This window comes from Amphiura filiformis, chromosome 18, assembly GCF_039555335.1.
Source record: "Amphiura filiformis chromosome 18, Afil_fr2py, whole genome shotgun sequence".
Classification (NCBI taxonomy): Eukaryota; Metazoa; Echinodermata; class Ophiuroidea; order Amphilepidida; family Amphiuridae; genus Amphiura; species Amphiura filiformis.
In genome coordinates, this window is record NC_092645.1 from 22,567,657 (window position 1) to 22,711,835 (window position 144,179).

Consider the following 144,179-nt stretch of genomic DNA (forward strand, 5'->3'; position numbering starts at 1 on the left):
TTGTAGGTCTTTTGTAGGTTAAAACTTAGTAAGAGATCCAGGTAAATACAGCTTGCTCCAATTCACGAGTGGCCAATCAATCGAACTTGTATCGATCTATCAAATATGCAAATGAGCCTAAATTAGGGGCGCACAACCAGAAATTGGCACCAACAACCTACCTAGCAGTGATCTAGAGGGTCCATACTAACTACCTATGGTGTCAAACCTTGTATGTAGTGGGGGGGAACGAAGTCATTTTTTGAGGTTGCTGCTCCTGTACTATTATTTAATATCATTATCATTATTGTTATAATTATCATTTACTCTGTAGGTATTAATATAGCCTTTTCACAATTTCACATGTGGTTGGATGTAGCCCTTCACATGCACGTGCTTACACTTGGAAAAATAATCACATTTTCACAAATGATTAATAATATTGGGGTAAATTCATTCGTGACTTTTCTCTAGTCCTAAGGGTCGCTAGTCCGAAGGTTCTCTAGTCCGAAGTGTCGCTAGTCCGAAACCAAATTAAGTTCGCTAATCCGAAGGTTCTCTAGGCCGAATATAGAATAAGAGTTAGGTTTTGGGTTTAGGGTTAGGGTTAAGGGTTCAGGGTTCAGGGTTAGGGCTTAGGGTAAGGGTTAGGGATAACGAGCCTTTTTCTATATTCGGACTAGAGAACCTTATTTATTATTCGGACTATAGCGAACCCTCGGACTAGAGAATCCGATATTTTTCAGAATTCGGACTAGCGAATGGTAAATTACGTGTTTGGACTAGCGAACCTTCGGACTAAGGAGCTTTCGGACCAGGAAACCTTCGGACTAGAGAGTTGTCACCAAATTGCGTACCCCCGCAAACCATTCCATGATACGGGCCGATCGCAAATGATATTGTTTGATCACAGATGAGAATCTGTGGTTTGATGCAGTGAATGGGTAATTCTGCAGTATAATATAATTCCAAAATCAAACTTGCAGTCCTATGATTAATTTAGGCATGTGCTATTATTTGGGTGCAAAATAACTTTCATTTTTCCATGCAAGTGTCAATTATGACATGCATGGAAAATATAATAATATTGTCACGTGACCAAAACCTTTCATGTTTAGTAGTTTGTATTAAAGCCAAGTTCCTATTATCAAATCCTATACTTGGATTTTACGGTTCATTGCTTATACTGAATAACCGTTTACATATTGTTATACTTGTAACTCTGAATATGGAGGTATATATTTATATACCTCCATGGTCTGAACTATCGTTTAACTCACTAAATTCGTAATGTATTTACAGGATATAACGTATAGTTTTTAAGAGTCTCTTAATAACTATACTCATAGTTTTTCAAAATATGTCGTAAAGTTTGGACTTTATTGAGGCTTTGAAAAAGTTGAGATGCGCCTGTACTTGATCTCCGCATAGAAAATATTACAATATAACCCGAACTTGATCTTCGCAGAGAAAAGGTTATACTATAGAACATGGCGGCCGACGAAGGACTGCGCCCATTTATTTGGTGCATGTTTTTTGCAGGTTTTCTATGTTTACTGCTTCCTCGAGGAATTTGCGGACAAGAAGGTATGGTGTTGTATCAAACAAGCAATCGAAACACGAATTTCAATTATTGAATTCATTCCATTAGTATTTTTAAGGTAGCCTATTTCCTTGTACGACAAACCGTCGGCAGTGTGCTACACTATCGTAAGTGTGGTTTGGACAGATTTACAGGAGCATTTTTGTGTTTTGCGTAGTCGTTTGTTTCCAAGTAGCCATAAAATGACATGGGAATGTAAAGCAATTTGAGTTTAATAATATTAACTATATAGCGTTAAAGTTAATAAATCGATGAATTATTTACTGATTTAGATGTCGTAAGTGCCATATACGACAGTGGACTTTGGTTGTATAAATTATATAAATGCGCATATATAAATGCGCACGTGACATCTACAAGTCGCCATACCGTATTAAACGATATAAGGTACCCGGATGTACATAAACTCCCCGTGCAAAAGTATAGGGGAAAATGACAGGTCGCAAGGAAAATTGCTTTTGCAAAATAGTGGCATTGATTGCAAAGGGTAAAATAACTTGACCCGAAAGATAAACTCTTTATTAACGTTTTCCATCACGGAAAAAAAAAATTAGCTACGGAAAAGCTAGATATAGCTGATTTACAAACTTATATTTCATAATTTCCGTGCTAAATGGGCGTGCCAATTGGCCATATCTATGACGTAGTGCTGGTTTCATACTATCATGCTGCTTGCCGCCGAGCGGCGTGACACACGCGCATTGTAGACAAACAGACACAATCAAGACTTGTGAATGGCTGATAAGTCATGCCTCTTGTCGCAACGGCATGAAAGTATGAAAGGGGACATGATTGGCTTTAAGGTCAGAACTGTGCAGGCGGCGGATGACATGATCGAGCCGGCAACTTGTGAAATCGCCCGGCCGTATGCAGTTAGCAGCCTGCACAACCGATTCTTTAGAAATGTATAGTCGCGCTGAAAGTCGATCGATACATGTTAAAATCAACACAATTCAGAGATACACCTTTTTGCTATGAAATTAATTTTCTCGGTCAAATATAAAGCAATATTTTTTTTTTCTTCAGTAATGTCAGTTAAAAACTTGGTGCTTGGATATACATTTTTTTACAAATCCTGGTGTTAAAATTAAGCATCAAATTGTGTCTTTTAGTGTGATATTTTGATTTTTATAGGCCTTCAGTTCGCACGCGAGCTTTTTACGGAATTCATTTTTAGCGTCTCAAACTAATATAGTTTGCTAAAGAAAGATATTTCCCACCTCTGTAAAGCACATCGTGTGGGTCTATATATTATAGTTTTGTTAGAATTTCCGTTTTTATTTTACCCTTTTTCCCTTCCTACTCCGAAAATGTCTAACTCAGTACTTTTATCTCGAGAGCAACCAACAGAAATAGTCGATATTTCCTTTGTTGTTTATCCAGGTCAATTTTCCATTGAAAGCAAATTGCCCGACCAGCGATTTGCTAGCCCAAATCCCCAATTGAGTGTTCTGGTTAAACATGATCAGTAGGAGCGCTATAGGCCTGGGAATTTCTTTGCTATATTGAAGTTCTAGCAACACTGTAGCCATGCCGGTATTCCTATTAAACCCAGGGATATCGATCCACAATGCTAGTATTAGCCTATAGATTTCACTCGTTGATTTTGAAAAATGGTCAGCCGGCAGTTAAAATAGTGAAATGAAAACGCAAATTCTGACAAAACTATGATATATCGCTCACGGTGATGTGCGTTAGAAAGTTGGGAAAAATCCTTCATTAGCGAACTATCTTACTTTGAAAAGCTAAAAGGTTGATCCAAAAAAAGGCTCGCGGACAGAGTTTAAGCCTATCAAAATCGAAAATCTTACACTAAATGACTAAATTTCACGCCTAAGTTTAACACTAGAATTTGAAAAAAAATACAGTATCAAGCACTACAATTTTTCCTGACATTTACTGAAAAAATGAAAATGATTGCTTTTCATTTGGCCGAGAAAATTAATTTTACATCGAAAAGGTGTAACTAAAAATTTAGCTCATTTCAACACCAAATTCGATCGTTTGTATTGCCTCATTAAATGACTGAGTGAGCCTTGCCAAACAAAAGAATCGGTTGTGCAGGCTGCTAACTGTATGGCATTTTCCAATATAGTCGGTTAATTTTGTGGGGTTCATTATCGAACCCCAACGGTTTTAGCTTGTATTTATATTATTTATCAACATAGGCCTATTTGTTTGTGATATTTCAAGCGTTTTAAAATTTCAAAATAATCCCATTCAATTAGGCCTACACGGTTGACGATGAAAATTTACTGAATTTAGAGAATGCAATGCGGCCACCACCTGGAACTGTGGTCGCAATTTCAGTGATTGACAGTGAGGTAACACGAACATAGCACTGGCCATCTGGTCATGTGCGCATTTATATATGCGCATTTATATATACAACCGAAGTTCACTGTACGATAGTGTTACACTCAAATAGAAATGAGTGTAGAGTGCAACACTATCGTATGTGCCACAGATGATAGTGTTGCACTCAAATAGAAATAAGTGTAGAGCGCAACACTATCGTATGTGCCACACACGATAGTGTAGCATCGGCTCAAATGTCCAATATTTTGTCATTTTATGTTTCTTAACAAGTGTTAATTTATTTTGGCACATAATATTTACAATACCAAGACACCTTTTGTCGTAATGTTATCTCTCAAGATTTATTACTGAATCTAAAAATAAAAACACCGGGTTTATTGTCTCTATTACCAGTATGGGAGCTATGAACTTAGCCACCACGATGGCAATGCATACAGCCATCAGGTCACAGCCAGTGATGTGTTAGAGACTGTTTTGCACTTACGATGGTGTAGCATTCCATGATTTTGTTGTTTCGGCCCAATAAAGTAACGTATGTGGCACATACGATGGTCTTGCAGCAAATGAGAAAAAAAAATTAGCGTGCAAGACTATCGTATGTGCCACTTACGATAGTCTTGCACGCATTAATTAAAATTGCATTGCACTTACGATATTTTATTTTATTATTTTATTAAAAAATAATTAAGCAATTTTGAAACTTAAAACCTAGTTTAAAATGTGTGTTTTTATATGGCCTTCTATAAGTCGTCAAAATCTCATTTTGGCCAAAAATGTCACTTACGATAGTGTAGCACTCTGCCGACGAAACATAGTTATACCCGTATTGTTTCTTTCCATATTAACATGGTCAAGATAACCAGTATTCTGATGATAAGCTTAACATTGATTGTCATTGATCTTTAGATTTTGTCATGAATATGATTTAATTAAACGTTTTATCACTTTAAAGCAGTATGCAGACTCCGAGTATTAGACGTACAATATTGTATGTATCATATCTATATACATTATTTAATCTATTGCCATTCTATTTCCAGTAATGTTTAAGTTCTAACGAATGTTTGATGACGTAAAATCGGTAATATGTTACGTATAATATTTGGTAGAAATATATTATCGATTTTACGTCATCAAACATTCGTTAGAACTTAAACATTACTGGAAATAGAATGGCAATAGATTAAATAACGTAGATATGTTACATACAATATTGTACGTCTAATAAAAAGTTTGCATACTGCTTTACTTACAGTCAAGTTTACTGTAGGTGCATGTATAGCCACAGATAGCTATGTATTCACATGTGATGACAGGACAAGCATGTTTTCCTGAAAGTTATCGCTGCAGTTACCTTAGAGGAGTGTCATTGATATGTCAGCGACCTGCGTTAACTTTTATGACCCCGTATTTCGGGCTGAAAATTTCTTATGACCCCCTTCCGCACACATACCCGAAATACTCCTCTTCACGCCAAACGCCAAGTGTTTCTGTATTGCTGCTAAAATAAGAAAACTTTTAGTGCTAATTTATTGCACATTCTAGGGAAGCGTGGTTACCTTTTTAAATAGCCGAGTGAGAGAGTTTTCAATGAAATATTTTTTGTGTCAAAGTTGAAGCATCCTATGTATAAAAAATATATGAATATTTACTGCACATCATATATAACGATTCGTGATACCCAATTGTGGCACATTTGATGTCGTTTAAGAGGCAGAGAATTTTATTTCAATTTTATATACGCCAAAATATTCTTTAAATTGGGAAAGAATAAGGATAGACAAAATGTTGAAAATTCTATGTAAAATTACATTAGACCCCGCCAAAGATTACTGTTTCGTTTTTATGGTAATCTAATCTAATCTTTTATTTCCTGAAAAAAAAATTTGAGGTCTAATGTAGATTTTATTATATAATTGATAAAAACATCGAACGTGTATACAAGAAAAATGGTAGGCTACACTTCTGTATTATACTGACACACATGTATACGAGCACATGTCCGGCGAGTCAAAATCGATATAACGTATTGTCCATGTAGAGGCCCATTTATTGTCAGATTTCTGTACTTAGAACACGCAGTTAACAACAATTGAGCGCTATCAATACACATTAATGTTTTTAAGCAAATAACATTCCAAAATATAGTACGTTTTCTGCCTTTGCTTGTCACGTGGTAGGCCTATGTTGAAGTTGCGATTATATGTTCAAATAAGTTTCAAATGGATACCAACAAGACGTATGGCCGAGCGGTCTAAGGCGCTAGGCTCATGCAGTATCCATGATAGCGGTGCTCCGTGAGTTCGAACCCCACCTCTGCCAAACTTAATCTTATTTAAAAAAAAAAATTTCATTTTGGGGAAATGTAGCTGGTAGAATTTATGTATGGCGTGGAGTGGTCTGTTGAAAAGTAAATATTATCTACACCATACAGTTGACATGTCTGAGAAATACACAGGGACAGGGTCTGAAGTTTTATATCTAGTAAGATTCCATAAGCCGATGTTTATTCACACCCAATAACAGTACGACAGCAACTTAGCTCACTTCCGGTAATTTTTACCGGCGTGACCTCTGCTGTTACGTAACGCAATGTTGAAAATCAGGTGGCAAATACAGTTTTTCAGAAAACATCAAGAAAATGGAATACACGAGTCGTTCCTCCCTTCATTTCCATATTGAGCCCATAGATAAGATATGAAACATGAGTATAAGGCAAAGAATAACTTGTAAAAGTTGAATTATTGTGGAAAAAATGAATGCTTTTGGTGCGCGAAGTAGCCTAAAAAATGAGAGAAAATGCATGCCACGATCACTAAAATGGTTATATCTACAGCTTGGAGGAAACGCCGGTCTAATGCTTTTCTGTTATGATAAACATTAATTAACCAGAGCTTGTATTAAATTTTCAGCGAAAATGAGCGGTGGAACAACCTAGTCGTAGGTTGAAAAGTTGTGTTCTTTGAGTCATCGTGTCGTAAGCTCACGTTAAAAGTGTCACGATGCTTCACGAAATGGATCCCAGCCGGCGCTGTCTATTATATTATGCATGTTATATTGATCAATATAGCAATTAAAAACGTCTATTGTTATATATTTTATTAATCAAAATACTCTATTGTGTAACAAAATATTGTAGTCGTCAAAGAAGGTACTATCATCTCATTTAACTGAAGTACAAGCAGTTTTAAAAAGACTGTTGTTGATTGAGATACTTGAACATGTTGAACGACAAATAAGATAGCAAAATAATACCCGTTGCAAGAACAAGATGCGATGGCTTAGTGGACAGAGCAAAGGTCTGCAGTGCGGAAGGTTGAGAGTTCGATTCCCATCATGTTATTCTTAGAATTTTTCAGTTCGCTTTTTCTTTCTTTCTTCTCTCTCTCTTTTGTCTTTAATAATATATGCCTAATGAATGTCAGCTTGAAGGCCCACCTTTTTCATGATTTATTTCTTGTTGCTAAATATTTCATATTTAGGCCTAATCTTACAATCGATTTGATATCTTTGTTAAAAATTGCATTTAAGTTCAGTAGCTTTCAATATGAAATAATTTCAAATAAAGCATGTCAAAGTAGTAATTTTTAAAAGTTCAAGATTATATATAGGCCTATCAAATAATGGAACTTCAACACAGATTTTCACGATTTTTTAATTGGACTAGGCCTCTCCCTTATCGACAATATATGCACGAATTTCAAACCTTATTTTGGCATATTTGTAATTTTTACACAATGTCCAACTTACAACTCGGATTACACCTAATTGAAATCAGCCAAGTTCGTTTTCCAGATAGAGCAACTAACTTTGATGTCTTATTTAATCCCCCATAGAACACCACAGTTAAGCGGTCAAGATATTAAGTGTTTTCTTTCATTTTATCTCGCTACTCCTGCTTCAAATGTAACGTGGAAACTTTACTGACAGTAATTTATTAATATTATAAATATTGTTATAAATTTTGGAATAACAAAACTTCAAATTTAATAAAAATATGAAAACTAGGATTTAAAAAATGAGTTAAAATAAAATAAAAAATCAAAGAGAGGTGCTAGCGGGGTTCGAACCAAGATCGAACTTCCAATATTTAATTTACCCCCGGTATTTACCACTAAGCCATGCCAGTGATTTGATAGATACGGTAATAATAGCAATGTTATTCCCACTCATGGCTTATATATATCGTGACAGTAGTCACGCATAAAGATAAACATTTCAACATGTTCAATATACGACTAAAAATATACCCCAACCAAAATTGATGAAATTTTCAGGAAAGCTCACTTTAGTTATTCTATAACATGACACCCATTTTTGATTCCGGCGCTTTTTCTTGCTTGATGAAATGAACATTTTTGTGTTCGTGACATGCAATTTTTCTCATTTTCCGAGCTACTTTGGACATGTTCAAGCTTCTTTATTGTCCATTTAATTCAACTTTTACAAGTTATTTGTTGCTTTACACAATGTTTGATATCTTATCTGTGGTTAGGGTACATAAATGGAGCAATATACGACCCGTGTCTTCCATTTCTGGAGCTATTTTGATAAAACGTGTTTGCCGGCTAAAATTTCAACATTGCGTTACGTAACTCGTGTTCACCAACCCGTATAAATTTTCTGTCGAACAAAAGAGGTCACGAAGTTGCCGTCGTACTGAATAAGTGACAAATTAAAGCTTATGAAAAATGATGTTTTGGTTTAATTGAACGCGAACATTGGTCAATCTGTATATTCTTGGAAAGAATTACCGACCATGAGACATAAATGATGGCCATGCCATTGTGAAAAATTATTCTTATTGTGAGTACATGCCTAAAACCGACAGAAAACAGTAAAATACGGGACAAAATCAAAGTATAACAGTAAATTGTGAAAGCCAGTACCAACACCACAAGGAAAATCACTGTCTATCTATGTATAACGAATGTCCGACATTTCTTTTTATTGAAAAATGTTCAAAATACCAATATTCTTAAAAATCTTATACCAGATAATAAAAGTTCGTAAACAGATAACATGACATGTACTGACCATGACAGGTCATGTTTACTTTTCAACAGGGGCTAACCTGGAAATAGTCGCTATGAACATGATGAAAATCGCTCTTTTTTGAAATTTCGATGAAATCTCATATATTTATTTTATAAAACCATTAGAAGTTGCGACAAAATTAAGACAACTATTTTGATCTAACTACGACAAGATGGAATGGGCTTAACTCTGCAGAAAATATATTGACTGGCATGCATTTTAAGAACTGAGTAACTTCCTAAGTCTTCTAATTAAGGGTTAATGGCAGCAGTATGTGCGTCGACTAATTTCTGATTTTCTGTTTCCGTATTTCCATTTGTTAAAACAGTAACATGCTTTTTTCTAAAATTTCACATAGGTTGTCCCAGCGAGGAAACACGGCTATCTTTATATGACTCCATTACCATAAGCATACGATCACCTGCATATCATATCAGATGTGAGTGGAAAATAGCCCCATCAGCGACGCGGAGGGTCTATGTACAATTCCTGGACTTCAGAACTGAACCTGGAAATACATTTCTGTATGTTGGAACTATCACCAATCCAAGGGCTCTTACTTATTCTGGTTATGTTGGTATTCATGTCTCTGACGCACGTATCATATCCCCCATTAACGAAAGTTTACTATTTGAATTTACATCCGACTATTCAGACACAGATCAAGGATTTTCATTGTTAGTAACTGATATAGAAGATGGAGGTAAGAAACGCATAAAAAAATTAGATTAAAAACCAATTATTAGAAATGAGATTCAAACAGATTTATAGAAATGATACCTAATTTCTAGACTTCACACCTTAAAACAGTTCTGACTAATTATCAACCGTTATAATTATAATTTGAAATAATTTTGAAGGGTCAAATACATACAGACTTGACATTTAATATGGAATACTTTTTCGCAAAATTCCAAGACTGGTCTGGTAGAGATCTGCATAAACGGCATGGGCTAAATATTAATTGGGGTGTGTCGGGATATGGTGTAAAATAATTGTTTGACAGAAAATATGCTTTCCATTAGTTTAAATTATGGCGCTCATAATGTAATGAATTAGCCTAAAATGGCGGATTTAAGGAGACTGAATTTGATTTTTGTGGGGGTAACATTTCTGAATGTTAGCAAAATTATTCTGATATTATCAAATTTATTGAGGTTTGAGGCGATTTTACTGAACCGAAATACCAATAAGTGTTCGTCAGAACTGAAATGCACATGTGATCTACCAGTTTTGAAAGTGGGAGGAGCTTAAAAAAATAGGGCCCTAAAAAGTGGTACGCACTCAGAAAATTTGAATGGTCCCCTGGGGCCAAATGTTATAAACTTACTGTACACAAAGAAACAGTGTGAGTTCATTTGACAACCAGGAATCCACACAGTTGTTTTTTGTACCGTAAGTTTATAACATTTGACCTCAGGGGGCCATTTAAACTTTCTGATTACGTACAGCTTTTAAGAGCCCTATTTTAAAGCTTCTTCAATCTTCAATCTTCAAAGGTGAATCCTTTTGCAGCTTTAAAAGCTATACTAGGATGGTGCAGAAGTGACGTCAACAGGCAAAGTGCAGAAAAGTGTAGGTGAAGAAAAAGTAACGACCATACCAAACGAAAAACTTAGGGTGCGGGATAAAAACATACTTGCTGTGGTGGTTTACAGGAGTCTTGAGCCAACAGGTACCTTCATCCCCCTCACAGCTGGTAGGGTGGCTTCCTTGAAAGTGGCTAAAGATTGTGCTAACACCGTCGCTGATGGTAGTTGGTTCCACAATCTTACGGCTCTAGGATAGTATGCATATTTGTAGCAGTCTATGGTGGCTTCTGGTATGGAATATTTCAATTGATGGTCGTGTCTACCTATGTATGTTGCTGGTTGGATAATGTGTGGCAGCTGTATGTTGACCAGGCCATTTTGGATCTTATAGAACATGGTCAGCTGTGATGCCAGGCGCCTGGTATGAAGTTGGTCCCAGCCCAAGGTGTTGATCAAGCTTGACACAGATGTAGTTCTTCTGAAGTCTCTGAAGACAAACCGTGCTGCAGCTCGCTGAACTTGCTCAATGCGATTAACTACAGTGATGGTATACGGGTTCCAGGCTTCAGCGGCGTAGTCAAGCTGAGGGCGTACAAGCGCCTGGTAGGCTCTGGCTTTGACGTCTTGATTACAGGGAGATAAGGTGCGGCGTAGCAAACCCAAGGTGCGACTCGCTTTCTTGGTGATTTTACTGCAGTGGTCGCTCCATTGGAGATCATGCGAGATGGTAACGCAGAGATACTCGTGCTGGTCTGCTCTCACAAGCTCATCCCCTATTCAAAAAATTGGTACATTGTAAGTGTATTTCAGCTGTGATGAATGTCAGTTGCTGACGAAGTTTAAGAAATATCACCTCAAACCCCTATAAATGTGATAATAACAGAACCATGTTGCATAAAGTCCGAAATTGTGTCCCCTACAAAGCTCAAATTCAGCCTCCCTAAATCCACCATTTTAAGCAAATTTGCTACATTATAAGCACCATAATACAAACATATGGAAAGCACATGTTCTATCAAACAAAAATTTTACACCATCTCCCGACACAGCATAATTAATTAGCCCGTGCGGTCTATGCAGATTCCGTCCAGACCAGTCTTGGAATTTTGCGAAAAATATTCCACATTAAATGTCAAGTCTGTAATACTCCCAGCATTTAGAATAGATGTCCGTTTTAGTAAAAGTTACCTTGTTTGGGATGTTTTGTTGCATAGGTAACGTCGAAATATATGTCAACAAGTCTCAATGGGTTTTGATACTTTTGCTGAGTTACCAAAGTAACAAACCATCTGAGCATGCTGAGATATGGCAAACTATTGTTTTTTCTAAATGTTCTTCCAAGTAGAGTAATAGCTATACAAATATCAACATTTATTTTATTTAAGTGGAGTAATTTGAGATCTTTTTTTTTTTTCAAAGTAAATTTTGAAACTAGCCAGTATTAAAATATCATGTATTCATACATACTCACGATGTAACGACGTTTCTGATTGGATTTGCGCCCTTTTTTGCTGGTCATAAATACCGTTTATGACCAGTACGCAGGACATAAACAAGCTGCGTCACGCAGCGTTGGAACCCAATTAACGCGATCCACGATTTGCTAGTGTTGCGTACACGCGCATGTCACCGCGCCCATCACACGCGGAGCGCAAGAGATGAACGCGTTGACTACCGGCCGTTGACCTTTCGAGCTGCTTCCTGCAAGTAGGCCTACTCATTTTCTTCCAATTTATGAAGGAAAACGGTATGGAAATGTTATTTAAACTTGTAAACCCTTATTATTTTCATCTGTATTGAATTGCTAAGAATGTTGGATATGTATGAACGGGGTTCATTCATAGGATTTCGGGCATGATCGCTGTTTATGCCCTCAATCTTATGAATGAACCCCTAATTTATTTTCTTTGATTAGATTATGCCCTTTGTCAAAATGGTCTGGAGATAATCCAGGAATCATTCACATGCTCCGGTAAGTGAACAGCATTATAAACATTCATTAAAATATAGGAACCTTACTCTTTTTTTTTCAATGAAAACCATTAGAAGTTGCGACAAAATTAAGAACTATTTTGATCTAATTACGGCAAGATGGAATGTGCTTAACTCTGCAGAAAATATATGGACTGGCATTCATGTAAAGAACTGAGTAACTTCCTAAGTCTTCTAATTAAGCGTTAATGATAATGGAAGGAGTATGTGCGTCGACTAATTTCTGATTTTCTTTTTTCGTATTTCCATTGGTTAAAACAGTAACATGCTTTCTTCTAAAATTTCACATAGGTTGTCCCAGCGAGGAAACACGGCTATCTTTATATGACTACATTACCATAAGCATACGATCACCTGCATATCATGTCAGATGTGAGTGGAAAATAGCCCCATCAGCGACGCGGAGGGTCTATGTACAATTCCTGGACTTCAGAACTGAACCTGGAAATACATTTCTGTATGTTGGAACTATCACCAATCCAAGGGCTCTTACTTATTCTGGTTATGTTGGTATTCATGTCCATGACGCACGTATCATATCCCCCATTAACGAAAGTTTACTATTTGAATTTACATCCGACTATTCAGACACAGATCAAGGATTTTCATTGTTAGTAACTGATATGGAAGATGGAGGTAAGAAACGCATAAAAATTATATTAAAAATTAATTATAAGAAATGAGTTTCAAACAGATTTATTGAAATGATACCTAATTTCTGGACTTCACACTTGAAAACAGTAATTTATGACTCATTATCAACCGTTATAATTATAAATTGAAATAATTTTGAAGAGTCAAGGCCTGAGTACATAATACTCTCAGCATTCAGAATAATAGTCCGTGTCACAAATCCAGCAATTGCCTGTTGATGAAAATATATTATATAGGGGAAGGTGTTAAGATTTTCTTATTAATAGTAACTGATGTAGAAGATAAGCCCTATTATTAGTAACTGATATAGGAGATAAAGCGATTAAAAACGAGGTTTGTATGATATTTGATTTGACGAAATATATTAGTGAAGGACTATTGTATAACGTATTGTGACTGGTCACTTCAAAAGGGTCGACTTTGCAGATAAAATCAAATTTGTGCGTGTTTTAACACGCACGTATTATCACAAATGTGATTAAAAGTAAAATGTTATCAGGTTTATTTTGATAACATACTTGTCAAAATTTATCAGATTTTATAAGTGAAAATAAGTCATGATGTTTAAATTTTGTCATGTATAATTTCATATCCTGAAAAGCAGTTTACCGCAAGGTCTCTCCCACCTTAAGATATGACTGGTCACATCAGTATTGTTAGTAAAATCTATCCTATCACTATCTACACCTACAATCAACGAAAAAAGTCTTGGAACGCTTGCGTGTAAATAACGGAAAACTGTCACCCCCTCTCCCCCGTAAGATGTTGAGAAATGCCAATGTCTTCAGCTGTTCCCTAATGTGTTCCAACATTGCTTGATGGGGAGAGGGGAAGGGTAAATCATTGTTGTAGATGTCATGTTTCCCAAACACAATATACATCATTTCCATGAACATAAGAAATTCTGCACGGAATTTCGACAGAGTGTGCCAAGCGTTCCAAGGACTTTTTCGTTGATTGTAGAATAATGCCAGTGAACTAGTTTTGTTGTATTATTTGTAAATATGATAAAACAAAATGTCGTTAAAATCTCGCAACACGATATATAATTGAATCCTTAAGGGGTGTGTTAGGAACCTTTTTTGAGTTATCCCTGTTGAAAAGTAAATATTATCTACACCATACACCCAGCAGACACAAAAACGTTTTAAATAAGTTATATTTTGGCTTTTGGTTTAGGTAAAAACGTTTTAATAACATTAAAATGTCGGGTTATATAAAGGTCATGATAACCCCAAAATAGCACTCTGTTTAGAATGTTTTGTATCAAGTTTTCAAGAATGTTTTTGGAATGTTATCAAAACCTTTTTATATCCTTTATATAACCCGACATTTAAACGTGTTTTTTTTTTTTTTTTTTTTTTTTTGCTGAGCAGGATTATCAAAAAATGTTTTTTAAGGTTATGAAACCGTTTAATACTCTTAATATACCCTTTATATAACCCGACATTTAAACTTTTTCTGGCAACCTTTTATAACATATTGAACAGATCTTTATTCTCAAACAGCTAAATTAGCTCACCTTTTGGTAGCTTTCTGTCTGCAATTCGCTAGACTTTCTTCAGCCCCAATAAACACGTGGGGCGCTGTTGGAGTGTGCTATTGAGACTCAGCACCGTCAGACGGTGCAGGACGTCTCAATAGCGAGGTGTAAACTGCTGGTAGGTAGTACCGGCCGCCGTCCCTGTTCAAGCTTCTCCTGCTCTGTCTGATGTGAGCCGCTTCCCGGACTCCTCTGCCCACCCATGAAGGGTCTGTATCCAGGATTTTAGCATCCGTTGTAGGAATAGAGTGACCGGTTTTCTTAGCGTGTTCCGCTACAGGGGAGGGCTCCCGCCTATGCTCCGAAGCTCTGATGCCTAGGGGGCGCTTGGTCTCGCCGATATAAGCGGCATTGCAATTCTGGCACTGGATATTGTACACAGTATGGCACTTTTCAGTCTTGTCGATTTTGTCCTTTGGTGACACTAGGGATTGCCGAAGAGTATTTCTTGGCTTAAAATGCACTTGTATACCGCGTTTGCACAGAATGCGGCGAAGTCCTTCAGACGCTCCCCTAACATAGGGAAGGGTGATGGAACCCTTGGAAACAGCAGTAGTGGAGGGTTGACGGTTAGGAGGATTGTGTGTATTTGCAACTGCGAAATGTGACCGTTTGTAGCCACACACACCTAGCGCTTTCTGGATCTTTTCCAACTCCAGGACTTTATCCTCTTCTTCTGTGACTAATGACTCTGCTCTATGAACCAATGTTCTGATGACCCCCAACTTATGTTGAAGTGGTTGGTGCGAATCCATGAGCAGATACTGGTCGGTGTGTGTGGGCTTACGGTAGATGGTAATTTTAGTAGAGCCAGTGTCCTTTCTGTGAATAAGTGTGTCGAGCATAAGAAGCTGATGGTTTTCCTCCCGTTCCATAGTGAACTTGATGGTGGGCGAAATATTGTTGATGTGGGTGGTGAATTCGTCGATATATTCCTCGCGAATTACAACGAAAGTATCATCGACGTAACGGGCCCAGAAGGATGGTACGTGGGGAGCAGTATCTAGTGCGCGGACCTCAAATCATTCCATGAGAATGTTGGATGCGAGCGGCGAGACCGGAGATCCCATCGCGAAACCTTCTCTTTGTTGGTAAATTTTGCCCAATCCCATCATGTATGTGGAGGTGGCGCAAAACGTAAGAAGTTCCATAACATCATCAACAGACAGTGTAGTGCGATCAGGGAGGGTGACGTCTTCCTCCAATCTCCTCCTGATAACCCGGAGGGCATCCGGAACTGAAGTGTTAGTAAACAGTCCGGTAACATCGTACGACACCATGATATCACCTTCATGTAGTGTGAGGTTCCCCACTCTTTCAGCGAAATCCGCAGAGTTCTTAATGTGATGTGGGGATTGGCCTACTAGTGGTGCAATAATGTCCGCAACCTTTTATAACCTTTTGCGAATGATGTCGAAAACGTTTTGTGTTTGCTGGGCAGTTAACATGTCTGAGAAATACACAGGGACAGGGTCTGAAGATTATATCTAGTGAGATTCCATAAGCCGATGTTTATTACACCCAATAAGTGATAAATTAAAGCTTATGAAAAATTATGTTTTGGTTTAATTGAACGCGAACATTGGTCAATCTGTATATTCTTGGAAAGAATTACCTACAATGAGACATAAATGATGGCCATGCCATTCTGAAAATTTATTCTTATTGTGAGCGCATGCCTAAAACCGACAGAAAACAGAAAAATAGAGGACACAATCAAAGTGTAACAGTAAATTGTGAAACTAGCCAGTACCAACACCACAAGGAAAATCATTGTCTATCTATGTATAACGAATGTCCGACATTTCTTTTTATTGAAAAAATGTTTAAAATACCGATTTTTCACGAATATTTTTAAAAATCTTACCAGATATAAAAGTTCGTAAACAGATAACATGACATGCACTGACCATGACAGGTCATGTTTACTTTTCAACAGGGGCTAACCTGGAAATAGTCGCTATGAAAATCCCTCTTTTTGAAATTTCGATGAAATCTCATATATTTATTTTATTTGATTAGATTACGCCATTTGTCAAAATGGTCTGGAGATAATCCAGGAATCATTCAAATGCTCTGGTAAGTGAACAGCATTATAAACATTCATTAAAAATACAAGAACCTTACTCTTATTTTCAATGAAAACCATTAGAAGTTGCGACAAAATTAAGACAACTATTTTGATCTAACTACGACAAGATGGAATGGGCTTAACTCTGCAGAAAATATATTGACTGGCATGCATTTTAAGAACTGAGTAACTTCCTAAGTCTTCTAATTAAGGGTTAATGGCAGCAGTATGTGCGTCGACTAATTTCTGATTTTCTTTTTCCGTATTTCCATTTGTTAAAACAGTAACATGCTTTTTTCTAAAATTTCACATAGGTTGTCCCAGCGAGGAAACACGGCTATCTTTAAATGACTCCATTACCATAAGCCTACAACCTGCATATCATATCAGATGTGAGTGGAAAATAACCGCATCAGCGACGCGGAGGGTTTATGTACAGATCCTGGACTTCAGAATTGAACCTGGAAATGCAATTCTGTATGTTGGAACTACCACCAATCCAAGGGCTCTTACTTATTCTGGTTATGTTGGTATTCATGTCTCTGACGCACGTATCATATCCCCCATTAACGAAAGTTTACTATTTGAATTTACATCCGACTATTCAGACACAGATCAAGGATTTTCATTGTTAGTAACTGATATAGAAGATGGAGGTAAGAAACGCATAAAAAATATATATTAAAAACTAATTATAAGGAATGAGATTCAAACAGATTTATTGAAATGATAGCTAATTTCTAGACTTCACACCTGAAAACAGTTATGACTAATTATCAACCGTTATAATTATAATTTGAAATAATTTTGAAGGGTCAAGGCGTGAGTACATACAGACTTTACATTTAATATGGAATACTTTTTCGCAAAATTCCAAGACTGGTCTAGTAGAGATCTGCATAAACGGCACGGGCTAAATATTAATTGGGGTGTGTCGGGATATGGTGTAAAATAAATGTGCTTTCCATTAGTTTACATTATGGCGCTCATATTGTAATGCATTAGCCTAAAATGGCGGATTTAAGGAGACTGAATGTAATTTTTGTGGGGGTAAAATTTCTGAATTTTAGCAAAATTATTCTGATATTATCAAATTTATTGAGTATGAGGCGATTTTACTGAACCGAAACACCAATAAGTGTTCGTCAGAACTGAAATGCACCTGTGATCTACCAGTTTTGAAAGTGGGAGGAGCTTAAAAAAATATGGCCCTAAAAAGTGGTACGCACTCAGAAAATTTGAATGGTCCCCTGGGGCCAAATGTTATAAACTTACTTTACACAAAGAAACAGTGTGAGTTCATTTGACAACCAGGAATTCGCACTTTTGTTTTTTGTACCGTAAGTTTATAACATTTGACCCCAGGGGCCATTTAAACTTTCTGATTACGTACAGCTTTTAAGGGACCGTTCATAAATACTTTGGTGGGGGGGACTGGGCAAATTGTGTGGGGGGACACAAAAAGTTTTGAGTTGCACAAAGGGGGGGACCAAAAGTTTTGGTTACTAAAGGAGGGGGGGTCAAAAAAGATTTAAACAAAAAATACCAAAAGAACAAGAGCATACAAAATTTTTGCGCGCTACGCCCGCATATGTACCAATAAAGCCCTTTTTACCACGATTATGGCCCAAAATAGTGTGAAATACATTTTTGGCGCGTTACGCGCGCTCATACCGGTGTCCCATTAAAGCCTTTTTGGAATCTCAAAGACTTTACATGTATTCTACAGTCGTTATAAGAAAAGGGTGATTATGTATGTATCCCACTGATAATACCGGGTCAAAATGATGCAACCAGGATTTGTTTTTGTCTTTGCCCCGAAATTTATATTTTGCCCCCCGTCCCTGACCAAGAAAGCTGGCTACGCCCCTGATAAACAAGTCTTAAGTATTAAAAATCTTGAGTATGTGCCCAGATGTTGCTCTGAATTTCCAATGGATAGCGACGGGGGCAGGTGCCCTGGGCGCCACTCTTAGGGGGCGCCAAATTGACCAATTCAGCATCGATTCTGCGCCACTCTAAGCGATGAAAGTCAAAATTTTCGCGCGCTTTGCTCGCATTTCAGGACAAAGTCATTTGAAAGATCAATTTAAGACCGATATTCTTTCATTATAACCAAAATTAATTAGCGGTAGGCCCTATTTGTGCTCCGGGCGCAATAATTATTTCAAGAATCGGGAGCGACACCTATCCTTAGCCCTGGGTGCCACAAGCCCTAGCTACACCACTGTCAATTTCCCTTTTTTGTGTTACTTTTATTTATTTGATTACTGAGAATGAAACAAAAATTAGAATGCATAAATTGAAATTAAACTTCATACAAGTCACAGCATGTGAAAAACACCTTGAACTTTCAGGCCTATAATTGTGACTGAGTTTGCACAAATGGAGGAGCCCCCCTCCCCAGACTGTTTTGTAACCTCTTGGAAAGGGGGGGGGGGGTCAAAACAGTTTTATATGTCTAAAGAGGGGGGTCAAAAAGTTTTAGGTTCTCTGAGAGGGGGGTCAAAAAGTTTTGACTCCAAAATTCCAAGTGCCCAGCCCCCCCCACCAAAGTATTTCTGAACGGTCCCTAAGAGTCCTATTTTTAAGCTCCTCCCTTGTTCAAAAACTTTGTACATTGTAAGTGTGTTTCAGCTGTGATGAATGTCAGTTGCTGACGAAGTTTAAGAAATATCACCTCAAACTCCTATAAATTTGATAATAACAGAACCATGTTGCATAAAGTCCGAAATTTTGTCCCCTACAAAGCTCAAATTCAGCCTCCCTAAATCCACCATTTTAGGCAAATTTGCTACATTATAAGCACTATAATACAAACATATGGAAAGCACATGTTCTATCAAACAATTATTTTACACCATCTCCCGACACAGCATAATTAATTAGCCCGTGCGGTCTATGCAGATTCCGTCCAGACCAGTCTTGGAATTTTGCGAAAAATACTCCACATTAATTGTCAAGTCTGTAATACTCTCAGCATTTAGAATAGATGTCCGTTTTAGTCAAAGTTGCCTTGTTTGGTGTTTGGGATGTTTTGTTACATAGGTAACGTCGAAATATATGTCAACAAGTCTCAATGGATTTTGATATTTTTGCTGAGTTACCAAAGTAACAAACCATATGAGATATGGCAAACTATTGTTTTTTCCAAATGTTCTTCCAAGTGGAGTAATCTGAGATCTTTTTTTTTTCAAAATAAATTTTGAAACTAGCCAGTATTAACACTACAATGAAAATTATTGTGTATCTGGTCGAATCCAACCAAAAGTGTCCACGGGCCAAAAATAAAAGTCCGAAATAAAAATGTCTCCACAATTTTTTCCTTTTGCCCATTGATTGATGACATATTGGCCTTATAGGAACCAAAAGTGCCATTACTAATCTTGAAAAATAAATCCAGGACGTGTGATAGTAAATGTGATATCAAAACCCAATGTTACCTACGAATACCACTAGGATGCTTTCACTATCGCAATACTAATCAACCTAAAACAAATGGAATATTCCCATTAACGCTTTTTTTTCGTGTAATGTAGACCACAGGGTGTCAGGAAAATGCTAGCTCAACCAGAAAATATTTGTTTTTATTTTTATAACGCGATCAATATGATCTTAGTCAATTTATGCTAGTTTATTTTTGAAAATGAAGTTTAGGTCCGTTTCTGTATTTTATTTATCAAATGAGTATGAATCAATTTACACATTGTATAAGAACGAGTAGGATATATGTTTTCAAGAATAATAGGAATTATACGCATACACCTAACGCTTTATACAATGAAAAGGTGAAGAAACCCGGGTATTCGTAGGTAACATGAGCGATTTAACAATATCTATATTGAGTTTAGAGGTTAAAATTTTGCTATTATGGTAATGAATTAATAAAATGGTAGTTTTAGATCTCTTTCAGATGGTACGTCCAAATGAATAAATGCTATTACCTTAAATCAAATTTTTTTTGATGCTTTTAGCAAGATTTTGACCACTTCATTTTGATATACAAGTAGTTAATCAGCAATTTTACATAATAAATAATTGTTGAATGAATCCGTATATGGGTAATAATAGTGTCCTGGGGTACCGCTTAAAGTTTTGACAATTAATTTCCATTGGTAGGGACACTTCATTACACATGTCATGTATTATGCTGTATTCGTAAGTAACATTTCAGTATTTGTAGGTAAGAATTAGACTTTTGGTGGATATCGCAATCGAAACTTCATTTTATAAAGCACTTTGAAAGTATTATTTTCTTTATGTGCGTTTATTGATACTTTAGACCCTATCATGTATTAATAATGTCGGTTCACAGCGGTTGAAAGAGGATTGAAGTAAGAAACAAAGGCACTAAAGTGACTTTAATTTGCTTAATTGCTCACAAATCGCTTAAAACCGTTATTGCAGACTTGTGAAGTCCATCTTGGAGTCAGTTATGTCTTGTGGCCTTTCGTTTGAGGGCAACTACAATAAGCTTTATACCAGGGTCTATCACTGTGTTGTCTAGATAATGAGACAATGAGAACAGTCGTTTTTCCATGGTATTCGTAGGTAACCTTTGCGAAAACGTCAAAAGTTACCTTCGAATTAATCAATTTGGACACAAATTACTCAGAAACCAGAAGGTCGGTAAACATTTAAAATGAAGCACACATGACAGTTGACAAATGCAAGGAATTACACCCGTCTAATCTTCTTTGAATCTGTTTTTCTTTCAAATGAGCAGACCGTCGTCTATTTCAGTACATATTTTTCAACAATTAAGCCGTATTCAGTTTTGCATGGTGGGCATGTATGTGAATTCGCAACTTTCATTGACATATGATTTGATAGCAAACATACAGGCCTTCGTTATGTACCAATATGGGCATTGGCGTGAATAGCGGTGTTTCACAATACTGTCATGATAAAAAATTGTATTCGTAGGTAACATTCGGTTACCGAAATTTACCTACGAATACTTGCTTTTATTGTTGACATCTCAGAAATATTTAAACGCAGGCTATTGAAACTTGGTAGAAACAAAGAGTGTATTACCCTGCACCTATTGCTTAACTATTGTTTACTATTCTCTCACTTTATGGAAATGACACAGCTTTTAACATGTATTCGGAGGTAATGCATATTTTTTACCAAACCTACCTTTGTGCCATTTAGAATGCAATGCATTTCAGTATTTGACATATCAAAGCTTGTATCAATTGCGCATTTATTAGTGATTTCCATTTTTTATCTAGTGCTATGAAAAATTGTATTCGTAGGTAATGTAAAAAAATACCACTCAAAAAATTATCACAAAAATTCATAATTATGTACAAATATGTGAAAAATTGAACAGGCAATCTTTGAATACACACCTTTCAGGAAATCAATTTAGATTCAATCCAATGACTTCTTTTCATAACTGATTTAGATGTTTTTAAAAATACCTTAAGAAATATTTTGAAAAAATGGGTAAAAATAGCATGTTTTGGGGTCTCTGTGTCTAAGTTTTTCACAGAAGAGGTCTTATTATATATGGCGCGAAGCGTATGATCAAGGCGAATAAACACAATACAAAAACGAATGCCAATTGATTAATACTTTTAAGTTATGGCCCTGAACATGCCGTGTACACTTTTCGTTGGATTCGACCATCTATGTATAACAAATATCTGACATTTCTTTTTAATGAAAAATGTTCAAAATACCGATTGTCCCCAATATTCGTAAAAATCTTACCATATATAAAAGTTCGCAAACAGATAACATTATGACATCATTGACATATACTGACCATGGGAGGTCATGTATACTTTTAAACAGGAGCTAACCTGGATATAGTCGCTATGAGATCCCTCTTTTTGAAATTTCGATGAAATATCATGTATTTATTTTCTTACAGGGTATTTCCCTGATCATTTATTCACACCCTTCATTGATTTTACATGAACTGCCAAACATGTTAATACAGTTGAAGTCACAAGTGAAGTTCACTTGATGCACTTGTATTGATTATTATGTAATAGCCCTATTGACACAGAATCACCTTCCTTTATTATCCACTTTACAACACAATAGACTAGTAGGTAACTGACCTGTGACAACTACAAAATCAATATACGGTTCAGACAGTGCAGAGCATGTTTGATAAATTATAGGCCTTAAAAAACAAATCAAAATTGTATTATTTTCTGAAATATTTATAAAAATTTTATTTTAAAGTTATAATAGTTTTGGAATAAATATAATTATACAAATTATATGTCAAATTATAATAATATTTAAGCCAAGAAGTGACTTATGTTGAATAAACAGGCCAGCAGACACTTTTTTCATTTTTCATTTTCATCAGCATCATGAAAACTCATGTCATTGCACACAAAAACTATCCCGTTTAGCATGTTTAGCCAATTTTTTCTTCAAATTATTTAAGTTCCTTGTAAACTAGAGGCATATATCTTACTTATATTGCAAAAATTTTCCCTGACCTTAATTTAGTTTTTTTGTTATGAATTTTTTAAAATATGTGGTCTGATTTATTAGTTGTAAATTCCAGTGACTGCCATTTTTTTTTAAATCCGGAGTTGAGCATGTTGCCATCTGATGTCAAATTTAAGGCTTTCTTGATAATGTCTGTGCACATTTTGAGATTTTATTGCAAATATATAGTGTCACTAGTATTTATTTTCAAAAAATCAAAATCTAGGGAATGATTTTTGATCAAATTTAGTCATTTAAATTCCAACCTGCTTCAACATATTATGTCGATCAACTTTCATCATGGCCGCATACATGCCAACTTTGTCCCTGTAGAAATATATGAAGAACAATTTTTTATTCAAATTTTTTTGTGCATTATGTCAAAGGAATACCTAAACATTAATAATTACTAAACAAAATGCCTGACCTCCACCGAAAAAAGCACTTAATTATTTTTTGAAAATCTGTTAATTATTCAAAGTTTTTAAAACTAAGAGGTAATATTCGGAAGTCTGTATTTATGTTATTTTACGGCCGATTTTAACCGGGTCTTTTTTTATTTCCAAGATTAAAGCTTTGTTTACCAATTGAACGGGTAAAAATACTTTTTTACTTCAACCCATAGCTATAAATTAATTAATACCGCTAAACATGTAATGGATATGCTCTTCCCGGGAGTTGAGATTTTGAGCCCTCTATCATGCCTATATCAGTGTGTTCTACTTGAGTAATCAATCAATAATGTCCCTGCACATGCTGAATAAATGGTTGATACCTCTATGCAGAGCAACGGCTGTGATGTATACTTTTAAACAGGAGCTAACCTGGATATAGTCGCTATGAGATCCCTCTTTTTGAAATTTCGATGAAATATCATGTATTTATTTTCTTTGATTAGATTATGCCCTTTGTCAAAATGGTCTGGAGATAATCCAGGAATCATTTAAATGCTCCGGTAAGTGAACAGCATTATAAACATTAATTAAACCTTACTCTTATTTTCAATGAAAACCATTAGAAGTTGCGACAAAATTAAGGCAACTATTTTGATCTAACTACGGCAAGATGGAATGGGCTTAACTCTGCAGAAATATATGGACTGGCATTCATGTAAAGAACTGAGTAACTTCCTAAGTCTTCTAATTAAGCGTTAATGATAATGGAAGGAGTATATGCGGCGACTAATTTCTGATTTTCTTTTTTCGTATTTCCATTTGTTAAAACAGTAACATGCTTTTTTCTAAAATTTCACATAGGTTGTCCCAGCGAGGAAACACGGCTATCTTTAAATGACTCCATTACCATAAGCCTACAATCACCTGCATATTATATTGGATGTGAGTGGAAAATAACCCCATCAGCTATGCGGAGGGTTTATGTACAATTCCTGGACTTCAGAACTGATCCTGAAAATGCAATTCTGTATGTTGGAACTACCACCAATCCAAGGGCTCTCCCTTATTCTGGTTATATTGGTATTCATGTCCCTGACGCACGTATCATATCCCCCATTAACGAAAGTTTACTATTTGAATTTACATCCGACTATTCAGACACAGATCAAGGATTTTCATTGTTAGTAACTGATATAGAAGATGGAGGTAAGAAACGCATAAAAAATATATATTAAAAACTAATTATAAGGAATGAGATTCAAACAGATTTATAGAAATGATAGCTAATTTCTAGACTTCACACCTGAAAACAGTTATGACTAATTATCAACCGTTATAATTTAATATTTGAAATAATTTAGAAGGCGTGAGTACATAGTACTCTCAGCATTTAGAATAGATGTCCGTGTCACAAATCCAGGAATTGTCTTCTTATTTATATGTTGTTAAATATGATCTACCAAAAACGTTGACAACGTAAAGAAATCAGCAAGTTTAAAAAAAACCACCTCGGCTCACTTTTTGAAACTTGGTCCCATTTGTAAAAGGTACTGATTTAAACTTTATCATATTTATATAAATTGAAAACATTTCCAGAAGTGTTATGTATCTTTAATGTGCAGACGCGATATTAATTTGTTAGCTTTCTGGAACGATCTGAAAGGTTATTATCTTGTTCTTGCATGGTAAGCCAATATCCTATAATTGTGTTTTGTTTTATAATAATCATGATTAATGATTGAATTAAACAAATAACAAGTAGGCTTGTAATCTTGTTGGAAACGTTGTTCTGTTGAAATAAAATAAAAACACTGATTTGCTGTTGGTGTTCAAAATGGGACCAAGTTTCAAAAAGTGAGCCGAGGTGGGGCTTTTTAAACTTGCTGATTTCTTTACGTTGTCAACTTTTTTTTGGTAGATTTCTTTTCTTTTTATGAATGTAGCCAAGCAGCTCCAAGCTTGGAAAGTCATCAGGTTAGGAAGTGCTCCATAAAACGGATAAATCGAAAAATAGATGTTTGAAGTTGCAATTATTCTTGATTCATGACAATAAATAATTAAACAAAACTTTATCAGTCGTTTATTTTTAAAACTTGCTTGTCACGCGTGACTGTAATGTTAATAGGCGTACACAATGATCAATATACAGTTTAATATATTTTAATTATTCAAGGCAACGTAAATATGTAAAGAAAATATAAATATGAACAACACACACCCAATGTTGACAATGCCAGAGAGACACAGAGAGTAAGTCCGATTTAGGCCTACTTCAAGTCGGAACTGGTAAATGCGCATTACATTTAAGCCTATACTACGGAAGCGTCTAAATGCCCCTAGTAGGCATTATAATTGTGTTTTAATGTTTGTGGTTCTTTGTAGCCCTGCGGGGCAACCTAGTTGGATATTCCTATTAAGCGGCGGTTGTCGGCGATCTTTCGTGGTTTGTGGTTTTCATCAAGCCCTGCCCTCTATCGGGAGCTAATTTATAGTTTAAGCTTGTTGGATATCCATATTTCGTGGTTTCTGGTTCTTTGAAGCCATGTGGGGCAATCTAGTTGCATATCTAAATTTCGCGGTTTGTGGTTCTTTATAGCCCTGCGATATCAATATTGAGCTGCAGTTGTTGTTGATCTTTCGCGGTTTGTGGTCTTAATTTGTCGGATATCCATATTTCGCGGTCTGTGGTTCTTTATAATCGATAGGCCTGCGGGCAATCTAATTGGATATCCAAATTTCGTGATTTGTGGTTCTTTGTAGCGACGGTTATCGGCGATCTTTCGTGGTTTGTGGTTTTAATTTTCCTCATCAAGCCCTGCCCTCTATCGGGAGCTAATTTATAGTTTAAGCTTGTTGGATATCCATATTTCGTGGCTTGTGGTTCTTTGAAGCCCTGTGGGGCAGTAGTTGCATATCGAAATTCCGCGGTTTGTGGTTCTTTATAGCCCTGCGGGCAATCTAGTTGGATATCAATATTGAGCGTCAGTTGGTGGCGATCTTTCGCGGTTTGTGGTCTTAATTTGTTAGATATCCAAATTTCGCGGTTTGTGGTTCTTTGTAGCCCTGCTAGTTGGATATCCCTATCAAGCGACGGTTGTCGGCGATCTTGTAAGCTTGCTGGATATCCATATTTCATGGTGTGTAATTCTTTATAGCCCTGCGGGGCAATCTAGTATATATCCAAATTTCGCGGTTTGTTGTTCTTTATAGGCCTGTGGGGAAATCTAGTTGGATAACAATATTCAGCGGCAGTTGTTGGCGATCTTTCGCGGTTTGTGATTTTAATTTGTGACAATTTATAATATTTATTCCAAATATAATTTCAGTCTGAGCTGTGAACAGAGCCACTGATAAAGGTGTTTTAAATGACGAAGATATCATGATAGTCAGGCATGGTGAAAGCATCTGGATGGTGAAAGTAGGCCATAGGCCTAGGCCTAAATGTGAATAAAAAATCAAACATGTTTGTTTGATGAAAAAAAATATAATATCACAATAGCAATGGATGTTCGAAATGGTGTTATTCTTGATTTATGACAATAAGTTGGTTAATAAAACATTATAAAAAAAGGTGGTGGGAAGTTTCGAACTTGAGCAAAACTTCATAAGTGGTTAGAAGTCCATGGCCTTTTAAGGTTAAAACCACTTCGCCACGGGGACGTCCCGATATAACCATATAATCATATCTTGGAAAGCAGTTTGCCGCAAGGTCTCCCTCACCTTCAGATATGACTGGTCACATAAGTATTGTTAGTAAAATCTATCCTATCACTATCTACACTCAGAATAATGTCACAGAACTATATGTTTTGCTTTATCAATTATTTATTAAGATGATAAAGCACAATATCGCTAAAAGCCTTGGAGCACGATAGCTATATTGAATCCTTAAGGGATGTGTTAAGAGCCTTCTTTAGGTCAACCCCTGTTGAAAAGTAAAGAGAAATATAAGGGGTCACTTTTATATCTGGTAAGATTTAAAAAAAAGATGTTTGTTGCACCCAGCAAGTGATAAATTGCAGCAAAATTATGTTTTGGTTTGCTACACATTGTATTAATTGAAAGTAAACGTTGGTATAAATCTTTAATTTCTTGAGAAGGATTGCCGACCACGAGACATTAATAATTAGGAAAAATTATTCTTATTGTGAGTTCATGTGTAAAACCGATAGAAAACAGTAAAATCAAAATTAAAGTTTGACAGTAAGTTGTGAAACTCGCATGGTATTAAAATCATACGGCAAATTATCGTTTATCTATGTCAGACATTTCGTTTTAATGAAAAGTTTTCAAAATACCGATTTTCACCAATATTCTTAAAAATCTTACCAGATATAAAAGTTCGTAAATAGATAACATATATATGACATCATTGACATGTACTGACCATGGCAGGTCATGTTTACTTTTCAACAGGGGCTAACCTGTAAATAGTCGCTATGAAAATCGCTCTTTTTGAAATTTTGAAACATGTATTTATTTTCTTTGATTAGATTACGCCATTTGTCAAAATAGTCTAGAGATCATCCAGGAGTCATTCAACTGTTACGGTAAGTGAACAGCATTATACACATTCCTAAAAAAATATGAATCATTAGGTAAAAAATGTGTTGAGTGGGAAAAATGGAAACGTTGGGTCGGTCGGTCGATTATCTTTTATTTTTCAAACCTTTTTAAATTTTGACTACTGGATGCTTGTTAGAGTGAAAAAAAGTGAAAAACATTGATTTTCTTAACATATCTGTAAACATCGTCATTAAAAAAATGCGACCCTGATTTTTCAGGATTCAGGGTCGGTCGCTAAGGGCGACACAACAATTTTTTGGCCTTATGGCGAGATGGAATGGACAAACCTCTTTATATATTTATGGCGAGATGGAATCTACTTAGCCCCGCAGATGAAAATACGGACTGGCATTCATCTAAAAGAACTGAACATTTTATCCAGCAAGCTGCATAATAGTATCCTAATAAAATGTTGATTGTAATGTGAGAGGCAAACCTGGGGAGGCAATTTCTGATTTTCTTTTTCCTTATTTCTATTATTTTGTTGTAACCGTAACATGCTTTCTTCTATTATTTCATACAGATTGTCCCCGCCAGGAAACTCAGTTATCTTTAAACGCTTCCGTTATCATACAATCACCTGGTTATCCTAGATATTATATGGACTACATCCAATGTGAGTGGACAGTAACACCATCACCGATGAGGCGAATCCTGGTGCAATTACTGGACTTCAAACTTGAAAAAGGATATGACTTTTTATATGTTGGAACTATCAACAATCCAAGTGTTCTTACTTATTCTGGTCGACGTGGATATGAAACGACCGACCCACGTATCATATCCCCCATTGACGAAGGTTTACTATTTGAATTCATAACAGACGGTAGTATCACAGATCAAGGATTCTCATTACTAATAACCGATGTAGAAAATGGAGGTAAGAAACAAATAAAGCGAGCAGTAATTTTATTTACTGAGATTAGAAAGGATATTGTTTAAATTGTTTTTACGAGCTCCCGGGACTTATTGCATATATCGGCTTTTGCATGAACTCTTCAAAATGTTCTTCACGCATTGACAAAATGACAATGAATGAAAAACACTTGTCCAGGGGCGTAGCAAGCGGGGGGGGGCATGGTGGACGTCCATGGGCCCCGTGGGTTTAGGGGCCCCGAGCACAAAAGCGAACATTAAATAAGGGCTGATAATGGAAAGCAGGGCCGGATTTACCATTGGGACAGATGGACCCGGGCCAAGCGCCCCCAAAATTACCCTATGCATATTTCTTTTAACCCTAATATTAACATTAACAGCATGTCTTTTGGCCAAAATTGTAAAACTTTTTGCGCTTCGTGCCCATTCAAACAGCAAAATTCATGTTGACCTTGGGCTAAACCAGTCTGAAATTGATTTTTTTCGCGTGCTTTGCGCGCAAATGTCATAACATCGGCATCGGAACAAAACTTGGCCAGTGGCAACTGACTTAAGTGCACATGCATTCCTCGACTCGTGAGTTCGGGCCTCCGAACTTTTGGCCTGGCCCAGGGCCCCATAAGATAAACCCCCTCCTGCGATTAAAAGGGCCCGTACTGATCCTTGTCCATGGGCCCCTGATGCTCTTGCTACGCCCCTGCACTGGTCTACTGAATATTAATACCGTTTAGCAATGCTTTAATAATGATTTTGAAATGTTTTTAACAATGTTTTTGAAATTTTGAATGGATTAGTTTAACGTATTTGTTTTATATGTATTCAATTCCTTTGACTAGATTACGCCCTTTGCCAAAATGGTCTGGAGATCATCCAGGAATCATTTAACTGCTCCGGTAAGAGGAGGACATTAAAAACACTCCTGGAAAATAAAGAAAACCGTCTCTTTTTTAATTAAAAAATCCTGAGAATCTTAATATAATTCCCTTTAAAAGGGAGAACTTGACCATAGATAAGCATTATCCTACAAAATCAATTAATTTCAATTAAAAACTTAGATTTGTTAGCTTAATCAAACAGTGTATTTGTGTTGTGCATTCGTGTGAGTTCGGCTAAAAGGTGATTTTGGCCTTGAGTTAGTACGACTCGTAACACTGTATTAAGGCTGAAATTTGATGTTAAAAGTCAGGAAGTATGGTAACAATGCAGATTAGACTAGATATACAAAATGAAAGTTTTAGGAATATTATTAATTTTCAGTGGGTAATTAGTGATGTCATGTTTGTAAACACAATTCTGAGAAAAAAACAAAAAAAAAAACAATGAAAAATTGTCAAATGTTTTGCCTCAAAATGTAATTTTTCTCTGGATTTCTGAATTAAAAAACAACAATTACCAAAAAACAAACAAAACTAAATGCGGTAAAACTGATCCCAAAAGCGAAATGCGCGCAGGAAACAAGTTTGTTTCGTAGCCTTATAACATGTTTTTAATCCCATCATACACTGTTCCTGGGAGTCTCGTGCTCCAGCATGTCCAGGGAGGGATGCATGTTTTTGAAAAGGAGACGCTCATGAAAGGTGTCCCGGCAAATGCGACTGTTATAGCCTACATATTTTTTTAAAATTTCGACATGAATAACATGTTTGACATAGCTAAGAGTTATCAGGTTTGTTTTCATTTTTGATTATGTCAGTGTGTGGTGAAGATGAATTTGGATGTGCTGATGGTCAAGGGTGTATTCCTGAAGAGTCACGTTGCGATTACATCAATGACTGTGGTGACAACAGTGATGAAGTTGATGGATGTGTCTGTGATCCAAGCATTGAATTTAATTGCACTGATGGGGGATGCATCAATAGTACTTGGGTTTGTAATGGTGAATCGGACTGTATTGATGGCAGTGATGAAGCAGCAACTTTATGTGTCCACATAACTGAAATACCCACAACAGCGTCACCAGGTGAGTCTTGCTAGCACGACCTACAGAATGATGGGAATCAATTGCAATCGCAGTGCTAGGGATATAATAATAATTGTCATAATAAAATATTTACGTCATGTTATTTTTAATCTTAATCCTGACTTCATATTTTGTTTACGCGACTATTAATACCCGCTCAGTTGTGTAAACGGAAATTGTGCCCTCTGAATGTTTTGCAGCACCAAAATAGGCTAGATTTTGTTTTCCCGATACATATCAATTTGTAAGCGCTCTTTAGCGAAGTCATAGTTCATTGAATTTACAACCGTATGACAAAACAGGCGAAAATAGTAACGTTTTGCACAAGATTTGCAATTTAAAGAGAATTGGCCATTGCTCATTAAAATGAGGCTAGTATATGGACAATATATATATAAGTGTGCTCTTTCTTTTTAATAACATAAAATTTGAAAAAAGAATACCCACTGACATTTTAATTATCAATTATTTGGGCACCATTCACGATTTGGATTATAATTCGAGTCCGCAGACAATGTTATAACGCCTATTATTAATACAGACTAATAATATTATAGGGTAAAAAGCACGCGCGAAGAGTAATGAACGCGTTTGTTGCGTGCGGTTATGTGTATGATGCGACGTGTATTGTCCATAATAGATGCGTGGGCGGAATGTGCTTGCCTTGTCTTATCCGTTTGCACCATTAAGGTACCGGGTTTGAACCCCGCCCTCCCAGACAACTTAACGTGCATTTGGTTTCTAGTCCATACTCGCTCTCTCAAGTTTTTCTCAAGGTTCTCCGGTTTCCTCCTACATCTAAAACTTTCTTCCCTCAGTTTATTGATCTGCCCTGCCTCCCGTATTGATTATAGTGGTGCATAAAGGGAATATCAACAAATGTCGTAAATAGTCCGAATAAGGGATAAACGCCAATAGATCAATGCACCTCAACATTCAACATAATCAAGCATTCGTTTAGCATGCGTGTATAGATTCAGTAATATCGCGTACCTACCTAAGCAAACATGTGTCAGCAACACTTGCGTTATGACCACCATTCTCCACATTTCTTTCTTTTGTATAATACGTATTAGTATTTTTTTAAATTAAATAATATGTTCTTGAAATTAATTTTTGAAAAATAATCTGGACAACTAGACCACGTGTTCAGGTTTTTAGTTCAAAAATTAACTTTATTTACTACTTGGATTAATGATAACCTTCACAAACCTAACATGTTCTTGAATTCTTATTGAACTAATTATGTATTTTGCCATGTTTTACAATTTTGTAACACAATTTTATCAACGATTTGTGATTGTCTTATTTTCCCATGCAGTTATACAGGTATCGCTACCTCAGAAAGTAATGTATCAAGTTTTTAGATTTATTTTTCAGGCATCGTGTTCACGTATGTATTTAAAACAATTGGAAATGCATTAAAATACTAGCTAGCGTCTGATGTCACCTGTCGATTTGTTCTGATGATTGAAATTTTGAACACAGTGGTAAAACAGCGTGCGCAGTGGTTAATTTTGCACCTTCAAACATACACATTTTAACAATTGGAAACATTCTTTTCGAAGGTACAGGTAATTATGGAACATGTCAACATGTTTCTAGAAAGCAGTTTTTCAGGCGTCGTGTTCACGTATGTATTATTGGAAATGCATTAAAATACTAGCTAGCGTCTGATGTCACCTGTCAATCAAACACAGGAACAATTTGTTGACGATTTGTTCTGATGATTGAAATTTTGAACACAGTGGTAAAACAGCGTGCGCAGTGGTTAATTTTGCACCTTCAAACATACACATTTTAACAATTGGAAACATTCTTTTCGAAGGTACAGGTAATTATGGAACATGTCAACATGTTTCTAGAAAGCAGTTGAGAACGTGTGTTACTAGCAGTCAAGTCAGCTCAATCGATAAGGCGTTCGACTGTGATGCGAGAGGCTGCGGGTTCGAACCCTGGCGTTGCCTAGTACGATCTCGTGGAAAAATTGAGTTAGCTTGAAATTCCCCTGGACAAGGAACTTACTGCTAATTTGTCTCGTTGTAACCCGTACGAAACTCGGGGAGCTGATCCTGGTTGCGATGGTTATTTGTGGAATGCCTAGGGTGTGCGCTCTTGAAGCAGCAAAGTCCCTGAATTGTTGTTTAATGGTTTGTGGAATGATGTGGGCCGTAGTGGTCCGCGACAACCTGTAAAGTGTGCAGAGGCTTGTGGATCAACGTCTAGGCGTTGTGCCTGTGCGTAGCGCACTATAAATCACTGCGCTTTTTAAAAATGTTTTTTTATAAGTACGCATGATTTTGTTGTTATAAAGTTTAACTATTTTATTTATTCGTTTATCCCACAAACATTTTCACCTCACAAGCCAGTCAGATTTCAGAGCAAAATGTTGAGCTACAGAAGAAGAAACAAAGATTGTCTTGAAAGAGGTATTTTAGTTCATTGCAAAATGGGGCATACAGCGTAATCATTTTGAATTTTCAACTTTTCAAATTCCACACCAAATTTCATTTATCCCTCCATCGTTCCGATTTTACACAAACTTTAGGTTATACAATTTTCAATCAATTTTATTGCTTTTAATTAATTGTGCTCGAAGTTATAGACCCTCGAACTTTTTTTGTGTTAATGGGTATTATAGGTGAGCAAGAACTGAAGTCCCTGATTAACAATCTCCATCAAACATCACAGAGGTATGGAATGGAAATAAGTGCAGAAAAGACTGATGACCACCAATCCATTAGGAATCAGTGAAGCAGTGGAAATAAGTGAGCAAAGGTTAGGCACAGTAACCAGTTTCAAATATCTTGGTGCGATGATATCAGACGAAGGCTCAAAACCTGAAGTGCTCTCCAGGATCGCACAAACAACCGGTGCCATGGCAAAATTAAAGCCATTGTGGAATGACAAGAACATATCTCTGGGATCAAAATCAAACTAATGCGCACCCTCGCTATATCAATCTTCCTGTATGCTTGCGAATCGTGGACTCTGACTGCTGACCTGAAAGGAGGGAACACGCTCTGGAGTTGAGGTGTTTCCGTAAGATCCTAAACATCTCATATAAAGACCATGTGACCAACGAGGAGGTACGGAAAGCAAGCTGTCGGTCCCTATGACGACCTACTAACAACAGTCAGGCAACGTAAACTACGTTGGTACGGCCACATGTCTCGCTCCTCCGGGTTAGCAAAGACAATCCTGCAGGAAAGAGAGGAAGACAGAAAAAGAGATGGGAAGACAACATAAAAGAATGGACTGGCCTGAACTTTGCCACCTCACAGAGGGTAGACAGGAGAGATGCCATCAGTGGTGCCCCGACGACCAAGCCGGTTAAGGGAGCAGTAAGATAGTAAGTAATGGGTATTACTATCTTTATTGGAATAAGACGTTATGTATATGATCTTTGTTTTTCAAAGAGGATAAATCAGCCAATAAGTCGACAAAAAAAGAAAACCCTGTTTTACGGGCCCGACCGACCCAGATTTTGAACAAATTGGGGAAAATTTTTCCTGTACAAATGAATGCCGACCCAAGTTCGGAAATTTCAGGAACAATTTTTTTTGTATTTTACAAAATTGCAAATTATTTAAATATTTTGGTTATTTTTTTGGTATTTTCAACAAAAAGAAAAGAAAAAAAAAAGGCCGACCGACCGACCCTACTTGAAAGGTCCGTGCGCCCAGGGTTTCTTTTTTTCGTCGCCTAAGCTGATTTCGTGTTCCCGTATGTACAAGTGCGTCACTTTTATGAATATGACTTCGCTCATTTGTTTGTTTCCCGTTGAATATATTGACGACTTTACTTTAAATATATTGAAACTTTATCACCAATGACGAAAGTTCAAAATATGGAAAAACATCCACATTAAATATTGAACAGATAAAATACGTCTAATCATCATTATGACAGGCGATGTCAGATAGTGCCTGCCAATGAAGCATTTACTGTTATATTGCATACAAGCTGTATCAAAATAATTGGTACCCAACCATTTCCACTGATTTGATACGAGACTGACACATCAAAAGGCAATATCACAATATCCTACACATCAAAAGGCAATATCACAATATCCTACACTGAAAAAAATATTTTACTCAACATTGAGTAAAAAGGTCACAAAAGCTATTTATACATTCTGACCATTGTAGGGGAATTCTTATTCAATGGGTGCGTCTTTTAAAGAATTCACGTAATTTGATTGGTTTTCTGGTGTATAATATCTCACAATAGTTGATAGTGATATTAGTCAGGGCGCGCGCCGCCACGCAACGGCGGCACGCTTGTTGCTCCTCAATGATCTCGCGATAATGCGTTCGCGTAATACACGTGCGAGAACCAAGAACGCGATTCGGCGGCTTAGATGTTCGTGATGGGTTCGTTCATTTAAAACAACGGGGATGTCCTCATAAAAGTAACTTTATTTTTTTCTGAAAAAAGGCAGTTTTTCTCGCAAAAATTACATTAAAACTGAATAAGAATGAGAATAAATGATAGATTTTGTCTTTTGCCTATCAATATCGTGTCATAATGGATGGGCTGGCCAATATTTTTATCGTAGTGGACACCGGCTGCGCCGGCATCCACTACTCAAAATATTGGCCAGCCCATCCATTATGACACGATATTGTATAGGCAAAAGACAAAATCCTATCATTTATTCTCTAATTCAATCATGCAAAAAAGTACTAATCATTTTGGTACACCCTGTATTAAGCATATTATTACTGTTTGTGAGAGTTAGAACACGTGTTTTCTTTAACATAGTAATTATCAGTGGTGTATGAATATTCTACTTATTGTCTGATACTTTTCTTCTGCAATAGAAACGATAAGCAAAAGCGTTTTACTTAGATGCAGCAGTCATACAATAATGATGAGAGTAGTGATACTTGTCGCACTGGTACAGGGTGTATCAAAATGATTGGTACCGGGCTATGTAACATTTTCAAAAATATATCAAAAATATAAAATTGCTAATTAATATAGTTTTGTACTATAAATAGAAAGGGCATATGTTAACTTATTGATCTAATAATATGAATATGATTGGTTGCTGTATCTGGGAGCTATTGTCATTTAAACGAAGATCGACGTAATCATGGTTTTACTTACACAACACAAGATGAATAGGTTCACTACTTGAACTTTTTATTGCATACATGCTCTTCAATATCCCACCTCAGTCTCAAATTGCTTTACACATGCTTTTAGAAAGATAGTTCCTGAAGACCATGCCTTACGACTCTGGCAGTATGAGGTGAAGCCCTATCTTGAATGAACTTGAATGAACACCTGAGATGAATCCGTTTTGTAACTTGCCATATCAAATTGTGAAAAATTGCAAGTTATACATGTTTGCATGAGATACTCCTTGCGCTTGAAAACTGTCTTCAAAAGCTTCTCTGCACAATAGCGTCGTGTTAACCAGCGATTCTTTACTATAATTGCACGCTGAAGTGTTGAACACTGTGGAATACTGTTACCAGGTCTAACCTAACCTACACTGTCAACAGCCTATAGCCATTCTGCCACACCATCTACTTAATAGTAATCTCAATACTGCAATTTAAATTACCGCCCTAGAAGGTCTTGATTCACAAACTTATTTCACCCCACCTAAATTATTCAAGTCAATAATATTACTCTCAACCAATAAATATTGATTAGAACATTTATATATATCATGAATGACGAAATAGGCAAGGAACAATTAAACATTTCCATCATTTTCAACATATCATTCTCACAAGGTATTTGTAGTTAAATAGAGCTTTGAAAATGGTGTGCTACTGATCCAGAGTAACGATGAAAAGTGTAAAAAACCCTACTTTCCTTTAGAATCATGTAACTTCTGAACAGAATGTGCTATCTTTATGATCTAAAATTCTTGGAGAAGATAAAACTATTATAATTGCAAATATGTAAACAATTTACCCCAAACTGGTACAAAAAATAGTAAAACAAATCGGTAAAAACTTAAAAGTCGTCGGTACCAATCATTTTGATACACCCTGTAGCGTCGTTCTCCGGAGGTGTCCTCTGCCACTGGCATTGTCGTAAGTGCAATTTTTTTTACAACATGCCTCTTAAAATACGTTAATAAACGAGTAAAAAACATAAAACCCCCGCACGAAACAAAGAAATAAAAAGAAATACATATTTAATGCGTTAGAAGGATAATGTAACGATTATAGCAATTATATAGAGTATTTTACCATTGCTTGCTTGCTCCTGTCATGCGCGTATTTTTTTTTTTTTTTTTGGGCCCCCGGGGTAAAAGCAGGGGCGGCCAAAATGAAGGGGCGGCGGAAGAAGAAGGGGCGGCAAAAACAGGGGCGGCAAAAACGAAGGGGCGGCAAAAATAATTAGTAAATAAAAAGGGCGGAAAAATTTGATAAAGCATAACAAATTTTGAAAAAATGGTACTATACATCAAAATGTGCTGCTTTTCACTTTTGCAAACGACCGAGAAAAAAATTGGGACAACCTTTTCGGGCTGTTGAGGAAGGGGCGGCAAAATTGAATTTTCTTCAGCCCCCCGGGGTTGGGGCAGCCACGGTACGCCACTGCCTGTAATTCGCCTTTGCTGATTTATATAATTACAGCATTTTTATCTTGTCGCCACTTCAATGTCAAATACATACCAACTAAAAACGAGTCACACTTTTGCCCACAAAATTTGCAATTTAACACATTTTCCACAAAATCTGTAATTTAACACATTTTTACCACCAAATTGCCAAAAACTAACCCCGTGTTTACTCGGTGCATATTTGAAGTGAGGTGGGTCAAATATGACCATCTAATTTAAGATTGAACCTGTGTCTATTTATTGGACAGTATATATAGGACTATTGTTGCAATATCTATTTATTATACAGGACTATAGTCGCAATGATTTACAATCGTTTTGCTTATTTATTTAAGGACAATGATATTTTTCTTTTCCCTTTTTTGTATTAAATAGCCAAATTGGTATGTTACTACACAAACTGGGCTTATAAACGTCAAGCACCTGCTAGTTTCACCCCAGCTGACATCGACCCACACATGTGTACCCATCTGATCTACGCCTTTGCTCGAGTTGACAAAGATACATTCCATATTGAGCCGACTGATGTAGAAAATGATATCATTGGTATGCAATACTATAAGGTTAGTTCAATCTGTTTTGTTTTGCAAGATCTTGTTAGTCTACATATTGCAGTAAGAATTTTATTGTCAACAGTACGCGATGTATTTCAAAAGACAAAATATGGACGAGGCAAAAATACTGCTAAAACAATTAAAAGGCATTATCGGAAATACGCATAATAATTCGTGGAATCGTGAAAAATACGTAAAAAGTAATAGTTTTAATCCTCTTTAAAAAAAAAAATCTTATCCGGTCACACAACCCAACTAAAACAGAAAATGAACATTTCCGCAAGAAATTAAAACCAGATTTGATTAATTGCGCTTGAAGAAAAAGTGTATTTATGCAAGGGGAGATTTCTAGATTTTTTCTACTAGACTACACTACTACTACTACTACACTAAGAACCAATAAGATTACAGGGTTTCAGAATGTAAAATAATAGCGTAGAATATTGTTATGATCGAATCATTTATCAAAACGTAGGTATGAAATATGTGGAGAACATCATATAAATGCTGCTTAAATACACACACACGTCAAGTCAAGGAATTCGGTAAACTGTAAGTTGAACATTCATCCAGAACGCAATGTGAAATCGACAGAATATTGGAAAAATTTCCAACTTCTAGTTTGCCAAATTCTTCTTTATTCAGCGATGGTTCAATACTTTTGGTCAGTGTGTATTTACTCTCCGTGTTATATATTTACTTGGTTTAATCACTTTCAAACTGTTTTTCAAAAAAATGATTTTGTGAATTTTGATCAAAATGAGGTTGAAGAAGAGAATTTGTTTGATCCAAATCGTGACGTCGAAGAGCTTAATGCTCCAATAAGTAGGCATGAAATTGAAGTTGCTGTTTCTAAAATGAAGTGTAAAAAAGCAGTTGGTCCTGATGGACTACCAGCTGAGGTGTTTAAATTTTCTCTTGATTACATTTTGCCTTTGTTGGAAAGATATTTTAATTTAATTTTTGATACTGCTGTCATTCCAGATTCGTGGACAGTAAGTATTATTGTTCCAATTTTTAAGAAGGGTGATGTGAATAGTCCCTCAAATTACAGGCCTATTTCTCTTCTCGATGTCATAAGAAAAATTTTTATGTATATTATAAACAGTCGTTTGTATTCTTGGTGTGAAAATAATAATATTTTGCCTGAAAATCAAGCCGGTTTTAGGAAAGGCTATATGACTGTTGATAACATTTTTACACTCCATGGTATTATTCAAAAATTTTTGGTCAGAAAACGTGGTAAATGTTATTGTCTTTATGTTGATTTCTCGAGGGCCTTTGACAGCATACCTCGGGATAAGTTCCTTAAAAAAATTAAGGATATTGGTGTTAATGGTAAATTGTATAACATTCTTTGTAATATAAACAATATTTTAAAATCTTGTATTAAAAGTGGCTCACATCTTTCAGATCTCTTTGATTGCCCCTTTGGTCTTCGTCAGGGCTGCCAAATTAGCCCTCTTTCCTTCTCAATTTTTATTAGTGAGCTTTCAAGACTTCTTGATGTTAATGGTGGTCGTGGAATTCAACTTGATAATAACACTGAAGTCAAATCATTGTTCTATGCAGATGATATTGTTTTAGTTGCAGATAGTGTTGGTAGTTTAAAAAACACATCGATGTTCTTGAATTGTTTTGTAATACTTGGGGCATGTCAGTAAATGTAGATAAGACCAAGGTTATCATAAACCGAAAAGGAGGCAAATCAGGAAGGTATGAAAAGTGGTTTTTTCAAGGTAAAGAGCTCGAAATTGTTAGCGCCTATAAATATCTTGGTGTAATGGTTTCAACTGGTAATACTTTTACTGAAGCAACCAAAACGCTTGCTATGCAAGCAACAAAAGCAATGTATGCTTTAGAAAGTGCAATGAAAAAGGTTGGTGGTTTGCCCTTCTCTGCATTTTTCAAAATTTTTGATTCAGTCATTGCACCTATTTTGCTTTATGGTTCTGAGATCTGGGGTGTAAAAAGATATGATGTGATTGAGAATGTACATATTAAGGCCTGTAAAAGTTTTTAGGGTATCATACAATACATCAAATAGTGCTTCTTTGGGTGAGTGCGGAAGACCCCTATGTATACTTTTCAGGTTGTGCGTTGTATAAAATATTGGTTGAAATTAATTTTTATGTCAAATGATAGATACCCAAAGAAATGTTATCTGATGCTTTTTAATTTAGATCAACGTGGTATGACAAATTGGACTACAAATATAAAACACTTATTGCAGACGTCTGGTTTCGGTGTAGTGTGGCAAACTCAAGATGTTGGTGATTTAAAATTATTTTTGAATATTTTTGCCACCAGAATTAGAGATATTTCCTTTCAAAATTGGTTTTCTGATATGAGTTCAAGGAATAAATTAAGAACCTACATTCAGTTCAAATCACTCCTTGCTCCTGAAAGGTACTTATTATTGATTAGAAATTTTGGTAAAAGAAGGGCCATGGCAAAATTAAGATGTTCCGATCACCCTCTCAGAATTGAAACTGGCAGGTGGAATAAAATAAACGCCGAGGAGAGGTTTTGCGAATTGTGCAATGATGGTAGTGTTGAAGATGAATATCACTTTGTTTTGGTATGTCCCTTTTTCGGATTTTAAGAGATAAGTACATTCCTGTTTTTTATAGAGTCAATCCATCATTATATAAGTTTATCTCTTTGATGAAAAATGAAGATATTAATGTTATTCAAACACTTTCAGAGTTTATTTATATTGCTCTCAAACTCAGGTATAATATGCATTCTGATACATAATGTTTCTCTATTAATCTAAATTGTTGATTTTTCTTTCATATGCATGTAAATAATGTCTGTCACCGTGTAATTATTGTTTGCTTTGTACTATGGGCTGGAGGCCTACGTACTTAATAAAATACAATGAATGAATGAAATATATTTACGCATCGTGTAATTACACGTGTTCAGCAATTCACAGGCTTGAAGATCAAGAACCCTTCTTTGAAGACATTACTGGCAGTTGGAGGAAGGGCACATGCTTCAGAAGGATTCACACAAATGGTAAAATACCAAATTGGATATTAAATCATTAAATGACTGAGTTGATATTCTTTGTTCCAAATTTGAATTCCCTACATGGTGAATCTGAAAGAATCGTTCTCTCAAAATACTTTTCGTGAGAACCAAAATGGCACGCGCAGGGAATCTCATTAGAAAAAGTTAGAGGACATCTCCCATTCACCCGTGTGTGGTGAATTGACTACGTAATAATCACACACACAAGGGTATACTCAACTGAACGTATCCACTCCTCTCGAAAGCCGTATCTTTCTAACCAAATGTATCTAGGCCGAAATATCACAAATACTATTCATACTACAGTTCATTCATAAAAATATCAGACTCACTCGATAGTATCGACCATAAGGCATAATATAGCCAAATTGGGACACCATCCAGCTATTTTCCCTATAGGTACCTTGCAATATTAATAAACATTGGTCATAATGCCCAATTCCCACACACGGAAAACAGCTAGCTCCTCTTTTGATGTTTATTGAAGCAATTTGCACGAACTCAGTTTTAGTTTTACAAATCAATAGTTGTGTACAATATCAAATTCATAACATTTTAACCTTTTGACCCCTAACTGTTTGGTTTCTTTCCTTGAGTTGTGGCATAATTGCAACATAATTGCCACCTGGGAACCAATGGAAAACAGTACCAGTGCATTGATTGGTCACCCCAGGTTGAATAAGAAATAAATTGGACAGAAGCCAGTGATTTATTGTTATTTTTGCATGAAGTCAGATTATTCATGAAGTCAGATTGGATTCAATGTGGCGCCATAATGTGCAGAATTACATAGTGCATCTATTAAAAAAACAAATTTACCCCAATATTGTTCAGTTTGGAAATTGTGATTATTTTTCCAAGGGTAAGGATACTTTATTGGCGCAGTATATATATAATATTTAATTCAAAAGGTAGCTGACAAAACTGTTTCGGGGAGTAACCTTGATTCTACATTCAAATCAAATCCAAGAGTGACATTCGTTTTGTTCTAGGTTAAAACAGCCGACAGCAGAAAGATCTTTATCGACTATTCCATTGAATACTTGAGGAAATATAATTTTGATGGTTTAGATTTACATTGGGAGTACCCATGTATACGCGGTGGTGCTCCAAGTGACAAGGCCGGATACGCGGACTTGGTTCAGGTAAGTAAAGCTTATGTATGCCATGCTAAAGTCGAAAAGTATGAGTCATTAGTCAAGATTTGAATCATATTTCATATTGTGCCTATGCAAAACGTGGAATAAGACAACGGAGTGTTCTTGTTTCCTTTTTCTTCCGCAATTCAATTATTCGGTCAAATTTGATCTGTGAATGATGCAGTGCAGGGCGATATATTCTAAAATTGTATTCATCTATTGCTATGGTAGTTAATCCTGTTACATCATCACTTCTACGATGAATAACGAATGGTCTTTTGAACACATGGATTCAAAAACGTACATTCCTAATATGCTCGATATGATAAGACTTACAATGAATGGAATGTATTGAGTATGGAATGAGACATGTTGACTTAGAGTGCATTTTTGTCGGCAGGACTTGTTGGGGGCCTATAACACGGAAGCACATGAAAGTGGACGAGAGAGACTACTCATTACTATGGCCGCGCCAGGTGATGAATATATCACTGATATAGGTTATGATATACGTGCACTCACAATGTAAGTAACCCTTCTATGATGATAGTTATGAAAATTCAGCAAATATTTTCAATTTCGCAGCGAATCGTTCAATCATTCACCGGGTTTCACCAAACTGTTTAATAAATTGATTGGCGTTTTGGTGACTTGAAACTCCCTTTGCTAATCTAATCAAAATCTCAAAGAATCTTCATCACTCGTAAATATACAAACAAGGCTTAACATTTAATGCAAAAGCGCCCTCATTGTTCTCATTTGGTCATAAATGTTGTCGATTCGACATGGACCACACCGTGATGTATTATTAGACATGCTCCCGCAAAATGAGGACAAAATCGGGACATTTCATTGTAGGATTTCTCGCCAGATATTGCGACTGTCTCATATTGGCTAGAAAAAATAATGAACTGCTGGTAGGTAATAAGTAATACTATACTATCAGTTTCTTAAATATATTCAAGCAGGGATTTTTCATTTCAAGTGATTACGAATGAATAGTTTATACCTTTGGCAAGAGAAGATTCACTATATAAATAATCTTTGTGACCTGATTGAGTGCTACCACGAAATGACCGTAAAGTCGAAAGTTGGTAGTTTCGAGACATCATGGCTGACTGAGTTGATATTCTTTGTTTGCCGCGCACCTGTACAAGCCAGTATAGTATGTCCTTCGAGATTGATCCATTGTGCCCCATTCACAAAGGATATAGACATAACACTGGCTGAACAGGTGCGAAAGAAATACCAACGCAGTAGCCAGGGCGTCTCGAAACTACAAACTTGCGACTTTATGCTCATTTTGTGGTATTGTTTATTGTTTTGGTGGTTCATATTGTATTACCATTACCTGCAATAAAAAAACTCAACTGATATTGAGAGCAACTGATATACAATGTATGTGCTAAATATATTTTGAGGGCAACTGATATATGTGTATTGAGGGCACTGATATATGTGCCAAGAAGACAATATAATGTTTTAAATAAAGTTAGCCAAATATTTACATACACATCTTTGCGGCTTTGGTCTACATAATTGACGCATCGTATGGTTTACAATGTTAATAGAGTAATCCCATTATCAAGTTTAATCATGTTTATCATAGGTATCTTGATTTTGTGAATCTGAAAGCCTTTGATCTCCAAGGTCCGTTGAAGGTCAATGAAACCCATTATCCGCCGTGGGAACATGATCTTGGTCATCACGCTAGTCTCTTCCCAGGAAATGGCGATGACACATTTGAGGTGACACAAACCGTGGTAAGTACACGTTATTCAAAACGGATCTCTGATACGTTTGTAGCAGAAACCTTTGACATATGTTCTGAAAAAAAAAATGCATTTCTTTATTTTCTTTACTTTGTATCTTTCAGGCTAAATAAGACCGGTAATATACTCATGTAAATTTCCTCATGTAATAAAGTGTTATCATGATTATGGCACATCGTCATCATTCCTATATCTTCGTGTCAAAAATTGCCGTGATAGTACAGCGAATCCTCTCGTTTTTCAACAGCTACGCATCGCGATTTTGTTCGAGATAGGCCGAGCAACTCAGGCTAAGCATACCATGACTATCATATCAGATACCACAGAGTTTCTATATTCTACACATTATTACGATTTGTGCATGTAGTGCAGTCTAGTACCCCATGATGTTTCTATTACAAGAAAAATCGATTTGTTTTCAGGTAAAACCAGGGTTTTGTTTCCAGTACACTCACTCGAAAAGCAATACACTAATTAGCGGGGCCTTGCAGCTTGCTGTGGATATCTTTTACTGCATTTTATAAGTAAAGATTTTGAAATCCAAAGTAAAAATTGTGATATATTTAATTTTGAGAATTACAATTATATAAAAGGACACATTTAGCCCATCCAGCTGCTTTATCTGTGTCAACAATACAATACAATACAATAAACGGAATTTATATAGCGCCTTAGCATAAGTATGAACAAAGCGCTTTACAATGATCTTAAAAGTACAACTTACACTACATCTTAGGCTACACTTAATGTACAACTTAATAAAAAATAAAAAACTTAGTTTGGAAACAAATAGGTTTTCAGATTGGATTTAAAAGTGGCCAGACTATGTGAAGTACAAAGTTTTAAAGGTAATTTGTTCCAGAGAGCTGGCACAGAATTGCAGAAGGCATTATTCCCATATGTTATGTGAGTTCTTTTACATTCAAGCAGACTGCCATCAGCATGTGATCGTAGGAACATACCATCAGAAAATGTCGGGGAAAATGTGTGAGATTTTAGGAGATTTTGTATGTACAGTGGTGTTGTTTCATGTCTACTTTTATAAGCGAATGTGAGTAGTTTGTAGGTAATACGCTCATTTACTGGAAGCCAGTAATAATAGAATATTGATCACCAACTGAGTATGGAGCGGGATATGAAAAAAATATTTATAATACAGGGCGTTGACACTGTGTATGGTATACAATTGCCATAAGTAGAATTTGTACAATCACATTCCTTGTCAGTAATGTCAAATGGCAAATCATTTTAATATCTTGTTTGCTAGAGTCATTCTGTCGAAGAAAATTGGATCAAAAGGGGCTGTCCACCAAAGAAGCTAATCGTTGGACTAGCTTTGTATGGACGTGTGTAACGACGCATAACGTAACAAAATCGCATAACATAACAAATTGTTACGTTATGCGTTCAAAACCGTTTGGCACTAAGGAAAAGGGACAACTTTTTGGCTGCTCGTCGCATAACGTAACAAAAAAATTAAAATGATCAGAATTGACAAATACTTCAAAGATTTTATGTTGGAAGTCCTCCCTCCCTCTGTTCAAGTCAAAACTTGGCCCATGCTATCTCGTCCACACCAAATTTGTCCCCCGAAATAAAAAAAAATTCAAAAATAACAAATACTTAAAAGATTTTATGTTGGACGTCGTCCCTCCCTCTGTTCAAGTCAAAACTCGGTCCATGTAATCTCGTCCACACCATATTTGTCCCCCGAAATAAAATTTTCAAAGATAAAAAATACTTCAAAAATTCAATATGTTGGAAGTCGTTTTCCTTCTGTTCATGTCAAAACTCGGCCCATGCTATCTCGTCCACACCAAATTTGCCCCCTCCTTAAGATGTTCAAAAATGACAAATACTTGAAAGATTTTATGTTGGAAGTCGTCCCTCCCTCTGTTCAAGTAAAAACTCCGCCCATACTATATCGTCCACACCAAATTTGTCCCCTGAAATAAAAATTTCAAATATAACAAATATTTCAAAAATTCAATATGTTGAAAGTCGTCCCTCCCTCTGATCAAGTCAAACTCGGCCCATGCTATCTCGTCCACACCAAATTTGTCCCCGAAATAAAAATTTCAAAAATAACAAATACTTCAAAAATTCAATATGTTGGAAGTCGTTTTCCTTCTGTTCATGTCAAAACTCGGCCCATGCTATCTCGTCCACACCAAATTTGTCCCCGAAATAAAAATTTCAAATATAACAAATACTTCAAAAATTCAATATGTTGGAAGTCGTCCCTCCCTCTGTTCAAGTCAAAACTCGGCCCATGCTATCTCGTCCACACCAAATTTGTCCCCGAAATAAAAATTCAAAAAAAAACCAAATACTTCAAAAATTCAATATGTTGGAAGTCGTTTTCCTTCTGTTCATGTCAAAACTCGGCCCATGCTATCTCGTCCACACCAAATTTGTCCCCGAAATAAAAAAATTCAAAAATAACAAATACTTAAAAGATTTTATGTAAGAGTCGTTCCTCCTTCTGTTCAAGTCAAAACTCGGCCAATGCTATCTCGTCCACACCATATTTGTCTCCTATATGCAAATTTAAAAAATAACGAATACTTCAAAGATCTTATGTTTGAAGTAGACCCACTATAAATTTCTTTTATCCGGATTTTTTTTGCACGAATCGACTTGAATTGCCTTCCGGTTTATATTTATCGAAGAAATAAAAAGATTCGAGTGGGTCTAACTTTTTGTTACGTTATGCGTTCTGGACGTTACACTGTCGGAAAACCTCTTTTATCCGGATTTTTTCGCATATATGGTCGAATCCAACCAAAAGTGTCCACGGGCCAAAAATAAAAGTCCGAAATAAAAATGTCTCCACAATTTTTTCCTTTTGCCCATTGATTGATGACATATTGGCCTTATAGGAACCAAAAGTGCCATTACTAATCTTGAAAAATAAATCCAGGACGTGTGATAGTAAATGTGATATCAAAACCCAATGTTACCTACGAATACCACTAGGATGCTTTCACTATCGCAATACTAATCAACCTAAAACAAATGGAATATTCCCATTAACGCTTTTTTTTCGTGTAATGTAGACCACAGGGTGTCAGGAAAATGCTAACTCAACCAGAAAATATTTGTTTTTATTTTTATAACGCGATCAATATGATCTTAGTCAATTTATGCTAGTTTATTTTTGAAAATGAAGTTTAGGTCAGTTTCTGTATTTTATTTATCAAATGAGTATGAATCAATTTACACATTGTATAAGAACGAGTATGATATATGTTTTCAAGAATATTAGGAATTATACGCATACACCTAACGCTTTATACAATGAAAAGGTGAAGAAACCCGGGTATTCGTAGGTAACATGAGCGATTTAACAATATCTATATTGAGTTTATAGGTTTAAATTTTGCTATTATGGTAATGAATTAATAAAATGGTAGTTTTAGATCCCTTTCAGATGGTACGTCCAAATGAATAAATGCTATTACCTTAGATCAAAAATTTTTGATGCTTTTAGCAAGATTTTGACCACTTCATTTTGATATACAAGTAGTTAATCAGCAATTTTACATAATAAATAATTGTTGAATGAATCCGTATATGGGTAATAATAGTGTCCTGGGGTACCGCTTAAAGTTTTGACAATTAATTTCCATTGGTAGGGACACTTCATTACACATGTCATGTATTATGCTGTATTCGTAAGTAACATTTCAGTATTTGTAGGTAAGAATTAGACTTTTGGTGGATATCGCAATCAAAACTTCATTTTATAAAGCACTTTGAATGTATTATTTTCTTTATGTGCGTTTATTGATACTTTAGACCCTATCATGTATTAATAATGTCGGTTCACAACGGTTGAAAGAGGATTGAAGTAAGAAACAAAGGCACTAAAGTGACTTTAATTTGCTTAATTGCACACCAATCGCTTAAAACCGTTATTGCAGACTTGTGAAGTCCATCTTGGAGTCAGTTACGTCTTGTGGCCTTTCGTTTGAGGGCAACTACAATTAGCTTTATACCAGGGTCCATCAATGTGTTGTCTAGATCATGAGACAATGAGAACAGTCGTTTTTTTCCATGGTATTCGTAGGTAACCTTAGCGAAAACGTCAAAAGTTACCTTCGAATAAATCAATTTGTACACAAATTACTAAGAAACCAGAAGGTCGGTAAACATTTAAAATGAAGCACACATGACAGTTGACAAATCCAAGTATTTATCCCTTCTAATCTTCTTTGAATCTGATTTTTCTTTCAAATGAGCAGACCGTCGTCTATTTCAGTACATATTTTTCACCAATTAAGCCGTATTCAGTTTTGCATGGTGGGCATGTATGTGAATTCGCAACTTTCATTGACATATGATTTGATAGCAAACATACAGGCCTTCGTTATGTACCAATATGGGCATTGGCATGAATGGCAGTGTTTCACAATACTGTCATGATGTCAAAGTGTATTCGTAGGTAACATTCGGTTACCGAAATTTACCTACGAATACTTGCTTTTATTGTTGACATATCAGAAATATTTAAACGCAGGTTATTGAAACTTGGTAGAAATAAAGAGTGTATTACCCTGCACCTATTGCTTAACTATTGTTTACTATTCTCTCACTTTGTGGAAATGGCACAGCTTTTAACATGTATTCGGAGGTAATGCATATTTTTACCAAACCTACCTTTGTGCCATTTAGAATTTCTGGCAGCTAAACACAATAATAAAGATGTCCGAATGCAATGCATTTCAGTATTGGACATATCAAAGCTTGTATCAATTGCGCATTTATTAGTAATTTCCATTTTTAAAAAGATATATCTAGTGATATAAAAAATTGTATTCGTAAGTAATGTAAAAAAATACCAAAAAAAAAATTATCACAAAAAATTCATAATTATGTACAAATATGTGAAAAATTGAACAGGCAATCTTTGAATACACACCTTTCAGGAAATCAATTTAGATTCAATCCAATGACTTCTTTTCATAGCTGATTTAGATGGTTTTTAAAATACCTTAAGAAATATTTTGAAAAAATGGGTAAAAATAGCATGTTTTGGGGTCTCTGTGTCTAAGTTTTTCACAGAAGGGGGTCTTATTATATATGGCGCGAAGCGTATGATCAAGGCGAATAAACACAATACAAAAACGAATGCCAATTGATTAATACTTTTAAGTTATGGCCCTGAACATGCCGTGTACACTTTTCGTTGGATTCGACCATATGGACATGACTTGACCTCCGGTTGATATTTATCGAAGAAAGAAAAAAGATTCGAGTGGGTCTAACTTTTTGTTACGTTATGCGTTTTGGAGGTTACACTGTCGGAAAACCTCTTTTATCCGGATTTTTTCGCATATATTGACATGACTTGACCTCCGGTTGATATTTATCGAAGAAAGAAAAAGATTCGAGTGGGTCTAACTTTTTGTTACGTTATGCGTTTTGGAGGTTACACTGTCGGAAAAGCTCTTTTATCCGGATTTTTTCGCATATATGCACATGACTTGACCTCCTGTTAATATTTATTGAAGAAAGAAAAAGATTCGAATGGGTCTAACTTTTTGTTACGTTATGCGTTTTGATGGTTTACATGTCGAAAATGTTCCTTTATCCGGATTTTTTTCATGAATCGACTTGATTTGACCTCCAATGATTATCAATGGAATAAGAAAAGCAATTTCCAGGCGTTTTGGAACACTTTGTAGCAAAAATAAAATTTTGTTACGTTATGCGTCAGTCATGCTAAAAGTCCCTTTTTGTATGTGTTTTTAGTACTCCGACGCATAACGTAACAAACTTGTTTTTTCGAGTTTTGAGCTCTATAAATTTCTTTTATCCGGATTTTTTGCATGAATCGACTTGACTTGACCTCCCGTTCCTAATTATCGAAGAAAAAAAAGTTTGGAGTGGGTCTAATTTTTTGTTACGTTATGCGTTCTGGAGGTTACACTGTCGGAAAACCTCCTTTATCCGGATTTTTTCGCATATATGGACATCACTTGACCTCCAGTTAATATTTATCGAAGAAAGAAAAAGATTCGAGTGGGTCTAACTTTTTGTTACGTTATGCGTTTTCGAGGTTACACTGTCGGAAAACCTCTTTTATCCGGATATTTTCGCATATATGGACATGACTTGACCTCCGGTTGATATTTATCGAAGAAAGAAAAAGATTTGAGTGGGTCTAACTTTTTGTTACGTTATGCGTTTTGGAGGTTACCCTGTCGGAAAACCTCTTTTATCCGGATTTTTTCGCATATATGCACATGACTTGACCTCCGGTTGATATTTATCGAAGAAAGAAAAAGATTCGAGTGGGTCTAACTTTTTGTTACGTTATGCGTTTTGGAGGTTACACTGTCGGAAAATCTCTTTTATCCGGATTTTTTCGCATATATGGACATGACTTGACCTCCGGTTGATATTTATCGAAGAAAGAAAAAGATTCGAGTGGGTCTAACTTTTTGTTACGTTATGCGTTTTGAAGGTTACACTGTCGGAAAACCTCTTTTATCCGGATTTTTTCGCATATATGGACATGACTTGACCTCCGGTTGATATTTATCGAAGAAAGAAAAAGATTCGAGTGGGTCTAACTTTTTTGTTACGTTATGCGTTTTGGAGGTTACACTGTCGGAAAACCTCTTTTATCCGGATATTTTCGCATATATGGACATGACTTGACCTCCGGTTGATATTTATCGAAGAAAGAAAAAGATTCGAGTGGGTCTAACTTTTTGTTACGTTATGCGTTTTGGAGGTTACACTGTCGGAAAACCTCTTTTATCCGGATTTTTTCGCATATATGGACATGACTTGACCTCCGGTTGATATTTATCGAAGAAAGAAAAAGATTCGAGTGGGTCTAACTTTTTGTTACGTTATGCGTTTTGGAGGTTACACTGTCGGAAAACCTCTTTTATCCGGATATTTTCGCATATATGGACATGACTTGACCTCCGGTTGATATTTATCGAAGAAAGAAAAAGATTCGAGTGGGTCTAACATTTTGTTACGTTATGCGTTTTGGAGGTTACCCTGTCGGAAAACCTCTTTTATCCGGATTTTTTCGCATATATGGACATGACTTGACCTCCGGTTGATATTTATCGAAGAAAGAAAAAGATTCGAGTGGGTCTAACTTTTTGTTACGTTATGCGTTTTGGAGGTTACACTGTCGGAAAACCTCTTTTATCTGGATTTTTTCGCATATATGGACATCACTTGACCTCCAGTTAATATTTATCGAAGAAAGAAAGAAAAAGATTGGAGTGGGTCTAACTTTTTGTTACGTTATGCGTTTTGGAGGTTACACTGTCGGAAAACCTCTTTTATCCGGATTTTTTCGCATATATGGACATGACTTGACCTCCGGTTGATATTTATCGAAGAAAGAAAAAGATTCGAGTGGGTCTAACCTTTTGTTACGTTATGCGTTTTGGAGGTTACACTGTCGGAAAACCTGTTTTATCCGGATTTTTTCGCATATATGGACATGACTTGACCTCCGGTTGATATTTATCGAAGAAAGAAAAAGATTCGAGTGGGTCTAACTTTTTGTTACGTTATGCGTTTTGGAGGTTACACTGTCGGAAAAGTTCTTTTATCCGGATTTTTTCGCATATATGGACATCACTTGACCTCCAGTTAATATTTATCGAAGAAAGAAAAAGATTCGAGTGGGTCTAACTTTTTGTTACGTTATGCGTTTTGGAGGTTACACTGTCGGAAAAGCTCTTTTATCCGGATTTTTCGCATATATGGACATCACTTGACCTCCAGTTAATATTTATCGAAGAAAGAAAAAGATTCGAGTGGGTCTAACTTTTTGTTACGTTATGCGTTTTGGAGGTTACACTATCGGAAAAGCTCTTTTATCCGGATTTTTTCGCATATATGGACATGACTTGACCTCCGGTTGATATTTATCGAGGAAAGAAAAAGATTCGAGTGGGTCTAACTTTTTGTTACGTTATGCGTTTTGGAGGTTACACTGTCGGAAAACCTCTTTTATCCGGATATTTTCGCATATATGGACATGACTTGACCTCCGGTTGATATTTATCGAAGAAAGAAAAAGATTCGAGTGGGTCTAACTTTTTGTTACGTTATGCGTTTTGGAGGTTACACTGTCGGAAAATCTCTTTTATCCGGATTTTTTCGCATATATGGACATGACTTGACCTCCGGTTGATATTTATCGAAGAAAGAAAAAGATTCGAGTGGGTCTAACTTTTTGTTACGTTATGCGTTTTGGAGGTTACACTGTCGGAAAAGCTCTTTTATCCGGATTTTTCGCATATATGGACATCACTTGACCTCCAGTTAATATTTATCGAAGAAAGAAAAAGATTCGAGTGGGTCTAACTTTTTGTTACGTTATGCGTTTTGGAGGTTACACTATCGGAAAAGCTCTTTTATCCGGATTTTTTCGCATATATGGACATGACTTGACCTCCGGTTGATATTTATCGAGGAAAGAAAAAGATTCGAGTTGGTCTAACTTTTTGTTACGTTATGCGTTTTGGAGGTTACACTGTCGGAAAAGCTCTTTTATCCGGATTTTTTCGCATATATGCACATGACTTGACCTCCGGTTAATATTTATTGAAGAAAGAAAAAGATTCGAATGGGTCTAACTTTTTGTTACGTTATGCGTTTTGATGGTTTACATATCGAAAATGTTCCTTTATCCGGATTTTTTTTCATGAATCGACTTGATTTGACCTCCAATGATTATCAATGGAATAAGAAAAGCAATTTCAGGCGTTTTGGAACACTTTGGAGCAAAAATAAAATTTTGTTACGTTATGCGTCAGTCATGCTAAAAGTTGTCCCTTTTTGTATGTGTTTTTAGTACTCCGACGCATAACGTAACAAACTTGTTTTTTCGAGTTTTGAGCTCTATAAATTTCTTTTATCCGGATTTTTTTGCATGAATCGACTTGACTTGACCTCCCGTTCCTAATTATCGAAGAAAAAAAAAGTTTGGAGTGGGTCTAACTTTTTGTTACGTTATGCGTTCTGGAGGTTACACTGTCGGAAAACCTCTTTTATCCGGATTTTTTCGCATATATGGACATGACTTGACCTCCGGTTGATATTTATCGAAGAAAGAAAAAGATTCGAGTGGGTCTAACTTTTTGTTACGTTATGCGTTGTGGAGGTTACACTGTCGGAAAAGCTCTTTTATCCGGATTTTTTCGCATATATGGACATGACTTGACCTCCGGTTGATATTTATCGAAGAAAGAAAAAGATTCGAGTGGGTCTAACTTTTTGTTACGTGATGCGTTTTGGAGGTTACACTGTCGGAAAACCTCTTTTATCCGGATTTTTTCGCATATATGGACATGACTTGACCTCCGGTTGATATTTATCGAAGAAAGAAAAAGATTCGAGTGGGTCTAACTTTTTGTTACGTTATGCGTTTTGGAGGTTACACTGTCGGAAAACCTCTTTTATCCGGATTTTTCGCATATATGGACATGACTTGACCTCCGGTTGATATTTATCGAAGAAAGAAAAAGATTCGAGTGGGTCTAACTTTTTGTTACGTTATGCGTTTTGGAGGTTACACTGTCGGAAAACCTCTTTTATCCGGATATTTTCGCATATATGGACATGACTTGACCTCCGGTTGATATTTATCGAAGAAAGAAAAAGATTCGAGTGGGTCTAACTTTTTGTTACGTTATGCGTTTTGGAGGTTACGCTGTCGGAAAACCTCTTTTATCCGGATTTTTTTGCACGCATATATGGACATGACTTGACCTCCGATTGATATTTATCGAAGAAAGACAAAGATTCGAGTGGGTCTAACTTTTTGTTACGTTATGCGTTTTGGAGGTTACACTGTCGGAAAACCTCTTTTATCCGGATTTTTTCGCATATATGGACATGACTTGACCTCAGGTTGATATTTATCGAAGAAAGAAAAAGATTCGAGTGGGTCTAACTTTTTGTTACGGTATGCGTTTTGGAGGTTACACTGTCGGAAAACCTCTTTTATCCGGATTTTTTCGCATATATGGACATGACTTGACCTCCGGTTAATATTTATTGAAGAAAGAAAAAGATTCGAATGGGTCTAACTTTTTGTTACGTTATGCGTTTTGATGGTTTACATGTCGAAAATGTTCTTTTATCCGGATTTTTTTTTTCATGAATCGACTTGATTTGACCTCCAATGATTATCAATGGAATAAGAAAAGCAATTTCCAGGCGTTTTGGAACACTTTGGAGCAAAAATAAAATTTTGTTACGTTATGCGTCAGTCATGCTAAAAGTTGTCCCTTTTGTATTTGTTTTAGTACTCCGACGCATAACGTAACAAACTTGTTTTTTCGAGTTTTGAGCTCTATAAATTTCTTTTATCCGGATTTTTTTGCATGAATCGACTTGACTTGACCTCCCGTTCCTAATTATCGAAGAAAACAAAAGTTTGGAGTGGGTCTAATTTTTTGTTACGTTATGCGTTCTGGAGGTTACACTGTCGGAAAACCTCTTTTATCCGGATTTTTTCGCATATATGGACATGACTTGACCTCCGGTTGATATTTATCGAAGAAAGAAAAAGATTCGAGTGGGTCTAACTTTTTGTTACGTTATGCGTTTTGGAGGTTATACTGTCGGAAAACCTCTTTTATCCGTATTTTTTCGCATATATGGACATAACTTGACCTCCGGTTGATATTTATTGAAGAAAGAAAAAGATTCGATTGGGTCTAACTTTTTGTTACGTTATGCGTTTTGGAGGTTATACTGTCGGAAAACCTCTTTTATCCGGATTTTTTCGCATATATGGACATCACTTGACCTCCAGTTAATATTTATCGAAGAAAGAAAAAGATTCGAGTGAGTCTAACTTTTTGTTACGTTATGCGTTTTGGAGGTTACACTGTCGGAAAAGCTCTTTTATTCGGATTTTTTCGCATATATGGACATGACTTGACCTCCAGTTAATATTTATCGAAGAAAGAAAAAGATTGGAGTGGGTCTAACTTTTTGTTACGTTATGCGTTTTGGAGGTTACACGGTCGGAAAAGCTCTTTTATCCGGATTTTTTTCGCATATATGGACATCACTTGACCTCCAGTTAATATTTATCGAAGAAAGAAAAAAGATTCGAGTGGGTCTAACTTTTTGTTACGTTATGCGTTTTGGTGGTTACACTATCGGAAAAGCTCTTTTATCCGGATTTTTTTCCGCATATATGGACATGACTTGACCGCCAGTTAATATTTATCGAAGAAAGACAAAGATTCGAGTGGGTCTAACTTTTTGTTACGTTATGCGTTTTGGAGGTTACACTATCGGAAAAGCTCTTTTATCCGGATTTTTCGCATATATGGACATGATTTGACCTCCAGTTAATATTTATCGAAGAAAGAAAAAGATTCGAGTGGGTCTAACTTTTGTTACGTTATGCGTTTTGGAGGTTACACTGTCGGAAAAGCTCTTTTATCCGGATTTTTTCGCATATATGGACATCACTTGACCTCCAGTTAATATTTATCGAAGAAAGAAAAAGATTCGAGTGGGTCTAACTTTTTGTTACGTTATGCGTTTTGGAGGTTACACTGTCGGAAAAGCTCTTTTATCCGGATTTTTCGCATATATGGACATGACTTGACCTCCGGTTAATATTTATTGAAGAAAGAAAAAGATTCGAGTGGGTCTAACTTTTTGTTACGTTATTCGTTTTGGCAGTTACACTATTGGATAATTTCTTTTATCCGGATTTTTTCCGCATATATGGACATGACTTGACCGCCAGTTAATATTTATCGAAGAAAGACAAAGATTCGAGTGGGTCTAACTTTTTGTTACGTTATGCGTTTTGGAGGTTACACTATCGGAAAAGCTCTTTTATCCGGATTTTTTCCGCATATATGGACATGACTTGACCGCCAGTTAATATTTATCGAAGAAAGACAAAGATTCGAGTGGGTCTAACTTTTTGTTACGTTATGCGTTTTGGAGGTTACACTATCGGAAAAGCTCTTTTATCCGGATTTTTTCGCATATATGGACATGATTTGACCTCCAGTTAATATTTATCGAAGAAAGAAAAAGATTCGAGTGGGTCTAACTTTTTGTTACGTTATGCGTTTTGGAGGTTACACTGTCGGAAAAGCTCTTTTATCCGGATTTTTTCGCATATATGGACATCACTTGACCTCCAGTTAATATTTATCGAAGAAAGAAAAAGATTCGAGTGGGTCTAACTTTTTGTTACGTTATGCGTTTTGGAGGTTACACTGTCGGAAAAGCTCTTTTATCCGGATTTTTTCGCATATATGGACATGACTTGACCTCCAGTTAATATTTATCGAAGAAAGAAAAAGATTCGAGTGGGTCTAAATTTTTGTTACGTTATGCGTTTTGACGATTTTAAAAGTTTGCTGTATCCGGATTTTTTTGCATGAATCGACTTGATTTGACCTCCGATGATTATCAATGGAAGAAAAAAGCAAATTCCTGGTGTTTTGGACCACTTTGGAAGAAGAAAACATTGTGTTACTTTATGCGTCAGCCATGCTAAAATTTGGCCCTTTTTGTATGTGTTTTTAGTACTCCGACGCATAACGTAACAAACTTGTTTTTTCGAGTTTTGAGCTCTATAAATTTCTTTCATCCGGATTTTTTGCACGAATCGACTTGAATTGACCTCCAGTTAATATTTATCGAAGAAAGAAAAAGATTCGAGTGGGACTAACTTTTTGTTACGTTATGCGTTTTGGAGGTTACACTGTCGGAAAAGCCCTTTTATCCGGATTTTTTCGCATATATGGACATGACTTGATCTCCGGTTAATATTTATCGAAGAAAGAAAAAAAATTCGAGTTGGTTTAATTTTTTGTTACTTTGTGCGTTTTGGAGGTTACACGGTCAGAAAAGCTATTTTATCCGGATTTCTTCGCATGGACATGATTTGACCTCTGGGTAATTTTTACCAAAAAAAGAAAAAAAAAATAAGGGGTCAAATTTTTGTTACGTTATGGGTTTTGGTTCCGACACTGTTGGAAAAGTTCTATAATCAGGTTACATGTAGATTTTTGAAAATAATCTAAGTTCTAGTGTTGACAAAATAAATATCCTTTTCATGACATAGTCTATGTACCCTCTACTAGTATCCCTGTGAATGTCAAGAACCTACGTACTTAGCCCTTATTCCAGGTATTCCTGACCAAGCTCTTTATGTGACATAATGCAACACGAGGTTCATTATTATACCACCGTCACAGCCCCAGACAAACGAGCCACCATACATTCGACGGGGCATTTGAGTAGGCCCGCCCTATGGCAGTTGCAGTATTTTATTCTGATAAACAAATAATAAAACTCGCTTTATTTCAAGAGTTCAGTGTCAGAAATGTAAAAACAAACAGCAGCGATCAACAAAATCCAAGCAAGGCCTAAATGCCAAAGATTGTTTAATCAATTCACTATCTTGATGACAGGAGATACAGCGTGCTGAACATGCTGATCTGCTTTCACCAAAAACGTGTCCATCTCTAATCATCATCTTCCTTTATTTTGTTACCACCAAGAGTCAAGAAGCGCTAAAACTGATTTATTTTCAGTGTGCAATATTTATTTTTTCAGTGTGTTTCTTTTGTGCAATAAGATCAACAATGAAAATATTTAAGAGAAACATAAAAAGTTATAAAGAAAACATTTGAGAACAAAGTCGTGTTTGTGTTCAACTTTCGTTGTGCGATATTTTGATGGTTGAAACTTAGCAAACAGTTACACGAAGAATGAATAAATAATGTCTGGAAAAATGACATTGTTTTGTTATACCATCACAAACTGCGGTTCATTTTCTACATGTAACCTTTTTATGGGACACCTTGTATTTATCGAAGCAAGAAAATCACGTCATGCGTTTTCGAGGTTACACTGTCGGAAAAGTTCTTTTATCTGGACTTTTTCGCATGGATTTACTTGATTTGATCTCCGATTAGTATTTATTTATTGAAGAAAAAAAAGAAGTACCGACTATTTCTTTAAAAAAGTTCACAGATTTTTGTTATGTTATGCGTTTGGAGATTTGCATGTCAAAAAATCGGTTTTATTATGATTTTTTTGTTTCATGGTTCTACTTCATTTGATATCCCATTAATATTAATCATAGACAAAAAATATTAAAGTGTTATTTTTGTTAGGTTATTCCTTTTGTAGGCTTTAATGTCAAAAAAATTGGTTTTCTTCTGATATTTTTAACGGCGAAGCCAGCTGAAGCAATAGCCGTGTCAATTAGTTCAAATCAAATCAAATCAAATCAAATCAAATCGCTTGTTAAAACACCGAACAAACTTTGAGATGCGTGTTGTGTGAGATGTGTGCAGTCACACACAGAAAGTCCTTGTCCTGGACTGTGCCACAGTCTTGGTTCGGTTCCGTCTTTGGATAATGGAATGATACATAATTACATACAACCTATGAACAAATGCCAAAATTCTGTAATCCCTCCCCCCCCCCCAGTTTCAAATTCCGCTTCTAAAATAGGCCTAGGCCTACTCTGTGCCAAAAATCTATTATCTTTCTCCACAAATCAATGCCACTGATTACACACACTGTCGGATCATGCAGCGATCTTTTGTGCGTAATTATAGAGAGCCAGGGGATTTACTCTATCATTATAAAAATTTATTTGAAGAAATCAAAGAGCCCTAGAAATAAAAAAATTTAGTGTAATGATTGACAAAAAATGTAATCGAAAATCCAGTAACCGCACACACTGAGCTGATTAATGATGTTACATAGTCTACATTGCCAGTCGTTATTCACGGACCCGAGGGAAGGAGGGTTTAAAAGAAGCCGGTGGACTGTGATGAAAAATTGCACAGAAGAACGAATAAAAACAGAGAGATATACGAGTATATAGGCCTTAACAAAGAACGAACTTGATGGTTAACGTATAAAGAAGGGGGAAGAGAAAACGGAGAGAGACACAGGGTGGCCGTAAACAATGACCCCATCCCCTTTAGGGACCGTTCACAGACACTTGTTAGGGGGCCTGATGCAAAAAGGAGGGCCCTGAAAAAATTGAACCTCCTAAGAGGGGCCCTGAAAAAAAATGACCACAAATTTTCATGGAAAAATTAAGTTTATATGCTTTTCTATGGGGTTGACCCATAATTTTCATGTCAAAAAGGGGGGGGCTGAATTTTTTGAGGTCTGTAAAGGGGGCCCGAAAAATTTTCGCGATGAAATTTTTTGCACCAGGCCCCCCTTACAAGTGTTTGTGAACGGTCCCTTAGAAGAAAATGACAGCCCCGTGAGCCCGCCCCTTCCAATATTTATCAGCGCTTGATTCAATTTCGGACTGTATTTTGTGAAAAATTGGGTATAGTTATTTAGGCCTACATTGTTGACAAAATATGAAAAGCACATGAGGCCAATTTCATGTTTATCGTACATTCCTTTTTGAAAAAGGACATTGACAAAATCGCCCATTATATGCTTCTCAGTATAATCGTAAGTTAATGCTAAATGGCCTAAAATGGGGTTAATTTTAGGTCTAAAAGGAAACCAAAAGGAAAATGCAAACTGTATTTTTTTCACATTTCTTTCGACTGAGCAGGAGAAGGGAACATGCCACTCTGCCCCAGAGCGATACTCCATGGGTAATCGGACACGCACATAATTTTTTCAATCTTGCTAAATTATTAATTCTTTGTCTATTTCGTGCAATTGACCTTTTCGGTAAATCCATAAGCCTTTGCGATTACACCTGAGATGTCGTCATTTGACGTCACGTCAGTACGCGTCAGGCCGATGCGAACATCGTTTAGAGAACTAAAGAAAACGGATGATGCACATGTCATGGGCCACATCACCTTATTAAACGCGCCTGGCCAACATCATTCTAGGCCTAGGACCAACTTACTGTAGTGTTTAACCCCTTCTCTCAAACGATGTGAGAGACACACACATCTCATACTCTCACCCCCCTCTACTCTCTCTCTCTCTCTCTCTCTCTCTCTCTCTCTCTCTCTCTCTCTCTCTCTCTCTCTCTCCTCCACTCTCTTCCCTTCTCTTTCTCCTTTCTCTCTTCCTTTCTCTCTTTCCTTCCTTTTTTAGTGATCGCCATGGGGGTGTCGCACCCCCATGGCGAAGCCCCTGACTAGTTATATTTCGGCTAAGCGGGTGTCATTGTTGCTCATTTATGTTATGAGCGTTTTGGGGTATGAGCGTTGGATAGTATTTTTTGTGGGACATGAGAGTACATCAGCCATATCGAATTGCATTGTGAATACGAATAATGTCCTTCTGATATTAAATAATTTAGATTTTTTTTAATATCAAATAATTTAGATTTTTTTAAATTCGCGATAGACATACAGATACAGATATATTGTGACAAAATTTACGATTTCCCTCTTCCTTTTGGTCTATTTTAGACCGAAAATTAACCCTATTTTGGCCCATTTAGTATTAAAATGCCAAATTGATGTGCGTTTATCTCGGGAAAGCCATCTGTGAGTAGATTGAACACGAATCTGAAAAATGAGAATAACTGTAACCCCATCCTTAATGTAAATCATGAAATCAAAAAGAGTGCTATTAGGCCAGCTCCTCTGATGCCTGGAAAAAGCATAAAACTTGTGTATACTGGATCAAAATATCGGGACTAAATTAACCAAAAGTTGTAAAAGGCCTATGCATCTTCATTTGGCACGATTTTAGGGCACATTGTCCTCAATTTTGTTCATTTTAGCATTGAAATTGCAATTTTTACGCGCGCTTCGCGCGCATTTATCCAAATAATGATCTCTTAATTAGCACTGAGATCAGTGGGACGATTTGGAAATTTTGCCTCCTGGCTCGGTGACTTCGATACATCCCACTTCCTTTGAATTTTAGCATTGAAATAGCAAATGTTATCATTATATAGGAATTCTAGGGACAGCTTGGAAAAAAACTTCGGTTACAGTTGTGGGGTAGAGGGGTGTCTTCTATCTGAAGATCCAGAGGCAATCATGTTGTCGTGCCCAGGGGTCATCAAAAGGTAAATCCGGATATATACCAGCAAAATTCATTTCTCGACACCCCCCCCCCCCCTACCCACCGAGTAAATGGTCTAGCGACGGCCCTGGTACGGTATAGGCCCATGCCTAAAAAAGCACAGTCAGGTCGATCAGAAGTATAATACAGGCCTATGGTTTTAATAATATAGGTGGCGCTCCCACTACGGTGCTCCAGGCAGGGGCTCCAGGCAGAGACTTGTTGAAAGGCTATTATGAGACCATTTTTGGACCATAAGGACCAGTGATTACACTGACAAAATTTCATAAATATAGCTCTTTCACTTCTGGGTGATGTCAAAAACTTTTGGATACCCCCTCGTATATCCACAAAGAACACATAAATAGACCTGATCAAATTCACCATAAAATACGATTAGTCCCTTCAGGAGGCTTTATATTAATTTAAGCTGACATAAGAAAAAACATTGAAAATTATGTAAAATGACCAAATAAATCTGCATTAAGCCAACAGAAAACGTTGCTTTTTAGGAAAGAAAAGATACCAGCAGATAAGAACTTTAATCAAATTTAATGTTTTTCTTAAAAATGCCCAAAAGACATTTTTGCATAAATTGTCTGCATTGCAAAAGAACGGCTAACTGGAAGCATATTTAACCTGCTATGGAAATAGCACCTTTTTAATTAAACACCACGGAAACTAATTTGAAAATAGCAAGTGAGAAAAAGTGGTTGTGTGTCTTTATGTTTAAAACACAGACGGAACTTAAAAGGGCATTTCGTGATCCACAGCCTCATCCCCCCACTTTTCGCAAAAAAATTGAGATTTTTATATCACTGGATACCTCTGGCTATATAATGTTTATGTACAAAATATTACTTGCAGATTAATTCGTTTAGCAAAGATATCGTGAAATTTGAATTTCGTTCTGGTATACCAGAACGAAATTACAACGCATTGTCTATGGAGCAGTGTAATACACATAATCATGCATAACCCGCAAACGCAAAATCGGAATCAACTGACATTTTGGGAATAAGCTTTTTTCGTGGATATGTAGGCCTACTGACAAATGTGATGCGATCAAGCAAAATCAGTCGGAACTCGCAAATATTGATTTTGAGATATAGCCACACAAAGGAAATATTTCCTTTTGTTTCCTCTTGTTTTAGAAACTCTTTAATGGCTCATATCTTTGGAACTGGTTGTTTAATTTTAATGGGGCTTTCTACAAAATCCAGCTTTGTAAATGCTTTTTCTATCCTATAAAAACTAAAAATTTAATTTTTCCGAGTTCCGACTGATTTTGCTTGATCGCGTCACAAATGTCATAAAAAGAGGATGCTAGGATCACGAAATACTCCTTTAACTTAAGTCATTTCACGCAGATTATCTTCATGCAGATTCTCAAGCTTTGAAAGACCATTAGATATAACAATATGAATTGCATGCTGGGATATGTTTTTAAAATGCATTTTTATAACTGGTAGTATTGATTTTTGGTTACACATTTTTTGATGTTTCAGTTATAATATGCTAGCATAATCATAACACCTGTATATCGAGCTAATCTCGTAAGAGGGATACCCACATATTTTCATTTGAATGTTTTACGACTTTTTACCGTTTCCGGCATATAAAATCTTATTTTGGTTCTGAGGTCACCTACAAAAATATGGAAAAGGTATCAAAATGCAGTGTAGGTAACATTTCAATGTATAATAATTATGTTAATTTTGAAGAAGCTATCATTTACAGAACAAAAGTTATAAGAGTGGAGGTAGAACTTTTTGAATGACCCTCGTTTTTTTTTTAATATCAAGGAGGTTCAATGCCCCCTGGGACAATTAGTGTTTCAATGGAGAATGAACTGTGCAAAAAATGCCACAATGAAATAAAATATGAAATAATATAATCTTCAGGAGATAGCAATGATTTCACAGAACAATCTGCTATCTTCATTTGAGCACTGACTTTACATAACCATCAGCTATCTTCAGTATTTAGCAATTACTTCACATAGCCATCAGCAATCTCAGTAAATAAATATGACTTTACATAGCCATCAGCTTATATCAATAGATAACAATGACATCATATGGCCATTTCTAAATTGGCAAATATCAAGTTGACAATTGATATAGTGCTATAACCCCCACCCTATCCTTAAACCCTAACCCTAAGCCCTAACTATAAATCTTAACCCTAAGTCCCAAACCAAAACCCTAATCCCTAACTTCAAGCAGTGCTCTTACCCTTACGCTCTGAAAACCCTAACTCGAACACCCTAACCCTAAGCCATTACCCTAAGTCCCAAACCCTAAACCCTAACCCTAACTACATGTAATTCGGTGGGTTGGCACTGTATTTAGCAGTTCGGCATATAGTAGATAGAAATGACTTCACATAGCCATCCGCTAACCGCAGTAGATAACAATTACCTAACAGAGCAACCCGCTATCTTAAGAAGATAGCAATGACTTCATTATAATCATCAGCTTTCTTTAGTAGTTGGCAATTACTCTATAGGCCTATTAGACATCAGCTAACTTCAGTAGATAATAATGACATCACATATACATTACCTAACTTCAGTAGATAACAATGATTTCATAGAGCCATCAGCTATCTTGAATAGGTAGCAATAACTTCACATAGCCATCAGCTAACATCAGTAGATATCAATGACATAACATAGCCATCAGCTATCTTTAGTAGATAGCTTCACACAGTAATATTCACCAGATAGCAATATGACTCAGCTATCTTCGGTAAATAGAAATGACATAGCCATCAGGTAACCTCTGTAGATAACAATGACTTCGCAGAGCAACCAGCTATTTTTAGTAGTTTGAAATGACTTCACAGAGCAATCGGCTATCTTCAGTGATAGCACTGGCTATCTTCAGTAGATAGCACTGACTTTACATAGCCAACAACTATCTTCACTAGCTAGATAGTAACGATTTCGCAGATATTCATTTGATAGCACTGACTTCACAAAGCCATCGGTTATCTTCAGTAGATAGTAATAACTTCAGAGCAGTCGGCTATCTTCATTTAATAGCATTGGATTCCCATAGTCATCAGTATATTAAATAGATATCATTGAGTTTACATAGCCGTCAGCTTTTCTAAGTAGATAGCAATACTTCACAGAGCAGCCAGGTATCTTCAGTAGATAGCAATGACTCCACAGAGACATCAGCTAACATCAGTAGATATTAATGACTTCTTATAGCCATCAGCTATCTTCAGTAGATAGCAATGACTTCATATAGTCATCAGCTACATTCAATACTTATCATAGCCATCAGCTATCTTTAGCAGATAGAAATGACTTCACATAGCCATCAGCTAACCTCAGTAGATAGCAATGACTTCACAGAGCAACCAGCTATCTTTAGTAGATAGCAATGCCTTCATATCCATGAGCTGTCTTTCGTAGTTGACAAGGACTCCATGTTAGACGTCAGCTATCTTCAGTAGATAATAATGACCTCACATATACATTACTTAACTTCAGTAGATAACAATGACTTCATATAGCCATCAGCTATCTTGAATAGATAGCAATAACTTCACATAGCCATCAGCTAACTTATAGCAAGGACATCACATCGCCATCAGCTATCTTCAGTAGATTCCCCACGAATACATCCACATCCGCACCCAACCTTCTTCTGAAGAAATTATTTTCCTTGATTATTAAGTTTTTGGGTATATAGCTTTCAATACCAAAATTATTTTGGCTCTGTACGATGCACACCCTTGGTCAGGGGCACCAGATGTACTGTCGCCCCCAGGCACCTTGACCTAAAGTAAGTAGGGGCGTCGTTAGACCAATCAGATGGGGGGGGTTGGTCGCCAAGGCGCTCAAGAATCTAAAAAGTAGTTTTGGGGGTGATTATTAAAAAAAAAATTCATTATTAACTACTTTTACAATAACAATATTGTATTAACAACAACTTCCGCACATTGAATTTTTATATGGCTTTTGTAATCTGCCGACAATCCTATAGGTTTTGCCGACAACAGTCACTTTTGCCAACAAAATTAAGAATTGGAGGAGGGGTGTCTCACCCCATACCACCCACCCCCTTCTAGCGGCAGCCCGCAAAGCTACGCCACCGCAATCAAAAATGAATGACGGGGCACCATACTAGCATATAGGCCTATTCCTTCCTTTAGTTTCATGTTTTTGTCCTTTTGGAGTGTCCTCTTTCATGATATACGTCGTATCTTTTAATTTTCTCTGTTTAATGAACGTAACATTTACATAGAAAAACCATATAGTGACCGATTTTTTTTTGGAACAGAAATCGCATGTACTCAAAATGGTTCGTGGCCGAATTGGCGTGGGACCGAATTGGTTTGGGTGCGAATCGACCTGGCTCTCAGGAAGGGTATGGTCGAGGACTCAGGGAATCTACTGAAAGCCACAATTAATGTACGATTTTTTACAGATTTGTTTTCAAACGTTTTTTTGCAACTTTGTCGTATAATGTTTACACATGTGCCAAACTTACACTTAACTCATGTTTTGGTTTTACTTTTACGCTTGCTTGTGCGATATTATACATGTACGTGAGTATAGGCCTAAGTTATGAAATCTTATAATTTGTCTTACACTTATATTCTGCATGCTCTTTATTCATCAATTTTTTTTCTGCTTAGTTCTACACGAATGTATGAAAGAGGGTGGGTAGGGGGTGTTTGTATGTATGTAATTGTTTTTATTAGATAAATTATGAAACTTTAGGCTATTAGGTTAAGGGGTGTGTTTGTTCATGCCTTTTTGGCCTTCTGAACATCTCCTCATTCAAATGTGTACATGTTTTGCTGTTATTGTACTGTTGTATTTTGAATGAAATCAAGATTGATTGATTGACTGATTGATTGATAATTGGATTCAGACAAATTTGGTGTGATTGCAGGACAACATAATAGAAAATATATGATTTTCACACATTTCAGATTTTTGCAGTATTTAGGGAGCGATCATTATTTACGCCAGCAAATGGAGATGGAGGATTTTCATATTTTTTCTCGATATTTCTTACGTTCCCCCTTATGAAAATTTCAGGTTCCCCCCACCAATCAGGTAAAAAGATTGATGTTCTCCTCCCCTACTAAAAACAAGTACTTGGTCTTTTTTGTTTTTGATTTGTTTTTATCGAATGCTTTCGGTTGACACTTGTACTGGTTCTCACATTATTCAGTCAGATTTTTACAGCACTAAAATCATAGATTTACTTTTTAAAGTTAACAAGTCACTGTACAACTGAGCATGTGATGCCGCGATGTAGGCCTACAAAAGTATAAAAACAAGTTGGAAATTATTATGGAGGGGAATGACGTTTCTTACTTCCCTTTGAACATGGAATTGCTGCAAGAATATCATGGGCGTGTCGCATACCAAAGACATCGACAGGGGATCCAGGGGGCTCAAGACTATAGGCCTCTGTTGGGGTTCAGAGGCAGAGCCTCAGTGGAATGCCCCCCGAAAAATTGACATTCGACTATTTAGGACTAATTTGATGCATTCTGGTGTGATCTAGAAAACTAATAATGGTTAAGTGCATAATATGGCCTATAAAGTTAGGCGCACCAGGTGCATAACAGGAGGGGGGAGTGGCGAATTCCCCAAACGTGTTTGTGGGGAGTGAAAATGTTTATCATTTGATGTCGGTTTCACCGAAGTATTGTCTTTTTTGGAATGAGCGTACAAAATATAGACCACTTTAGTCATTTTTGGCGATATTAGCAACTTGACTAAAATAAACTAATTATTTTTGAAATTTTAGGTTAAAGCAATAAAAAGGGGTTATCGGATATGCATGGGGGTAACTTCAAATTTGGTGTGTTCATTCAAGACATTTGATTTTTGTGTGGAAATTTTTCAGTAATTTTTGTGCAGAGTTGACCCAAAAATTTAAAGTACGACGTATATCAAGTTGTTGCGATGGATGTTTGGATCAAAAGTCAATACAACATTTTTCTGAGACCTCTGGTTTTTGACCGATGAACTTTTGAAATTAATAGTATAGGCATAATGCATGTTTTCAGTGATTTTGGGCATTGTGGACAAACATGGAGCCTCTTTCATAATCTTGAGCAGTTTCTTGCATTACAAAATTTTGTATTACACTTTATATTATTGATATACAAGCTTTAATTTTAAACTATTAGGAGAATTCAAAGTGAAGGCAGTTTCCATGGCAACGGCCATATATACTTATTTTAAAGCAAATTCTCCTAGTAAAATTCAGCAAATTTCTCAGTAAAATAAAAAATGGGCGTAAATGGGGCCACGATCTAAAGAAGGGGCAAGTTTTGAGAGGAAAATAATAATAATAAAACAATTTTTAAAATTTAAAAAAAGAAAGAATATAACACACGGTGAACCCTCTTAAGAATGTAAGCATTAAAATAACACCTTTTCTCGCACACCAGGATGATTAATTTCTAATTTTTTCATAATTTCTCTATTATTCATAACGTGCGTCACCCATTAGGATTTCACGTTTAAATAGCTTTACTATATCAAATTATATCAGTGACATTAAAAATATCGTATTGGACATATTTTTCGTATAATTACTCACAATATTCGCCCATTGGCTTACTGAACAGAGCTAGATACTTATTATTTTGTGTGATAAAAATCGATGATCGAATATAACTTTTTCGCATGGTACCGATACCAATAGGAATATCCGATTCATAATTGAAGAGTATGGGATAAAACTGGACACTTCACCCCGCACACTTTCACCACGTATATTTTCAAGCGGCTCGCATACTTTCTCCCCAGCACACTCTCATCCTGTATGCGCATTCGCCCCCTAAGGCTGCGTTCACATAGAAGTATATTATTCGGGTATACGGTGCACGTTTTTGCAGGTGCACGCGTATAGCTCAAATCGAGCAAGGCAATTTCATAGTACCGGGTCACATAAGGCTACGATCGCATAGAAGTATACTATTCGGGTATACGATGCACGTTTTGCCGGTGCACGCGTATAGCTTAAATCGAGCAAGGTAATTTCATAGTACCGGGTCACATAAGAGCTATTCGAAAAGGCCGTTTTCCTGCGTATAGTTTAGTAGAGTTGGAATCGTGCGTGTTAGATATTAGTGCAGCGTGTACCGTCCTAAGGTTAAAAACCTAAACCATATGTGGGTAAATTCATTTTTTAATAGATGCACTATCTAATTCTGCACATTATGACACCTCATTGAATGCAATGTGACCTCAAGAAGTAAAGTTACAAGCATTTGATAAGACGAAGAAAATGGGTAAACTGACATACTCGCTATCCGCTATACGAAATACGCTCATTCGATCAGGCTGAGTTCACATAGTATACTCCTATATGAACTCAGCCTGAATGAATGAGCGTATTTCGTCGAATACCGTATACCGTATACTTCTATGTGAACTCAGCCTTAATGATCAAGCTATTCTATGTTCAAAATGGGAAGAATGGGTCGGTCGGTCGATTTTTTAAACCTTTAAAGTATTAAATATTGTGTCATCCATTAGGGACATTTATCACTTTTTACTACTGGATACTTGTTAGATAATCAATTTAAGACTAGTCTTTCAAAACAAATTAAAAAAAACCACGTGAATTTTTTTGAAAATATTTTGTAAAAAAATCCCAATTCGACTTTTTTTCTTTCTTCGATAGATATTAACCGGAGGTAAATTATATCCATATAATTATGCGAAAAAAATCCGGATAAAAGAGCTTTTCCGCCAGTGTAACCGCCAAAACGCATAACGTAACAAAAAGTTAGACCCACTCGAATCTTTTTCTTTCTTCGATAAATATTAACTGGCGGTCAAGTCATGTCCATATATGCGAAAAAATCCGGATAAAAGAGCTTTTCCGATAGTGTAACCTCCAAAACGCATAACGTAACAAAAAGTTAGACCCACTCGAATCTTTTTCTTTCTTCGATAAATATTAACTGGAGGTCAAGTGATGTCAATATATGCGAAAAAATCCGGATAAAAGAGCTTTTCCGACAGTGTAACCTCCAAAACGCATAACGTAACAAAAAGTTAGACCCACTCGAATCTTTTTCTTTCTTCGATAAATAATAACTGGAGGTCAAGTGATGTCCATATATGCGAAAAAATCCGGATAAAAGAACTTTTCCGACAGTGTAACCTCCAAAACGCATAACGTAACAAAAAGTTAGACCCTCTCGAATCTTTTTTCTTTCTTCGATAAATATAAACCGGAGGTCAATTCAAGTCGATATGTGCAAAAAAATCCGGATAAAAGAAATTTATATAGAGCTCAAAACTCGAAAAAACAAGTTTGTTACGTTATGCGTCGGAGTACTAAAAACACATACAAAGAGGGACAAATTTTAGCATGGCTGACGCATAACGTAACAAAATTTTATTTTTGTTCCAAAGTGGTCCAAAACACCAGGAATTTGCTTTTTTCTTCCATTGATAATCATCGGAGGTCAAATCAAGTCGATTCATGCAAAAAAATCCGGATAAAGCAAACTTTTAGACATGTAAAATCGTCAAAACGCATAACGTAACAAAAAGTTAGACCCACTCGAATCTTTTTCTTTCTTCGATAAATATCAACCGGAGGTCAAGTCATGTCCATATATGCGAAAAAATCCGGATAAAAGAGCTTTTCCGACAGTATAACCTCGAAAACGCATAACGTAACAAAAAGTTAGACCCACTCGAATCTTTTTCTTTCTTCGATAAATATTAACTGGAGGTCAAGTCATGTCCATATATGCGAAAAAATCCGGATAAAAGAGGTTTTCCGACAGTGTAACCTCCAAAACGCATAACGTAACAAAAGTTAGACCCACTCGAATCTTTTTTTTCTTCGATAAATATCAACCGGGGTCAAGTCATGTCCATATATGCGAACAAATCCGGATAAAAGAGCTTTTCCGACAGTGTAACCTCGAAAACGCATAACGTAACAAACAGTTAGACCCACTCGAATCTTTTTTTCTTTCTTCGATAAATATTAACGGGATGTCAAGTCATGCGAAAAAATCCGGATAAAAGAGCTTTTCCGACAGTGTAACCTCGAAAACGCATAACGTAACAAAAAGTTAGACCCACTCCAATCTTTTTCTTTCTTCGATAAATATTACCTGGAGGTCAAGTCATGTCCATATATGCGAAAAAATCCAGGAAAAAAGAGCTTTTCCGACAGTATAACCTCCAAAACGCATAACGTAACAAAAAGTTAGACCCACTCGAATCTTTTTCTTTCTTCGATAAATATTACCTGGAGGTCAAGTCATGTCCATATATGCGAAGAAATCCGGATAAAAGAGCTTTTTAATCAGTGTAACCTCCAAAACGCATAACGTAACAAAAAGTTAGACCCACTCGAATCTTTTTCTTTCTTCGAAAAATATTACCTGGAGGTCAAGTCATGTCCATATATGCGAAAAAATCCGGATAAAAGAGGTTTTCCGACAGCGTAACCTCCAAAACGCATAACGTAACAAAAAGTTAGACCCACTCGAATCTTTTTCTTTCTTCGATAAATATCAACCGGAGGTCAAGTCATGTCCATATATGCGAAAATATCCGGATAAAAGAGGTTTTCCGACAGTGTAACCTCCAAAACGCATAACGTAACAAAAAGTTAGACCCACTCGAATCTTTTTCTTTCCTCGATAAATATCAACCGGAGGTCAAGTCATGTCCATATATGCGAAAAATCCGGATAAAGAGCTTTTCCGATAGTGTAACCTCCAAAACGCATAACGTAACAAAAGTTAGACCCACTCGAATCTTTTTCTTTCTTCGATAAATATTAACTGGAGGTCAAGTGATGTCCATATATGCGCAAAAATCCGGATAAAAGAGCTTTTCCGACAGTGTAACCTCCAAAACGCAAAACGTAAAAAAAAGTTAGACCCACTCGAATCTTTTTCTTTCTTCGATAAATATCAACCGGAGGTCAAGTCATGTCCATATGCGAAAAAATCCGGATAAAAGAGGTTTTCCGACAGCGTAACCTCCAAAACGCATAACGTAACAAAAAGTTAGACCCAATCGAATCTTTTCTTTCTTCAATAAATATCAACCGGAGGTCAAGTTATGTCCATATATGCGAAAAAATACGGATAAAAGAGGTTTTCCGATAGTGTAACCTCCAAAACGCATAACGTAACAAAAAGTTAGACCCACTCGAATCTTTTTCTTTCTTCGATAAATATCAACCGGAGGTCAAGTCATGTCTATATATGCGAAAAAATCCGGATAAAAGAGGTTTTCCGACAGTGTAACCTCCAAAACGCATAACGTAACAAAAAGTTATACCCACTCGAATCTTTTTCTTTCTTCGATAAATATCAACCGGAGGTCAAGTCATGTCCATATAATGCGAAAAAATCCGGATAAAGAGGTTTTCCGACAGCGTAACCTCCAAAACGCATAACGTAACAAAAAGTTAGACCCACTCGAATCTTTTTCTTTCTTCGATAAATATCAACCGGAGGTCAAGTCATGTCCATATATGCGAAAATATCCGGATAAAAGAAGTTTTCCGACAGTGTAACCTCCAAAACGCATAACGTAACAAAAAGTTAGACCCACTCGAATCTTTTTTCTTTCCTCGATAAATATCAACCGGAGGTCAAGTCATGTCCATATATGCGAAAAAATCCGGATAAAGGAGGTTTTCCGACAGTGTAACCTCCAGAACGCATAACGTAACAAAAAATTAGACCCACTCCAAACTTTTTTTTCTTCGATAATTAGGAACGGGAGGTCAAGTCAAGTCGATTCATGCAAAAAAATCCGGATAAAAGTAATTTATAGAGCTCAAAACTCGAAAAACAAGTTTGTTACGTTATGCGTCGGAGTACTAAAAACACATACAAAAGGGACAACTTTTAGCATGACTGACGCATAACGTAACAAAATTTTATTTTTGCTCCAAAGTGTTCCAAAACGCCTGGAAATTGCTTTTCTTATTCCATTGATAATCATTGGAGGTCAAATCAAGTCGATTCTTGAAAAAATCCGGATAAAGGAACATTTTCGACATGTAAACCATCAAAACGCATAACGTAACAAAAAGTTAGACCCATTCGAATCTTTTTCTTTCTTCAATAAATATCAACCGGAGGTCAAGTCATGTGCATATATGCGAAAAATTACGGATAAAGAGGTTTTCCGACAGTGTAACCTCCAAAACGCATAACGTAACAAAAAGTTAGACCCACTCCAATCTTTTTCTTTCTTCGATAAATATTAACTGGAGGTCAAGTGATGTCCATATATGCGAAAAAATCCAGATAAAAGAGGTTTTCCGACAGTGTAACCTCCAAAACGCATAACGTAACAAAAAGTTAGACCCACTCGAATCTTTTTCTTTCTTCGATAAATATCAACCGGAGGTCAAGTCATGTCCATATATGCGAAAAAATCCGGATAAAAGAGGTTTTCCGACAGGGTAACCTCCAAAACGCATAACGTAACAAAATGTTAGACCCACTCGAATCTTTTTCTTTCTTCGATAAATATCAACCGGAGGTCAAGTCATGTCCATATATGCGAAAATATCCGGATAAAGAGGTTTTCCGACAGTGTAACCTCCAAAACGCATAACGTAACAAAAAGTTAGACCCACTCGAATCTTTTTCTTTCTTCGATAAATATCAACCGGAGGTCAAGTCATGTCCATATATGCGAAAATATCCGGATAAAAGAGGTTTTCCGACAGTGTAACCTCCAAAACGCATAACGTAACAAAAAGTTAGACCCACTCGAATCTTTTTCTTTCTTCGATAAATATCAACCGGAGGTCAAGTCATGTCCATATATGCGAAAAAATCCGGATAAAGAGGTTTTCCGACAGTGTAACCTCCAAAACGCATAACGTAACAAAAAGTTAGACCCACTCGAATCTTTTTCTTTCTTCGATAAAGATCAAACGGAGGGAAAGTCATGTCCATATATGCGAAAAAATCCGGATAAAAGAGGTTTTCCGACAGTGTAACCTCCAAAACGCATAACGTAACAAAAGTTAGACCCACTCGAATCTTTTCTTTCTTCGATAAATATCAACCGGAGGTCAAGTCATGTCCATATATGCGAAAAAATCCGGATAAAAGAGGTTTTCCGACAGTGTAACCTCAAAAACGCATAACGTAACAAAAAGTTAGACCCACTCGAATCTTTTTCTTTCTTCGATAAATATCAACCGGAGGTCAAGTCATGTCCATATATGCGAAAAAATCCGGATAAAGAGATTTTCCGACAGTGTAACCTCCAAAACGCATAACGTAACAAAAAGTTAGACCCACTCGAATCTTTTTCTTTCTTCGATAAATATCAACCGGAGGTCAAGTCATGTGCATATATGCGAAAAATCCGGATAAAAGAGGTTTTCCGACAGGGTAACCTCCAAAACGCATAACGTAACAAAAAGTTAGACCCACTCAAATCTTTTTCTTTCTTCGATAAATATCAACCGGAGGTCAAGTCATGTCCATATATGCGAAAATGCACATGAGGTTTTCCGACAGTGTAACCTCGAAAACGCATAACGTAACAAAAAGTTAGACCCACTCGAATCTTTTTCTTTCTTCGATAAATATCAACCGGAGGTCAAGTCATGTCCATATATGCGAAAATATCCGGATAAAAGAGGTTTTCCGACAGTGTAACCTCCAAAACGCATAACGTAACAAAAAATTAGACCCACTCGAATCTTTTTCTTTCTTCGATAAATATCAACCGGAGGTCAAGTCATGTCCATATATGCGAAAAAATCCGGATAAAAGAGGTTTTCCGACAGTGTAACGTCCAGAACGCATAACGTAACAAAAAGTTAGACCCACTCGAATCTTTTTATTTCTTCGATAAATATAAACCGGAAGGCAATTCAAGTCGATTCGTGCAAAAAAATCCGGATAAATGTTATTTATAGTTGGACTACTTCAAACATAAGATCTTTGAAGTATTCGTTATTTTTAAATTTGCATATAGGAGACAAATATGGTGTGGACGAGATAGCATTGGCCGAGTTTTGACTTGAACAGAAGGAGGAACGACTCTTACATAAAATCTTTTAAGTATTTGTTATTTTTGAATTTTTTTTATTTCGGGGGACAAATTTGGTGTGGACGAGATAGCATGGGCCGAGTTTTGACATGAACAGAAGGAAAACGACTTCCAACATATTGAATTTTTGAAGTATTTGTTATTTTTGAATTTTTATTTCGGGGACAAATTTGGTGTGGACGAGATAGCATGGGCCGAGTTTTGACTTGAACAGAGGGAGGGACGACTTCCAACATATTGAATTTTTGAAGTATTTGTTATATTTGAAATTTTTATTTCGGGGACAAATTTGGTGTGGACGAGATAGCATGGGCCGAGTTTTGACATGAACAGAAGGAAAACGACTTCCAACATATTGAATTTTTGAAGTATTTGTTATTTTTGAAATTTTTATTTCGGGGACAAATTTGGTGTGGACGAGATAGCATGGGCCGAGTTTGACTTGATCAGAGGGAGGGGCGACTTTCAACATATTGAATTTTTGAAATATTTGTTATATTTGAAATTTTTATTTCAGGGGACAAATTTGGTGTGGACGATATAGCATGGGCGGAGTTTTTACTTGAACAGAGGGAGGGACGACTTCCAACATAAAATCTTTCAAGTATTTGTCATTTTTGAACATTTTAAGGAGGGGGCAAATTTGGTGTGGACGAGATAGCATGGGCCGAGTTTTGACTTGAACAGAAGGAGGGACGACTTCCAACATATTGAATTTTTGAAGTATTTGTTATTTTTGAAATTTTTATTTCGGGGGACAAATATGGTGTGGACGAGATTACAGGGACCGAGTTTTGACTTGAACAGAGGGAGGGACGACGTCCAACATAAAATCTTTTAAGTATTTGTTATTTTTGAATTTTTTTTATTTCGGGGGACAAATTTGGTGTGGACGAGATAGCATGGGCCAAGTTTTGACTTGAACAGAGGAGGAGGACTTCCAACATAAAATCTTTGAAGTATTTGTCAATTCTGATCATTTTAATTTTTTTGTTACGTTATGCGACGAGCAGCCAAAAAGTTGTCCCTTTTCCTTAGTGCCAAACGGTTTTGAACGCATAACGTAACAATTTGTTATGTTATGCGATTTTGTTACGTTATGCGTCGTTACAGACGTGCATGGACGGTCTACCCCGATAGTGGTAGCTGTACAATAAATGACTACGCACCAGAACCCAGTAGCCCTGGACCATACACTGGTGAAGACGGTTTCTGGGGATATTTTGAGGTAAGAAAACAGTAGCCTGAATCCTTCTGGCCGCGCCTCTTTTTTTTTATCCACAATCCTTCACAATCCTTCACGTTGCCTTATTCGAGCAATACAGCACAGTGGAGCGGCCGTGCATGAGTATTCGAGGACTGGATGATCGAGTCTAATAAAAACATTACTCAAAATTGGGTAATCAGGAAAGGAAGTTGTAGAAGCTCATTTGGTGATCCCAGCGAAAGTATAAAAATATTGTGATTGTGAAAAGGTATTTTTGAAATGAATACTTTGGCAAAAGAATAGGAAAACAGCAGTATTGACAAAATTATGGCCTCATTCAAATACAAATACATGTACTTAATTTCGCTGCTTTTAAGTAGAGATATTACAGTTTCATGTAAAAGTTCCTATTTCGTTTCATCTTCATTAGATTTGCACCAAACTCAAGGCAGGTATGACTGTGTACAGAGATGATCAGAGAAAGGTTCCATTTGGTTGTGATGGCATTGAATGGGTCGGTTATGATGATTATTCCAGTTTTTCAGAGAAGGTAAATCATTTTCTTCAAATTAAGTTAAAACAAACGCATTCTGATAGAAGCTAGTAAAATAGATAAACATGATACCATGCCCTACAAAAAGAGCAACCAATAACCACAATTGTAATCATAATCATGATAATTATTAAATTTTAACTGATCCTGAAAAAGCTCAAAGCTTATCTAAACTGAAAAGGGCTCATAACTCGGCAGCAAAACTGCGCATCTGCATTGACTTCCCATCAGAAAACGTATCATTTTGAAGATCACTTAACTATTTACTTCCCAGAATTACTCAAACTTAACCATACTGATGCTCGGCTACACTCAAACTTCTCTAAGTTCCTAAAAAACAAAGATTTTCGGTGGTAGAGCGTTGCGTATCGCCGGACATATATATGTCTATAAATATTCGGAAAGCGCTTTTCAAGAGTTGGACATCGCATGTTTTATTTTATGATTGACCACTAAGCTATTTTTAGTTGTAATTGTGAGAAACATATTATTAGTAAATAGTTGTGTTTTGTGCCACTCTGCAAATTTCACTTGGCATAAGACTCACTTTTATTTCGTTCTCACGCTGTTGTTTGCAAGCTCTTGCAGTACTTATTTAAAATAAATGTGCTTGATATTATGCATTTTATGACATTGGTATTGCATTTCTGATTTGTTTCAATTATATGTTTTTAATTATGTAAACGCTAACATGCTAAGTTAATTCTTAGCACAAGCAACCAAAAAAACAACAACATCCGATCTATTTGCTGAAAAGAAGCCCCGCATCGTTCTCAAAATGCGGAATTGCTCTTTATTATGATAAGCTACCGTATATTTGCTCATACATGTGAGTACATTGATAATATGTACCCTAGTAAAATTGATAAAAGGTTGCATTAATCATTTCATAGCGAGTGTGTAGAAGAATTCAGATATCTCAGATCAGGGAAGTGAGACAGACTTCCCTGCTCATATATACTTTTTTAGGTCCCGTGGTACTTGAGTAATGTTGTAAAAAGGGCTGAAACAACAACAGTAAAAATAATCAAGCACGTTTTCAGAGTATATGATTTGTAGAATGAACTTTTGCAAAACATCAAAGTTTTATTTGTCAATAATATATAGATTTGAATAATGCAAATTTTTTTTTTTTGGCCGCTTCGCCCAACAACAGTAGTGTACTCTTAAATAGATGAGAGGTATTATGCTAGGTTTTCAATTATACTGACAAGTGTACTGTATACAGGCTAATTACATCCAATGGGGAGGTCAAGCTGGGCTTTTCTCAGAAGGTCTTGGTGGCGGCATGGTATGGGCATTAGATTTGGATGACTTTACTGGCAACTTGTGCGATAATGGACCGTGGCCATTGATGAGGAATGTCAGGACATTAATTCGAGAAGGTAAAGCTATAATTTATTTTGGGTGTCTGTTGTATACTGGTGTTTTTAAGTGATTGTCTTGTGTTGCATAGGAAACGAACAATAGATATGAGATAGTACAAACTATAATTGTCTTTTATTTACACTATCACTATGCCCGTGTGCATGCTGGACTTGGTTTAGGTTTACGGCGTTTTTGTTAACTACATCCTCACGATGATCAATCAAAAACACAGGGAAGATGCAAATTCAAAAGGTTTGCTCCATTGCATGCCCTATTGATATTTACACAAAACATTTTCGAACAAGACAACTAGTGCCGCAAGTGCTCTCCATTGATTAGCACATTAAAACTAGCACAGTGCTTGATTTGTTTAGAACATAAAAGTGCAACTTTTGATTTCGCAATTTTCTTGGGTTTTAGATCACCGTTTCTCTAATTCTCAACCAATTTGAACAAAATGAAGTCTTAAATCAGAGCTATAAAGGGAACGGGTTCTGGCTAAGCAGTCAAGTTTGTTCAATCGTTAAGGCGTTCGACCATTGTGCGAGAGGTTGCGGGTTCGAACCCTGGCGGTGCTTAGTATGCTCTCGTGGAAAAATTGAGTTAGCTTGAAATTCCCTGGACAAGGAACATACTGCTAATTGTCTCTTTGTAACCCGTACGAAACTCGGGGAGCTGATCCTGGTTGCGATGGTTATTTGTGGAATGTCTAGGGTGTGCGCTCTTGTAGCAGCAAAGTCCCTGATTTGTTGTTAAATGGTTTATGGAATGATGTGGAGCCGTAGTGGTCAGCGACGACATGTAAAGTGTGCTGAGGCTTGTGGATCAACGTCTAGGCGTTGTGCCTGTGCGTAGCGCACTATAAATCACTGCGCTTTTTTTTGGCTGCTTGTTTTAATTTTAACATTTTCGTATTTGTTTAGGATATACAGGGGTGAACATAATTGGCATCTTAATTCTTTTGCGGTCTATACTTTTTCAGGTTTAAATTGGCCAACTACTGTACCACTCAATCGACCCACTACACCGCCACCTACGACGTTCTGTAAGGATAACGGATATACCGACGGCTTATATGCCCACGGGCAATGTAATCACTGGTTTTATCATTGTGATCATGGTATAACTAATGTCATGCAGTGTGAAAATGGTCTTCTGTTTGATGATATCTTGAAGATTTGTAACTGGCCAGAAAATATACCAGGCTGTGTATGTGAGGTTTAATTAAAATTAAAATCATACATCAGCTCGAAGTATTCATTCGGCATATCCACTGTTCCACGTGAGCGAGAGGGATGATGAGTTTTGAACCCGTTTAAAGCAGTATGCAGACTTTTTATTAGACGTACAATATTGTATGTAACATATCTACGTTATTTAATCTATTGCCATTCTATTTCCAGTAATGTTTAAGTTCTAACAATGTTTGATAATATATTTCTACCAGATATTATACGTAACATATTATCGATTTTACGTCATCAAACATTCGTTAGAACTTAAACATTACTGGAAATAGAATGGCAATAGATTAAATAACGTAGATATGTTACATACAATATTTGTACGTCTAATACTCGGAGTCTGCATACTGTTTTAAGCAATTATTATTAATTATTGGCAATCTCGTATTATCCAATAGTACTGCAGCAGCAGATTAGTGAATCAATTGAGGCCAAGGTGGTACAAGCAATATAATTGGCATAAACTCTCCTAGTGGGTTACTTATTAGGAAAGATTAATTAGCCAACGTTTGCCAATTGTGCAATCCCACAATTCCAAGGTCAAAAATTGTTCAAATTTTGTTGAAATCAATATAAAAATATTTTTGTGCTCATAAGAATTAAGAAAATATATAATTTGACCTATCTACGACGTATCGTTCTGGAGTTATGAAAATGGTCTCAAAATGTTCGACTTGTAATGTTATAACAAAAAATAAGGAATAATTTGCAATACCTGATACATTTTCTTGCCTAGGTAACATAGTAAAATAGGTCAGTAACCAATCCGTCTTATTGCTTGTGACCTATTTTGCTGTGTTTCATTGGTAACCAAATGTCCTAGATAGTGTAAACTATTCTTTTTCTTGATTTTTATTACAAGACGGAAAATTTGAGAACAGGTTTATCAAAATCGGAGGAACGTTTCTGTTTTGACCTATGTGTAGCCCAAATGTTGACCTACCTTTTTGGTCATAACTACGGAACGATAAGCCGTAGATAGGTCGAACTTTACATTTTGTGAATCCTTATTCTGGTTTATTCTGGAATATTTTGGTTTAACAACATTTGAGCACCTGTATGAAATTTGACCCCAGAATTCTGGAATTGCACAAAGGGCGAAAATTGGCTAATGTATATTTTTTCTAATGAGTAACCCATAAGGAGAATAGTATGGCAATTATGTTGCTTGTATTACCTTGGGATCAACTGTGACATCAACATTGATTATTCTGCACTACTGTGGGTAATACAATGCTAATACAATTTGAGACAAATATACCAATAAATTAGCGATACTTTAATAAAAGAATCAGATGCGAACCAATACAGTAGTTTCCAGTGTCTGAATTTCTATTTTTGAATGTTGGGAGACAAATATATTAATTTTTGGTCTATCAGTATGCTTCGACTATATCTATAAATACGTATTTATAAATACGCTTGTTAACACCTCCGCGCTGCCATGACAGCTTGTAGACAGTAAGTCTCGAAGTGACCTTCTAAATAGCGGGTGGTCTTCATGTACATTTGAATTCAAAATGTTGTTTTTGATATCATATTACAAATTCAGAATCCCCATGTGTAATATTGTTTGCTATTATTATAATGGCATGAGGATTTAATCACGCTTGCTCGTCTTGGTATGTCGTGCCCATGGGTCAGGTGCGTATTTATAAATATGTATTTATAAATATAGTCGAAGCATACTGTCTATACAGGGTCTAGATAATACCACTGTGTCGATATATGTGACCGTACAGCACGAATGAGCCGTAAATGTCCTCAATTGTATTCCGAGTTACAGTGTAAAATGGGCATGAAGGTCATATTCATAGGTATTTCAATTTGGTGCTACGTGTATCTCATTAAATGAGGTACACGTAGCACCAAATTGAGGTACCAATGAATACGACCTTCATGCCCATTTTACACTGTAACTCGGAATACAATTGAGGACATTTACGGCTCATTCGTGCTGTACGGTCACATATTTAAAGTTGTTATCGTCCTTTATATCAATACTGATTTCAGTAGTGGATATTTATATACAATACACCCAATGTAAATAGCGTCACGTGGTATACAACAGTGGATACTGTTAGTTCTGTCCTTTGGAGGATAACATCCCCAGACATTTGAATCTATGTTTCGAGTAGGCCTATGTTTTGATTTGAATCTATGTTTGGAGTAGGCCCTACATGGATATTTTCCACCGAATCATTTTATATACAAAGGTCGACCATAGGCTTTTGAAGGCTTATGGGTAGGCTGTGTTGTTGATGTTGTTATTGTTGTTGTATATTTTTGCGTAATCAGGGTAACAGCAGCATTGATTTATTTCAACAAAGGTATCAAGGATAATTCAAAATTTGAAATTTTCCAGCACCCCAATCGAATCGAAAATCTAAAAAATCGCATTTAAAAATTGCCGAAAAACGGTTTGTGACCCCATCCCACCCATCAGGCTTAGTAGCCCCCAATAGAATGACTCACACTACACCAAGGTTCCAGATCATAGGTTCGTGGTCTTGTGAGTTCATATATTTGTCTGCATTGCTGGTTCTGTTATTAACAACGCCCCTTTGGAATCAAGCACATGAAAACCCCGTTAACAGTCTATACGCAGGACAACCAATTCTTTAGAAATGCATAGTCGCGCTAAAAGTCGATCGATACATGTTAAAATCAGCACAATATATTCAGAGATACACCTTTTTGCTATGAAATTTATTTCTCGGTCAAATATAAAGCAATATTTTATTTTTCTTCAGTAATGTCAGTTAAAAACATAGTGCTTGGATATACATTTTTTTAAAATCCTGGTGTTAAAATTCAAGCATCATATTTTGTCTTTTAGTGTGATATTTTTGATTTTTATAGGCCTTTAGTTCGCCCGCGAGCTTTTTACGGAATTCATTTTTAGCGTCTCAAACTAATATAGTTTGCTAAAGAAAGATATTTCCCACCTCTGTAAGGCACATCGTGTGGGTCTATATATTATAGTTTTGTCAGAATTTCCGTTTTTATTTTACCCTTTTTCCCTTCATGCTCCGAAAATGTCAAACTCAGTACTTTATCTCGAGAGCAACCAGCAGAAATAATCGATATTTCAATTGTTGTCAACCAGGTCCCTTTTCCATTGAAAACCAGGATTGCCTGACCAGCGATTCTGGTAAATGAGGTGAATTTTGGAAATTTGCTCCCGTGATAGCCTGCAATTTCAATTTAAAGGGGCTATGGATTCCATGATTATGAAAACCATTTTGTCTGTTTGTTTGTTTGTTTATTTACATAGGATGAGGTCCATGGGAAAATCCACTGTCCAATCCTAGAAAAATTCGCGTGTTATTATAGGGATTTTAATTTTCTGTCCCTCCTATCTCCAGGTGAATTTTGAATGACCCCCCCCCCCCATCGCGGGTTGGCATTTTCATCACACCCTTCAGACTTGCGTTCGGGTTTGTGTAGGCCTATTTGTCATAATTTAGCGCTATAGGACCTACTTTCTAAATGTATAGCTATAGCCGTGCTATATAAATATTATTAGGTACGCGGTATGTAATATTATGTAGGCCTATGGGGGTGGGGTGGGTGCAGAGGTGTGTGAGGTGGGTAGTGGGGTGTATGTAGGGATGGTAGGGGTGGTACTCAACGCATTTTAACCATGACTTACAATGCAAAGCTCATTGTTGCCATAAATGATTTTTCCTTTAGGTCATTATAATAGGTTGTTATAAACTTCCATGTTTAACCTTGTATTGTTTTGGCTGCTTCATTATGACTTTCGGTGGGTTTAAGCAATTTCAAACAAACACAAACAAAAGGCACTATACCCAGTCACCTTCATGACAATTGAAACACTAGGTAATTTCTTTGCTATATTGAAGTTCTGGCAACACTGTAGCCAGATATCGATCCACAATGCTAGTATTAGCCTAAGATTTCACGCGTGGATTTGAAAAAATTTCAGCTGGTAGTAAAAAATTATGGAATCAAAACGGAAATTCTGACAAAACTATGATATATCGCTCACGGTGATGTGCGTTAGAAAGTTGGGAAAAATCCTTCTTTAGCGAACTATATTACTTTGAAAAGCTAAAAGGTTGATAAAAAAAAAAGGCTCGCGGGCAGAGTTGAAGCCTATAAAAATCGAAAATCTTACACTAAATGACTGAATTTCACGCCTAAGTTTAACACTAGGATTTGAAAAAAATACAGTATCAAGCATTACAGTTTTTCCTGACATTTACTGAAAAATGAAAATTATTGCTTTTCATTTGGTCGAGAAAATTAATTTTACATTGAAAAGGTGTAACTCAAAATTTTGCTCATTTCAACACCAAATTCGATCGTTTGTATTGCCTCATTAAATGACTGAGTGAGCCTTGTATAAGAAAAGAATTGGTTGTCCTGCGTAGAGACTGTTAAACGCATATTAAAGAGCAACAAATCTACAAAAAGGAAGCCTGTGACATGATTGGCCAAAACATATCACCATCATTCTCTTCGATATGTATGTCGTCAGAAATTACAATACTGATGTGTCAACTTCAGTGGACGACCGATGACAAGCATACCGTTACACCATTTTGGAACTGCCAAGTACTCGGGCGTATACAGGTAAGTAGATGGGTAATAATGAAGCGGTTTTTGTGGATGGTATATAATTAATATTTAAACGAAGTGTAACAGTTAATTAGGAATATGTTTGGAATAATGAGTGGAGTATATGTTAAAAAATGCCAACTACAGTGGAAATTCCAATTGAATGAACACAACCTGACATAGCGCGAAGATTTGTTTGCGTATACTGCGCGATGAACGCCAGCGTGTACGATTGTGCGTGAGTGACGCGGTTTTGAATCCAACCATGCCAATGCTCTCGTGATTGGTTAGTATTTTATCCAAGGTTTGCGTTGTAGTTTGAAATACGCGATATACGATTCGCGGTTGAATCGAGTACAGCTGTTGAAAGCTGTGTTGATTTAATTGGAATTCTTATTGTAAGGCAACTCTGCACATTATCGCCGCCCACTTTCGTGGTGACCACGAGCCGTTAGCTCGTCAATTTGCCGAGTATGATTGGCCACTAGTAACCACCAGAAAAGTATACTTTCCTCACCGATGTGTAACATTCAGTCACCGCGAGCAGCTTAGGTACTTGAAAACTCGGGACCCCTGTTGTGATCGATAAGTCGGCTGTTTTTTAACTAAAATAATATGAACACTATAGCAATTTATTATTATATAAAGCTTTATGTTTTTGAATTATATTAAATTTGTAAGAAGTCGGTATACAGTACATAAGAAAATTAATTTAAAAAAAAATTCTATGGTTTTCTAGCCACTTATTATAAATCTGACATATTTCTGACGAGTTTTGCAACTATATATCAAAAATGCTATATATCAAAAATAATGTAATAAATTTAATGTTTTGCTAGGGTTTGTTAAAAAGATTACACAAAATAATTATATATATATGAACGGGCTACACGCAACAGATGTGCAACATTTTGATTAACAATATTAAAAAATGATATCAATTGTTACGTATAGAAATAAAAAGTAAAATATGATACAATAATCAATCAAATACTTCAATAATATATATGGATAAATGTGATAACTAAAGTAAGATCGGTGTTTTTATATTGATCTTGGACTATGCTTACAATGCACCGTGAAGTGAACGTCCTTTTGACCAGCTGTGTAGCTGTGTAGCCTACAACCGGTTCAACGGGTATAACGGACTTTGCAATGGTGTGAATGTATAGATCTCCATCGTGGCAATATGAGCGTGCCAAACATGGGCATCAATCCCAGGGGTTATTATAAATTTGCTGAGTATTATAAATTTGCTCATGTTTCTAGATGAAGGACACAATAACAAATCCCCTCATGATTTGGTACATTGCAAATTTCATGTCAGTACGTAATAAGTTTATACAGAATTACAGATCCCGTATCTGACAAAGTGATAATAAGTTTTGTTTTGTTTTGGGATTTTTTCTGCGAACTTCGTCTCCGTGAAGAAATGAATAGCTTCAAAAATGTCTTGTCTTGTCAGAGCAAATTATCAAAAGAACAGTTTGCACTCTATATGATATAAACATCTCAAAAAAAGTAATTAACCCCCCTTAAACAATGGCCATTATTCAAAAAGGGGCTATTGTATTGCAAATCTGAAAAATACGTTGGAAGCAGAATTTATTTCTGCGCATTTTGATACCTCATTTGATACGATAGCTTAGAAAACTATAAAACACCAGTTAATTTAATGTAGTAAGGTCCAGATTTGAAATTTGCACTTACATACAAATGTTTACAATACAAAAACATTCAGATATCATTACACAGATTTCCTTCCATTACACTGAATGCAAAATCAATAGAATTTACTGCAACTTTCAAATCTTGGGCTACATTAATTTAAATGTACGCTGTGACGTCAATATTTAGTAAATTGCTACAAATGAGGTGTCAAAATGTGCAGAAATAAATTCTGCTTCCAACATATTTTACAGATTTGTAATACAATCACCCGTTTTTGAATAATGGTCATTATTTAAGGGGGGTCAGTTACTTTTTTTGAGATGTTTAGGTTAACAAGCAAGACATTGCTCATGTTGTTGATGAAAGCTGGTGGTTATCATTGTCTTTGCAATATTTAATACCACAAATTGGTTAATAATTATGATTATGCTATTCAAAATAATTATATTATGCGATATGAAATACCCGATCACATAACCAGGGAAATTTTATTTGACCATTGATTTTACTAAATATATACTACAAGATCAAGATGATACGAATGATTTTAAGCTTGTCAATATCACTTAAGCTTCGTGGCACACTCGCGTAAGATAACCAGGGATGGAACTTCCGAGGAGGATACAAGTTTGTAGGTGTGATTGGAGGGCTATAGAGGCCGTCAGCGTGACGTCATATACCGCCATCTTGTGGGTACACGCTGCGATGGTGATTCGATCTCCATGCGTGAACAGGAAAATCACTGCGTCGATGTGTGAAAACAGCTGCGTGGCAAGCTGGGCTCTGCGCGCAGTGTCTGGCGCATGACCACGCGTATCATTTGTACCCACAAGATGGCGAAAGGCTGACGGCCTCTATAAACTAGAAAATCTAATGAGAGCAAAACGTGAGTAGTGAATAGAAATGCTACAATCAAAGACAAAATTAAAAAGACTAGTTTGGTGTGATTGGTTATGGACATGCGCAGTACGGCATTGACAGAACGTCACACTCAAAGAAATTACACTGAACTGATTTATGTAATCCAATCATAGGAGAATAAAGAAAACATTCTAGTTGGTTATATCTTGCCGTTGATTTTTACCGTCTTATATAATTCTATTCCATTTTTTTTCGCAATTTATAGAACTTGTAGATTCTGTTGAAGCAAGTAAACATGACCTCTTATCAACTTGGTCGCTGTTTGATTCGACGTCATGCGCACAGAGGTAGTCATATGTTTATACGCTACACAGTCAGTCAACAAAGATGCATGCACACCAATCCCTTGTTGCTCAAAGACGGTAGATATCATCCATTAAAATATTCAGCACAAAATCATTGCTGGAATGCAAACCATTTGACAAAGGTTCTCAATAGCAACTGGTCACTACAGACACATAGAATGCTTCATTCGTTGACGTATGGCTGCCACCAACAGTTGCAGAATGCAATGCCAGATGTCAAATCAAGCAATGGAAAAGCTCACGCACATGTAGCTCACACCTTGCACGAGACTGTTCTTGATGTAATGGGTGCGAGGTACCGGGTAGGTTACGTGGATGAGGGTGATAAGAATGATCCAATAATATTGTGTCTTCATGGCAGTCCAGCGTCGTACAAGGACTTTCTTCCCATGATGCCATCACTAGTCAGCAATGGAGCCAGGGTAATACTCTTCAACTTTCCAGGTATAACAGAAATATCAAGACTTTGAAATATCAAAACTTAGCCGTCCATTAAGGGATCTGGAATGAGCATTTTGAGCGTTTCGACAGTATTTTTTTGTGGGACAGGGGAGCACATCAAACATATCGAATTGCATTCTGAATACGAAGAATGTCTTTCTGATATCAAATAATTTTTTATAATAAATTTTATGACAAATTATTAAAACTTGAAGTAAATTTTATAAACCTAATGATATTCTTAAAGTGTATGTAGCTGGGAGGAAAAGCCGACGATCAATTGAAAATGTTGACCTTTCATATTGAAGATATGGACTTTTTCCCTTAAAAACCCAATTTGTTTTGGCGTTTTGGGAAAAAAGTCCATATTTTCAATACGAAAGGTCAAAATTTTCAATTGATCGTCGGCTTTTCATCACACCTACATACACTTTAAGTATAAATCATCAGATTTATAAAGTTTACTTCGAGTACTGTTAAATATTGAAAATATCAATTTTTAATCATTTGCCATAAAATGTGTATTACATTGCGAATTTCAAAAATCAAAATTATTTGATATCAGAAGGACATTCTTCGTATTCAGAATGCAATTCGATATGTCTGATGTGCTCTAATGTCCCACAATAAATACTGTCCAAACGTTCATCCCCACCCCTTAATCTTACCATTACGTGGATATCGACTTATACAAAATCAAAGCAGAAAGACCCTGTGAAAAAAACAAATCTCAAGTAATTTATGGTCATGTGTCATAAGTTGTGACCCTCTTTTGTGACATGCTATTTTCATAGGTGAAAACATCAGTCTTGAGATAAATGGTTACAACTTTTTATGTACCAATTACAGGTTCAAAGTATACATTGCTGGAAAGTATATAAACACATTTTCTAATGACCTAGATTTGAAGACAATATTCAGGGTGTGCGAGAAAATATACAGGGTGTACCAATTAACTTTGCAATGAACATGTTATATAGTTTTAAATTACTGATTTCTTTTCTGAAGCATTTTCACAATTTCACAAATCAAACAGGGCTTGAAAATATATAGTTTTAGATAGGGTGATGCTTGCTTAAATGTATACTGGGCTACCTTCATAATTACATCTAATTAATCATTCAAAAATCTCAATTAATGCTAATTAGCTATTTAAAATACTTTCAGTAACGGGTTTGAGTCACATATATAATCATAACAACCCAGAAAGAGTACAAATTATCTCCTCATTTGATACTTTCGGACTAATTACAAACAACTCTGAAAATCAACTGTTTTACATTGAATTCTATGGGAAAAAACCATGACGTGACCCATATACTAGCTCGTTAGTCTAAATTATAAATTGAAATTACACAAAATACTTTATTATTTAATTGCTATATGATTGCTATCAACCTTGGTATTAAATAAGCATGGATTTTAGTTTGTAAATCAGCATAAGAGGGAAAACAAGCATGTCATCAAACTTTTCTGGACCCTTTCCATACAGTTTGTATGGCCACACCTTCGTGTCCACACCTCCTCCAACCAAGGACCTAATCAGCTTAATTAACCATATAAGAAATTGCTTACTTGCTTGCTTACTTGCTTATGTCGACTCTTGTAGTCGGACCCCATAATGGCTCTCCAAACTGCTCTGTCTAGCATACAATATTTTTGATGTCTGGGCCTGTTAATCCCGTATCATCTGCCAATACATGTATCTTGATATAATCCTTCTTGGGTGGACCTCTTGTTCGCTTTCCATGTTTGGGCTGCCACATAAGTACAATTGAAGCTGCTTCCTCTTCGCTTCTTGCACAGTGCCCTGCAAACTTTAACCTTTAAACCCTGAGCCTCTCAGAGATTGGTATAAACAGATTCCCATATAGTTCTTTGTTGGTGGTGTGAGTTTGTCATGAGATACCTAGTGCCTTCCGCAAGAGACGGGTATAGCAGCCATCCATAGCTTTTCTCATTTTGGTTGTTATTGTCCATGTTTCAGCGCCATATGTTAGTACCGATTCTATAGTGGTGGTAAATAACTTGATCTTTAGAGCTCTTGGCAGATTACTTTTCCAGATCTTGTCCATGCTGTTGCATGCTTTCCAAGCAAGTGCTTTTCTGACGTTGAAGTCCTTCTCACTACTGGCAGTCCACGCACATAGATATTTGAAGTCATGCACTATCTCCAATTTACTTCCGTCCATTGTTTTTATTGAAGACGGAGTTTCCTTGTACAAATAAGAAATTAGCAGCAATGTATATACCTTAATTTAGAAATACCAAATACCAAATTAGGGACCGTTCATAAATACTTTGGTGGGGGGGGGCTGGGCACTTGGAAATTTTTGAGTCAAAACTTTTTTGACCCCCCTCCAGAGAACCATAAAACTTTTTTGACCCCCCTCTTTAGACATACAAAACTTTTTTGACCCCCCCTTACATGAGGTTAAAAAAGGTCTGGGGAGGGGGGATACTCCATTTGTGCAAACTCAGTCACAATTATAGGCCTGCATGTTTGTTCATACATTTATTTATAATAAGCCTGTTTCCAAAAAACATGAAAGTTGAAGGTGTTTTTCACATGCTGTGACTTGTATGAAGTTTAATTTCAATTTATGCATTCTAATTTTTTGAAAATACATGTTTTATTCTTATAACCAATAATTAAATAAATGAAAGTAACACAAAAAAGGGAAATTGACAGTGGCGTAGCTAGGGCTTTTGGCACCCAGGTCTAAGGATAGGTGTTGCTCCTGATTCTTGAAATAATTATTGCGCCCGGAGCACAAAGGGCCTACCATTAATTAATTTTGGTTATAATGAAGTTGAATATTGGTCTTAAATTGATCTTTGAAATGACTTTGACCTTTTATGCTTTCATCGCTTAGAGGGGCGCAGAATCAATGCTGAATTGGTCAATTTGGCGCCTCCTTAAGAGTGGTGCCCAGGGCACATGCCCCCACCTTCCCCCCGTCGCTATGCCACTGGAGCAACATCTGGGCACATACTCAATTTAATACTTAAGACTGTTTTATCAGGGGCATAGCCAGCTTTCTTGGTCAGGGAGGCAAAATATAAATTTTGGGTCAAAGACAAAAAAAATGCTGGTTGTATCATTTTATCAGTGGGATACATACATATACCCTTTTCTTATATTGACTGTAGAATACACACATGTAAAGTCTTTGAGATTCCAAAAAGGCTTTAATGGGATACTGGAAATGAGCGCGCGTAGCGTGCCAAAAAATGTAGGTCTATTTTGCACTATTTTGAGCCATAATCGGGGTAAAAAAGGGCTTTATTGGTACATATGCGCGCGTAGCGCCCAAAAATTTTGTATGCTCTTGTTCTTTTGGTATTTTCTTGTTAAAAACTTTTTGACCCCCCTCCTTTAGTAACCAAAACTTTTGGTCCCCCCATTCTGCAACTCAAAACTTTTGTGTCCCCCCCCCACACTTTGCCCAGTCCCCCCACCAAAGTATTTATGAACAGTCCTTAGAAAGGAATAACCAGGTTTTCCATTAACACCAAAATAAGTTTTAAACCTTGTCATCTTATTTGGCAAACAAAGAGAACATTTAATTTTCTCAAGTAAAATGCAACAACTCCAACTCCATCATAATTATTGGGTTACCCAACTTCTGACGCATGGCCTTATATATTCATCTTCCTAATCTTTCACCTGCAACTATGGTGCTGTTGTGCTATTGATTGGGTAAAACAGGTAAAATTTAGATTATGATGACAAGTGACATGTCTTTCTACATCGGTTTTAAGGCACTGTCAACATAATCATTGTAGTGCCATAGGTTAAGCGGTAATTATGAAAATTATGAAAACAAAATAATATATCACCTCCAGCATACGCACGCAATTACTAGAGCATGTGTTGCTATCATATATATATATATACACACTTAAATATATGGGGTCGATTTAGTCGGTGACAGTCGCTTGCAGCGTCAAAAAATGACCCTTTTGGGGTTCTTTTTGACTCCGTGCAGGGTCAGATTTGACTACAAAAGTGGTTGTTTGCAATGAAACGGGGTCAATTTATTCTTAGTCGGTGCATATTTGATCCCGTATTTTTAAGAGTGTATTTTTATGGTTGTTTTCTGCTCTCATATAATGTAGGTATTGGGTACAGCTGGCACTTGGAGGGATCTCCTTTTGACTACTCTCATCTGAGTAAGGCTAAACTTGTTGAAGCATTTTTATCGCATCAAGGAATTGACAAGTACGTATGTTAGTGTGAGATCTACAGCATTATGCGGCCCATACACGATCAATTTGATTGATCAATATTGGGCACCCTAGATGCAGGACAGGATATAAATAATATTTCTCTTCAATATTATTGAAAATATCTAATCTATATTTTGATTTGATTGATTTGGTTGGACAATCACTATTGTGTTCGTGTGTATAGTATACAATGGTAGATTTTGTATCCACTCTTGTATCCGTGATCTTTGATATTGATCAATCAAATTGGTCGTGTATGGGCCGCATTAGAGTCACATCATTTATAAGTACCCTTTGAGGACCCAACTGATCTCATTTTGGACCTGCCAAGCTTATCTACGTAAAGACCTCCTTTTATAGTATTAATACATATTGCATTTCATCAGCATTATAAAATCTAAATCTATATAATAAAGAAAATTTCTACTATAATTATGATTTTACAAATCGTTCTCAATATAAATATTTTTATGGCAATCAGTTGAAAATGCATAGTAGAGCCTGCATGCATAGGGTTGTAAATGTGTGGAACCTTTTGTTTCGAGAAGTTTTGGGATTAAAAATGGGTCAGAAATTTTGGGCCATTTTCAATTTTGGCATATTTGTAAATTGAAATATGTTGGCATCAATCACACCTTACTGTGTTGTGGTTTTATAGACTTCAGTAAGGTAAGTAATCATCCTTTTAGTTTGTGTATAGTAGGGGGAAAGTAACAAAGCTTACATAATGTGCCCGACTGCACAAAAAAAATGTAATTTTCTATTGTGTAATCATAAATGGTAAGATTTGTAATATGGGACTATTTCATGTTGTTATCTTATGAACATGAAGAAACAAAATGAGATTTCTTTTCTCATTTTCTTGTCATAGTAAGATTAATGTGTTTGCAATCATATAAGTCAGCAGTTTGGAAATTCTCCAACGTCACAATTTTCATTGTAATGTTCTTTGTCAAGGTTTCTGGACATCTAAGCCGAACTAATGAAATAAAAGGAACCACTTACTATGTTGGCTACTTAGGGGCTGTGCAATATTTATAAGCCCTAGGGCATTTTTGGTCAGTCAAAAGGTGGAAGGGATTAATTTTTGGCAAGCCGAGGGGGGGGGGGGGCAAGTAAATTTTGGAACACATTCACGGGGCTCCTTTTGAATAAAATGTTCAAAAAACGCTTAGGATAAACAGTACAAAAACACTTAATTAATGCAAATTTTCCTACTCACTGCGCTAGCAATATATATATCTAGACCATTTTAGGCTTGCATATTCGAATCGAAATGAATATTTGTCATGTGCAAGGGTGGGGTGTCAACGATTGATTTTGGCAGGTCCTTTGAAATTTTGCTCCCGGGGGCTCATAATTATTGCACAGCCCGTTAACCTTTGTGTTCTACGGACAACTTTAATGTCTTAATCAAGATTAGGCAGGTGGAAGATCGTAGAAAGTATAACATATGGTTATTTACTTCCAGCACAGAACCTGGAAAGGACCATTACAACGCACGCGGTTGTTGCATGGCATGTAGAACTGTTTTCATTTTAAACCAAAGTTGGACACTGATGGCGCTATTTATCTTAAATCTTGTTTCATCTTTACATGTATCCACTGGCATTCAATGCCGGGTTTGATGATAGCGGGAAACCGGGTCATCTGACCGGAAGTAGCTACGTATGTTGACCTCCGCCGGTCAGAGGAAGCATATTATCTTGTTTCGTTAATCTTTTTGTGATAAAAATAAAATGCCTAAAAGGGTTTCCCTCTTTTTTTCAGAGTCAATATGTTAGTATCTCATTGCGCATCAGGACATGCAGGGATGCAACTATGTGCCAACACTGATCTAATACAAGGTGTGTCATTTATATCACCATTGGCTCATTTGCCTCACAGGTGAGTACCATACTGTATGTGCGGGCTTGTAATGTTAATGCCTTCGGTGCGCATTGAATACAATGTGGTGCCATTAAATGTGCAGGATTAGATAGTGCATCTATTAAAAAAACAAAATTACCCCTATATGGTTCAGTTTTTTGAAATTGTGATTACTTTACTTTAGTATATGTTTGCTTACCACCCCCTAATCCCCACCCCACACGCGAAATATGTAGGCCTATGTGGAGAGTCTCCTTTCAATGTCACTACTATCTACAATAACGGGGTTCGTTACATAGTAGTTCCAGTGTTATGTGGTCTAAATTGTAGAAAGCATGATGTAGAAAGCATGCGTCAACGGTTCACCTGTCAATTTATATAAGAATCATGCAATCCGCGCATGCGTATTGTACTATGTTTTGTTCGGAACATAGTGCAGTTATTGTCTACAGTAAATTTTCCATGACCTTTACCATGTTTACAACACTTACCGGGTTTAAGTGCTGTTTGTCAAGTGCCAACAATAACCCAGTGCTAAACTAGTTCCATCTACCACAGTCACAACCAATTAGCACCTAGAATGGGCCACTTGACTGTCATGGTTACCATTTCTGGTTGGCTTCACACTTGAGTTTGATGCGATCTCCTGTCATTTTACTTATCAGGGCGGTCCCCCGTTATTATAATGACAATGCTAATGAATTAAAGGCTGGCATAAAGAGTATAGATCAAGCTTGATTGACAGAAAGTACTAAATTCGTACCTCAAACAGTTTCGCGACACCCGTCTTCCAACTGCGGCAAATTTGAATTGAATTTGCACGGGATTTTGGACAAGATTTTGGGTTTTCATTTTTCACACAAATGTATGGTCCCCGTTACCGAAACTTGTATCGGGTTTAAAATGCAGACACATTAAAAAAAAAAGTAATCTCACTATAGAGCAAGTACTAAAATCATAGGTCGTATAATTTTTGATATATGATGCTAACTAGGTACCGTCCTATACCTACAACACAGCGCTACCAGTAGAGGTCAATTACCTATTGTGAGTGCATCTGTGTTGTGTGTATACAGTAGGCAACAATAACTGCATGATGTGATAATTTCTGGCATCATATTCGGAAACTCTTCACTGGTGGTGTTGTCGAGCACTGATCTTGTGGCATGGCTTTTGCCGTGAATTTCTTGTCGTTTTTAAATACCTAATTTACCCAGTGACTAATTATAATGTTGCTCTTGCAGGACAAGCGACCACACATTCACAATAAATTTCGTATATCATTCACTGAAACATCCATACATGCGTGCTCTGCTGGGTCCATTGGAACTTCAAGTATGGAGTAAGATTTCCAAGGTACCTTTAAATATACAAGAAGTGGACTATTTCTATGGCCTTGCTTGCGAGGCTAGACAATGGGACTGGAAACAGGTTTGTAAAGATTAATACAATATAGTGCAAAAATGAGCAATTCTAAACCTCTTTTTCTAACATTAAATGACTCTACCGCTCCCGGAGTAACGGAGTTAAAATCTAGTCAAAGAGACCCGTAGGCAGAACTTTTATTTGCAGAATTTGGTAGGATTTTTTTCTATGAAAACTCACTTTAATACAAAAAGTGTACTATATCCATCTAAAAATGAGTTTTTGTTGGCTGTTTTGAAAAATGAAAATGAAAAATTGTTCCTTTGTTAATTGTTCCTTTGACCTTTTTTGATATTTTTACTCTAAAAGCGCACTTTTTTGTGTCAATGGGTGGGGTGGGGGTGGGGACGGGTGCGTCTCACCATCCCACCACTTGTTGGTGGGTTTGTGCCCCCGCCCCCATGCAGACTTCCCCCTTGATGCCGGCTACGTCACTGTGTGAATAATGTTGACTACACTTTAATTGTAATGCAGGCCGAAGCTGATCTGAAGGATATAAATACTAAAGGTATGCCTGTTATGGTTCTTGCTGCTCAAAGAGATCCCGTAGTGCAGTTCTATATATTAAAAGGAATGATGGATTTACTTGGAATATCTCAAGAAAGCAGACTGACATATTCAGAAGATCACAGTGGGCACCAAAATGAAATAGGTAATGTTTTTATTGTGGTTTGTATGATCATGATCATCATGATCATGATCATCATCATCATCATCATCATCATCATCATCATCATCATCATCATCATCATCATCATCGTCATCATCATCTTCATGATGCTGCTGCTGTCCGCGATAATTAGTATTATTTAGTTATTCTTCCCCAAATAGCTTATCAAATTCAAAGGTACTTGGAAAGAAACTTCAGCAACCAGCAAACATAGAAAGTCTTTCAGTTGGGCTATTCTTTAGTTACTTTGCGAGGCCAGAAAAATTAAGGCCTGCATATTTTACATCCATTATTAATTTTTAGACATTATTAATGACATTATCGATTGAAATATGAATAATATTCTAATATAATTTGGGTCATTTTATTGCACAGATCATAAAATAAATTTTCTAATTTAAATAAAATTTCTACTAATAAATAAAATTTCGATTTTCATATGATATTTTGTCACATTTTGTGCATGACTCATGTCGAGGATTGAGAGCCAGAAACTTGAACACACAATCACATGCTCCCACAAAATGAGCATAAAGTCACCAGGGCACAATAGAACATTCTGGGACAAACAGTGATATTTAAAGGCAAAAGCAAGAAGCAAAGTTTGGTGTGATTTTAAAGGGTATAAAATAATGATTTCAAATCTGGAATATCTCAGAAATTTGTTTTTTCACTTTAGGCCTATGCTCAGTGCTCGATATGATAGTTGTCACATTTTGTTTTAGGGACAACAGCTGAACAAAAGTCCAAGTCGCACATATTTACTAAGAGTGCACATCGCAGGCATGCTTGGTTTCAAAGTTATAAACTTAATGTATGTTTATTTTCTTTTTACATTGTTATAAAAACGTCATCACGGACATATCAATTTGTAAATTATTGTTACAAACATTTACATTGCCAAAAAGCCATAAAAGAATAATTTAACAACAGGCTAACTTTCTGGAGAATGGCCCAGTTGCATTTTGGTATGATCGTTACACACTGCAAATATTGTGATCTATTATAATATGGTTTAATATATTTTTGTTTGTTTGTGTTTTTCAGAACATATCAATCCGTTGAAGCATGGAGTTATATTTGAGAAAGGCCACTGGATTCAAAAGTCGCACCCAAAAGTTGTAGCTGGTTTAATTATGAACTTTCTCAATGCAATCCAAGATTGCAAATAGAGCAAAATGTAAAATACATATATTATTATTATTATTATTATTATTATTATTATTATTATTATTATTATTATTATTATTATTATTATTATTATTATTATTATTATTATTATTATTATTATCAGCCTGATTGCTGATTAAGGGAATATTCGTGCTGAAAAACACACACTTAGGGGGAATGTGTGTTAAGGAGAAGATATTGCTGGCACATAACGTTTCAAGCGTAAATGTTAATGACATAGCGCCCTCTATATCTTAAAATTTAATAATGACAATATAGGGGTTGTTGTGGGGGCTATACATCTATAGCATGCTTAAGATTCGCGCAAACGGTTTTCATGCCCTTGATTTCAGAGGGCGTAAGTTCATAACAGAAAGAAACAGCCATGCAGACTCATAATCTGAGAGCTTGCTCGACGTGCGTGGGTTCGATTCCCCGTCCCACCACCGTGTTGCGCCCTTGGGCAAGGCGCTTTGCCTCGCTTGCCTCACCCCACCCAGGTGCAATGGGAAGCTGTTAGGGGTAGTCACAGTCGTTGTACTGATGGACCCTGCGCCACTTGTAGGCTGCAAACGTGGTTCCGACATATTCTAATGACGGCGGAATAAATGTAAAGCGCTTAGAGGCTGTTTACGGCATAAAGCGCTATATAAATGTCTACATTTATTTTTTTTATGAACAAGCGCGCCGGGACGTACTTATAATAGAATATCGATCCATGCACAATACATGAAACTTGTCTTAGCTCGTGAGTCGGGGGGGGGGGGGTGTCAGGAGGGCCGGCAACGGGCCGGATGCAAGGGGGACACAAGCCGTTTTTCGGGTTTATCCTTTGTGTAAGAATGCATGGAATTAGCGTAGCACAAATCTTCCAATTTTAAAATCGATTGGGGCACTTCCTAGCTCTTCCTCTGCCCCCGGGTATAACTCGTGTCACGTAGTGTAAAAATTGTCTTCTATTTGATGATAACTTGAAGATTTGTAACTGGCCAGAAAATATACCAGGCTGTGTATGCGAGGTTTAATTAAAATTAAAATCGTACATCACCTTGAAGTATTCATTCGATAAAGGCCTATTAACTGTTGCACGTGACCAATACCGGGGTCAAATTGTTAGGAACGTCCACTAACACTTGTAAGGGGGATCGAGAGGGGCTGATGCAAAAAAATTTCATCGCGAAAAAGTTTCAGTCCCCCCCTTTACAGACCTCAAAAATTTCAGGGCCCCCCCTTTTTGACATGAAAATTATGGGTAAAAAAAATAGAAGAGCATATAAACTTAATTTTTCCAGGAAAATTTATAGTCATTTTTTCCAGCCCCCCCCCCCTTAGGAGGGTTAACATTTTTCAAGGCCATCTTTTTTGCATCAGGCCCTCCTAACGAGTGTTTGTGAACGGTCCCTTACAAAAATGCTGGACCTAAAATAAATCATTTTCAACGCATGCATGAACGTCAACTGGTCTCCTCCGCCTTGTGGAGTGACTTATATCACACTGACGGCGGAGGAGCTCACGGTCAGACGGTTCTAACAAGCATTCTATAGTCTATGCCTCAACAATCCCCATCATATTCCAACCAGTCACTACAAAATATATTGTATGCTAAACATATAATTTAAAATTGTAAACCTGTTAAATAATGTATTTTTGTGCTAAAGTACGACACGTGAATACCCGGGGTACTCAAGTTTGGTTTTGGTAGGGACGTGCCGCTGAGAATTTGAAAGTGGACCCATAAATATACCAATTTTCCAAGAAGTTTGGACCTATTGATATACCAAAATTCTTAGTTTTTACAAATTTTCCCAAAATTTTGGGAAAATTTTGGCTAGATTAAGGCTAGATTAACCCTAACCCAACTAGGGCTCACTAAAGCTCACTATTAAAACCACTCTGCGTGAATGCATTCCACGGGACTTGATGACGCAATCAAACCAAGTCATATATACCCAGGGAATCGTTGGCCGGGCCAACGTCACCTGTGTAGCTACATGCTGGGGATCTTCTGCGTGGCATGCGAGGGGTCCGAGGTTCGAATCCCGGGGGTGCAAATTGACTTTCTTCTCCATCTTCTCTCCTTTTCCGTTCCTTCTTTCCCTTCCGATAGCCAAAAAACCACGGATAGGTTAGGGGTAAGGAGAAATTGGGCTATTTTCCGAAAAAATTGAGACAATTTTGAAAAAAGGACCCATTCATATACCAAAATAGGCTTTGAAAAATGGGGTAATTGATATACCAAAAGGCCGAAAATGCTACCCATATTTGCGGCACGTCCCCGTATGGTCATTTGTACTGAGCACCCCCCGGTGTGAATAACGTCATATAGGCTGCTCAAAACGTCACAATTGCTGCTAATCACTGGGAGACATTTTTTTGTGAAAAATCTGTGATTGGGTGAAAAATCCGTGTTGGATTGTAAATTTTCACACATTTTTCAACCGATCACAGATTTTTATCTGCAACTAAATGGCGCCTATTGTCTAGACCAGGATACATCACTAGTGAAGTACATGTCGTTGCCCTAATTATGTTAATCATGATCAGTTATTTTTTATCAACCCAACTGTTACGGTAGTGTACAGCTTTATTCCGTGATTATATGACGTCACAGGTGGTATTTTATGAGATTCCCCTCGTATTTACAAGATGCCTAGTACAGCTCTGGAACCAGACATGTCTTTTGCCGGAGTCTTTTGGTTAAGTGGAATTGGTAGACAAGTCAAGGAAATGGCCATGATGGATAATGTCTAATATATAACCGCTTCTTGAATTAAATAAAGTAATAAAATAATCTACATGGTACTTATTAAAAGCTATTAAAGTCCTACCGTCTAAACATGCACCCTTACTACATAATCGTCATTTTTGTAATATTGAAAACAAAGTGAAACATATGATTCAAACATGCATCTATTCACCAATCTTTGCCCAAGAACAAATGATACCAGTATGTTTCGATTATATCTATAACTACGTATTTATAAATACGCACGTGACCCATGGGCGTTACATACCAAGACCAGCAAGCGTGACCAAATCCTCATGTCATTGACCACTATACAGAAAAGGTTAGGAACTATTTAGATAAATATCATTAAATTTAAATGTTAATTGAATAGCAAAAATATTACACATGGGGATTCCGAATTTGTAATATGTTGTCAAAAACAGCATTTTGGATAGAACCAATCTATGTGATATGATTGGCCAAAACGTATCACCATCATTCTCTTCGATATCTATGTCGTCAGAAATTACACAATGTGTCAACTTCGGTGGGCGACCTAAGCATACCATGACACCATTTTGGAACTGCTCGGTTAATAATACATATGTTATAATAAGTTATTATAAGCACTGCATGTAGACCAAGTACTTGGGGCTTAGAGCGGTAAGTAGATGGGTAATAACATGGCTGTTTTTGTGGATGGTATATATAATTAATATTTAAACGAAGTGTAACACTTAATTAGTAATATGTTTGGAATATGAAGGGAGCATAATGTTTAAAAAATGCCATTATAGAAGAGGTCTCAACTACAGTGGAAATTTCAATTGAATACACAGCCAGATATAGCGTGTCAACTTTTTGCGTACACTGCGAGATGTACGCCAGCGTGTGCGACTGTGCGTAAGTGACGCGGAAGTATATCCAACCATGCCAACGCTCTCGTGATTGGTTAGTATTGTATCGAAGGTCGTGCGTTCGCGTTGTAGTTTGAAATACGCGATATATGTACGATCGCGGTTGGCTCGAGTACAGCTGTTGAAAGCTGTGTTCATTCAATTGGAATCCACCCAAGTCCATGGGAAGTGATTTTGAGAAATAAACCTGTGTATCATTTTAATTCCTTCAGTTAGATTTACCTGGTCAATATGGTAAGTTTTACGTGCAAATGAGTGGGTTAAACTGTATCGGGTTTGACGATAGCATTTCAGGGACTTCGTGGGGTTCATTTTAAATGTTGGACTTGGGTGGTTTTTTGAATCATATACAAAGACAACAATGTTGGAATGAGATTATCACTAGTAAGATAATACAAAATAAAGCACACAGGTATGTATAATGTTGATAAGCATACTGCCATGTAATATCAACCACACACCTTCCTTTATTAAACCCATTTTTTTTTCAAAAGTCACTCTCCAGCAATGAATGTGTTACAAGTGGACTTTTATACATACTGGCTTTAAATCAATGTGTTACAAGACTCAAATCCTGGACTTGGGTTATTCTTTCATCTGTTTCATACATGCTATTTTTCACATGCTCAATAGACACAGAGGATGAATTTGAGTTGTTCTTTCATACAAATGACAGGCCTATGCATAGCAACAATTTCCTATGCTTAACTCAATTTGGCCAAAGTATGGACTTGGGTGGGTTTTGTATTCATATATTCAATTGAATGTAAGGCGACTCTGCACAATACCATTTGTTACATGTAGAAATAAAAAAGTAAAATATAAAACAATTGATCAATTAAATACTTCAATAATATATATATGGATAAATATGAAGATATATGCTGTTAAAAATAATATATTAATATTGTGGACTATGCTTACAATGTACCGTGTAGAAAACGTCCTTTGGACCAGCTGTGTATAACAGGTTACTTTAACGGGTTTGCAATGGTGTGAATGTATAGATGAACGTCCCAAACATATGCATCAATCCCGGGGGTTATCGTAAATTTCCTGAATTTTGAGCACCTCGTTGACGCCCATCTTTAAAGGTCCGTGACCCGATCGACAGCATCATCCCCAATATTTTTCATTGCTGATGAGGTTTTGGTATCACATGATAGATACTATTTTTCTCATTGCTATCCTGAAATTTGACGCTCCAAGTCGATGTATTTCCGGAGAAATCATGAAGCACAGCGGCCTTTTGAGGCTACCACTTTGTAAATACTAAAAATTACTTCGGATTCTGGACAGGGAATTAATTGCGAATCATCAGTCTCCTCAACAGCTACTTTGGTTTCGCGTCATTCACATTCTGTGAAAGAAGCGAACTACACTAAGTGCTGAGGAAACGGCGCGCCGTTTATAGCTTAAAAAATTCCTTGACGATCTCAGTGGGCGAAATGGCTCAATTGGTTAGCGCATTATGTTTTTACCCGAGGGGTACCCAGTTCAAAATCCGGTGGTGGAAGGGTTTTTTTCCTCTCCATTTTTAACCCAAACTTTTTTATATTCATTTGAAATGTACATGTTGCAAGGAGAAATATATTCCTTTTTTTCTAAAACGGTACGAAAAAGAGTTAAACACAAATATTTTCCGTTCAATACGGGCCGTATTTTTTTTTCTAAAACGGTACGAAAAAGAGTTAAACACAAATATTTTCCGTTCAATACGGGCCGGGCATTGCAACATTGTCGTCAGGTCTTGTTGCTTGCCTGCCCAGAATGCAATTCACGCATACCAAGGTATTGGATTGCAAATTTGGGTATTTATTCACATTTACGCTGAAAATGCTCTCGTTTTTCACAAAGCAGCATAAAGGGGGCGATATTTGATATTATTATGTAATTTTAAAGACAATCCATATCCAAAACCAATAGGGTTACCCCCCTTTAATTTATTTCTGCGGCTGAATCAAATTGACCAAATTTAAATAAATGACCTTCCCCCAAATGTTCAACTATTTGTTAAATTTAGGAAGACTCTAATGTAAAAAGATCTGGACCGATGGTTATCACTGCCGTTGCAATATTAAAAATAACAAATTAGTTAATAATTATGATTATGATATTAAAAATAATTATATTACGCGATATCAAATACCCGATCACATAACCAGGGAAATTTAGCCATTGATTTTTACTAAATATACACTACAAGATCAAGATGATACAATCGATTTTAAGCTTGTTAACATCACTGAAGCTTCGTGGTCACCGCAAAATTGGACGGCGATAATGTGCACACTCGCCTAAGATAACCAAGGATGGAACTTCCAAGGAGGGCACAAGTTTGTAGGTGTGATCAGAGGGCTATAAACCGACCGCGTGAAAACGGTGGTTGGCGCAAACAAAGCTCCGCGTATGTCGCTCGCGTTAATCTGTGCAAAGGACTGCCGTTCTTCTCTGAAACCGAGCGTAGTTTGCGTCTAAGCGATGTATGTAATCCAATCATAGAAGAAAACATTCTGGGTGAGTATTATCTTGCCGTTGACAAGTATCGTTGATTTTTACCGTCTTATATTTCTATTCCATTTTTTTTCGCAATTTATAGAACCTGTAGATTCTATTGAAGCAAGTAAACATGGCCTCTTATCAATTTGGTCGCTGTTTGATTCGAAGTCATGCACACAGAGGTATAGATCTGTTTAGACGCTACACAACCAATCAACAAAGATGCATGAACGTCAATTCCTTGTTGCTCAAAGACTGTAAATATCAACCATTAAAATATTCAGCGAAAAATCATTGCTGGAATGCAAACCATTTGATAAAGGTTCTCAATAGCACCTGGTTACCACAGACACCCAGAATGTTTCATTCGATGACGCATAGTTGCCAGAAACAGTTGCAGAATGCAATGCCAAATGCCAAATCAAGCAACGGAAGAGCTCACGTAGCTCACACCTTACAAGAGGCTGTTCTAGATGTAATGGATGCGAGGTACCGGATAGGTTACGTGGATGTAGGTGATAAAAGTAATCCAATAATATTGTGTCTTCATGGTATGCCAGCGTCGTACAAGGACTTTCTTCCCATGATGCCATCGCTAGTCAGCAATGGAGCCAGAGTAATACTCTTCAACTTTCCAGGTATAAACGAAATATCAGACTTTTAAAGTTTAGTTTCAAAATATCAAAACCTAGCCTTCAATTAATCTTGCCAATAAATGGAGAGTGGCTTAACAAATCAAAGCTGAAAGCGGAAGCGGAAAAAACACATGTCATAATCTTTCACTTTGTTTGGTATCAGGTAAAAGCTCATATTTTTCTCATTAACATATCGAAATTAAGCGTTTCAAATCGGTATATTTCAGAAGACATCGTCAAAAAACTGTTGAATTAGTCTAAACTGTGGTATACCACGTTTGAAAATAATTCGACAGTTTTTTGATGATATCTTTAGAAATTCACCGATTTAGCACTCCTAATTTCAATATGTTAATGAGAAAAATAAAATGTCTCATTCGATATCAATTTATTACATGTATATTATTAATAAAATCACTGTAGACTACCATTTATCATGATTAGCACGCTGTATAAATTTCAGTAATTCTACTAGGAAGAAACATTTACGTGTTGTTTTCGTATGAATACTTGACAGGGACGACATTTTATGTTATGCGTCACTTTTAAAGAATTCCATTTTCCATTTGGCGGGGTGGAATAGCGTCCAGTCAAGTGGTACTATTGTGCTATTGACTGGGTAAAATTTAGGTTAAGATAACAAATGCTATACATATTTGACAGGTCTTTCTACTTCGATTTTTACTGTAAAAGTAGTAATTGTGAAAATAAAATAATATATTCGCCTAATTACTAGAGTAGCGTAAAAACTCGATAGTTAGTATATGTGCTTACTATCGAGCGCTTTTAAAACATGCAAAAATGAAGAGCTCCATCCACAAAAGTGTAAAGGGTGTTGAGTAAATCATCGATACACATAGTTATATACGAGCAAGTAAACATGTAAATGGGTGTCTGAACACCATTAGCTCAGTTGGTAAAGCGCCGGACTTTTGTATAATTTCATGTTTTCAAAAGCGCTCGATAGTAAGCACATATGCTGATAATTGAGTTTTTACGGTGTGTGTGATTAGTGCTGTCATATATTGTTCTTGCTTTTCTGGTCTCATAATATAGGTGTTGGGTACAGTTGGCACTTGGAGGGATCTCCATATGACTACTCTCATCTGAGTAAGGCTAAACTTGTTGAAGCATTTCTATCGCATCTAGGAATTGACAAGTACGTACGTATATTAGTGTGCGATCTACCTTTTAAGGACCCAACTGATCTCATGTTGGACCTGTCAAGCTTAAGTCTACCTTAAGGCCTCCTTTATAATATTGTGTAAACATTGCATTCCATAAAGATTATAAGAACTATTTTATATAATAAAGAAAATTTATACTAATTTATATTCCTGATTTTACAAATTGTTCTCAATATAACGGTTGCAAAAGCGTGGAAACTTTCCAGATTAAAATTTGGGAAACTTTCTTCGGAATGTTTTGGGAATAAAAATGGGTTAGAAATTTTGGGACATTTGTAAGTTTGGCACATGATATGGTTCATGCATTGTACCGCGTGAATATTGTAGTGCAGAGCGATATAGTCAAACTTATCGTATATGGTAGTTAATCCGATTATTACGTCACAGTGACATAGACTTTGTGTGGCGATCATTTTGATCGTGGTTCAGGGCTCGAAATCGTGATCCGGTTGGCATAGTGATTATCGAATTACACGTAACACTTCACTGGCAAATTACTAGAACAGGAACATTCAAGCAGTCACGGGTTTGGAACTTTTTATGATCCAGAGAAGGAAATTTACTCCATACTTTATGTTCCTGTGGTTGAAACACTAAGACTTATACTGTTCTTTTATATAACTTTGGCTTAAGCATCAAAACCACCTTGGGCGATCCAGCCCATTTTGTCCTGGATTGCAGTTCAATCTCACCTAATACCAGTAGCATAGACAGTGGGAGCTAAGGGGCAAGCTGGCCCTGAGAAGTATTGTCGCCCTCTCCGCCACAGTCGGTTGCTGGCCACTCTGGCTCTGTTATTCAAGATATTTTTGTACATTTTAGCCAATTTTTGACCACTTCCGTCAAATTTTGCCCTTCCCCCATGAAAGTTGCCTTGCAGTGACGCAATATAATCTTTCAGAATATATCATGTGGGTTATACGAATGACTAATAACATTCTTCTATGTACTTGTTTTACAAGCATTATTAACTTAATTGTTTCGTTAAATTTGTGCAATAAAAGTAAAATGCCAAAAATGTTTGTTTCCTTTTTTCATTTCAGAGTCAATATGCTAGTATCTCATTGCGCATCAGGTCATACAGGGATGCAACTCTGTGCCAACACTGATCTAATACAAGGTGTGTCATTTATATCACCATTAGCTCATTTGCCTCACAGGTGAGTACCATACTGTATGTGCGGGCTTGTAATGTTAATGTTTACACAGTACAAAAAAACAAAAAACAAAACAAAACAACAACAACAACAACAACAACAACAACAACAACAACAACAACAACGTTTCTACATTGCTTTCATCTACAAAACCTATACTAATATCAACCTTTTGTGCTTAATGATTGCCATCGTAATAAATGTAGCCAACATATTAAACAAAATCAAGTCTGTATGCTTACCAGCCCCCCCACACACACACATAAAATATGCATGTAGAGAGTCTCATTTCAATATACTATCTACAATAATCGGGAGTTGGTTACAAACTAGTGCCAGTAATGTATAAATATCCATAAACATGATAAAGATTGCAACGCGATATTCATAATGTTTAAAGCATGCGACATAGGTTCATCTGTCAATTTATATAAGGATCATGCAATCCGCGCATACGTATTGCAATATGTTACCTTCGGAGACTCTTCACTGGTGATGTTGGCGAGCACTGATCTTGTGACATGGCTTCTGCCGTGAATTTCTTGTCGTTTGTAAATACCAAATTTACCAATATGGATATACCCATTGACTAATTATAATTTTTACTTACAGGGTAGGCGACTATACATTTATGATAAATTCCATATATTATTCACTGAAACTGCCATTCATGCGTGCTCTGCTGGGTCCATTGAACTTCGCGCATGGAGTAAGATTTTAAGGTACCTTTAAATATACAAGACGTGGACTATTTCTATGGCCTTGCTGCGGAGGGTAGAAACTGGAACTGGAAACAGGTTTGTAAATATTTTTATTCAAATCATGAAATGTCAAAAATGCTAAACATACCGCGTGCATGTGTATTATTGAATCATTCAATCAGTGTATGCATATCGCTATTCGTCTTACGTTTTGTTTGTTCGTCCTAGCTGTGTGAAGCTACGCCAATAGTCATGATCATGATTATAATGATACGATCGGCGAACTAATACACGCATTGTAGGCACTAGAATGAAATTGCAATTTTCTTCGTTTTACCTTTAAAAAATGGCACATAATACTGCAAAAATGAGCGATTTCGAACCTCCTTTTCCAACATTGAATGTCTCCGCAGTTCCCGGAGTATCCGAGTTAAAATCTGGTCGAAGAGACCCGTAGGTAGGACTTTTTTGCAACGGAATGGTGACACATTTTCCAAATATGGATTTTTTTTCTAACTTTAATGGCAAAAGTATTAAACTTATAATAAGCATCTAAAATGAATTTTAGTTGGCTATTTTGAACAGTTTAGCTTTGTTAATTTTTCTTCTCACTTTATACCTTCTTTGATATTTTAACTATAAAATGTGGTTTGGGAACGGGTGCGTGGCACCAGCAGCACCACACCCTACCACTTTTTGATGGGTTTGGGCCCCCGCCCCATACATTTTTTTCCCCCCTAAAATGTCGCGTACGTCACTGCGTGAATAATGTTGACTAGAATTTAATTTTAATGCAGGCTGAAGCTGATCTGAAGGATATAAATACTAAAGGTATGCCTGTTATGGTTCTTGCTGCTCAAAGAGATCCCGTAGTGCAGTTCTATATATTACAAGGAATGATGGATTTACTTGGAATATCTCAAGAAAGCAGACTGACATATTCAGAAGATCACAGTTTGCACCAAAATGAAATAGGTAATGTTTTTATTATTGTTTGTATCATCATCATCATCATCATCATCATCATCATCATCATCATCATCATCATCATCATCATCATCATCATCATCATCAGCAGCAGCAGCAGCAGCATTATCATCATCATCATCATCATCATCAACATCATCATCATCATCATCATCATCATCATCATCATCATCATCATCATCATCATCATCTGCAGTAACATCATCATCATCATCTTCTTCTTCTTCTTCTTCTTCTTCTTCATGATGTTGCTGCTGTCCGCGATCATTATTATTATTTAGTTATTCTACCCCAAATAGCTTATCAAAGGTACTCGGAAAGAAACTCCAGGAACACAGCGAACATAGAAATTATTTCAGTTGGGCCATTCTTTTGTTACATTTATGTCAAAGCTACATTTTTCGCTCTGCTCGCGACGCTAGAAAAATTAAGGACTGTATGTTTTAAATCCATTATCAATTGTTAGGCATTATTATTAATGACATTTTCGATTATAATATGGAGTGTCCATTATTCTAATATAATTTGTGACTTTTTTACATAAATCATATAATAGTTTCTCACATTTTGTGCATAAATCATGTCAAGGGTTGAGAGCCAGAATTCACAATCACCTGCGCCCACAAAATGAGCATTAAGTCGCAGGGCACTATAGAAGATACATTCCATTAAATATGACAAAATTCAACAGGAAACAATAGAACATTCTGGAATCTTTTTGGGTTCTTGAACAAATAACCCAAAAAGTTCTAAGTTGTACATCTTGACTAAGAGTGCACATCCCTGGCATGCTTGGTTTCAAAGTTTTATTGTTGTTTTTTCCCTTATTTTTTCCTATATCTCAATTTTATTATTGCGCACTTTATTTTGATTGGATCAGATCATGTCATACTTCAGCACGGACAGATCAACTTGAAAATTATTGCTACAAACAGTTCTGTGACCAGAAATATACAGAAATATACAGACATATCGAGAAATCAAACAACAGGACCACTTTCCGTAGAATGGTCCAGTTGCAATTTCAATGATCATTACACATCTCAAATAATGTGATCTATTTTAATATGGTTTAACATATTTTTGTTTGTTTGTGTTTTTCAGAACATATCAATCCTTTGAAGTATGGAGTTATATTTGAGAAAGGCCACTGGATTCAAAAGTCTCACCCAAAAGTTGTAGCTGGATTAATTATGAACTTTCTCAATGCAATCCAAGATTGCAAATAGAGCAAAAATCTAAATACATGCTAACAGATTTTCCTCCAATTTTATTATTATTATTATTATTATTATCATTATTATTATTATTATTATCATTATTATTATTATTATTATTATTATTATTATTATTATTATTATTATTATTATTATTATTATTATTAATACTTGTAGTCCTGATTCAAAAGCAACTGTATTCCCAAAATCGTCCCCCAGGGCAAGGCGCTTTACCTCGCTTGCCTCACCACACCCAGGTGCAATGGGAAGCTGTTAGGGGTACTGATGTACTGATGGACCCTGCGCCACTTGTAGGCTGCAAACGTGGTTCCGACATATTCTAATGACGGCGCAATAAAAGTAAAGCGCTTTGAGGCTGGTTACGGCATAAAGCGCTATATAAATATCTACATTTATTTTATTTTATTTTTAAAATTTGGCATCGAATCCATGTGCTACGCGTTTTGTATTGCACGTATTGTCTATATTCGATAGTGGCGGTAGTAGGCAATTTACTACCTTCTAATACCTTGATAACCAACACGTATACTAATTTTAAAAGCACTTTAAAACAGTGGTTTTAATTGCCAATCTAAAAGCATCACAAATATTTTGAAAGAACTATTGATCCGTGTGCTAATAATGATGATTATGCGCTGTGAGTGAAACGAAAAAGGACCTAACAATAAACATATATTTAGACGTTTTGGCTAATTACGGCAGTTGCATTGGCTTTATAATGGTACAGAAAGTTCCTCATGATTAGTCCAAGGCAATTGGTAATTTATTTCAAGCATTTGTAGAGCACTGGGTGGAAACTCATAAGCATCCATTCTTTAGTAAGTGCAGAGGTAAACGTTGATACATTCATGTCACATGGCTGTGTTTGAATGTCTAATCTACCTGCAGTTCGTGATATCTTAGTTATATCTTAGTTGTATAGTCCGCCCTTGTCATTTCATTTTTTCGTCTGTCATAGTGTTGAGCAGCAATTGATCCTCAGCCTCTCTGATCATTACCGTACAGTGTGATTTAGTGTTTGATTCAAAATAAGTGCTTTCTTTAGTTAATTATTGTCCATGTTTCTGACTGCCTATGCATCTGAACCATAATTGCACTAACAATTGCTTGGCAATAATTATACGGGCATTTCACATTATGTTTTATTGCTTTTACGTGTGCCATCCGCATGGATTAGTAGCATATTTGCGCCTGCTCCAAAATAATTGTCCTTATATTAGGATGTTCTGCTTTAGGAATAACTAAAATTAAAATAAAAACATTTAACAGCGTGCATCTTTAATTAGTTGCCACCCAACTACACGGAACTGTTGATTTCGTATGCCATATATAGCCACGTTCGCCCAAGGAACTGAATATAAGACACAATGAGTTATCAAGACAATGGAAGCAGAGACTTGGTAGCCCGTGATATTTTCATAACACAGAAGAGCAGCGTACGGTGTCCACCCTAATGCTAAGCTTAAACTCACTAGTAAGAATGTTACCAATGCTTTGTAGTTGTTTCGATAATTTTGATTGTCTCCTCTGTTGTTGAATCTGGCCCTTTCCATCGTGATTCGTTGCTCGTGTTTCTTAGCGATTTGCAAAAGCCGAAAACAACTAATTAAAACAAAACAAATTGGGAGTACAATAAAAAGTACAACACCACTAATTAACCACTCATTTGATAACTTAAAGAAGCAGTAACCAAAGCGATTATCAAATACTGGTACTTTGTTGTTGACGATTGCGTCGACTGTGCTGAAACCCCAGCAGGTCATCCAAAATACCCAGAAAAGTAGAATAGCCACATGGCAACGTGTTTTTGTCACAATAATAGGGTATTTCAATGGATAAATAAAAGTAAAGCGCTTTGAGGCTGGTTACGGCATAAAGCGCTATATAAATATCTACATTTATTTTATTTTATTTTTAAAATTTGGCATCGAATCCATGTGCTACGCGTTTTGTATTGCACGTATTGTCTATATTCGATAGTGGCGGTAGTAGGCAATTTACTACCTTCTAATACCTTGATAACCAACACGTATACTAATTTTAAAAGCACTTTAAAACAGTGGTTTTAATTGCCAATCTAAAAAGCATCACAAATATTTTTGAAAGAACTATTGATCCGTGTGCTAATAATGATGATTATGCGCTGTGAGTGAAACGAAAAAGGGACCTAACAATAAACATATATTTAGACGTTTTGGCTAATTACGGCAGTTGCATTGGCTTTATAATGGTACAGAAAGTTCCCGCGATTAGTCCAAGGCAATTGGTAATTTATTTCAAGCATTTGTAGAGCACTGGGTCGAAACTCATAAGCATCCATTCTTTAGTAAGTGCAGAGGTAAACGTTGATACATTCATGTCACATGGCTGTGTTTGAATGTCTAATCTACCTGCAGTTCGTGATATCTTAGTTATATCTTAGTTGTATAGTCCGCCCTTGTCATTTCATTTTTTCGTCTGTCATAGTGTTGAGCAGCAATTGGATCCTCAGCCTCTCTGATCATTACCGTACAGTGTGATTTAGTGTTTGATTCAAAATAAGTGCTTTCTTTAGTTAATTATTGTCCATGTTTCTGACTGCCTATGCATCTGAACCATAATTGCACTAACAATTGCTTGGCAATAATTATACGGGCATTTCACATTATGTTTTATTGCTTTTACGTGTGCCATCCGCATGGATTAGTAGCATATTTGCGCCTGCTCCAAAATAATTGTCCTTATATTAGGATGTTCTGCTTTAGGAATAACTAAAATTAAAATAAAAACATTTAACAGCGTGCATCTTTAATTAGTTGCCACCCAATTACACGGAACTGTTGATTTCGTATGCCATATATAGCCACGTTCGCCCAAGGAACTGAATATAAGACACAATGAGTTATCAAGACAATGGAAGCAGAGACTTTGTAGCCCGTGATATTTTCATAACACAGAAGAGCAGCGTACGGTGTCCACCCTAATGCTAAGCTTAAACTCACTAGTAAGAATGTTACCAATGCTTTGTAGTTGTTTCGATAATTTTGATTGTCTCCTCTGTTGTTGAATCTGGCCCTTTCCATCGTGATTCGTTGCTCGTGTTTCTTAGCGATTTGCAAAAGCCGAAAACAACTAATTAAAACAAAACAAATTGGGAGTACAATAAAAAGTACAACACCACTAATTAACCACTCATTTGATAACTTAAAGAAGCAGTAACCAAAGCGATTATCAAATACTGGTACTTTGTTGTTGACGATTGCGTCGACTGTGCTGAAACCCCAGCAGGTCATCCAAAATACCCAGAAAAGTAGAATAGCCACATGGCAACGTGTTTTTGTCACAATAATAGGGTATTTCAATGGATAGCTGCATGCTATATAGCGCTCTCCATTGATCATTACAACAGATGATAAACTTATGTATTGCAATGCTGTCAAAACATAAATATGAACTGCACAAAAAATATCTTGATCACGCAGAGTCGCTAAAGCTGAGATCAATGTCAGCGGTAAAAGTCCAAATGCACCATAACAGAAGTCTGAGATTGTTAGAGATAACAAGCAAATCCGAGCAGCTTCGTTAAGAAATCGCATTCTTCGTAATACCAGAAGACAGAATCCATTGCTGGAGATCACTAGCAGTGTCAGTACTGCAAACGCCAATGTTCGAGCATAAGTGAATGTTAATGAAATATCTTGAAAAGCGGCATCTGTATGATTACAGCTACCACTAGAATTATCGCAGTTGTTTATCATGATGAACTGTTGTGTAGCAATAACGTTTTGAGCGAATCTGTATTACTGAGTTACCGATTCTTCAGCCAATTTAGCATCGGTAACGCTTTGATCCCGGGCTTTGATAGTCATACTCAGGCATTTGTTAAGCTGATGCCTAATAGGTGACACGTGTTGTTAAATGCACTGTCACTATATTGCTTTATGTATCAGAAAATCGGTAAAAGTGGCATAAAAATGCTATTAGCATTTTGAATAATAATGTTTTGTTGATTGGTGTCTTACGCACATTTTCAAACCAGTAAAACCAGAGGACAGAATTAATTGGTTAAGATCACTAATTGGATTTTAAAGGTTTACACTGAAAATGCCAATGTTCGAATGTTCGATTGCTATTGTTGGAATCATTGGAATTACTTATTTCTTAATATTCGTGCTATAGCTGATTGTCTGCTGCGATTAACTCTATACATTCTAAAACCTTGACAAGTAACACGTATTCTTGCTTTACGTCAATTTCCAGGTGGTGGTCGCCGTGCATCCTCTAAATTCAGTACATTTTCATCGTCAACCGTGTAATTGAATGGGATTTGTTTGAAATTTTAAAACGCTTGAAATTTAACAAACAAATAGGCCTATGTTAATAAATAATATAAATACAAGCTAAAACCGTTGGGGTTCGATAATGAACCCCACAAAACTAACCGAGTATATGGAAAATGCCATACGGCCGGGTGGTTTCACAAGTTGCCGGCACTATCATGCTACTCGCCACAATTTCTATTGTTTAACATGCCATTTTGTCACTAGGAGACCAAGCCAAATATAAAACAAAATGTCTGAGAAGAGAATGAAAAAGGCGGTATTCGCTTTTTGTATTTTAAAACGGATTATGCTAAACCACTTTTCTCCCTGACGTGGCAGTGACGTCATGCATCTGCTTCGCTCGTGTATCTATGCGGCGTCTTTAATTGCGTGCGTATTTACACCATCGCTTTGAGCTAACGCTAGCGGTTTGAGGCTGCGCACTAATATCACTGTCATATCAATGTGAAAAATCATATATATGCGACTGGTCAGCGAATTATTTTATTGCAATTTGGGTTGAATTGTATTTGCCTGACTTGTTTGTAACATACCGTGAAAGGAGAGTTTATCATGAAGGGTTGATGCACATTACTATACAACAACTACCATGACTTTCAAGATGAATGCACCGAAGTTAGCTTTTCAAAGTTAGATTCATGCGGTAGTACCTGTCACCAGCAAATTCTACACATAATAACTGCACATTTTCAAACCAGTAATACCAGAGGACAGAATCAATTTCCATTGTTTAACATGTCATTTTGTCACTATAGCCAGGGAATAAATAAGATTGGGAAGGGTCAGTCAAGGATAAATGTATTAAAACTATGGACGCCGCCATTACCCTGCCATCGCGTAGGCCTGGAACACTACAGCGATTTCTACCCGCTGTATCGCGCCCATGCAAGCAAAATTCTCGTAAAACTCGTCTCTTGCTGCATCCACGCTTAGACTTTTTCAAGTCCGGCTGTAAAGTATTTTTTACAAATGTTGAACAGCTATTTTAATGATATTTTTAGCCCATAATTTATTAAATACATCAAATCGACCAACAATCTCGCGATCCCGGCCAAGAATACAACAAAATACTCTTTTAATCATGAGAATTAACCTAAATTTACACGCCCTTCACGTTAGACTTAGCAACAGTCTATTCAGATATCGTTGTCAAGTTCGCGGTGATTGAACCCCGATAACTAACAGTCGGGAACGCGTACTGTTACGCGTTGTCATGGTGCTGGGCGAGTTAGGGGGTGCTGGCGGTCGCGCGGTTAGCACCCGTTAGCACCCTATGGCGGCCTCCATACGTGTGTCAAATTGTGTGGTTCGCGGCAACTTCTGTACAGCATACCGTAGCGTGCAAATTTGGCCAAATTTGGAGAATCGGCGAATCACTGTCAATTCACTGCTATAGCCAAAATAATTAATTCTCGATCATGAGAGCCAACTTGGGTACGCACAGTGATTTGCGTCGAGCGCACTACGCAAATACCAGCGCTTACGACGCAAACACAGCTTTTGAGAATTGACCAATCACACGGTCGTTGCTAGGCAAGTTCAAGGTTCGGTCATGCAGGTCGCGCGATCATGTTATTCTATGAAAAGTACGCTGACGCAGAAGGTACATCCTCTCATGATTGAGAATTTGTTATTTTGGCTATAGGAGACCAAGCAAAATATGATGTCTCAGCAAATAACTATTAAAGGAACAACACATACCGCCAATATGAAAAACAAAATGTCTCAGAAGAGAATGAAAAAGACGGTATTCGCTTTTTGTATTTAAAAACGGATTATGCTAAACCACTTTTCTCCCTGACGTGGCAGTGACGTCATGCATCTGCTTCGCTCGCGCATCTATGCGGCGTCTTTAATTGCGTGCGTATTAACACCATCGAAGTCAGCTTTTCAAAGTTAGATTCATGCGGTAGTAGCTGTCACCAGCAAATCTACACATAATAACTGTTAAAGAAGACAAATGTATCAGGCTTCGAGAATATATTTACGAGAAACATTGTGGAGCCACATTTTTCCAGTTTTTGCCATTTAACTTCAAAACTGAAGTGTGCTCGTTAATATTATCAACTCGTCAGATTTGGGTATTTTCACTGGTTCTTTAGTCTAAAAAACTCCGTTAAACAACCCATAACATTTCTATCGCGCATTTCGTGTGTCAGCTTTATTTGGCCTTACCCTTTGATATACAATATTACATGATATTTGTCACGGTAGGTACAAAATATTATTGAAACCTTGTTAAATGGTAGGAATACCTTGTCCCAATTTCTATAATTTGGAGACATATTTATTTAAAAAGTGATCGGAATGCAACAGTTCATCATTGTCTTTCTTTATCAATTTCACCCGGTATTTCGTATTAACCAGAATTAGTGTCAAAGCAATTTCAGAATTTGCAAAAAAATATTTGGAGACGACTGCTGCCCTATAACTACCGTAACGACGAAGCAGCTCTTCGTCAATTTTTCAGTAGCGTTTTTAATTTAAAGAGCAGTATATGGTGTCTACCCTAATACTAAACTTAAAGTTACCACTACAAATGTTATAAGTGTGTTATGGTTGTTTCGACCGCGATTCTTTCTTGGTGTTTCTTAGCGATTTGCAATAACCGCACACAACTAATTAAAACAACACAAATTGGAAGTACAATATTAAATACAACACCACGAATTAAAATATCATCTGAGTACTTCATGGCGCACTGACCAAAACGAATGTCAAATAATGGTAATTTGTCGTTGAAGGATGCGTAACTTGCGCCGGAACACCAGACTATCCAAAATAACCAGCAAAGGAAGACAGCCACATGACAACGTCTTCTTGTCACAATAATATGGTATTTCAGTGGAGATAGCTGCATGCTTTATAACATTCTCCATTGATCATTACCACGGATGATAAACTTGCAACATTAGCAAAACCACGAAATAAATTGCACAAAAGATATTTTGATCTTTTAAACTGTGAATAGAAGAGAGTAATGTCAGCGGTAAAAGTCCAAATAAACCAAGACAGAGATCTGATATTGTTAGAGATAGCAAGCAAATTCGAGTACCATCTTTAAGAAATCGCATTCTACGTAATACCAGAAGACAGAATCCATTGGTGGAGATCACTAACAGTGTCAGTACCGCAAATACCAATGTTCGAATGAAAGCAAATGTAAAATGTCTTGAAAATGATCATCTGTATGATTACATCTACCACTAGAATTATAGCAGTTGTCTGTCATGATAAACAGTTGTGGTGTCATTAAGGTTCCTATAATTATATCCCTGTCAATCAAGAGGTTGGCATCAAAATCACGATCGTATCGTCTATAATTGATAGTCGTACCAGTACCTTGGTAAGCGAAACGAATTCTAATCTGTAAGTTTAATCTTAACAAAAACCATAAAAGACGAGATTTTGTTTCCATCGTTGTGCTAATGTATACCCTGAAAGGGTTAAGACCGAAAATTGCCTACCATTGTGCGGTTATTGCAAATCGCTAATAAACACCAAGAACGAATCGCGATGGAACGGGCCAGATTTGGTGATGGAGGAGAACATCAAGATCATCGAAACAACAATAAAGCACTGGTAACATTCTTATTGGTAACCTTAAGTGGTATTAGGATGGACACCATACATTGCTCTTCTGTACTATGAAAACATCACTGACTACAAATTATCTGCCTCCGTTGTCTTGATAACGCAGTGTATCTTATGCTTATATTCAGTTCCTGGGGCAAATGTGGTTATCTAGTACGTAAGAAATCAACAGTTTCGTTTAATTGCGATGCAACTTCTGAAAGTGCGTTTTAACACATAACTTATAGGGGGGTGATCTCTGAACCACTTTGTGAGATATTATTTCAAAACTTGTGGAAATAGTTGTAGTGGCATTGGATTAGTGGGAAAATGCCTTTTGTTTCATCCAATTCGGTTAATTTACCCCCTGGACATGGGGTCTGAATATATTGATTTTTTTTGCATGTTTCGGTAAAGGACCATTAGGCCAATTATTCTTTAAACATCACTTATCATTGAATATTTTACAAATTGGTATCAATTATTCAAAGTATTCTTTGATATTAAAAAAAAAATCCAACACCCCATTTGACGTCTCAATGACGTCATAACATAGATGTCTTTTTGTGGGTTGCACCAACACGCATGGAAGGTGGCACGCAATGCTTTTTGTTTTTTCCGCTACACGGTATAAATAAGGAATTTACACTTAATTTGGGTGTACTGTATCTTGGATCAAGTCTCTACCTTGAAAAAGTTGCCCACATTGTATAACTTGTGTAAATATTAGAATTAGGTTTTTATGCCCCATATTTGAAGTAAACAATTTTTATTGCAATGATTTCGAGATCATGAACCCAAACTGGGTGATTACTGTGACGACAGTAGGCTACAAGTATACAAGTTCCCAAGTTGGCAATAGATATCTACTTGCATATTCATGACTTTCTTGTGATGGCCATCAAGATGTGACTATTTCAAAAACAGGGTTGAGGTTGTTTATTCTGCTTGAAGAATTTAGGCAGATATGAAATGTGGTTGATATATGTTATTTACATACAAGTGTAGGAGACCAGTTCTAGAGAGCGGCACATCATGGGTGATAATTGGTTGTGAATACTACCACAGGCTATTTATTTTGTCTAATTACCAGTATTCCAGACACTTACATGTACTAATATTAATGCAAAATGATTGTGGTGATTCATCTGTGGTGATGTCTTTTTAAAGACAGCTCTTGTTTTTAACTGATTACAAAGGATAATACACCAATGTAATTTCAAGAATATGATCAGTCCCACCACCACCCCAACAGGCTGCTGGACATGATAGGGGGTGTAACTCTTTGTTCTGGTCAGGTAACCTCTCACATTAAAAAAAGGAGAATGTCAAATTCGTTGTAGGTCTCTGCAAGTCTCACATAGTGTATTGAATTTTGTGGGTTAAATTAATTTTCTCGGTGTTGGATAGGGTATAAAATTAAAAGGACTGTTAGAGTGGTATGTTTGATGTTAAATCGTGATCAAAACTGAACAAAAAGGTCAGTAAAATGGCTTAAAATAATTGAAAAAAGGTAAAATCACCAGGGTAAAATTGCCCATCACGGATCTCAGATTAACAATTTTACAGATCTTCATGGTCTCTTTTCTTGGATTTGTTTCCAACCTCATGGCCACCTTCGGAACCAGCGTAAAATGGGTGGTTACCCAGGCTGATGTACAAGTTACCTCCACCCCCTGAACGTTTTTTGTTTACATCCCACTACCTATGATTCCCTACAGTGATTTTCTTCATTTAGGAAGTGTTTTTAAAATAATACTGTTGTGGAAGGGGTTGGAGCCAAAATGTTGTTAACCTTAAAAAGGTGGCCTCATTAGCTAAACTATAATAAGGGACCGTTCACAAACACTTGTAAGAGGGAGCCTGATGCAAAAAAGGGGCCCTGAATAATTTTTTTAGCCCTCTGAAGAGGGTCCTTTAAAAATATCACCTTAATTTTCTCGTAGAACATGAGTTTACACTATGTTCTATGGGGTTGACGTTAATTTTTCATTGCCAAAAAGGGGGACCCTGAAAATAATGTTAGGTCCGAAAGGGGGCCCTGAATAAAATATGTGAATTTTTCTTCGGTCCCAAAAGAGATTACAATTCAGAATCCAAGTAACCTCTATCATAAAAACATCTCTGAACACTCTAACAGTAACACAGTTTTGTTCAATTTCTTTTTATAAATGCTATGCTGATTCTTGTTATTCATTAGTCTGAGAGCACTGAAAACAATAATCATAAGTTCACATTATTAATAGGGAGGGCTACCAAACTCATCCGCCAGTTGCTAGCTCCGCCCGGTTCGACCCTGTTAGGGCCTGTTTCTATTGTTCTAACAATATGGAATGCGGTTCAACCGCCACTAACTGCCGGTCAAGCGCCAGTTGTATTTTGAAGCCACCCACAAATTATTATCAGCTAACAACGCTATGCATTACAATGCACTAACATGGGCAAAAACGAAAAAACTTAAGAAGCCATGTCCAGGGGGTAAAATGCCAAAATTGAACGAAATAAAGGTCATTTTCCCACTCACACAATGTCACTACAATGATTTCCACAAGTATTAAAAAAACTTTGGTCAGAGATCACCCCCTACTCCCAATTGAGATAATTGAGCTTTATTGACTGCTTTCAGCGGTCAGTATTAAAATATGTTTGAAGAGGCCCTCAACTCGAAATCATCATCTAATGGATTTAGTTAGACGCATTTAAAACCTGGTTTCAAGGCAGTCATCTTGGAAGTCATGCCGCCTGTTTTCGTTTTCTTTTGAGATAAATTTCCTTTTATTTTTATCGTGGCTTTAGGTGTCGTTTGTTGAATATTCATTTACTGAGACTTCATATTTGGCTTGGTTACCTAGTAACAAAATGACATGTTGTCAATAAAAAGTGACTTAATATTAAAATACGTGTTACTTATGATGTTGCTAATTGTGTTGGCTAGAACGTATATTGATCAATAAACAAAACAAGCGTGAACGGAATTTTGGCTTCCGAAATTACTTACACCACAACTGTTCATAATGATATAATACTGCATAATTTTAGTGGTAGTTGGAAAGATACAGATGACCTTTTTCTAGACATTTCATTTACATTCGCTTTCATCTGAATATTGTCATTTTAAATACTTACAGTGAAAATTAAAGGTTCAATTTAATTTTCTGAAATTCAGTTTATACGTTTAAATATTATTAATCATCAGCACGAATGAATTTACATTGAGTGTTAGTGATCTCAGGCAATTGATTATCTGGTATTACTTTTCTGAAAGACAGCAAGCAACAAAATTATTAAAAATGGTATTAGCATTATTATGCCACTTTTATAGATTTTCTGATTTATATAGCAAATTAGTGACAGTGCTTTTTAAACTGCATTTCAAATGACGTGTCACATATTAGACATTATATTTACATTGGCTCTCGTTCTGTTAAAATGTGCTGTTAAAATGAGAACACGTATCACATATTAGGTATCACAATGTAAAATGTATCAGAATGACTATCGAAGTGTTTTTTCCCGATGCGAAATTGTCTGAGGAATCGGTAACTCAGTAACACAGATGCGTTCAAAACGTTATTGCTACCCAACGGTTCATCATGATAAACAACTGTAATAATTCCACTAGTAGCTGCAGTCATACCGATGCTCCTCTTCAAGATATTTCAGTCACATTTGCTTATGCTCGAACATTGGTATTTGCAGTACTGACACTGCTGGTGATCTTCACCAATGGATTCTGTCTTCTGGTATTACGAAGAATGCGATTTCTTAACGATGCTACTCGGATTTGTTTGCTATCTCTAACAATATCAGACTTTTGTGTTGGTTTATTTGGAATTTTACCTCTGACATTACTCGCGTCTTTAGAGACTCTGCGAGATCAAGATATTTTTTGTGCAGTTCATATTTACGTTTTGATAGCGTTGCAATACATAAGTTTATCGTCTGTGGTAATGATCAATGGAGAGCGCTTTATAGCATGCAGCTATCCACTGAAATACCCTATTATTGTGACAAGAAGACGTTGTCACGTGGCTGTCTTCTTTTGCTGGTTATTTTGGATAGCCTGGTGTTCCAGCGCAAGTTACGCATCCTTCAACGACAAATGTCCATTATTTGACATTCGTTTTGGTCATTGCGCCATGAAGTACTCAGATGAGATTTTAATTATTGGTGTCGTATTTAATATTGTACTTCCAATTTGTGTTGTTTTAATTAGTTGTGTGCGGTTATTGCAAATCGCCAAGAAACACCAAGAACGAATCGCGATGGAACGGGCCAGATTTGACCATGGAGAACATCAAATTCATCGAAATAACCACAAAGCACTGGTAACATTTGTTCTGGTGACCTTAAGTTTAGTATTAGGATGGACTCCATACACTGCTATTCTGTGCTATGAAAACATTACTGATAACAAACTCTCAGCCGCCGTTGTCTTGATAACACAGTGTATCTTATATTCAGTTCCTTGGCTGAATGTGGTTATCTACTACATACGAAACCAACAGTTTCGTTTAATTGCGCTGCAACTTCTGAAAGAGCGTTCTTAACTGTGTTACATAGGTATTAAGATAGAACCTACTTCCAAATCAACAATTTTGTCAAGATCTGCATACTTAAAGCGAGTTATATCAATTGGGATAAGACAACGTTGACTTTAACAGCCAGCAAAGCAAAACAAAGCAAAATTTAATTTTGTCGGACTCAATGGTAGCTTCAGAAATCCAAACAACTGGGATATTTGGAACATACTAAGGAAATTCATTTTTGACATTGATGTTTTCCAAAAGTCAGCCGACTTTGATACGCGCGCTTTTTAATTCACTGTTATGATTGCATGCACAGTGTGGCAGAATTATTGTGCAGCCACTGTGACATACCTAATAATAGGGTACTGACAAATGACAGCGTTCATACATTGAAACATAACGGTGAAACCGGAACTGATCAAATACGTCTGAATAATATGCCTTATAAGTCAGGAAAAACCAGTGTTCGAACTGGGGACTATTAAACACGTCTGTACGATTAACAGTCTGAAGCTCTAGTACCGGATGTGCATAGAACCGTAATTCATTGATCGCAATAGAAACATTGATGATTCTATCAGAAAGAACAAAACAATTGCGATTATTAGGGGTGTTGTACTTTTTATTGTACTCCCAATTTCCTTTTTTTAAAAATTGTTTGCGGTTATTGCAAATCAAAATGATCGAAATAACAACAATCTTACTTGTGACTTTAAATTGCTATACTTGCAATTAAACTTATTTTTTCTTTGTTATTTGTGCCTTTTTGTTTCATTATGTTTCTTAATAATTTCTTACTTTGTTGTTTGTTGAATTCCTTTTAATTACAACATATCATTTACAACATGTCATCATAAAAGGTAGCCTGAAAACGGCTGTTTGATGTGTAATTGGTTCTTCTGAAGTGAGTTTACTGTGCTGCTTTGCCCTCGAACTGGTTGCCGCCTTGACGAATACAGGTTTCAGCCCTGGTCCTCATCGAATCAATTGCATTGCGTACCCTCCTTGTGCGCCGTATACTTGCGAATGCAGCAGTAATACGGTTGCGAAGATGTTGGAGGCTAGCTGGTGATCCTCGCTCATAGTGAATGCGTTCCAAAGCCTAAATGCTATTATCTATCCATGCCATTAACCGTGTTTCGTTTTAATCTTTGATGTCGCCAAACCTCATCCGTGGACAGAGTGAAAAGCGGATACATTTCTTAAAGAAAGCGTATCTTCAAAAATTGTGAGCCGATTGAAATAATTGTTTTGGTTTATTAACGCTAACGACTTAAGGTTTCTTTACATACCAAAATACATTTGATCAAATTTTCAGAAATAGGAGAAAAAAGTTTTTATTGGGACACCCTGTATAATCTGTTCTCTAAAATTTTAGTTTTCTCAGCAATTTAGTTTTCTCAGTAATTAAAATTAATATCTCAAGGAGAGAAATGTTGGTTTGTTGGATATATGTTTACATTTATGTTTTTATTTGTCAAAGTTCATTTTAACGTCTAACTACCTACAGAAGAGCAGCGTACGGTGTCCACCCTCATGCTAAGGAACCAGATAATTATATTCTTATATATTTATTATTTTCTTCTTCTCACGTGGGAAGTTAAAGAGATTTGCAATTTTTTTTTCAATAACCAAAAAGTTGATATATTTATTCTAGTGGTCTAAGTTATTAAATTGGCAAGGTTTCTGCTACTCTTAGGAATATCTTCAAATGAATTATGTACAAAGCAGCCTTTGGAATTAGCGCCTTTTGGAACTAAACTAAATAAATATCATATCATTAGTTGCGGTTTCTGACAACCTACTCAAGATTATTGGAAAATCGACCCTCGTAAAATACCTGTAATCACGTTTTAAAAAACGAACTATTTGCCTCTGTTTCGAAGAGAAATCCCCAACGAAAATGAGTAAATTTTGTCAAAATAAGGTTCATCTTTCTAAAACCAACAGCGTAAACCAAAATGCGTCATTGAATATACAATCCTACTTTAAGAATGTCCATTGAGCTTACAAAAATAATTATGCTAAAATACTAATCTGTAGAGTTTTCTCCTTCATTTACACCATAAATGTTGTACTTGAGATCAATATTTCTATGCAAACTAATCCAATTTCTGGCCCAATGTTTGAACAATTGTCTCATCACTATACAGTTTCAATTTCTGAGTTACAGTGTAAAATGTGATGCGATCAAGCAAAATCAGTCGGAACTCGGCCATAATAAATTTTCAGTTTCCTACAGGATAGTAAAAAGCATTTACAAAGCTGGATTTTACAGAAAACCCCATTGAAATTGAATAACCAGTTCCAAAGATATGAGCAATTTAAGAGTTTCCAAAACAAGAGGAAACAAAAGGAAAAACTTTCTTTGTTTGGCTATATCTCAAAATCAATATTTCCGAGTTCCGACTGATTTGGCTTGATCGCATCACAAATGTGAGTGAAGGTCGTATTCATATGTAACTCAATTTGGTGCGACATAATAATAATAATAATAATAATAATAATAATAATAATAATAATAATAATAATAATAATAATAATAATAATGCACCACGAATGAGCCTGTTTCTCATTTGAACCAATTATTCAATAATCCTATTGCTGAAGAGGATAATAAGCATCTACCTATTTCTATAAAATCCTTAAATAGCTCTAGTCTTTCTTCTTCTTCTTCCGGTACTGTGCAAAACCTCAAAAGAGTATCGACGCACATTGGTTGATTTGTAAGCATACAAGCGCACAACATGCTCCACTTGAACAGCATATATGTACAGGATAAAAAGTTCGATGTGGAAGAGCGTGGAGCTGGTAGGTGCAGTGACAATTATATACAGGATTACAAACATTGTTGTGGATGCGCTAGTAGAAGGTGACGTCTCCAGCTCTGGCCTTGAAGACGTCTGTGGATGGAGCGAGTTCCATAGACGGATGGTGTCTGGAAAGCATGTGCCCTTCATCATAGTAGTTCGGGAGTTTGGTATGTGGAAGCGCCTACTGTTGCCTCTGGTAGGTGTTTCTAATGGCTTCAGCTGGGTTTGAGGGATGCCAATCAGCCCATTGGTGATTCTGTGCATCATGGTGACTTTAGACACAGCACGTCGATGTTGTAGGGAATCCCAGTTGAGCTCATCCAGCATGGCGGAGACACTGATCTCTCTCTCTCTCTACTGTAGTCATTCATGATGAAGCGAGCTGCTTGACGTTGGATGGATTCAACTTTGGTGATGTTGCGCTGAGTGTGTGGATCCCAAACACAGCTGGCATACTCTGATATCGGTCTGACAAAGGTGTTGTAACACTTGGCCTTAACCTCAAGGGGACAGTTACGCAGATTACGACACAGGAATCCAATGGCACACGAGGCTTTCTTGGTGATGTTGTCAACTTGCTTATTCCAGGACAGGTTGTTGGATACTTCAACACCAAGGTACTTAGCAGATGGAACAGCTTGGAGAGGATGGTCATTGATGTTGTATACATGCTTCACAGGATTGCGGCGTTTGGTTATGTGCAGAACCTGGCCGTTGTCATGGTGAAACTCCATCATCCAGGTCTTCTCCCACTCTTGGAGTTTGTCAAGATCTTGCTGGAGTTGTATGGCATCGTCGTCATTACTGATGGTCCGGTAAACAACACTGTCGTCTGCAAACAGCCTAACTGTTTGCTTTGGCTAAATTCTGTCCAAGTGGTGGGTTACAAAGCATTGTATTTTGTCTAGGTATGTGTATATAACTAACAATTAACAATGAGAGGACATTCTTGAACCTCATTGACTTGGGGATGATTTGAAATGACCGCTAAATATGAATGTTTGTCATTTATAACCAGCAATGTGGAAAAAGAGACATGTAGAACCGAAAAGGGTACCATTTTATTGAAGGAGCAGCGTTCAACAAACCATAACCCCGCCTCTGGATATCGTTTGAAGTCAAATGATATACCACTTGAAAACTTATGATATATATTTTCTAAACACGAAACACGAAACAGCCTTACAAGTCGTTCATTAGATTTTATTTGCCGAGATATCATATTTTGCTTGGTTTTGAGGTAACAAAAGGACCTGTTAAACCAATCAGATTTGAGTTAAAATAAATACGCGATACGTGTTACTTATCGCGGCTTTAGAATGTAGCTAATTGCGTCTGTAAAGAACAATTTTTGATATTAAAGATATACGAAGCTCTTTCGGTCTTATCACGTGCATAGCATAATTACCTATTTTCTGATTTATAAAGCAAATTAGTAATACAATGTGAATACGTGGCACGATTATCGAAGCGTAAATGGTTTACGAATCCAAACGTTCTCAACAACAGCTAACTAATACAGATGTGTTCAAAACATAAATTTCAACACAAAAAATCATCATGATAGGAAACTGCAATAATTCTGGTAGATGTAATCTTACAGAATCTCCTTTTCCAGATATTTCATTGACATTAACTTTCATTCGTACATTGGCATTTGCATTTGTCTTCTGGTATTACGAAGAATGCGATTTCTTCAAGACACTACTCGGATTTGTTTTCTATCTCTAACAATATTTTCTATCTCTAACAATATCAGACTTCCGAAATTACTTACACCACAACTGTTCATAATGATAGAATACTGCATAATTTTAGTGGTAGTTGGAAAGATACAGATGACCTTTTTCTAGACATTTCATTTACATTCGCTTTCATTCGAACATTGTCATTTTAAGATCTGCATACTTAAAGCGAGTTATATCAATTGGGATAAGACAACGTTGACTTTATTTAACAGCCAGCTAAGGTTTCAACGCAAAGCAAAACAAAGCAAAATTTAATTTTGTCGGACTCAATGGTAGCTTTAGAAAGGTTTCACATACCATAAAAATTCAAACAACTGGGATATTTGGAACATACTAAGGAAATTCATTTTTGACATTGATGTTTTCCAAAAGTCAGCCGACTTTGATGAGCGCGCTTTTTAATTCATGCTTGCATGCACAGTGTGGCAGAATTATTGTGCAGCCACTGTGACATACCTAATAATAGGGTACTGACAAATGACAGCGTTCATACATTGAAACATAACGGTGAAACCGGAACTGATCAAATACGTCTGAATAATATGCCTTATAAGTCAGGAAAAACCAGTGTTCGAACTGGGGACTAACACGTCTGTACGATTAACAGTCTGAAGCTCTAGTACCGGATGTGCATGGAACCGTAATTCATTGATCGCAATAGAAACGCTGACGATTCTATCAGAAAGAACAAAACAATTGCGATGATTAGGGGTGTTGTACTTTTTATTGTACTCCCAATTTCCTTTTTTTTAAATTGTTTGCGGTTATTGCAAATCAAAATGATCAAAATAACAACAATCTTACTTGTGACTTTAAATTGCTATACTTGCAATTAAACTTATTTTTTCTTTGTTATTTGTGCCTTTTTGTTTCATTATGTTTCTAAATAATTTCTTACTTTGTTGTTTGTTGTTTTCTTTTTAATTACAACATATCATATACAACATGTCATCATAAAAGGTAGCCTGAAAACGGCTGTTTGATGTGTCATTGGTTCGTCTGAAGTGAGTTTACTGTGTTGCTTTGCCCTCTAACTGGTTGCCGCTTTGACAAATACAGGTCTCCGCCCTGGTCCTCATCGAATCAATTGCATTGCGGACCCTTTGCAGCAGTAATACGGTTGGGAAGATGTTGGAGGCTAGCTGGTGATCCTCGCTTATAGTGAATGCGTTCCAAAGCCTACTGCTATTCTCTATTCATGCCATTAACCGTGTTTCGTTTTAATCTTTGATGTCGCCAAACCTCATCCGTAGACAGAGTGAAAAGCGGGTATATTTTTTAAAGAAGGCGTATCTTCAAAAATTGTGAGCCGATTGAAATAATTGTTTTGGTTTATTAAAGCTAACGACTTAATGTTTCTTTACATACCAAAATACATTTGATCAACTTTTCAGAAATAGGAGAAAAGAGGACGTAGTGAGGGTTATGTTTTTATTGGGACACCCTGTATAATCTGTTCTCTAAAATTTTAGTTTTCTCAGCAATTTAGTTTTCTCAGTAATTAAAATTAATATCTCAAGGAGAGAAATGTTGGTTTGTTGGATATATGTTTACATTTATGTTTTTATTTGTCAAAGTTTATTTTAACGTCTAACTACCTACAGAAGAGCAGCGTACGCCTCATGCTAAGGAACCAGATAATTATATTCTTACTAGATTTCGCGGTTCTCGGGTCGGGCGCTTCTCGTGATAGGCCATTTCTAATTACCCAAACCCGTTACAAATTTACCTGCCCTGACTTTTTAAACTACTATGAAATGCGTCTCTCAAAGCTTCTCAATGATCAAGACCCAACTTAATCACGTTTACACAACTTAATCAACTCTGTTTGTTTTATAGGTGTGATGCTCACTTTGGTAGTTCGGTAGGCCTACCCATAATCTGGAAACCCACCATTCGCCTCTTCCAAGCCCTGCCCTGTTACCACATTTAGAGAAACCGAAATTAGTATCTGGACGTGAATATAGGCCGTTACTAATGAATACAGTAATGAAATCAATCGTGAGAAACGTGAACGCAAAAACGGTTATAGGCCGTACCACAACGAATAATTTTTATGTTAACCATTCTGGAGGATTCCGGAAATGATCATGTTCTGCTGAAATAGGCCTATATGCACGTGTTTAGTGTGTGCACGTGTTCGCGGTATTGAAATAATTATGTGTTGAAAATAAGGCCTATAATTATTGGTCCGATGAGATGCACCTGTTAGTCACACTGTAATGCTTTTCCGATGCGCGCAGATTACGACGCAGGAATCCATTGGCACACGAGGCTTTCTTGGTGATGTTGTCAACTTGCTTATTCCAGGACAGGTTGTTGGATACTTCAACACCAAGGTACTTAGCAGATGGAACAGCTTGGAAAGGATGGTCATGAATGTTGTATACATGCTTCACAGGATTGCGGCGTTTGGTTATGTGCAGAACCTGGCACTTGTCAGGGTGAAACTCCATCATCCAGGTCTTCTCCCACTCTTGGAGTTTGTCAAGATCTTGCTGGGGTTGTATGGCATCGTCGTCATTACTGATGGTCCGGTAAACGACACTGTCGTCTGCAAACAGCCTAACTGTTTGCGTTGGCTAAATTCTGTCCAAGTGGTGGGTTACAAAGCATTGTATTTTGTCTAGGTATGTATATATAACTAACAATTAACAATGAGAGGACATTCTTGAACCTCATTGACTTGGGATGATTTGAAATGACCGCTAAATATGACTGTTTGTCATTTATAACCAGCAATGTGGAAAAAGAGACATATGTAGAACCGAAAAGGGTACCATTTTATTGAAGGAGCAGCGTTCAACAAACCATAACCCCGCCTCTGGATATCGTTTGAAGTCAAATGATATACCACTTGAAAACTTATGATATATATTTTCTAAACACGAAACACGAAACAGCCTTACAAGTCGTTCATTAGATATTTATTTGCCGAGATATCATATTTTGCTTGGTTTTGAGGTAACAAAAGGACCTGTTAAACCAATCAGATTTGACTTAAAATAAATACGCGATACGTGTTACTTATCGCGGCTTTAGAATGTAGCTAATTGCGTCTGTAAAGAACAATTTTTTATATTAAAGATATACGAAGCTCTTTCGGTCTTATCACGTGCATAGCATAATTACCTATTTTCTGATTTATAAAGCAAATTAGTAATACAATGTGAATACGTGGCACGATTATCGAAGCGTAAATGGTTTACGAATCCAAACTTTCTCAACAACAGCTAACTAATACAGATGTGTTCAAAACATAAATTTCAACACAAAAAATCATCATGATAGGAAACTGCAATAATTCTGGTAGATGTAATCTTACAGAATCTCCTTTTCCAGATATTTCATTTACATTTGTTTTCATTCGAACATTGGCGTTTGCAGTTCTAACACTACTAGTGATCTTCACCAATGGATTCTGTCTTCTGGTATTACGAAGAATGCGATTTCTTAACGATGCTACTCGAATTTGCTTGTTATCTTTAACCATATCAGACTTCTGTGTTGGTTTATTTGGACTTTTACCTCTGACATTCATCGCGTCTTTAGATACTCTGCGAGATCAAGATATTTTTTGTGCAGTTCATATTTACGTTTTGATAGCGTTGCAACACATAAGTTTATCGTCTGTGGTAATGATCAATGGAGAGCGCTATATAGCATGCAGCTATCCACTGAAATACCCTATTATTGTGACAAGAAGACGTTGTCATGTGGCTGTCTTCTTTTGTTGGTTAGTTTGGATAGCCTGGTGTTCCGGCGCAAGTTACGTATCCTCCAACGACAAATTACCATTATATGACATTCGTTTTGGTTATTGCGCCATGAAGTACTCAGATGAGATTTTAAGTATTGGTGTCGTATTTAATTTTGTACTTCCAATTTGTATTGTTTTAATTAGTTGTGTGCGGTTATTGCAAATCGCTAAGAAACACCAAGAACGAATCGCGATGGAACGGGCCAGATTTGACCATGGAGAACATCAAATTCATCGAAATAACCACAAAGCACTGGTAACATTTGTTCTGGTGACCTTAAGTTTAGTATTAGGGTGGACTCCATACACTGCTCTTCTTTGCTATGAAAACATTACTGATAACAAACTCTCAGCCTCCGTTGTCTTGATAACACAGTGTATCTTATATTCAGTTCCTTGGTTGAATGTGGTTATCTACTACATACGAAACCAACAGTTTCGTTTAATTGCGCTGCAACTTCTGAAAGGGCGTTCTTAACTGTGTTACATAGGTATTAAGATAGAACCTACTTCCAAATCAACAATTTTGTCAAGATCTGCATACTTAAAGCGAGTTATATCAATTGGGATAAGACAACGTTGACTTTAACAGCCAGCTAAGGTTTCAACGCAAAGCAAAACAAAGCAAAATTGAATTTTGTCGGACTCAATGGTAGCTTCAGAAAGGTTTCACATACCATAAAACTTCAAACAATTCGGATAAATGGAACATACTAAGGAAATTCATTTTTGACATTGATGTTTTCCAAAAATCAGCCGACTTTGATGCGCGCGCTTTTTAATTCACTGTTATGATTGCATGCACAGTGTGGCAGAATTATTGTGCAGCCACTGTGACATACCTAATAATAGGGTACTGACAAATGACAGCGTTCATACATTGAAACATAACGGTGAAACCGGAACTGATCAAACACGTCTGAATAATATGCCTTATAAGTCAGGAAAAACCAGTGTTCGAACTGGGGACTAACACGTCTGTACGATTAACAGTCTGAAGCTGTAGTACCGGATGTGCATGGATCGCAATAGAAACATTGATGATTCTATCAGAAAGAACAAAACAATTGCGATGAGTGGATACTTAGGGGTGTTGTACTTTTTATTGTACTCCCAATTTCTTTTTTTAATTAATTGTTTGCGGTTATTGCTAAGAAACACGAGGAACGAATCGCGGTGGAACGGGTCAGATTCAATAATGTAGGAGTAAATCAAAATTATCGAAATAACAACAAAACATTAGTAAAAATCTTAATTGTGACTTTAAATTACTCTACTTGCAATTAAACTTATTTTTCTTTGTTATTTATGCCTTTTTGTTTCATTATGTTTCTTACTACATTCTTACTTTGTTGTTTCTTGTTTTCTTTTTAATTACAACATATGATTTACAACATGTCATCATAAAAGGTAGCCTGAAAACGGCTGTTTGATGTGTCATTGGTTCTGAAGTGAGTTTACTGTGCTGCTTTGTCCTCGAACTGGTTGCCGCCTTGACGAATACAGGTTTCAGCTCTGGTCCTCATTGAATCAATTGCATTGCGTACCCTTCTTGTGCTCCGTATACTTGCGAATGCAGCAGTAATACGGTTGCGAAGATGTTGGAGGCTAGCTGGTGATCCTCGCTCATAGTGAATGCGTTCCAAAGCCTAATGCTATTATCTATTCATGCCATTAACCGTGTTTCGTTTTAATATTTGATGTCGCCAAACCTCATCCGTAGACAGAGTGAAAAGCGGGTACATTTCTTAAAGAAGGCGTATCTTCAAAAATTGTGAGCCGATTGAAATAATTGTTTTGGTTTATTAAAGCTAACGACTTAAGGTTTCTTTACATACCAAACATACCATGCATTTGATCAACTTTTCAGAAATAGGAGAAAAGAGGACGTAGTGAGGGTTACGTTTTATTGGGACACCCTGTATAATCTGTTCTCTAAAATTTTAGTTTTCTCAGCAATTTAGTTTTCTCAGTAATTAAAATTAATATCTTAAGGAGAGAAATGTTGGTTTGTTGGATATATGTTTACATTTATGTTTTTATTTTTCAAAGTTTATTTTAACGTCTAACTACCTACAGAAGAGCAGCGTACGGTGTCCACCCTCATGCTAAGGAAGCAGAAAATAATATTATATTCTTTTATATTTATTATTTTCTTCTTCTCACGTGGGAAGTTAAAGAGATTTGCAATTTTTTTCAATAACCAAAAAGTTGTTATATTTATTCTAGTGGTCCAAAGTTATTAAATTGACAAGGTTTCTGCTACTCTTAGGAATATCTTCAAATGAATTATATACAAAGCAGCTTTGGAATTAGCGCCTTTTGGAACTAAACTAAATAAATATCATATCATAAGTTTTTGACAACCTACTCAAGATTATTGGGAAATCGACCCTCGTAAAATACCTGTAATAACGTCTTAAAAACGAACTATTTGCCTCTGTTTCGAAGAGAAACCCCCAACGAAAATGAGTAAGTTTTGGCAAAATGTGACCGTACACCACGAATGAGCCGTAAATGTCCTCAATTGTATTCTGAGTTACAATGTAGGTATTTCAATTTGGTGCTACGTGTATCTCATTAAATGAGGTACACGTAGCACCAAATTGAGGTACCTATGAATACGACCTTCATGCCCATTTTACACTGTAACACAGAATACAATTGAGGACATTTACGGCTCATTCGTGGTGTACGGTCACAAATAAGGTTCATCTTTCTAAAACCAACAGCGTAAACCAAAATGCGTCATTGAATATAAACTGGCCTCAAAAAGAAACTTATAATTTTTCACAAGGTCATATCTTAAAATCCTCTCCATAAAAATGAACAAAAATTGCACACAGGATTACTTCAATACTCTACTCTAAAACACATGTCAGTAACCAAGCAGTTGTCCAACAGACACAACAGCAAAATGCACTGACATGGAACACCTTCCTGGTTTTGAGGTAACAAAAGGACCTGTTAAACCAATCAGATTTGAGTTAAAATAAATACGCGATACGTGTTACTTATCGCGGCTTTAGAATGTAGCTAATTGCGTCTGCTAGAACAATTTTTGATATTAAATATATACGAAGCTCTTTCGGTCTTATCACGTGCAGAGCATAATTACATATTTTCTGATTTATAAAGCAAATTAGTAATAAAATGTGAATACGTGGCACGATTATCGAAGCGTAAATGGTTTACGAATCCAAACTTTCTCAACAACAGCTAACTAATACAGATGTGTTTAAAACATAAATTTCAACACAAAAAATCATCATGATAGGAAACTGCAATAATTCTGGTAGATGTAATCTTACAGAATCTCCTTTTCCAGATATTTCATTTACATTAACTTTCATTCGAACATTGGCGTTTGCAGTTCTGACACTGTTAGTGATCTCCACAAATGGATTCTGTCTTCTGGTATTACGAAGAATGCGATTTCATCAAGACACTACTCGGATTTGTTTTCTATCTCTAACAATATCAGACTTCTGCTTTGGTCTATTTGGACTTTTACCGTTGTCATTGCTCTCGTCCCCAACGACTCTGCGAGATCAAGATATTTTATGTGCAGTTCATTTTCATGTTACGGCAGTTTTTCAATTCATAAGTTTATCATCCGTGGTAATGATCAATGGAGAGCGCTATATAGCATGTAGTTATCCACTAAAATACCCCGTTATTGTGACAAGTAGACGTTGGCATGTGGCAGTCTTCTTTTTCTGGGTATTTTGGATAGCTTGCGGGAGTTTAGGCAAAATTGACGCATTTGTCAAAGACAATGTACCCGTATTTGATAATCGTTTTGGTTATTGCTTTGTTAAGTTATCAAATGAGTGGTTAATAAGCGGTGTCGTACTTTTTATTGTACTCCCAATTTGTGTTGTTTTAATTAGTTGTTTGCGGTTATTTCAAATTGCTAAGAAACACCAAGAACGAATAGCGGTGGAACTGGCCAGATTCGACAACGGAGGAGAAAATCAAAATTATCGAAACAGCCACAAAGCACTGGTAACATTCTTACTGGTGACTGTAAGTCTCGTATTAGGTTGGGCACCACACATTGCTCTTCTGTGCTATGAAAATCTCACGGATTACAAACTCTCTGCCTTCGTTGTTTTGATAACGCATTGTGTCTTATATTCAGTTCCTTGGGCGAATGTGGCTATATATTACATACGAAATCAGCAGTTTCGTGTAGTTGGGTGGCAACTTATCAAAGATGCACACTGTTAAAAAAAGGGTTTTAAAATTAGTTATTTCTAAAGCAGAACATCCTGATATAAGCAAACTTATTTTGGAGCAAGCACAAATATGCTTAAAATCCATGCGAATGGCAGATGTGAAATCAATAAACATAATCTGACATTCCCGTATATTATCAAGCGATGGAATCCGTTAATGCTATATCATACGAATATGAGCAGTCGACGCTAGGAATAACTAAACACTTTTTAATATATAACACTATTACATTTACCTAATCTGATTGCCAAAATCAAACTACAAAAGTACGATCGGTTAATAATAATCAGTGTATCTAACATTTAAAATACCTTTAGATCGATAGTGTTAAATGCACCTCAATGTTATTCAAACTCTAGCGTAGAAAGCTTATTACAGTGTGAAAACGGTTTGAGGGAACAGATTACCAGCCAGAAACATGGGCAATAACAACTATAAAAGAAAGCACGTTTACTTTTAGATGGCTGCTACACCAAACATCTATGAATCAAATACTAAACACAGCCAAAAAAGAAAGTCTCCAGTAGTTCCATCCCCATTTAATCAGATTCTGATGAGTTTATGGCAAAATAATTTATATAATAATTTTCTATACACTCTCCTTCGAAGATTGATACCAAATTTAATATCAAAAGTTTAATCATCGTGAGCATAGAAACATTTGTTTGGAAATTCATGCAATCTTAAAAATGACATAGGGAATTGTATCACGTAGCAGAGCTAGCGTGAGTGCCAAGAATTACGTCGCCTGAATAGGCCGGCAGGTTAAAGGTTTGCCCATGCATTTCAAAATGCAAATCAAATACCCCGCTCTTTCAATTGTGCGCAGGCAAGTGTACAATGATTCCTGTACGGGCATGCTTCAGGCCACATAATAAGCTGATACCATGCATTGATTTTTGCGTGGTCAATTCGTAATTTGTCATTTTAAAATTGCACGAATTTCCAAACAACGGCTCCTTTGCTCATGATGATTAAACTTTTGATATCAAATTTGGTATCAATCTTCGCAGGAAAGTGTATAGAAAATTATTATATAAATTATTTTGCCATAAACTCATCCGAATCTGATTAAATGGGGATGGCACTACTGGAGACTTTCTTCACATACCACCAACAACAAAGAACTGTACGACAATGATTAGAGAGGCTGAAGATCAATTGCTTTAATTTGCTCGACACTATGACATACAAGAAACGATTCTGAAGTTCTGTTTTGGTTCTATGATAAGATTTCCAGAGGATCACGACGCATGGACTACATCGAGCAATTACTGGATGACACGGGACTTGACAACTAAGATGTATCATGGACTGCATGAAGAATAGACATTCAAGCATACCCTTATGGCACGAATGGGGAATGTCTGGCTATTAAACTCGAAATTAGCGTTTACGGACCGCATGCAAGTTTTGCTAATATTTAACACGCCAGAATATATTTATTTACATCCCATAATATTAATATTTCGTTCCTTTTAGTACTTGTTTATGATTTCTTTGTTGATGACAATAGTAGTGGAATACGTGTTGTCGATAACACGTATTCCACTACGTTTGTCATCAACAAACAAAGAAATCATAACGGTTCATCGCGACAGACAACTCTAATACTTCTAATAGTAGTTGTAATACAGATGATCTTTTTCTAGATATTCTAATTACATTCGATTTCATTCGAACATTGATATTTTCATTACTAACACTGTTAGTGATCTCCACCAATGGATTCTGTCTTGTGGTATTACGAAGAATGGGTTTTCTTAAAGACGCTAAAGATGCTCAAGGAATTCCATGTACAGATTTGCTACTACAGGTGAGACCGGGCTCCCCATGGCCGCTCCAAACCGTTGTTTGTAAATATTACCACGGAATAAGAAATACGTGGTAGTGAGGACAAACCGTAGTAGGTCCAACACATCCGTAACTGACAGTAGGGTTCTCTTTTTCAAGGTTTTATCCGCTTCCAACCAAGATTTAATCACTTCCAAAGATTTCTCAATAGGCGTGTTAGTAAACAAAGACACAACGTCATGGGAGTTAAATATCTCTCCTTCCTCAATCATGACCTCCGCCATTTCCTCCGCCAAATGCTTTGAATTATTGACGTGGTGTTCCGTGCCACCTACCAACGGGGCTAAAATATCCGCCAAGGCTCGCGAAGTCTGGTATGCAACAGTACCGGTATAACCTTATTGCCCGGTTTATGGATCTTGGGTGTGCCGTATATTCTCAGGACATTTTCCGCTGTGGGGTAGAGGAGATCATATTTGTGATCTAGTTATTGTTTCCTCTTTCTTTAGTCTGCTCAAGATTGTCACTAGTTCTCTTTTGTACTTTTGCGTGGGGTCAGATGCAAGCTGCTCGTACGTTCTTGCATCGCTCAGCATCTCTGACAATTTATCCTCATACTCCGAGACTTCCATAATGACCGTCGTTTTACCCTTGTCCGCTGGGAGTATGAGCACAGATTTGTCATTTTTAAGCTCATTAATCGCGCGTCTTTCATCCTTAGTGATATTAGACTTTGGGGGGTTAGAACTGCGCATAGCCCCGGCCATTTCGGACCTAAGTAAAGCTTCATTTTTAGGTAACTTACGGCAAGCCAACTCAGTGGCGACGATGTAGTCCTCGTAAGGTAGCTTGGTCAGAGACGGCGCAAAATTGAGACCTTTGGCTAGTACACTCTCTTGTGACTTGGTGAGGTTATGCTTGGAAAGATTAACAACCCATTTCTTTAACTGCTCGCCTCCTAACTCCACATTCTCCGGTGTATTCCTCCTTTCCTTCGTGCGATGTTGTTGTTGCAACCGATCTAACTTTCCCATGTGCCTCCATTTTGTTTTGTTGAACTCGCTTTCCGATTTCCGGGTCACGTGTTCTGTCACATGATCAGCAAGGTCGCTAGGTAACTTAGACAACAAAACCGATTCCACTCGCGATTTTTCTTCTTTCAGCGATTGCAATTTGTTGTTAATTACTCGTATCCGCTCGCGAACTAATTGTTGTTTTGCCTTTTCAACGATGTCTCTGGCTTTCACTGTGTTTATGGGGCATTTTAATTGTAGGCTCCGAGGTGTAATGCGTAAATCCTTGCATCGTAGTGTGAAAACAAGATGATTTCTATGTCTGGCGATCTTCTTGCCAACTCCTTCTACTAAATCACGTAATTTCTTGACATATTCTTGTCCATAAGTAGTCCTTAAATCACTGAATAGGTTTGTAGATATACAGATTAAATAAATTTCGTTTGCACAAAACCAGAAATTTACTCACGATTGACGGTTTCGTCTATCATGGGCGATAGACATCTTCAGAATGATGATGGTAGATCCTCACCACTTCCGGTTTGCCGGATCCCGACGATGGTGTACTTCTTAAGTCACGTCTATGATCCTCTCCTGGCTGATACACCATCTACGGTCGGGATCCGGCAAACCCATCATCATTCTGAAGATGTGCCCATGTAGACGAAACTGTCAATCGTGAGTAAATTTCTGGTTTTGTGCAAACGAAATTTATTTAATCTGTATATCTACAAACCTGATGAATCTATTCAGTGAGGAGTCTGATATTGTTGGAGAGTGCAGGCAAATCAGAGTTCTTCTTTGTTGTAGTTTTTTTTTTTTTCATTTTAGGAAAACAATGTGTTTTTTTCTTTTAACAGTGCGCATCTTTGATAAGTCGACGGGCAGTTAAGCGAAACTGTTGATTTCGTATGTAGTAAATAACCACATTCGCCCAAGGAACTGAATGTAAAATACACTGCGATATTAAGAAAACGGAGGCTGAGAATTTATAACCCGTAAAGTTTTCATAGCACAAAATAGCAATGTATGGTGTCCATCCTAATACGAGACTTAGAGTCACAAGTAAGACTGTTACCAATGCTTTGTGGTTGCTTCGATAATCTTGTTGCTCTCCTCCGTGATCGAATCTAGCCCGTTCCACCTCGATTCGTTCGCGGTGTTCCTTAACGATTTGCAATAACCGCACGCAGCTAATTAAAACAATACAAATTGGGAGTACAATGTACAGTGCGACAGCACCGACAACTAACCACCCATTTGAGATCTCAATAATGCAATGACCAAATCGAACGTCGAATACCGCGTCGTTGAGGAATACGCAAGCTAAACAGCCCGAAATTAGCGCAAATAACCAACAAGATACGATTCCTATAAGAACCCGTCTTCTTGTTATAATTATAGGGTATTTCAGTGGATATCTGCATGCTAGATAGCGCTCTCCATTGATCATTACCACCGATGATAAACTTATGCATGGTAGAAATTGCAACACAAGGGACAGAATTGTGCAGAAAATATGTTGATTTCTCAGTCGTTTCACGGAAGCAAATAATGTCAGCGGTAAAAGTCCAAATAAACCAAGACAGAGGTCTGATATTGTTAGAGACAACAAACAAATCCGAGTGGCATCTTTAAGAAATCGCATTCTTCGTAATACCAGAAGACAGAATCCATTGGTGAAGATCACTAACAGTGTCAGTACTGCAAACGCCAATGTTCGAATGATATCGAATGTACTTGAAATATCAGGAAAAAGATCATCTGTATGATTACTATTAGAACTATTACAGTTGTTTGTCATGATGAACCGTTATGATTTCTTTGTTTGTTGATGACAAACGTAGTGGAATACGTGTTATCGACAACACGTATTCCACTACTATTGTCATCAACAAAGAAATCATAACGGTTCATCGCGACAGACAACTCTAATACTTCTAATAGTAGTTGTAATCATACAGATGATCTTTTCTAGATATTCTAATTACATTCGATTTCATTCGAACATTGATATTTTCATTACTAACACTGTTAGTGATCTCCACCAATGGATTCTGTCTTGTGGTATTACGAAGAATGGGTTTCTTAAAGACGCTACTCGGATATCTGTATGCACAAATGGATATACCGGCATAACTGTCGACTTACCCCATAATATTAATATTTCGTTCCTTTTAGTACTTGTTTATGATATCTTTGTTTATGACAATAGTAGTCGAATACGTGTTGCTTATCGACTTGATGTACTTACATGTAATTGCGTCTGCACTCGCGGGTCATACTGATGATGAAATAGACGAAACGATCGTAAGTGACCTGAAAACTGCCATTATACCATAACGGTTCATCATGACAAACAACTGTAATAGTTCTAATAGTAATCATACAGATGATCTTTTTCCTGATATTTCAAGTACATTCGATATCATTCGAACATTGGCATTTGCAGTACTGACACTGTTAGTGATCTTCACCAATGGATTCTGTCTTCTGGTATTGCAAAAAATGCGATTTCTTAAAGATGCCACTCGGATTTGTTTGTTGTCTCTAACAATATCAGACCTCTGTCTTGGTTTATTTGGACTTTTACCGCTGACATTATTTGCTTCCGTGAAACGACTGAGAAATCAACATATTTTCTGCACAATTCTGTCCCTTGTGTTGCAATTTCTACCATGCATAAGTTTATCATCGGTGGTAATGATCAATGGAGAGCGCTATCTAGCATGCAGATATCCACTGAAATACCCTATAATTATAACAAGAAGACGGGTTCTTATAGGAATCGTATCTTGTTGGTTATTTGCGCTAATTTCGGGCTGTTTAGCTTGCGTATTCCTCAACGACGCGGTATTCGACGTTCGATTTGGTCATTGCATTATTGAGATCTCAAATGGGTGGTTAGTTGTCGGTGCTGTCGCACTGTACATTGTACTCCCAATTTGTATTGTTTTAATTAGCTGCGTGCGGTTATTGCAAATCGCTAAGGAACACCGCGAACGAATCGAGGTGGAACGGGCTAGATTCGATCACGGAGGAGAGCAACAAGATTATCGAAGCAACCACAAAGCATTGGTAACAGTCTTACTTGTGACTCTAAGTCTCGTATTAGGATGGACACCATACATTGCTATTTTGTGCTATGAAAACTTTACGGGTTATAAATTCTCAGCCTCCGTTTTCTTAATATCGCAGTGTATTTTACATTCAGTTCCTTGGGCGAATGTGGTTATTTACTACATACGAAATCAACAGTTTCGCTTAACTGCCCGTCGACTTATCAAAGATGCGCACTGTTAAAAGAAAAAAAAACACATTGTTTTCCTAAAATGAAAAAAAAAAAAAAAAAAACTACAACAAAGAAGAACTCTGATTTGCCTGCACTCTCCAACAATATCAGACTCCTCACTGAATAGATTCATCAGGTTTGTAGATATACAGATTAAATAAATTTCGTTTGCACAAAACCAGAAATTTACTCACGATTGACGGTTTCGTCTATCATGGGCGATAGACATCTTCAGAATGATGATGGTAGATCCTCACCACTTCCGGTTTGCCGGATCCCGACCGTAGATGGTGTATCAGCCAGGAGAGGATCATAGACGTGACTTAAGAAGTACACCATCGTCGGGATCCGGCAAACCGGAAGTGGTGAGGATCTACCATCATCATTCTGAAGATGTCTATCGCCCATGATAGACGAAACCGTCAATCGTGAGTAAATTTCTGGTTTTGTGCAAACGAAATTTATTTAATCTGTATATCTACAAACCTATTCAGTGATTTAAGGACTACTTATGGACAAGAATATGTCAAGAAATTACGTGATTTAGTAGAAGGAGTTGGCAAGAAGATCGCCAGACATAGAAATCATCTTGTTTTCACACTACGATGCAAGGATTTACGCATTACACCTCGGAGCCTACAATTAAAATGCCCCATCAACACAGTGAAAGCCAGAGACATCGTTGAAAAGGCAAAACAACAATTAGTTCGCGAGCGGATACGAGTAATTAACAACAAATTGCAATCGCTGAAAGAAGAAAAATCGCGAGTGGAATCGGTTTTGTTGTCTAAGTTACCTAGCGACCTTGCTGATCATGTGACAGAACACGTGACCCGGAAATCGGAAAGCGAGTTCAACAAAACAAAATGGAGGCACATGGGAAAGTTAGATCGGTTGCAACAACAACATCGCACGAAGGAAAGGAGGAATACACCGGAGAATGTGGAGTTAGGAGGCGAGCAGTTAAAGAAATGGGTTGTTAATCTTTCCAAGCATAACCTCACCAAGTCACAAGAGAGTGTACTAGCCAAAGGTCTCAATTTTGCGCCGTCTCTGACCAAGCTACCTTACGAGGACTACATCGTCGCCACTGAGTTGGCTTGCCGTAAGTTACCTAAAAATGAAGCTTTACTTAGGTCCGAAATGGCCGGGGCTATGCGCAGTTCTAACCCCCCAAAGTCTAATATCACTAAGGATGAAAGACGCGCGATTAATGAGCTTAAAATGACAAATCTGTGCTCATACTCCCAGCGGACAAGGGTAAAACGACGGTCATTATGGAAGTCTCGGAGTATGAGGATAAATTGTCAGAGATGCTGAGCGATGCAAGAACGTACGAGCAGCTTGCATCTGACCCCACGCAAAAGTACAAAAGAGAACTAGTGACAATCTTGAGCAGACTAAAGAAAGAGGAAACAATAACTAGATCACAATATGATCTCCTCTACCCCACAGCGGAAAATGTCCCGAGAATATACGGCACACCCAAGATCCATAAACCGGGCAATAAGGTTATACCGGTACTGTTGCATACCAGACTTCGCGAGCCTTGGCGGATATTTTAGCCCCGTTGGTAGGTGGCACGGAACACCACGTCAATAATTCAAAGCATTTAGCGGAGGAAATGGCGGAGGTCATGATTGAGGAAGGAGAGATATTTAACTCCCATGACGTTGTGTCTTTGTTTACTAACACGCCTATTGAGAAATCTTTGGAAGTGATTAAATCTTGGTTGGAAGCGGATAAAACCTTGAAAAAGAGAACCCTACTGTCAGTTACGGATGTGTTGGACCTACTACGGTTTGTCCTCACTACCACGTATTTCTTATTCCGTGGTAATATTTACAAACAACGGTTTGGAGCAGCCATGGGGAGCCCGGTCTCACCTGTAGTAGCAAATCTGTACATGGAATTCCTTGAGCAACATGCGCTAGCTTCAGCCCCGTTAGATTGCAAGCCAAGACTATGGAAAAGATATGTCGATGATATTTTAGAGGTGGTTAAGGAAGACCAGGTCGACAATCTTACGAACCATATCAACCAAAGTGATCCCACAGGCAATATAAAGTTTACGTATGAAAAAGAGCAAGAGGGCACCATCCCGTTTCTGGACACGCTTATAGTAAGGAAAGCGGATGGCTCGGTAAAGCTACTCGTTTACAGAAAGGTCACACATACAGACCAATATCTTAATTTCCAGTCACACCACCCGATACACCACACATTAGGTGTAGTCCGCACTCTCCTTGACAGGATGAACAGTATTGTTACGGAAGAGGGAGACAAGAAACAGGAAGAGCTAGAGGAGAAGATCCAACAAGCGTTAAGCCGGTGTGGCTATACCCCGTTGGTCCTTTAAACAGGTTAAAGAGAAAATGGCAAACAAACAGGTTAAGCCGAAGACCAAGAAGGACAGTAATAACAAGTCAAAAGGTCTCGTGGTAGTCCCGTACGTAGAGGGCTTGTCACAGAAAGCTAACAGGATTTTCCGCAAACACGGTATAGCCACGGCAATGAAACCGAACAATACTCTTCGTAAGATACTTGTGCACCCAAAAGACAAAATCGACCCCCGTAGCACTACTGACTGTGTATATGAAATCCCGTGCACCAACTGTAATCATTCATATATAGGTGAAACCGGTCGCAAATTCGAAACTCGGTTCAATGAACACCAGAAAGAAACAACTAGGGTGTCCTAGACAAAGCAAAACTTTACTCGTAAAACTCGTAAACAGTCAAGCAGTGAACAGTCAAAATCGGCCATAGCAGATCATGCCGTGCAACAAAACCACATCATTAACTGGGACAATGCGAAAATCCTTTGCAAAGAGTGTGACCCCAACTCAAGACACATAAAGGAATCCATCTGGATCAGGAAAAGGGGAGCCAGCGTCATGAATAGGGACGAGGGCGCCCACTTCTTAAGTCACGTCTATGATCCTCTCCTGGCTGATACACCATCTACGGTCGGGATCCGGCAAACCGGAAGTGGTGAGGATCTACCATCATCATTCTGAAGATGTCTATCGCCCATGATAGACGAAACCGTCAATCGTGAGTAAATGTCTGGTTTTGTGCAAACGAAATTTATTTAATCAATATCAGACTCCTGTTTGATTAGACTTTTACCGCTTACATTGATCACGTCTCTAGCGACTCTGCGAGATCAAGATATTTTTTGTGCAGTTCATATTTATGTTTTGACAGCTTTACAATACATAAGCTTATCATCTGTGGCAACGATCAATGGAGAGCGCTATATAACATGCAGCTATCCACTGAAATACCTTATTAAGACGTTATCATGCGGCTGTTTTCTTGTTCTGGGCATTTTGGATAGCCTGCTTGCGTATCAGTACAGTCGACGCAATCATCAACGACAAAGTGGAAGCATTTGATAATCGCTTTGGTAATTGCTTCATTAAGTAATCAAATGAGTGGACAATTAGTGGTGTTGTACTTTTTATTGTACCTCCAATTTGTTTTGTTTTAAATAGTTGTTAACGGTTATTGCAAATCGCTAAGAAACTCGAAGAATGAATCGCGGTGGAAAAGGCCAGATTTGATGATGGAGGAGAAAATCAAAATTATCGAAACAAGTATTACACTCTTATCGCCGATATTAAGAAATGCTGTTTAGGAGAAAATGTTTAACTTGTTTGCCCTGATTACGATTTTTTTTTTGTTGCTTTAAACAGCATAATTTATAATATTACTCGTTTTTTCTTTTGGGCTAATCAGGGGCTATTAAATGCTTTAATCAGCATGTTTGATCGAAGATTGATTAAAGAGAACAATAAAATGGTGGACAAGGCATTGCGTGGCCTGGCTGTCGAGCAATGATCATAACAATTGGCCGAAATATCTACTTCAATTTCCATCTACATTATTCAGATGAAGCCCAGGATAATAAATGAATTACCATGACATGCGATTATAGAGAGGTTTTGGAAGTTTTACAGATTGAACTTGATTCGAATCTGTCAGCTCAGCTCCGTGCAGTGTAAATTCATACACGATACACGGGATTAGATACGCGATCGATGCACCGTGTATAGTGAATACATGTGTATAGTGTTGTGAAGGTATGTGCAACGAATACAGAGACATTTCTATGCATTGATACACGTGGCTATACTGGAAGGTATCTGTCTGTTTTTGTTTGTTTGTTTGTTTTGGTCTGATCCTTTCCAAATATGTGTCTTGCTCCCGGGGGGCCACTCAAATATGACAGTGTACGCATGCATGACCAAATTTTTTTTTTATATTTTCTAAACAAGTTTTCCTCTGTGAGCAAAATGACCCCCTAAACAAGTTTTCAGCGCGCTTTCCCCCCAAATTTGACCCCCTAAACAAGTTTTTGTCTAATTTTGACCCCCTAAACAAGTTTTGTCTAAAGACCCACTTCACAAGTTTTGATGAATTTTGTTTGACAACTGAACTTGACTTGATGGAACAATTTTTTATGTAAATAATGACACGATGAATTCAGAGTAACCCGGCAGAGTTACCACGAGGTCTTCAGATTCGTAGCTTGTTACCCTGGCCTGTTACATGAATCTTATTGGATTCTCGTAAAGTAGTTTTGTGAGAATATAAAATAACAATATACAGCGTAATTTATCCAAAGGAGGCAATGTTATGCTGTGCAGTATTCACATCGTATTTGGTTCCGAATTCGGCACCTAAAGTTGATTATCGTATCCAGGTATCGTGTGCCCTTTTCATGCTTTCTACCGCAAATCCAATAACCTAAAGTAATCCAGAGAAGGGGAAACTCACAAATCTACCAGCAGGAGTAGTAAATAATGTGTGGAATCTATAAAAGTCTTGAACATCTTGAAATACATGATATTTTCGTCTACCCGTCTGTCCACTGAACTATATACCCATCATAATTCAACCAACATTTATATGACGTCATTAATGAATATGCATGTTTTTTAATCTAAACAGCATTTTACATAGAAGTACGAGGCCATGGTTAACTCACATGTAACACGTCATGAAATACATTTACATAACACAGTGACACTCTAGGTTTCTATGAACGGGGAATTCCGGCACTGGAAACTTTTTTCGGAATCGGAGTTTCAGCAATAAATGGTACCCTAAATGCGTTACAAACAATTTTAAAACTACCCTTTTCATAAAATCACCGTTTTTGCCCCCTTAACGCGTCACGCGCGTAACGTGCTCAACCAAGAAAAAAC

At 36.7% G+C, this 144,179-nt stretch overlaps 3 protein-coding genes and 1 long non-coding RNA gene across 5 annotated transcripts; all 4 read left to right on the forward strand.

Moving 5' to 3' along the window:
* The first annotated feature begins 1,362 nt into the window (after window positions 1-1,362).
* Window positions 1,363-31,356, forward strand: LOC140140003 (CUB and sushi domain-containing protein 3-like). Of its 2 annotated transcripts, XM_072161813.1 has the most exons (12): window positions 1,363-1,566; window positions 9,297-9,641; window positions 12,386-12,442; window positions 12,754-13,098; window positions 16,682-16,738; window positions 17,045-17,386; window positions 24,091-24,147; window positions 24,449-24,793; window positions 28,081-28,137; window positions 28,677-29,033; window positions 29,866-29,922; window positions 30,723-31,356. In XM_072161813.1, exons 1-12 carry the CDS (start codon window positions 1,470-1,472, stop codon window positions 31,001-31,003), a joined length of 2,397 nt encoding a protein of 798 aa, XP_072017914.1. In that variant the 5' UTR covers window positions 1,363-1,469; the 3' UTR covers window positions 31,004-31,356. The 2 variants fall into 2 exon arrangements, with proteins under 2 accessions (XP_072017914.1, XP_072017915.1); XM_072161814.1 differs by lacking the exons at window positions 12,386-12,442; window positions 12,754-13,098.
* Window positions 31,357-37,014: 5,658 nt separating this feature from the next.
* LOC140140005 (chitotriosidase-1-like) lies at window positions 37,015-78,847 on the forward strand. Its single transcript, XM_072161816.1, has 11 exons — window positions 37,015-37,051; window positions 37,963-38,150; window positions 41,073-41,165; window positions 42,173-42,325; window positions 42,720-42,844; window positions 43,929-44,082; window positions 45,359-45,434; window positions 75,277-75,392; window positions 75,802-75,921; window positions 77,153-77,309; window positions 78,275-78,847. Exons 2-11 carry the CDS (start codon window positions 38,046-38,048, stop codon window positions 78,514-78,516), a joined length of 1,341 nt encoding a protein of 446 aa, XP_072017917.1. The 5' UTR covers window positions 37,015-37,051; window positions 37,963-38,045; the 3' UTR covers window positions 78,517-78,847.
* Window positions 78,848-82,968: 4,121 nt separating this feature from the next.
* Window positions 82,969-95,830, forward strand: LOC140139406 (uncharacterized). The gene is made up of 7 exons (XM_072161169.1): window positions 82,969-83,138; window positions 85,921-86,464; window positions 90,584-90,686; window positions 92,465-92,581; window positions 93,808-93,994; window positions 94,463-94,640; window positions 95,706-95,830. Exons 2-7 carry the CDS (start codon window positions 85,951-85,953, stop codon window positions 95,828-95,830), a joined length of 1,224 nt encoding a protein of 407 aa, XP_072017270.1. The 5' UTR covers window positions 82,969-83,138; window positions 85,921-85,950.
* A 7,845-nt stretch (window positions 95,831-103,675) lies between these two features.
* LOC140139557 (uncharacterized) lies at window positions 103,676-105,639 on the forward strand. The gene is made up of 3 exons (XR_011857167.1): window positions 103,676-103,766; window positions 104,838-104,954; window positions 105,564-105,639. It is a non-coding gene; the product is annotated as an uncharacterized lncRNA (long non-coding RNA).
* Window positions 105,640-144,179: the final 38,540 nt, after the last annotated feature.

Coding starts and splice junctions, on each gene's coding strand:
- LOC140140003 (XM_072161813.1), top strand. CDS start 1,470: ATGGCGGCCGACGAAGGACTGCGCCCATTTATTTGGTGCATGTTTTTT. Junction 28,138..28,676: donor GGAGTCATTCAACTGTTACG/GTAAGTGAACAG, acceptor TATTTCATACAG/ATTGTCCCCGCCAGGAAACT. Junction 29,034..29,865: donor AACCGATGTAGAAAATGGAG/GTAAGAAACAAA, acceptor TCCTTTGACTAG/ATTACGCCCTTTGCCAAAAT.
- LOC140140005 (XM_072161816.1), top strand. CDS start 38,046: ATGTGTACCCATCTGATCTACGCCTTTGCTCGAGTTGACAAAGATACA. Junction 44,083..45,358: donor TTGAGGTGACACAAACCGTG/GTAAGTACACGT, acceptor CTTGTTTGCTAG/AGTCATTCTGTCGAAGAAAA. Junction 75,393..75,801: donor GTTTCTGGGGATATTTTGAG/GTAAGAAAACAG, acceptor CATCTTCATTAG/ATTTGCACCAAACTCAAGGC.
- LOC140139406 (XM_072161169.1), top strand. CDS start 85,951: ATGACCTCTTATCAACTTGGTCGCTGTTTGATTCGACGTCATGCGCAC. Junction 90,687..92,464: donor TCGCATCAAGGAATTGACAA/GTACGTATGTTA, acceptor TCTTTTTTTCAG/AGTCAATATGTTAGTATCTC. Junction 92,582..93,807: donor TTGGCTCATTTGCCTCACAG/GTGAGTACCATA, acceptor TTGCTCTTGCAG/GACAAGCGACCACACATTCA.